General features: G+C 46.1%; 2 protein-coding genes and 1 pseudogene across 2 annotated transcripts; all 3 read left to right on the forward strand.

Moving 5' to 3' along the window:
* Positions 1-23,555: 23,555 nt before the first annotated feature.
* LOC137300019 (integrin beta-3-like) lies at positions 23,556-90,337 on the forward strand. The gene is made up of 15 exons (XM_067969106.1): positions 23,556-23,809; positions 31,447-31,532; positions 35,282-35,483; positions 38,657-38,909; positions 41,441-41,603; positions 43,897-44,058; positions 46,285-46,380; positions 51,201-51,290; positions 51,847-51,981; positions 60,343-60,775; positions 70,994-71,213; positions 72,176-72,276; positions 77,050-77,169; positions 79,422-79,588; positions 83,767-90,337. The coding sequence occupies exons 1-15, from the start codon at positions 23,740-23,742 to the stop codon at positions 83,836-83,838; spliced, it is 2,370 nt and encodes a 789-aa protein (XP_067825207.1). The 5' UTR covers positions 23,556-23,739; the 3' UTR covers positions 83,839-90,337.
* Positions 90,338-97,085: 6,748 nt separating this feature from the next.
* On the forward strand, positions 97,086-121,631 carry mettl2a (methyltransferase 2A, methylcytidine). The gene is made up of 9 exons (XM_067969107.1): positions 97,086-97,222; positions 98,311-98,402; positions 99,538-99,977; positions 103,410-103,459; positions 104,699-104,759; positions 107,727-107,866; positions 108,160-108,266; positions 113,910-113,975; positions 116,948-121,631. Exons 1-9 carry the CDS (start codon positions 97,125-97,127, stop codon positions 117,097-117,099), a joined length of 1,206 nt encoding a protein of 401 aa, XP_067825208.1. The 5' UTR covers positions 97,086-97,124; the 3' UTR covers positions 117,100-121,631.
* Positions 121,632-125,773: 4,142 nt separating this feature from the next.
* LOC137300271 (U2 spliceosomal RNA) lies at positions 125,774-125,942 on the forward strand (annotated as a pseudogene).
* The last annotated feature ends 13,658 nt before the right edge of the window (positions 125,943-139,600 follow it).

A 139,600-nucleotide genomic window follows, 5' to 3' on the forward strand; every position in this document is an offset into this window, starting at 1 on the left:
CTTCACCACACGGACTGCAGCAGTTCAAGAAGATGGCTCAGCACCACCTTCTCAAGGGCAATTAGGGATGGGCAATAAATGCCGGCCTTGCCAGTGACGCCCACATCCCATAAATGAATTTTTAAAAATTACTGTAAAATTCAGTCACAAGTGCCATCCATATAGTGAACCAGGAATGTAACTTATTCAATGGTGCAAGTCATTCTCCCACCCATCTAGATTGCAGTCTATACCCGATATCCATAGTGAGCATCCACTGTACACTATTGCTTAATGTTTATCAAACTGTAATAAGACAACAACGATGAACAATCATTTAACGTCAGTGTGATACAGATAAAGAATATCAGCTGTAGTGCACTCAGGGGTTTGGGAGGCTGGAGAGTTGTCCTGGACAGGCTCACACCCAGCTTTTATTTTTTAGTGTACAGTTTTCTTATTTTTTTCACTTCCAGCCTTTCCAATACAAAAACCATTTTCACATTCTGCCAGTTTCTTATATCCTGTTATTAGACGAAGGGTCCCAGGCCATTGCACCACTTTCCTCAGACTGGCCCCAGAATTACAGCCTTGACTCCCCTTTAGTTCAGCAGCACCTCTTCCAGAAACTGATCGCACAGCAACTTCCCTTCATGGCAGCTTCAGTGTAACTACAGTCTGTCCCTGTTATAGAACCTCTCTTTAGATGCATTCCCACTGCTGTTTCCGGGTCTCTGTTTCTGTCTCTCTCTGTTTCTTGGTTTATGTTTTCGGGTCTCTGTTTCTGGGTCTCTCTGTTTCTGGTCCTCTCTATTTCTGTCTCTCTCTGTTTCTGTCTCTCTCTGTTTCTGGCTCTCTCTGTTTCTGTCTCTCTCTGTTTCTGGCTCTCTCTGTTTCTGTCTCTCTCTGTTTCTGGTCCTCTCTATTTCTGTCTCTCTCTGTTTCTGTCTCTCTCTGTTTCTGGCTCGCTCTGTTTCTGTCTCTCTCTGTTTCTGTCTCTCTCTATTTCTGTCTCTCTCTGTTTCTGTCTCTCTCTGTTTCTGTCTCTCTCTGTTTCTTGGTCTATGTTTTCGGGTCTCTGTTTCTGTCTCTCTGTATCTGGTCCTCTCTGTTTCTGTCTCTCTCTGTTTCTGTCTCTCTCTGTTTCTGGCTCTCGCTGTTTCTGTCTCTCTCTGTTTCTGTCTCTCTCTGTTTCTGGTCCTCTCTATTTCTGGCTCCCTCTGTTTCCGGGTCTCTGTTGTGCCCTCTAGCTCTCTCTCTGCCTCTATAGGGATAATACCGTAGCCCTGAGGGGGGGAGGGGTAGTGGAAGGGGAGGGAGGGGAGGGGAGGGGGAGATGGGAAGGGAGGGGAGGGGAGGAGGGAGATGGGAAGGGAGGGGAGGGGGAGGAGAGGGGGAGGGGAGGAGTGGGGGGGAGGAAAGAACAAAAAGGAAGGTCTCTTGAAAAGGCAAAAGGGAAGATCTATTTGATATCCTACTATGTCTAGTAACATACACTTTGCAGCCTTCCCTTTTCTTTGCAAAACTTCCTCCCATACAATGCAAGCTGTTGTTTTCTTTGCACAAGCAGGCAATAGTGGCTGAGAACTGGTGGTGAGCGATGAGGTGACACAGTGCAGCTTGTTGGAGTCCTAACTCTCAGAGCCATGGGCCCTAAGAGTATAGATTTCGAACTGGGATCCACAAGAAACGGAAGCATAAGAACATGGGAATTGCTGGACAAGCACCTTCTACCTTGTAGTCACACGATAATAGAATTGCTGACTAATCATGGCAATCAATCTCGATCAATTAGTCTACAACAGATCCAGACATGAGGCGAGGAATGAGCTGTCATTTGTGAAGTGTAGAAGTGGGGCAGCCAGCCAGGAGGACACTGGAGAAACAGCGTTGAGGTGATTCACTACGGGAAATAAGACTGACATCACAAAGTAATAGGCATCATTAACCTAAATTGAGCTTGGACCCAAAATGGACCAGAAACCAAATTAGTCCAGAAACTTTTAGTGAACCAAACCTAAAACGGGCCTAAAGTAGTTCAGACAAAATGTTATTTGCAGGTTAATGCAAATTAGCCCGTTCTAGGTCACTTTGGGTTTTCAATTTGGGGTTGCTTGACTTACACATTAACTCATACAGGTCTTTCCTTGACTATCTTACAAATCTCTTTGTAGCAGGTTCAGACCTGGCCTCCAGCCAGACTCCCAGCCACGCCTGCATGAGTAACCAACATATCTAGAGACAAACAGTGTTCAGCACATAAAGCACATCAATCTCTACACTGTTCAAGCTCAGTAATCATAAAATCATAGAATCATAGAAAGTTACGGCGCAGAAGGAGGCCATTCGGCCCATCGTGTCCGTGCTGGCCGAAAAAGAGCTATCCAGCTTAATCCCACTTTCCAGCACATGGTCTGTAGCCCTGTAGGTTACGGCACTTCAAGTGCACATCCAAGTACTTTTTAAATGTGTTGAGGGTTTCTGCCTCTACCACCCTTTCAGGCAGTGAGTTCCAGACTCCCACCACCCTCTGGATGAAAAAATTTCTCCTTGTGAAATGGGAGACTGTGTCCTCCACATGGTAAAGGGAGTTACAATCAAAGAATGACTCATTTTGGGGGCAGTGAAGCTTTGGCTGTTACTTGTATTCTGAGTCCAATAAAAGAATGAAAGACTTTTCATTTTATAGCACCTTTCACGGCCTCAGACTATTCAAAATGCCCCATAATCAATGAACAACTTTTGAAGTGTAGTCACTGTCGTAATGTAGGGAAATGCAGTAACCAATTTGTGCACAGCAAGGTCCCACAAACAACAATGAGAAAAATGATCAGGTAATCTGTATTAGTGATGTTGGTTAAGAACATAAGAACATAGGAAGTTGGAGCAGGAGTAGGCCATACGGCCCCTCAAGCCTGCTCCGCCATTCAATAAGATCAAGGCTGATCTTCGACCTTAACTCAACTTTCCCATCTGATCCACATATCCCCAGATTCCCTTAGTGTCCAAAAATCTATCAATCTCAGCCTTGAATATACTCAACGACTCAGCATCCACAGCCCTCTGGGGTAGAGAATTCCAAAGATTCACACCCCCTGAGTGAAGAAATTTCTCCTTATCTTAGTCTTAAATGGCCAACCCCTTATCCTGAGACTATGCCCCCTAGTTCTAGACTCTCCAGCCAGGGGAAACATCCTCTCAGCATCTACCCTGTCAAGCCCTCTCAGAATCTTATATGTTTCAATGAGATCACCTCTCATTCTTCTAAACTCTAGAGAGTATAGGCCCATTCTACTCAATCTCTCCTCATAGGACAACCCTCTCATCCCAGGAATCAATCTAGTGAACCATTGTTGCACCACCTCTAAGGCAAGTATATCCTTCCTTAGGTAAGGAGACCTAAGGGATAAATATTGGCCGGGACACTGGAAGAACTTTGAATAGTGCCGTGGGATTTTTTACGTCCACCTGACAGGGCAGACAGGACCTCGGTTTAGCATCTCATCCCAAAGATTGCACCTCTGGCAGTGCAGCACTCCTTTGGTACAGGACTGGAATATCAGCCTAGATATTGTGCTCAAGTCTCTGGAGTCGGACTTGAACCCATAACCTTCTGACTCAGAGGCAAGAGTGCTATCGTGAGCCGAGGCTGACATCTAAATATGCATGTAATGTGTAAGTGGTTATTGTGCGAGCATCACTGTATCGGAATGCCACCTAAATAACTTCCGGTGAATGATTCCTGTATTTTTTGAATTGCAGATATAGAAGACCTCAAACTGTATAGGCACATATACAGCTATATACATGTACCAATAGGAGATAGCTGTAACAAACTCAATATATAGATACATGTACTGTAGTTTATATCAGGGTAGTAGAAAGGACACTATTATTGACTTAGTGCACTGGATGATTGAGGAAAAAAATTATCCAGCGTTCCCCTTACTGCTCGATTGCCAGGTCCAGTTCTCAGTGTATCATAGTGCATCTTATCAGCACAAAATTACTGTACAGGTACCAGGATAAACTCGCTCTATCCACAAATACAAGATCAGAGGCCTAGCCTTAGCTCTTACAGAGGCCAGTCCAGTGGGAAACTGACGGGATGGGATCGGCTGCCTGTTTTACTCTCCGCCCGATTTTACTTTCTATTGAGATCAACAGAGAGTAAAATCGGGCAAAGTACAAAACGGGCAGGTGTAAAATGGGTTGGTGTAAAATGAGTGGGTGTAAAATGGGTGGGTGTAAAATGGGTGGGTGTAAAAGATAGTCCAGCACAATCTGTAACCTCATGGCCCGGCATATTCCTCACTCCACCATTACCAAAAAGTCAGGGGATCAATCCTGGCTCAATAAGGAGTGTAGAAGAGCATGCCAGGAGCAGCACCAGGCATTATCTCAGTCTTAAATGGCCAACCCCTTGACCTGAGACTGGTGAAACTACAACACAGGACTACATGCATGCTAAACAGCGGAAGCAACATGCTATAGACATATCAAAGCTCTGCCATCCTGCCACATCCAGTCGTGAATGGTGGTGGACAATTAAACAACTAACGGGAGGAGGAGGCTCCGTGAACATCCCCATCCTCAATGATGGCAGAGCTCAGCACGTGAGTGCAAAAGACAAGGGTGAATCGTTTGCAAACATCTTCAGCCAGAAGTGCCGAGTGGATGATCCATCTCAGCCTCCTCCTGATATCTCCAACATCACAGAAGCCAGTCTTCAGCCAATTCGATTCACTCCACGTGATATCAAGAAACGGCTGAGTGCACTGGATACAGCAAAGGCTATGGGCCCCAACAACATCCCGGCTGTAGTGTTGAAGACTTGTGCTCCAGAACTAGCCGCACCTCTAGCCAAACTGTTCCAGTACAGCTGCAAAACTGGCATCTACAATGTGGAAAACTGCCCAGGTATGTCCTGTCCACAAAAAGCAGGACAAATCCAATCCGGCCAATTACCGCCCCATCAGTCTACTCTCAATAATCAGCAAAGTGATGGAAGGTGTCATCGACAGTGCTATCAAGCGGCACTTACTCACCAATAACCTGCTCACCGATGCTCAGTTTGGGTTCCGCCAGGACCATTCGGCTCCAGACCTCATTACAGCCTTGGTCCAAACATGGACAAAAGAACTGAATTCCAGAGGTGAGGTGAGAGTGACTGCCCTTGACATCAAAGCAGCATTTGAACGAGTGTGGCACCAAGGAGCCCTAGTAAAATTGAAGTCAATGGGAATTGGGGAAAACTTTCCAGTGGCTAGAGTCGTTCCTAGCACAAAGGAAGTGTTTGTTGGAGGCCAATCATCTCATCCCCAGGACATTGCTGCAGGAGTTCCTCAGGGCAGTGTCCTAGGCCCAACCATCTTCAGCTGCTTCATCAATGACCTTCCCTCCATCATAAGGTCAAAAATGGGGATGTTCACTGATGATTGTACAGTCCCATTCACAACCCCTCAGATAATGAAGCAGTCCGTGCCCGCATGCAGCAAGATCTGGACAACATCCAGGCTTGGGCTGATAAGTGGCAAGTAACATTCGGGCCAGATAAGTGCCAGGCAATGACCATCTCCAACAAGAGAGAGTCTAACTACCTCCCCTTGACATTCAACGGCATTACCATCGCTGAATCCCCCACCATCAACATCCTGGGGTTTACCATTCACCAGAAACTTAACTGGACCAGCCACATAAATACTGAGGCTACAAGAGCAGGTCAGAGGCTGGGTATTCTGTGGCAAGTGACTCACATCCTGACTCCCCAAAGCCTTTCCACAATCTACAAGGCACAAGTCAGGAGTGTGATGGAATACTCTCCACTTGCCTGGATGAGTGCAGCTCCAACAACACTCAAGAAGCTCAACACCATCCAGGACAAAGCAGCCCGCTTAATTGGCACCCTATCCACCACCCTAAACATTCACTCCCTTCACCACCGGCGCACTGTGGCTGCAGTGTGTACCATCCACAGGATGCACTGCAGCAACTCGCCAAGGCTTCTTCGACAGAACCTCCCAAACCCGCGACCTCTACCACCTAGAAGGACAAGAGCAGCGGGCACATGGGAACAACACCACCTGCACGTTCCCTTCCAAGTCACACACCATCCTGACTTGGAAATATATCGCTGTTCCTTCATCGTCGCTGGGTCAAAATCCTGGAACTCCCTTCCTAACAGCACTGTGGGAGAACCTTCACCACAAGGACTGCAGCAGTTCAAGAAGATGGCTCAGCACCACCTTCTCAAGGGCAATTAGGGATGGGCAATAAATGCCGGCCTCGCGAGTGGCACCCACATCACATGAACGAATAAAAAAAAGCTCTGTATATCTGTATATGTGTGTGTACACTATTAGCTCTGTCTATCTGTATATGTGTACATTCTGCACATCTGTACACTCACTCACCTGACGAAGGAGGTAAGCTCCGAAAGCTTGTGATTTTCAAATAAAACTGTTGGACCATAACCTGGTGTTGTAAGATTTCTTACATTTATCTGTATATGTGTGTGTACACTATTAGCTCTGTCTATCTGTATATGTGTGTGTACACTATTAGCTCGGTATATCTGTACATGTGTGTGTACACTATTAGCTCTGTCTATCTGTATATGTGTGTGTACACTATTAGCTTTGTCTATCTGTATATGTGTGTGTACAATATTAGCTCTGTCTATCTGTATATGTGTCTGTACACTCGCTCTGTCTATCTGTATATGTGTGTGTACACTCGCTCTGTCTATCTGTATATGTGTGTGTACACTCGCTCTGTCTATCTGTATATGTGTGTGTACACTCGCTCTGTATATCTGTATATATGTGTGTGCACTCGCTCTTTCTATCTGTATATGTGTGTGTACACTCGCTCTGTATAATTGTATATGTGTGTGTACACTCGCTCTGTATATCTGTATATGTGTGTGTACACTTGCTCTGTATATCTGTAAATGTGTGTGTACACTCGCTCTGTATATCTGTATATGTGTGTGTACACTCGCTCTGTATATCTGTATATGTGTGTGTACATTCGCTCAGTCTATCTGTATATGTGTGTGTACACTCGCTCTGTCTATCTGTATATGTGTGTGTACACTCGCTCTGTCTATCTGTATATGTGTGTGCACACTCGCTCTGTATATCTGTGTGTGTGTGTGTGTGTACACTCGCTCTGTCTATCTGTATCTGTGTGTGTACACTCGCTCTGTCTATCTGTATAGGTGTGTGTACACTCGCTCTGTCTATCTGTATATGTGTGTGTACACTCGCTCTGTCTATCTGTATATGTGTGTGTACACTCGCTCTGTCTATCTGTATATGTGTGTGTACACTCGCTGTGTCTATCTGTATATGTGTGTGTACACTCGCTCTGTCAATCTGTATATGTGTGTGTACACTCGCTCTGTCTATCTGTATATGTGTGTGCACACTCGCTCTGTCTATCTGTACATGTGTGTGCACACTCGCTCTGTCTATCTGTATATGTGTGTGTACACTCGCTCTGTCTATCTGTATATGTGTGTGTACACTCGCTCTGTCTATCTGTATATGTGTGTGTACACTCGCTCTGTCTATCTGTATATGTGTGTGTACACTCGCTCTGTCTATCTGTATATGTGTGTGTACACTCGCTCTGTCTATCTGTTTCTGTATGTGTACACTCGCTCTGTCTATCTGTATATGTGTGTGCACTCGCTCTGTATATCTGTATATGTGTGTGTACACTCGCTCTGTCTATCTGTATATGTGTGTGTACACTCGCTCTGTCTATCTGTATATCTGTGTGTACACTCGCTCTGTCTATCTGTCTATGTGTGTGTACACTCGCTGTGTCTATCTGTAAATGTGTGTGTACACTCGCTCTGTCTATCTTTATGTATGTGTGTACACTCGCTCTGTATATCTGTATGTGTGTGTGTACACTCGCTCTGTCTATCTGTAAATGTGTGTGTACACTCGCTCTGTATATCTGTATATGTGTGTGTACACTCGCTCTGTCTATCTGTATATGTGTGTGTACACTCGCTCTGTCTATCTGTATATGTGTGTGTACACTCATAGAATCATAGAATCATAGAAGTTTACAACATGGAAGCAGGCCCTTCGGCCCAACATGTCCATGTCGCCCAGTTTATACCACTAAGCTAGTCCCAATTGCCTGCACTTGGCCCATATCCCTCTATACCCATCTTACCCATGTAACTGTTCAAATGCTTTTTAAAAGACAAAATTGTACCCGCCTCTACTACTGCCTCTGGCAGCTCGTTCCAGACACTCACCACCCTTTGAGTGAAAAAATTGCCCCTCTGGACCCTTTTGTATCTCTCCCCTCTCACCTTAAATCTATGTCCCCTCGTTATAGACTCCCCTACCTTTGGGAAAAGATTTTGACTATCTACCTTATCTATGCCCCTCATTATTTTATAGACTTGTATAAGATCACCCCTCAACCTCCTACTCTCCAGGGAAAAAAGTCCCAGTCTATCTAACCTCTCCCTATAAGTCAAACCATCAAGTCCCGGCAGCATCCCAGTAAATCTTTTCTGCACTCTTTCTAGTTTAATAATATCCTTTCTATAATAGGGTGACCAGAACTGTACACAGTATTCCAAGTGTGGCCTTACTAATGTCTTGTACAACTTCAACAAGACATCCCAACTCCTGTATTCAATGTTCTGACCAATGAAACCAAGCAAGCTGAATGCCTTCTTCACCACCCTATCCACCTGTGACTCCACTTTCAAGGAGCTATGAACCTGTACTCCTAGATCTCTTTGTTCTATAACTCTCCCCAACGCCCTACCATTAACGGAGTAGGTCCTGGCCCGATTCGATCTCCCAAAATGCATCACCTCACATTTATCTAAATTAAACTCCATCTGCCATTCATCGGCCCACTGGCCCAATTTATCAAGATCCCGTTGCAATCCTAGATAACCTTCTTCACTGTCCACGATGCCACCAATCTTGGTGTCATCTGCAAACTTACTAACCATGCCTCCTAAATTCTCATCCAAATCATGAATATAAATAACAAATAACAGCGGACCCAGCACCGATCCCTGAGGCACACCGCTGGTCACAGGCCTCCAATTTGAAAAACAACCCTCTACACCCACCCTCTGTCTTCTGTCGTCAATCCAATGTTGTATCCAATTGGCTACCTCACCTTGGATCCCGTGAGATTTAACCTTATTTAACAACCTACCATGCGGTACCTTGTCAAAGGCTTTGCTAAAGTCCATGTAGACCACGTCTACTGCACAGCCCTCATCTATCTTCTTGGTTACCCCTTCAAAAAACTCAATCAAATTTGTGAGACATGATTTTCCTCTCACAAAACCATGCTGACTGTTCCTAATCAGTCCCTGCCTCTCCAAATGCCCGTAGATCCTGTCTCTCAGAATACCCTCTAACAACTTACCCACTACAGATGTCAGGCTCACCGGTCTGTAGTTCCCAGGCTTTTCCCTGCCGCCCTTCTTAAACAAAGGCACAACATTTGCTACCCTCCAATCTTCAGGCACCTCACCTGCAGCGGTGGATGATTCAAATATCTCTGCAAGGGGACCCGCAATTTCCTCCCTAACCTCCCATAACGTCCTGGGATACATTTCATCAGGTCCCGGAGATTTATCTACCTTGATGCGCGTTAAGACTTCCAGCACCTCCCTCTCTGTAATATGTACACTCCTCAAGACATCACTATTTATTTCCCCAAGTTCCCTAACATCCATGCCTTTCTCAACCGTAAATACCGATGCGAAATATTCATTTAGGATCTCACCCATCTCTTGTGGTTCCGCACATAGATCACCTTGTTGATCCTTCAGAGGCCCTACTTTCTCCCTAGTTACTCTTTTGCCCTTTATGTATTTGTAGAAGCTCTTTGGATTCACCTTTGCCTTATCTGCCAAAGCAATCTCATGTCCCCTTTTTGCCCTCCTGATTTCTCTCTTAACTCTACTCCGGCAATCTCTATACTCTTCAAGGGATCCACTTGATCCCAGCTGCCTATGCATGTCAAAGGCCTCCTTCTTCTTTCTGACTAGGGCCTCAATCTCCCGAGTCATCCAAGGTTCCCTACTTCTACCAGCCTTGCCCTTTACTTTATAAGGAATGTGCTTACCCTGAACCCTGGTTAACACATTTTTGAAGGACTCCCACTTACCAGACGTCCCTTTGCCTGCCAACAGACTCTCCCAATCAACTTCTGAAAGTTCCTGTCTAATACCATCAAAATTGGCCTTTCCCCAATTTAGAATTTTAACTTTTGGGCCAGACCTATCCTTCTCCATAGCTATCTTAAAACTAATGGAATTATGATCACTGGTCCCAAAGTGATCCCTCACTAACACTTCTGTCACCTGCCCTTCCTTATTTCCCAAGAGGAGGTCAAGTTTTGCCCCCTCTCTAGTCGGGCCATCCACATACTGAATGAGAAATTCCTCCTGAATACACTCAACAAATTTCTCTCCATCCAAGCCCCTAATGCTATGGCTGTCCCAGTCAATGTTGGGAAAGTTAAAGTCCCCTACTATCACCACCCTATTTTTCTTGCAGCTGTCTGTAATCTCCTTACATATTTGCTCCTCAATTTCCCGTTGACTATTTGGGGGTCTGTAGTACAATCCTATCAACGTGATCTCTCCCTTCTTATTTTTCAGTTCTACCCATATCGACTCCGTGGGTGAACCCTGGGATATATCCTCTCTCACTACTGCCGTGATGTTCTCCCTAATCAAGAACGCAACTCCCCCTCCTCTCTTACCTCCTGCTCTATCTTTCCTATAGCATCTGTACCCTGGAAAATTGAGCTGCCAGTCCTGCCCCTCCCTTAGCCATGTTTCAGTAATAGCTATAACATCCCAGTCCCATGTACCCATCCATGCCCTGAGTTCATCTGCCTTGCCCATCAGACTTCTTGCATTGAAATAAATGCAGTTTAACCTAGACTTCCCTTGGTCTTTGCCGTGCTTTCTCAGACCATTTGTCCGGTCATGTTTTGTACACTCTCCCTTACTGCCTTTTGTTTCTGTCACCACTTTACTTCCCACTGACTTCCTGCATCGATTCCCATCCCCCTGCCACTTTAGTTTAAACCCTCCCCAACAGCACGAGCAAACACTCCCCCAAGGACATTGGTTCCAGTCCTGCCCAGATGCAGACCGTCCAATTTGTACTGGTCCCACCTCCCCCAGAACTGGTTCCAATGTCCCAGGAATTTGAATCCCTCTCTCTTGCACCATCTCTCAAGCCACGTATTCATCCTAGCTATCCTATCATTCCTACTCTGACTAGCCCGTGGCACTGGTAGCAATCCTGAGATTACTACCTTTGAGGTCCTACTTTTTAGTTTAAATCCTAACTCCCTAAATTCAGCTTGTAGGACCTCATCCCGTTTTTAACCTAAATCGTTGGTACCTATATGCACCACGACAACTGCTTATTCACCCTCCCCCTCCAGAATGTTCGGCAGCCGCTCCGTATATCTGTATATGTGTGTGTACACTCACTCTGTATATCTGTATATGTGTGTGTACACTCGCTCTGTCTATCTGTATATGTGTGTGTACACTCGCTCTGTCTATCTGTATATGTGTGTGTACACTCGCTCTGTATATCTGTACATGTGTGTGTACACTCGCTCTGTCTATCTGTATATGTGTGTGTGCACTATTAGCTCTGTCAATCTGTATATGTGTGTGTGCACTCGCTCTGTCTATCTGCATATGTGTGTGTACACTCGCTCTGTCTATCTGTATCTGTGTGTGTACACTCGCTCTGTCTATCTGTGTATATGTGTGTGTACACTCGCTCTGTCTATCTGTATATGTGAGTGTACACTCGCTCTGTCTATCTGTATCTGTGTGTGTACACTCGCTCTGTCTATCTGTATATGTGTGTGTACACTCGCTCTGTATATCTGTATATGTGTGTGTACACTCGCTCTGTCTATCTGTATATGTGTGTGTGCACTATTAGCTCTGTTTATCTGTATATGTGTGTGTGCACTCGCTCTGTCTATCTGCATATGTGTGTGTACACTCGCTCTGTCTATCTGTATCTGTGTGTGTACACTCGCTCTGTCTATCTGTGTATATGTGTGTGTACACTCGCTCTGTCTATCTGTATATGTGAGTGTACACTCGCTCTGTCTATCTGTATCTGTGTGTGTACACTCGCTCTGTCTATCTGTATATGTGTGTGTACACTCGCTCTGTCTATCTGTATATGTGTGTGTACACTCGCTCTGTCTATCTGTATATGTGTGTGTACACTCGCTCTGTCTATCTGTACATGTGTGTGTACACTTGCTCTGTCTATCTGCATATGTGTGTGTACACTCGCTCTGTCTATCTGTGTATATGTGTGTGTACACTCGCTCTGTCTATCTGTATCTGTGTGTGTACACTCGCTCTGTCTATCTGTATATGTGTGTGTACACTCGCTCTGTCTATCTGTATATGTGTGTGTACACTCGCTCTGTCTATCTGTATATGTGTGTGTACACTCGCTCTGTCTATCTGTATATGTGTGTGTACACTCGCTCTGTCTATCTGTACATGTGTGTGTACACTCGCTCTGTCTATCTGTATCTGTGTGTGTACACTCGCTCTTTCTATCTGTGTATATGTGTGTGTACACTCGCTCTGTCTATCTGTATATGTGTGTGTACACTCGCTCTGACTATCTGTATCTGTGTGTGTACACTCGCTCTGTCTATCTGTATATGTGTGTGTACACTCGCTCTGTCTATCTGTATATGTGTGTGTACACTCGCTCTGTCTATCTGTATCTGTGTGTGTACACTCGCTCTGTCTATCTGTATCTGTGTGTGTGCACTCGCTCTGTCTATCTGTATATGTGTGTGTACACTCACTCTGTCTATCTGTATCTGTGTGTGTACACTCGCTCTGTCTATCTGTATCTGTGTGTGTACACTCGCTCTGTCTCTCTGTCTCTGTGTTATACACTCGCTCTGTCTATCTGTATATGTGTGTGTACACTCACTCTGTCTATCTGTATACGTGTGTGTACACTCGCTCTGTCTTTCTGTATCTGTGTGTGTACACTCGCTCTGTCTATCTGTATCTGTGTGTGTGCACTCGCTCTGTCTATCTGTATCTGTGTGTGTACACTCGCTCTGTCTACCTGTATCTGTGTGTGTACACTCGCTCTGTCTATCTGTATATGTGTGTGTGCACTCGCTCTGTCTATCTGTATATGTGTGTGTGCACTCGCTCTGCCTATCTGTCTATGTGTGTTTACACTCGCTCTGTCTATCTGTATATGTGAGTGTGCACTCGCTCTGTCTATCTGTATATGTGTGTGTACACTCACTCTGTCTATCTGTATCTGTGTGTGTACACTCGCTCTGTCTATCTGTATCTGTGTGTGTACACTCGCTCTGTCTATCTGTATCTGTGTGTGTACACTCGCTCTGTCTATCTGCATATGTGTGTGTACACTCGCTCTGTCTATCTGTATCTGTGTGTGTACACTTGCTCTGTCTCTCTGTCTCTGTGTTATACACTCGCTCTGTCTATCTGTATCTGTGTGTGTACACTCGCTCTGTTTATCTGTATCTGTGTGTGTACACTCGCTCTGTCTATCTGTATCTGTGTGTGTGCACTCGCTCTGTCTATCTGTATCTGTGTGTGTACACCCGCTCTGTCTATCTGTATCTGTGTGTGTACACTCGCTCTGTTTATCTGTATCTGTGTGTGTACACTCGCTCTGTCTATCTGTATCTGTGTGTGTACACTCGCTCTGTCTATCTGTATCTGTGTGTGTACACTCGCTCTGTCTATCTGTATATGTGTGTGTACACTCGCTCTGTCTATCTGTATATGTGTGTGTACACTTGCTCTGTCTATCTGTATATGTGTGTGTACACTCGCTCTGTCTATCTGTGTATATGTGTGTGTACACTCGCTCTGTCTATCTGTGTATATGAGTGTGTACACTCGCTCTGTCTATCTGTATATGTGTGTGTACACTCGCTCTTTCTATCTGTGTATATGTGTGTGTACACTCGCTCTGTCTATCTGTATATGTGTGTGTACACTCGCTCTGTCTATCTGTGTATATGTGTGTGTACACTCGCTCTGTCTATCTGTATATGTGTGTGTGCACTCGCTCTGTCTATCTGTATATGTGTGTGTACACTCGCTCTGTCTATCTGTATATGTGTGTGTACACTCGCTCTGTCTATCTGTATATGTGTGTGTACACTCGCTCTGTCTATCTGTATATGTGTGTGTACACTCGCTCTGTCTATCTGTATATGTGTGTGTACACTCGCTCTGTCTATCTGTGTATATGTGTGTGTACACTCGCTCTGTCTATCTGTATATGTGTGTGTACACTCGCTCTGTCTATCTGTGTATATGTGTGTGTACACTCGCTCTGTCTATCTGTTTCTGTGTGTGTACACTCGCTCTGTCTATCTGTATCTGTGTGTGTACACTCGCTCTGTCTATCTGTATCTGTGTGTGTACACTCGCTCTGTCTATCTGTATATGTGTGTGTACACTCGCTCTGTCTATCTGTATATGTGTGTGTACACTCGCTCTGTCTATCTGTATATGTGTGTGTACACTCGCTCTGTCTATCTGTGTATATGTGTGTGTACACTCGCTCTGACTATCTGTGTATATGTGTGTGCACGCTCGCTCTGTCTATCTGTGTATATCTGTGTGTACACTCGCTCTGTCTATCTGTGTATATGTGTGTGTACACTCGCTCTTTCTATCTGTGTATATTTGTGTGTGCACTCGCTCTGTCTATCTGTATATGTGTGTGTACACTCACTCTGTCCATCTGTGTATATGTGTGTGTACACTCGCTCTGTCTATCTGTATATGTGTGTGTACACTCGCTCTGTCTATCTGTATCTGTGTGTGTACACTCGCTCTGTCTATCTGTGTATATCTGTGTGTACACTCGCTCTGTCTATCTGTGTATATGTGTGTGTACACTCGCTCTTTCTATCTGTGTATATTTGTGTGTGCACTCGCTCTGTCTATCTGTATATGTGTGTGTACACTCACTCTGTCCATCTGTGTATATGTGTGTGTACACTCGCTCTGTCTATCTGTATATGTGTGTGTACACTCGCTCTGTCTATCTGTATCTGTGTGTGTACACTCGCTCTGTCTATCTGTATCTGTGTGTGTGCACTCGCTCTGTCTATCTGTATCTGTGTGTGTATACTCGCTCTGTCTACCTGTATCTGTGTGTGTACACTCGCTCTGTCTATCTGTATATGTGTGTGTGCACTTGCTCTGTCTATCTGTATATGTGTGTGTGCACTCGCTCTGTCTATCTGTCTATGTGTGTGTACACTCGCTCTGTCTATCTGTATATGTGTGTGTGCACTCGCTCTGTCTATCTGTATATGTGTGTGTACACTCACTCTGTCTATCTGTATATGTGTGTGTACACTCGCTCTGTCTATCTGTATCTGTGTGTGTACACTCGCTCTGTCTATCTGTATCTGTGTGTGTACTCTCGCTCTGTCTGTCTGTATCTGTGTGTGTACACTCGCTCTGTCTATCTGCATATGTGTGTGTACACTCGCTCTGTCTGTCTGTATCTGTGTGTGTACACTCGCTCTGTCTCTCTGTATCTGTGTGTGTACACTCGCTCTGTCTATCTGTATATGTGTGTGTACACTCGCTCTGTCTATCTGCATATGTGTGTGTACAATCGCTCTGTCTATCTGTATATGTGTGTGTACACTCGCTCTGTTTATCTGTATATGTGTGTGTACACTCGCTCTGTCTATCTGCATATGTGTGTGCACACTCGCTCTGTCTATCTGTATCTGTGTGTGTACACTCGCTCTGTTTATCTGTATCTGTGTGTGTACACTCGCTCTGTCTATCTGTATATGTGTGTGTACACTCGCTCTGTCTATCTGTTTTGTGTGTGTACACTCGCTCTGTCTGTCTGTATATGTGTGTGTCCACTCGCTCTGTCTGTCTGTATATGTGTGTGTCCACTCGCTCTGTCTATCTGTATCTGTGTGTGTACACTCGCTCTGTCTATCTGTATCTGTGTGTGTACACTCGCTCTGTCTATCTGTATCTGTGTGTGTACACTCGCTCTGTCTATCTGTATATGTGTGTGTACACTCGCTCTGTCTATCTGTATATGTGTGTGTACACTCGCTCTGTCTATCTGTATCTGTGTGTGTACACTCGCTCTGTCTATCTGTATATGTGTGTGTACACTCGCTCTGTCTATCTGTGTATATGTGTGTGTACACTCGCTCTGTCTATCTGTGTATATGTGTGTGTACACTCGCTCTGTCTATCTGTGTATATGAGTGTGTACACTCGCTCTGTCTATCTGTATATGTGTGTGTACACTCGCTCTTTCTATCTGTGTATATGTGTGTGTACACTCGCTCTGTCTATCTGTATATGTGTGTGTACACTCGCTCTGTCTATCTGTGTATATGTGTGTGTACACTCGCTCTGTCTATCTGTATATGTGTGTGTGCACTCGCTCTGTCTATCTGTATATGTGTGTGTACACTCGCTCTGTCTATCTGTATATGTGTGTGTGCACTCGCTCTGTCTATCTGTATATGTGTGTGTACACTCGCTCTGTCTATCTGTATATGTGTGTGTACACTCGCTCTGTCTATCTGTATATGTGTGTGTACACTCGCTCTGTCTATCTGTGTATATGTGTGTGTACACTCGCTCTGTCTATCTGTATATGTGTGTGTACACTCGCTCTGTCTATCTGTGTATATGTGTGTGCACTCGCTCTGTCTATCTGTATCTGTGTGTGTACACTCGCTCTGTCTATCTGTATCTGTGTGTGTACACTCGCTCTGTCTATCTGTATCTGTGTGTGTACACTCGCTCTGTCTATCTGTATATGTGTGTGTACACTCGCTCTGTCTATCTGTATATGTGTGTGTACACTCGCTCTGTCTATCTGTGTATATGTGTGTGTACACTCGCTCTGTCTATCTGTGTATATGTGTGTGCACGCTCGCTCTGTCTATCTGTGTATATGTGTGTGTACACTCGCTCTGTCTATCTGTGTATATGTGTGTGTACACTCGCTCTTTCTATCTGTGTATATTTGTGTGTGCACTCGCTCTGTCTATCTGTATATGTGTGTGTACACTCACTCTGTCCATCTGTGTATATGTGTGTGTACACTCGCTCTGTCTATCTGTAGATGTGTGTGTACACTCGCTCTGTCTATCTGTATCTGTGTGTGTACACTCGCTCTGTCTGTCTGTATCTGTGTGTGTACACTCGCTCTGTCTATCTGCATATGTGTGTGTACACTCGCTCTGTCTGTCTGTATCTGTGTGTGTACACTCGCTCTGTCTCTCTGTATCTGTGTGTGTACACTCGCTCTGTCTATCTGTATATGTGTGTGTACACTCGCTCTGTCTATCTGCATATGTGTGTGTACACTCGCTCTGTCTATCTGTATATGTGTGTGTACACTCGCTCTGTTTATCTGTATATGTGTGTGTACACTCGCTCTGTCTATCTGCATATGTGTGTGCACACTCGCTCTGTCTATCTGTATCTGTGTGTGTACACTCGCTCTGTTTATCTGTATCTGTGTGTGTACACTCGCTCTGTCTATCTGTATATGTGTGTGTACACTCGCTCTGTCTATCTGTTTTGTGTGTGTACACTCGCTCTGTCTGTCTGTATATGTGTGTGTCCACTCGCTCTGTCTGTCTGTATATGTGTGTGTCCACTCGCTCTGTCTATCTGTATCTGTGTGTGTACACTCGCTCTGTCTATCTGTATCTGTGTGTGTACACTCGCTCTGTCTATCTGTATCTGTGTGTGTACACTCGCTCTGTCTATCTGTATATGTGTGTGTACACTCGCTCTGTCTATCTGTATATGTGTGTGTACACTCGCTCTGTCTATCTGTATCTGTGTGTGTACACTCGCTCTGTCTATCTGTATATGTGTGTGTACACTCGCTCTGTCTATCTGTGTATATGTGTGTGTACACTCGCTCTGTCTATCTGTGTATATGTGTGTGTACACTCGCTCTGTCTATCTGTGTATATGAGTGTGTACACTCGCTCTGTCTATCTGTATATGTGTGTGTACACTCGCTCTTTCTATCTGTGTATATGTGTGTGTACACTCGCTCTGTCTATCTGTATATGTGTGTGTACACTCGCTCTGTCTATCTGTGTATATGTGTGTGTACACTCGCTCTGTCTATCTGTATATGTGTGTGTGCACTCGCTCTGTCTATCTGTATATGTGTGTGTACACTCGCTCTGTCTATCTGTATATGTGTGTGTGCACTCGCTCTGTCTATCTGTATATGTGTGTGTACACTCGCTCTGTCTATCTGTATATGTGTGTGTACACTCGCTCTGTCTATCTGTATATGTGTGTGTACACTCGCTCTGTCTATCTGTGTATATGTGTGTGTACACTCGCTCTGTCTATCTGTATATGTGTGTGTACACTCGCTCTGTCTATCTGTGTATATGTGTGTGCACTCGCTCTGTCTATCTGTATCTGTGTGTGTACACTCGCTCTGTCTATCTGTATCTGTGTGTGTACACTCGCTCTGTCTATCTGTATCTGTGTGTGTACACTCGCTCTGTCTATCTGTATATGTGTGTGTACACTCGCTCTGTCTATCTGTATATGTGTGTGTACACTCGCTCTGTCTATCTGTGTATATGTGTGTGTACACTCGCTCTGTCTATCTGTGTATATGTGTGTGCACGCTCGCTCTGTCTATCTGTGTATATGTGTGTGTACACTCGCTCTGTCTATCTGTGTATATGTGTGTGTACACTCGCTCTTTCTATCTGTGTATATTTGTGTGTGCACTCGCTCTGTCTATCTGTATATGTGTGTGTACACTCACTCTGTCCATCTGTGTATATGTGTGTGTACACTCGCTCTGTCTATCTGTAGATGTGTGTGTACACTCGCTCTGTCTATCTGTATCTGTGTGTGTACACTCGCTCTGTCTATCTGTATCTGTGTGTGTGCACTCGCTCTGTCTATCTGTATCTGTGTGTGTACACTCGCTCTGTCTACCTGTATCTGTGTGTGTACACTCGCTCTGTCTATCTGTATATGTGTGTGTGCACTTGCTCTGTCTATCTGTATATGTGTGTGTGCACTCGCTCTGTCTATCTGTCTATGTGTGTGTACACTCGCTCTGTCTATCTGTATCTGTGTGTGTACACTCGCTCTGTCTATCTGTATCTGTGTGTGTGCACTTGCTCTGTCTATCTGTATATGTGTGTGTGCACTCGCTCTGTCTATCTGTCTATGTGTGTGTACACTCGCTCTGTCTATCTGTATATGTGTGTGTGCACTCGCTCTGTCTATCTGTATATGTGTGTGTACACTCACTCTGTCGATCTGTATATGTGTGTGTACACTCGCTCTGTCTATCTGTATCTGTGTGTGTACACTCGCTCTGTCTATCTGTATCTGTGTGTGTACTCTCGCTCTGTCTGTCTGTATCTGTGTGTGTACACTCGCTCTGTCTATCTGCATATGTGTGTGTACACTCGCTCTGTCTGTCTGTATCTGTGTGTGTACACTCGCTCTGTCTCTCTGTATCTGTGTGTGTACACTCGCTCTGTCTATCTGTATATGTGTGTGTACACTCGCTCTGTCTATCTGCATATGTGTGTGTACACTCGCTCTGTCTATCTGTATATGTGTGTGTACACTCGCTCTGTCGATCTGTATATGTGTGTGTACACTCGCTCTGTTTATCTGCATATGTGTGTGTACACTCGCTCTGTCTATCTGTATCTGTGTGTGTACACTCGCTCTGTTTATCTGTATATGTGTGTGTACACTCGCTCTGTCTATCTGTATATGTGTGTGTACACTCGCTCTGTCTATCTGTTTTGTGTGTGTACACTCGCTCTGTCTGTCTGTATATGTGTGTGTCCACTCGCTCTGTCTGTCTGTATATGTGTGTGTCCACTCGCTCTGTCTATCTGTATATGTGTGTGTACACTCGCTCTGTCTATCTGTATATGTGTGTGTCCACTCGCTCTGTCTATCTGTGTATGTGTGTGTGCACTCGCTCTGTCTATCTGTATATGTGTGTGTGCACTCGCTCTGTCTATCTGTATATGTGTGTGTACACTCGCTCTGTCTATCTGTATCTGTGTGTGTACACTCGCTCTGTCTATCTGTATATGTGTGTGTACACTCGCTCTGTCTATCTGTATATGTGTGTGTGCACTCGCTCTGTCTATCTGTATCTGTGTGTGTACACTCGCTCTGTCTATCTGTATATGTGTGTGTGCACTCGCTCTGTCTATCTGTATGTGTGTGTGTGCACTCGCTCTGTCTATCTGTATATGTGTGTGTGCACTCGCTCTGTCTATCTGTATATGTGTGTGTGCACTCGCTCTGTCTATCTGTATATGTGTGTGTGCACTCGCTCTGTCTATCTGTATATGTGTGTGTGCACTCGCTCTGTCTATCTGTATATGTGTGTGTACACTCGCTCTGTCTATCTGTATATGTGTGTGTGCACTCGCTCTGTCTATCTGTATATGTGTGTGTGCACTCGCTCTGTCTATCTGTATATGTGTGTGTGCACTCGCTCTGTCTATCTGAATATGTGTGTGTACACTCGCTCTGTCTATCTGTATATGTGTGTGTGCACTCGCTCTGTCTATCTGTATATGTGTGTGTGCACTCGCTCTGTCTATCTGTATATGTGTGTGTACACTCGCTCTGTCTATCTGTATATGTGTGTGTACACTCGCTCTGTCTATCTGTATATGTGTGTGTACACTCGCTCTGTCTATCTGTATATGTGTGTGTACACTCGCTCTGTCTATCTGTATATGTGTGTGTACACTCGCTCTGTCTATCTGTATATGTGTGTGTACACTCGCTCTGTCTATCTGTATCTGTGTGTGTGCACTCGCTCTGTCTATCTGTATCTGTGTGTGTACACTCGCTCTGTCTATCTGTATATGTGTGTGTACACTCGCTCTGTCTGTCTGTATATGTGTGTGTACACTCGCTCTGTCTATCTGTATATGTGTGTGTACACTCGCTCTGTCTATCTGTATATGTGTGTGTACACTCGCTCTGTCTATCTGTATATGTGTGTGTACACTCGCTCTGTTTATCTGTATATGTGTGTGTGCACTCGCTCTGTCTATCTGTATCTGTGTGTGTACACTCGCTCTGTCTATCTGTATATGTGTGTGTGCACTCGCTCTGTCTATCTGTATATGTGTGTGTGCACTCGCTCTGTCTATCTGTATATGTGTGTGTGCACTCGCTCTGTCTATCTGTATATGTGTGTGTGCACTCGCTCTGTCTATCTGTATATGTGTGTGTGCACTCGCTCTGTCTATCTGTATATGTGTGTGTACACTCGCTCTGTCTATCTGTATATGTGTGTGTGCACTCGCTCTGTCTATCTGTATATGTGTGTGTGCACTCGCTCTGTCTATCTGTATATGTGTGTGTGCACTCGCTCTGTCTATCTGTATATGTGTGTGTACACTCGCTCTGTCTATCTGTATATGTGTGTGTGCACTCGCTCTGTCTATCTGTATATGTGTGTGTGCACTCGCTCTGTCTATCTGTATATGTGTGTGTGCACTCGCTCTGTCTATCTGTATATGTGTGTGTGCACTCGCTCTGTCTATCTGTATATGTGTGTGTACACTCGCTCTGTCTATCTGTATATGTGTGTGTACACTCGCTCTGTCTATCTGTATATGTGTGTGTACACTCGCTCTGTCTATCTGTATATGTGTGTGTACACTCGCTCTGTCTATCTGTATATGTGTGTGTACACTCGCTCTGTCTATCTGTATCTGTGTGTGTGCACTCGCTCTGTCTATCTGTATCTGTGTGTGTACACTCGCTCTGTCTATCTGTATATGTGTGTGTACACTCGCTCTGTCTGTCTGTATATGTGTGTGTACACTCGCTCTGTCTATCTGTATATGTGTGTGTACACTCGCTCTGTATATCTGTATATGTGTGTGTGCACTCGCTCTGTCTATCTGTATCTGTGTGTGTACACTCGCTCTGTCTATCTGTATATGTGTGTGTGCACTCGCTCTGTCTATCTGTATATGTGTGTGTGCACTCGCTCTGTCTATCTGTATATGTGTGTGTACACTCGCTCTGTCTTTCTGTGTATGTGTGTGTGCACTCGCTCTGTCTATCTGTGTATGTGTGTGTACACTCGCTCTGTCTTTCTGTGTATGTGTGTGTGCACTCGCTCTGTCTATCTGTATCTGTGTGTGTACACTCGCTCTGTCTATCTGTATATGTGTGTGTACACTCGCTCTGTCTATCTGTATCTGTGTGTGTGCACTCGCTCTGTCTATCTGTATCTGTGTGTGTACACTCGCTCTGTCTATCTGTATATGTGTGTGTGCACTCGCTCTGTCTATCTGTATACGTGTGTGTACACTCGCTCTGTCTATCTGTATATGTGTGTGTACACTCGCTCTGTATATCTGTATATGTGTGTGTGCACTCGCTCTGTCTATCTGTATCTGTGTGTGTACACTCGCTCTGTCTATCTGTATATGTGTGTGTACACTCGCTCTGTCTATCTGTATATGTGTGTGTGCACTCGCTCTGTCTATCTGTATATGTGTGTGTGCACTCGCTCTGTCTATCTGTATATGTGTGTGTACACTCGCTCTGTCTTTCTGTGTATGTGTGTGTGCACTCGCTCTGTCTTTCTGTGTATGTGTGTGTACACTCGCTCTGTCTATCTGTATATGTGTGTGTGCACTCGCTCTGTCTATCTGTATATGTGTGTGTGCACTCGCTCTGTCTATCTGTATATGTGTGTGTACACTCGCTCTGTCTTTCTGTGTATGTGTGTGTACACTCGCTCTGTCTATCTGTATATGTGTGTGCACTCGCTCTGTCTATCTGTATATGTGTGTGTACACTCGCTCTGTCTTTCTGTGCATGTGTGTGTACACTCGCTCTGTCTATCTGTGCATGTGTGTGTACACTCGCTCTGTCTATCTGTGCATGTGTGTGTACACTCGCTCTGTCTATCTGTGTATGTGTGTGTACACTCGCTCTGTCTATCTGTATATGTGTGTGCACTCGCTCTGTCTATCTGTATATGTGTGTGTGCACTCGCTCTGTCTATCTGTATATGTGTGTGTACACTCGCTCTGTCTTTCTGTGCATGTGTGTGTACACTCGCTCTGTCTATCTGTGCATGTGTGTGTACACTCGCTCTGTCTATCTGTGCATGTGTGTGTACACTCGCTCTGTCTATCTGTGTATGTGTGTGTACACTCGCTCTGTCTATCTGTATATGTGTGTGCACTCGCTCTGTCTATCTGTGTATGTGTGTGTGCACTCGCTCTGTCTGTCTGTATATGTGTGTGTACACTCGCTCTGTCTATCTGTATATGTGTGTGTACACTCGCTCTGTCTATCTGTATATGTGTGTGTACACTCGCTCTGTCTATCTGTATATGTGTGTGTACACTCGCTCTGTATGTGTGAGGGCCCCAGGGGGCGCTCCCCCTGCTCTCTCTCTCTCCCTCTGCCGGTGTTGGGGCGGTTCGGGCGGAACTGAACCCGGGCTCCGAATTGTGAAAGTTTCGCGGTCTGACTCGCGGTTCAGTGATTCAGGGATCCCCCCCCCCCCCCCGGAGTCGGCGGCTGCTTCCTTCACTCTCCGCTCACAGACCCCGAGCGACTGACAGCCGCTCTCACCCTCCTCCGGAGCCGCAGCAATGGGAGCACTCAGCCTCGGAGCGGGGCAGATCGCGCTGATCGCCGCCCTCTGCACCACCGCCGTCCGGGGTAAGTGGCAGGGTTCCCCGGGGGGGGGTGGGCAGGGGGAGCGATCCTCGGGGGGGGGAACGGGGACGGGATCCCCGGGGTAATTGTCGGGGATCCCTCGGGACAGGAGAAGAGATTCCTGGGGTAAGTGTGAGGGGTCCAGGGAGGGGGTCGGGGAAGGGATCCCCTGGGGTGGGGGTGTCTGTGTGTCAGTGATGCCCAACTGGATTTGACCACTGACAACCTGGGACCAGTGTCATGAGTGAGATACCTGATCAAAAATAGCGAGACTGGTGCAAACCCATTTAAACAGGGAGCTCTGTTTAAAAGTTTCTGTTGTATTCCTGAAGTCAACGTTAGTGACTGAGACTGCCAAGTGCCTTTAAGTTTAAGAATGAGATGCATCAAAAAGAAATATTTGGTAATTAAAATAAGTGAGGTTAGTTGCAAACCTGTTCAGAACACATCGGAGGGGGTGATTTCCCCTGTGTTCCAAGATTGGGGGAGAGATGGGGGTAACTCTACCTTCGCTGGGTTACAATGGATGAATTCTGGCTAATTTCAACCAGGTCCCATGGTTTCAAGAAAGGAAAAAAGACAAATAATGGTTGTAAATGTAAGCTTTAAAAGTCACCCGCTTCCATTTGTGCACAGTTTTTAACTGTATGGTAAACTACACAAAGCAGAAGTGCAGCTATTGGATCTCCAACACAACTTGTCTCCAAATGTATCCTAAAAGTTTTACATCCCTGTGCCAGGGCGACTAACCTTCCTGTTCCGGCTGATCTTTGTTTAAATTTTGCAAAAGCAAAATTTGTAATAAATGTGGAGGTATATTTGGAACACTTTTGTGAAAAAATATAGGGAATAATGGAAATCTTGGCTGATTATAATCCCAAGCGAAGGGTGGCGATAGATGCATCCATCTAACAGGGGTAAAACTCTGCTGCCTGTATCCTATCACCAAGCCCCGCTCACCCATCACCCCGTCCTCACTGTACGAGTTCCTGTTTCCCCAAGGCTTCAGATTTAAAATCCTCATCCTTGTGTTTTAAGTCCCTTCATGGCCTCGGACATCCCTATCTCTGTATCCTTAAACTCACACTCTGCTATCTGCTGTTTGTAATAGTTATTGCTGTCATCTGACACGCGGGTATTGTCCGGTTAGTGGTACGTTTCTGTGCATAGACGTGAGCTAATGTCAGGAATCTTACAACACCAGGTTATAGTCCAACAGTTTTATTTGAAAATCACAAGCTTTCGGAGGCTTTCTCCTTCGTCAGGTGTGTGTGACGAAGGAGAAAGCCTCCGAAAGCTTGTGATTTTCAAATAAAACTGTTGGACTATAACCTGGTGTTGTAAGATTCCTTACATTTGTACACCCCAGTCCATCACCGGCATCTCCACATCATAGATGTGAGCTGTCAGTGCATTCTGTGTTTCTGACACAAAGACTGGAGTATTAGCAACCGTGGCCTCGTCACTGCAGACCTGTTGATATATGTGAATGTCTAGACAGGTTGAACTGAGTTTCTGCCTTTACCAGTCCTCGGTGCTGGGTGGAAACCTGCTCTGGTGTGTCTCTTGACTCACTTGCTCAGCATTAAAGGTACATTCATCTTTGTACCATGGAAATGCTGCAGCTGCAGGTGGGGGTGGGTCCAGTCAGAGTCGGATCACCTCAGTATTGACGCTGTGGTGGGGAGTTTTTGAACGACTAAAGACCCTGGAATTGCCTGAGATAGGCTGATAGTCTGCTACGTTTTGCAGCATATCCAACAGGTGTGATTCTCTGCCTGGCATTAATTTCCGTCACTATCACACGGAAGATGTCATTTGGCCAGTGGTAATGCCTGTACGTATATTGTGATTTTGTTTGAACAGGGTGGGAATATTTTATTCATCCTTGTATTTAAATCCCTTCATGGCCTCACACATCCATATCTCTGTAACTTCAACCCCCCACCACAACCAAAATCTCCGTTCTTCTGACTCTGTCCTCTTAGGCACCCCCCACACCCTGGGGATAATGAATAGTTTTGCTGACAGTCGACTGGTCGAGTGTAATTTTCAGGACTGACTTTGAATCTGAGCTAAGGGTGAACTTGGCTCCAACTCTCTCTTCAACTCCTGGGTGAGAAAACAGAAATTTAGCCAATTATCGGGGGAGTGCAGATCTGATTAACTTTAGCCATGGGTGGCATTCAGCAGGAGAAGTCACAGGCAAAGTAGGCTCTGCTTTAAACATCTCCTCCCTTTGGAAAGGCTGCAAGTTAAACTTGAGGAAACTCCAACAGGCTAAACCATGGAGCAAATAAAAAGAAATTGGAAATCTAAAATAAAAACAGAAAATGCTCAATCGGTCATAGAATCATAGAATTACATAGAATGTACAGCACGGAAAAAGGCCATTCGGCCCAACTGGTCATTTATGCTCCACACCAGCCTCCTCCCACACCTCTTCATCCAACCCAATCAGCATAACCTTCTATTCCTTTCTCCCTTATCATGCCTGTGCCAGCTCTTTGGAAGAATTATACAATTCGTCCCACTCCCCAGCACACTTTTCCTTTTCAATTATTTATCCAACTCCCTTTTGAAAGTTACTGTTGAATCTGCTTCCACTACCCTTTCAGGCAGTGCATTCCAGATCATAACAACTCGCTGCATAAATACGTTTCTCCTCATTCCCCCTCTGATTCTTTTGGAAATTACTGTAAATCTGTGTCCCCTGGTTACCGACCCTCCTGTCGGTGGAAACAGTTTCTCCCTATTTACTCTATCAAAGTCCCTCATGATTTTGAACTCTATTAAATCTCCCCTTAACCTTCTCTGCTCTAAGGAGAACAATCCCAGCATTTCTAGTCTTTCCACGTAACTGAAGTCCCTCATCCCTGGTCGGTCAGGTCGGTCAGTACCTAAAAAGAAAAGAGACAGATTAACAGTTTGTGTACCGTCCCTTTACCAGACAAAGAGGCCACACCTGAAACATTAACCTGTCTTTTCACTGATGCAGATGGACTCACTGTATATTTCCAGCACTTTCTGTTGTTGTGTCGCAGTGTGGTGAGTAGATGGGCTTGAGAGGCCACCTGTCAGATTACACATTGGAATGGTCATTGTCAGCCGTGTGTTAATCAAGAGCGCACCCTCTCCTGCAGGGTTCTGGGATGTTGCGAGGAGTGTCAAAGGTCATCCTCCTGTGGCTGGTATGACCTTGGACTGCCGTTACTGACTCTCGTATATTTGCTGCGTGGAGGACTCAGCCACAGTCTTCCCACCTCTCAATGGTTCAATGCGGACTCCTCTCTCTGCGTCGCAGCTGTAGATGGCTCCTGCTTCCCTTGGCTCCATTGCTGCTGTCATAAATGGGAGTAGTGCAGCTGGATGAAGACAACTCCTGCATGAAGACTCGAAGAACGCTATGCATTTTATGACACAAGCATACACATAAAGAAAGGGAGAGAAAAGGTCATTGAATTTGCAGTTCTGACAAGAGATCATTGGCCTGAAATGTTAACTCTGTTTCTTTCTCCACAGTTGCTGCCTGACTTGCTGAGTGTTTCCAGCATTTTCTATTTTTATTAAAAAAAGGGAGAAATATTTTATTTATTCATTCTGGGGATGTGGGCATCACAGGCAAGGCCAGCATTTATTGCCCATCCCTAGTTGCCCTGGTGGGCCCCCTTCTTGAACCATTGCAATCCACATGGTATTCTTTTCTAGCAGTTTTTGATACAACCGAGTGTCTTGCTGGGCCACTTCAGAAGGCTTGTTAAGAGTTAATCATGTTGGTGTGGGACTGGAGATACATATAGGTCAGACCTGGTAAGGACGGCAGGTTTCCTTCCCTAAAGGGCATTAGTGAACCAGTCAGGTTTTTACAACAATCCAACAGCTTCACGGTCACATTTACTGATACCAGCTTTTTTATCTTCAAACTGAGCACAAATTCTCAAACTGCCATTTGAACTCACGTTCTCTGGATTACTGGTCCAGTAACAGAACCACCACACCACTTTACCCCTTAGTAAGGGGTACGATAGTGTAGTGGTTGAGAAAGGCTGCTGCAGATACCATATAGGCAATCACATATACAGGTGAAGTGCAGTGGTGGATAACTTACAAAGGAATTTGTGCATGTGAATATGTGGCAATCTAACAAAGGATTCTGCTTAAAGCTTAATTAATGTGCAATGTATCTTAAGTATTGGCACATTGCATAACTGCTGGGAGTTGGGAGATGTAATTCTCCCCTCAGGCACCGTCTTTGTTTCCATGACCTTCGGTGACATGTGTTTTCTTTTGTTGAGACTGCAACTGCTTGTTGAACCATTGAGCATCTAAAGCCAATCTTCTTCCTTGTCAACAAGGTCACTGGTTTTCAGTTGTTACAGGAGAAAAATGGACAGAATTGTGGAATTCAATCCTTTTAAGACGCTGACACAAACGTCCGCAATCCCGTGTAATAAAAAAACAAATGTTGACTTTTTTTGGTCACTGTGAACAAAGCGGTCCTGATCATAACATTTTTTGCAGTTCTGCTGTTCAGTGTGCACATTTAGGACTGTTTCTGTGGAAGAGGCCTAGAAAATGGATGGCGCCCAAATCGGGGCACTCTGCTCAGGCCTAATGAGGCCGGTGGCAGAAGCACAGAAGGCTGATCCACCAGCCTCACTTGTTTGCGAGCTGTGGGTGCCAGACGTGGCCCCAGAGGCAGCTAGCCGGTCCCAGGGGGCACCAAGGTCGGCCGGCTTGGATGCCAGCCAAGGTGGTAAGGAGATTGGGGGTGGGCGGCAATCGGGAGGGGGCATGGGGGAGGAGCGATGGCCTGCTGATTTAATATGGAGCCCGGAGGAGCGCTCCTACTCCTCCTCCCGACTCCACAATAAGGTAAGTCGAAAAATTAAAACTTGCCTTTCCGGTGGAAGCCTGGTTTCTGGTCAATGGTGACCCCCAGGATGTTGATGGTGGGGGACGCGGCGATGGTAATGCCGTTGAATGTCAAGGGGAGGTGGTTAGACTCTCTCTTTTTGAAGATGGTCATTGCCTGGCACTTGTCTGGCGCGAATGTTACTTGACACTTATGAGCCCAAGTAGAGCTATGGAGTAAAGAATTATACAGGTGCAGACATCAGAAAGCATGTGTGAGCACGTACGGAGTTGGAGGAGAGGCAGTATGAATGCTATGGGCTTGGGGGATGTATTGACTTGTTAACTCAGTATCCTTAGGGCATTGGGAAAGAGAAAAATGCAGAATAACAGGAGCTAAATTCCTCATTCCTCTCATCAAACTAGCCTTCGATGCAGCAGCTTTTGATCCAAGTGAATATTGTTTAGGATATTCCAGTTTGCTACAAAATACGGCCCAGATGGATTAATCTTGTGAACACCACAGGACCGTTGAAGCTACAAAATCATATTTATTACACTGTCATTTTGGAGAAATAATTTTCATGCTGAGGTAGAATGTGAGAAATGGTTATTAAAAATTTATAATTGAGAAATCTGTCAGCTGAGCCCGTGAAACAAACTGTTTCTAACACTGAGCAGACACAGCGTTTGGTCGACTATCAAGGCTGAGGTACTGAGTCAAGAATAGCCAGACTCATTTTACAGATTCATTAGTGCTATAGAGACAAGAGTTGCCGACCATCCAGAAGTCTCCGGGAATTAAAGATTAATTTCCAGGATGCTTTTATTTGTATTTTCTTTGAACACTTTTGTTTATTAGTTATATAAATATTGGAGATGGGAAAAAGGCTGTTTGACTGACCGTCAAGATTCACCCAATTGAATAATGAAGAGTCTGTTCGCTTTCAAATTGGCACGGAAAGGCAATGCACCACAAGGATGGACATGTCGGGTAACCAATGGCAGGAGCGCAGGGGCAGGATGATTGAATGTAATGAAACTTCCAGGAATACGTCCAACCATGGAGCCTGGAGCCTGAATCCCGTCATTCTACTGTGATGCATATTGAGAGGGTGTGAAGGCAAACAATGAAAATAGTTCCGGTTTTCAGCTGTTATAAGTACTGAGGAATGTTTAAGGGGATTGTTCCTTGTCCCTTTTCGAAAATGAAAGAAATTTGCAGTTACATAAGTGATGGTTTGAAGATTATGAAGGGAATTAGCAAAGTTGGTCCAGGAAACTTGTTCAGAATCAAGATGGATTCCAAGCGGCACAAGTTTAAAAATTAGGACATTGGGAGTAAGAAAGGGAGTCAGCCAGAACTTTTTCAATAAAGGTTAGCAGGTTCATGGAATAAATGGCCATTGGAGTGGATAGGATAAATGGGTTCAAGGCAACTAAATGTGTATCAGGCATTGGAAGGGATTGAAAAATATGGTGAGAAACCAGGCAGGTGGAGCTAAGATTTATCAAAAAGGGACAAGATGAATGAATAAGATAATATGAGGGTCATAGATTTTTTCATATTGATCATTTTATTTTGTTTCCACGGTGACAAAAGTACAGTATGTACATGATGGAAACTCATTTCCATATATAAACAACAACAACTTGCATTTATATAGCGCCTTTAACGTAGTAAAACGTCCCAAAGCGCTTAACAGGAGTGTTATCAAACAAAATTAGACACCGAGCCACGTAAGGAGATATTACGACAGGTGACCAAAGGCTTGGTCAAAGAGATAGGTTTTAAGGAGCGTCTTAAAGAAGGAGAGAGAGGTGGAGAGGCGGAGAGGTTTAGGGAGGGAATTCCTGAGCTTAGGGCCCAGGCAACTGAAGGCACGGCCGCCAATGGTGGTCCAATTAAAATCGGGGATGCGCAAGTGGCAAGGATTCGAAGAGCACAGAGATCTCGGAGGGCTGTAGGGCTAGAGGAGGTCACAGAGATAGGGAGGGGTGAGGCCATGGAGGGATTTGAAAACAAGGATGAGAATATTAAAATCAAGGCTTTAGTGGACCGGGAGCCAATGTAGGTCAGCGAGCATAGGGATGATGGGTGAATGGGACTTGGTGCTTGGTTAGGATACGGGCAGCAGAGTTTTAGATGAGCTCAAGTTTACAGAGGGTGCAAGGTGGGAGGCCAGGCAGGAGAGTATTGGAATAGTCGAGTCTAGAGGTAACAAAGACATGGATGAGAGTTTCAGCATCAGATGAGCTGAGGCAGGGGCGGAGATGGGCGATGTCACGGAGGTGGAAGTAGGCGGTCTTGGTGATGGAGCGGATATGGGGTCGGAAGCTCAGCTCAGGGTCAAATTGGACGCCAAGGTTGCGAACAGTCTGGTCCAGCCTCAGACAGTGGCCAGGGAGAGGGATGGAGTCGGTGGGAACGGAGTTTGTGGTGGGGACCGAAGACAATGACTTCAGTCTTCCCAATAATTAATTGGAGGAAATTTCTGCTCATCCAATACTGGATGTGGGACAAGCAGCTTGACAAATCAGAAGCAGTGGAGGGGTCGTGAAGGGAAAATACCTAGTACCCAAAGATGTCCATCACATCCACCAAACAGCCTGACGCTGGTTGGACGTACACCAGTTGCAGTCTAGGACTTTTCTGGTTGTCACTTGTCATTTTAGGCTGTCCTTGGCTTGGTGGGAGTTGGATACTTTTTTTCCCAGGATATGGTTGAAGTGGGGGATTTATATTTGTTAAATTTTGTTGAAAATTTCTCCTGTCTTTCTCTCAGGTAGCAATAGGTGCCTGTCACGAGGGGCAGCAACATGTGCGGAGTGTCTGCAAATAGAACCGTACTGCGCCTGGTGTTCACAAGAGGTAAGAGGAATGAAAGTGATACCATCTCAGCTTTTAGTAGCCCAGCATAGTTACATTCTTCATTGAGCTCTAGGTTGTGTGGTCCACTGTCAACGGAGAAACTATTAATAATTGTTCTGGTAAAACTACCTTGTTAATTCACTGATAGAACGTTCAAATTCATGACTTCCCTACATTCTGTTCATGTGAGTAGGGTTTAATGGTTTTGATTTTGAGCTTGTGCGGTAAAAGCTGATTGGCTGAATTCCTTCAAGCGAGAGCTGGACCTGTTTCTGGCTGGGGTGGAGATCACCTTGTACAAGAGGGAGGTACCTTGTAATATTGACCAGGGCCAGAGTGGTCTCCTGGATTAGTTTTGATTGCCTAAGGAAGGGGCGGGGGGGGGTCGGAGAGGAATTTTCTGATTTTTTTCCCCCCGAATTGGCCTGGGTTTTTGTCAATTTTTTTGCCTCGCCCATTAGATTACATGGCTCCAAGTGAGTGGGGAGTGTCTGTATCGTGATGCAAAAAACATCGCAACTGTACGAGACAGGCTGGATAGACCAGTGGGTCTTTCCTGGCTGTCAATTTTCATGTGTTCATATGATTGCATGGCAGTAATATTTGCTGGGAAGTCCATACTTCAGAAAATACACAGGGGGGATTTGTACAGAAGGGGATTGGGCTGACAAGTGGCAAATGTTGTTTAGTGTGGATCAAGGCAGACTGATGAGATTAGGGGAAGGGGAATAAGCAGAGGGTAGGTAAGCCAATTGATGCTGGTCTACAGGACACCACATAGGCGAGGAGTCCAGGGATACCAGTGGAAAAGACACTGGATCCATTGACAGCAGTGACGAGAGCATCGGTCCCAAGATGTGATACTGAGTTTGTACAGATTATTGGTCCAGCCCGTTTAGAATACTGTGTATTATTCCAGTCACTTTGGGGAAGGGACTGTGAAAAGCGACTGAATTGATACCTGGGCTGTGAGGAGAGCTAGGGAAAGTAGGATTGTTTGCAATCAGGAAGAGAATGTTCTGTAGAGCTCAAAGTGGTCAAATTTGCAGATGATACCAAATTGGGGGGGGGCAGTGGGATCTTCAAACTAATGAGTTACTAAGGTCTTGCAGCTAGAATCACGGTCGATTTGGTTTAATATTTATACTGTAAGATTGAGCTGTTCAGGGTATTTTCTTGGCTCGTCAAGGGGAAGAATCTTATTGTCTTGGAATTGAACTCTTTTCCATTTCAGGCAGCCTATCTCAACACGCAGATAAACCAGAGTACCATGGGCCAGCTATAAAGCAAAGCTATAAAGCAAAACTCCCAGCTTTCTGCATTAACTATGTATCTTAGTGTAATATAAGGACAGTGTTTAACCCCTTGGACCGCCTAGAAGAGGTATTAACAATGACTGTTTCTAAATGTCCTTAGTTCGATTTTTTTAATTAGTTTCATTATTAATGAGTTTTATTGATTCAGCTGAGTAAGACCATAAGACCATTAGAGATAGGAGCAGGAGTAGGCCATTGATTCAGCTAACCAACATTGGTTCAGCTGAGTAATATTGGTGCAGCTGAGTAATATTGGTGCAGCTGAGTAATATTGGTTCAGCTGAGTAATATTGGTGCAGCTGAGTAATATTGGTTCAGCTGAGTAATATTGGTGCAGCTGAGTAATATTGGTTCAGCTGAGTAATATTGGTTCAGCTGAGTAATATTGGTGCAGCTGAGTAATATTGGTGCAGCTGAGTAATATTGGTTCAGCTGAGTAATATTGGTGCAGCTGAGTAATATTGGTTCAGCTGAGTAATATTGGTGCAGCTGAGTAATATTGGTTCAGCTGAGTAATATTGGTTCAGCTGAGTAATATTGGTTCAGCTGAGTAATATTGGTGCAGCTGAGTAATGTTGGTTCAGCTGAGTAATGTTGGTTCAGCTGAGTAATATTGGTTCAGCTGAGTAATGTTGGTTCAGCTGGGTAAATCGAGTTACATTGAGTATACTGCACAGAAATAGGCCATTTGCCCAACTTGTCTGTGTCAGCATTTATGGTCCACACAAGCCTCGTCCCACCCTTCTTCACCCTATCACCATATCCATCTATTCCTTTCTCCCTCATGTGCTTATCTAACTTCCCCTTAAATGCATCTATGCTATTCGCCTCAACCGCTCCTTGTAGTAGCATGTTCCACATTCTTACCACTCTTTGGGTAAAGAAGTTTCTCCTGAATTCCCTATTGGAATTAATTTTGGACTCCCCTACAAGTGGAAACATTTTCTCTACGTCTACCCTATCGAACCCTTTCATAATCTTAAAGACCTCTATCAGGTCACCCCTCAGCCTTCCCTTTTCGAGAGAAAAGTGGCCCAGCCTGTTCAGTCTTTCCTGATAAGTATATCCTCTCAGTTCTGGTAGCATCCTTGTGAATCTTTTTTGCACCTTCTCCAGTGCCTCTATATCATTTTTATAATATGGAGACCAGATCTGTGCACAGTACTCCACATGTGGTCAAACCAAGGTTCTATACATGTTTAACATAACTTCTCCGCTTTTAATTCTATCCCTCTAGAAATGAACCCCAGTTCTTGGTTTGCTTTTTTTATGGCCTTATTAACCTGGGACATTACTTTTACTGATTTGTGTATCTGTACCCCTAGATCCCAGTGCTCCTCTACCCCATTTAGGCTCTTATTATCCAAGGAGTATGTGGCCTCCTTACTTTTCCTACCAAAATGCACCACCTCACACTTATCTATATTGAAATTCATCTCATATATATATTGAAATTCATACATTGGTTCAGTTGAGTAATATTGGTTCAGCTGAGTAACACTGGTTCTGCCAAGTAACGTTGCTTCAGCTGAGTAACGTTGCTTCAGCTGAGTAACATTGGTTCAGCTGAGTAACATTGGTTCAGCTGAGTAACACTGTTTCTGCTGAGTAACGTTGGTTCGGCTGAGTAACATTGGTTCACCCGAGCAGCATTGGTTCAGCTGAGTAACACTGGTTCTGGTGAGTAGTGTTGGTTCAGCTGAGTAACACTGGTTCTGGTGAGTAACGTTGGTTCAGCTGAGTAATATCCTTTCACACAGTTTATGATGTGAGTATAACTCAGTGGAGGGGCATGGACAGGTGAGAATGTCAATAATACCCTCAACTGGCTCTGCTCCCTGTTTAATTACATCTACTTTTTCGTTAAAATGAAAACACAGATGAAAATATCTCCTAAAGGGGTATTAAAGATGGTGCCCAGCCTGGAGGGATATTAACGGTGCTAGCCAATCTCTAAATGGGTATTAATGATTGTCCCACTATTCTAAAGGGGTATTGGTGATGGTCCCCCATTCTAAAGGAGTATTAGTAATAGTGCCCAGTCCTAAGGGGTATTCAGAGTGCTCGCAGTCTATAAAGAGGTATTAGTAATGGTGCCCAGTCTAAAGGGGTATTGAAGGTGCGAGCCACACTCTAAAGGGTACTAACGCACTAATGATGCCCATACTGAAGGGGTATTAATGAATGTGTCCACTCTAAAGTGGCATTAATAGTGGTGCCCACTCTAAACAGGTGATGAGAGCAATGCCCACTCTAAGGGGTTTGGTAAATCTGATCAATCATCAAGCCACTGATATCTAAGAGCCAGAGTACGGCCCCTGCAATTCCTGCCATTATTCATAAATGTTCTTTGTAGCGAGCCTCACCTCGCAGAATGACTGCTTAAAGGTGACCTTTTTAATTGAAAAAGGAACGTTTTGTGGTTCTTTTCAGGATTTCGGAGGAACCAGCTCTTCAAGATGTGACCTAAAGGAGAATCTAATTCAAAAAGGCTGCAAAGAGAATTCGACCGAATTCCCCCAGAGCTCCTTCCAAATTCTGCAGAATTTGCCTCTCAGCGAGAAAGGGTCGAGCAGCAAATCAGATCAGATTGTGCAACTCTCTCCTCAAAAGGTCGCCATCAACTTGCGTCGAGGTATGGAACACACAAGGGCGGTGTCCAGTCTCTAGTCTCACCTCTCCCCTTTGAGGAAACCTGTTTCTCCCCCCAGCCCCTCCGCTTCCAATGTCGTCCAGCAATCGGCCCCAGAATGCCCCTTACACTGTTTAGCAGCTTGGAGACTGAACATTACATTTCTAATTGCAGCAGAATTTGGGATCGGTAAATCTGTTTTTTGTTTTCCTGTATCTGCTGGCAGCCATGATCTTTTGTTCTTCCCTCAACAATGGGATCACTGCACTTGTTCCAGTAAGACCCACAGAGCTGGAAATTCCCCTCAGTGATCTAGTGGAGGAACACTCATCTCTGTGCATCGCTCATCACTGGTGACAATCTGCTGTCCAAAAAGAAAAGAGCTTTCATTTATACAGTGCCTCTCACATCCTTAGGACATCCCAAAGCACTTTACAGCCAATGAAATGTAGTCACTGTTAGGATGTAGGAAAGGCTGCAGCCAATTTGAGCACAGCAAGGTCCCCCAAACAGCAATGTGACAACAACCAGATAGTCTGGTTTTTAGTGATGTTGGTTGAGAGACTATTATTAGTTAGGAGGCCAGGGAGAATTCCCCCACTCTTCTTTGAAATAACACCATGGGATCGTTTATGTCCACCTGAGAGGCCAGATAGGGCCTCAGTTTAACATCTTATCTGAAAGAGGGCACCTTTAACAGTGGAGCACTCCCTCAGTACTACATTGGAGTGTCAGGCCTAGACTATATGCTCAATTTTCTGGAATGGGGTTTGAACCCATCCACCTTCTAATACCAGAGGCGAGTGCACTACCTCTGAGCCACTGTGATACAGCTCTGTGGGCTGCTAGTTCTAGGACAGAGCTGCCATTCTCCCTCAGGACTTCACAATGTGGTGAAGTGAGACTTTTGGGTTCTCTGACTAAATGTCAGCTTTAGAAGCCACGAGACTTTGTCAATGCACCCTCCCTCCGCCAGGTCCACCCGCTGTACAGATACAAGGAAGAGAAGGATTGCAAACGATGGAAGTCCAAAACAGAAAATGGTGGACACCCACAGCAGATCAAGCAGCATCTGCAAAGAGAGAAGACAAGTTAACACATCGAGTACAGCCCTTCATCAGAATGGAAAGCTGAAAGATAAACAAGCTTTTTTGAGGTGTTGGAAAAAAACAAAGTGGGGGGGAAGAAACAACAGATCCAATCAGGGAGAGTAATCTAACGGGTTGATTGACCAGCAAACTGCTTAGTAGCAATGGAAAGACATTACTGGATACGCAGCCCGTATGTCTTGCCCCTGGTGTCATATAAAGCACAGCCCATTGGTACTCGAGTTGCATCTCTCATGACATGGCGGGAACATCAGGGCTAAATGGCTCCCGGCTACCTGTTGCGTGTCTGGCACTTTCCCAGTGTTGGGGGAGGGGCATCAGGCACTGGGTGATGTTGGCAAGGGCCGCATGGGAGAAACGAGAGGCATCAGGCAAGGGAAGCAGGCGTGCCGGGGAGAAGGGGGAAAAAGTCATAGGTGCGTTCGATTTTCCCATTTATACTCCGCAGGTCAGGCAGCATCTGTGGAGAGAGAAACAGAGTTAACGTCTCAGGTCAATGGTTCTGATGAAAGGTCATCGACCTGAAACGTTATCTCTGTTTCTCTCTCCACAGATGCTGCCTGACCTGCTGAGTGTTTCCAGCATTTTCTGTTTTTATTTCGGATTTTCAGCATCCGCAGTATTTTGCTTTTGTAGAAGTGAGGGAATGTTGTATATAGCCGCAGTTTGAAGGTACAAAGCTCGCATAACTTTTCACATGTCATCGAGGTCATTCTTGAGTTGCCAGCTTGTTTTGGGGGGCCTGGGCAAGCTTCGTGCAGCTGTTGGTTCAGGTTTGCTGGTGTTCTAGGTGAACAGGTCACTGACTTTGACAATTCTTTCCCCTACACGGTTCAGTTGATAACAATCGGTGATATTGCACAGTTATGAATTAAATGAAAGCACATTGTCCTTGGCCACCTACTGCGAAGGGGAGGTTGCTCATTGGTATTTATTCTACCTCCATACAATTCATCATTGCTTAATGATAATCAGGAAATCCGCAGAACTGTAATCAGTTACGTACAGCTTCCTCCCTATGTTTTTTAATGTGGTGAGTGTGATGCGCCCTGACTCATTTTGATTGATGCACAACTTATAACCAAACAAGGAAATTCATTTGTATCCTCACTGGCTGCTCAACATTCCTTGAACTAATCTGCTACAGGAAGAACTCAAAATGATTACGATTTTTATTTCTAAACTTGTATAAAATAATGATCACCGGCCGTGGGAGCCGGTCAGGGATTGATGTTACAGAAGAAAGATTTGCATTGATATAATGCCTTTCACAACCTCAGGACGTTCCAAAGTGCTTTACAGCCAATGCAGTACTTTTGAAGTGTGTAATTTTGGAAACGCAGCAGCCAATTCGTGCACAGCAAGGTCCCTCAAACAGCAATGAACAGATAATCTGTTTTTAGTGATGTCGGTTGAGGGATAAATATTTGCCAGGACACCGGGGAGAGATCCCTTGCTATTCTTCACATAGTGCCGTGGGATCTTTCAAGTCCACCTGAGAGGGGTTAATGTCTCATCCGAAAGACGGCACCTCCGACATTGCAGCACTCCCTCAGTACTGCACTGAAGTGTCAGCCTAGATTATGTGCTCAAGTTGCTAGAACCATTTGACCCAGAGGTGGGAGTGATACCACTTCCTCAAAGCTGACACCTTATATAAAAAAACTGTTGCGAACAAGTTAAGATTAAAACACAACAGTTTTGCACAGTGACAGCCGACGTGATGCTCCTTTCTGCGCTCCGCCCGATAAATGCGTAAGACAAAAATCTACACCAATATCTCTCTATTCTTTGGTCCACAGACCTCTGATATGAAGTAGCACGCGGTAGTTTGAACTGAAGTGATTTAATTCACAAATTAGGAGCAGCGCTTTAAATAAGTGAACAAATATGAAGATAAGAGGAGCTTTACCCGCTGATACACTGTGCAACGCTGTTGTGTTCTAATCTTAACTTGTTTGTAACAGTTTCTTTATAAGGTCTCAGCCTTGGATCTGCCCCCATCCCACGTTGGAGATGTTGACCCCCGGTGTTTTATATAACCTTCTCCTTTGCCACTTCCCACAGGGGAATCCAGTTCCTTCAACATACAGGTGCGCCAGGTGGAGGACTATCCTGTGGACATCTACTACTTGATGGACCTCTCTTTCTCCATGAAGGACGATTTGGAAAACATCCAGCAGCTCGGCACAAGAGTGGCCGCAGAAATGGCCAAACAGACCAGCAACCTGCAACTGGGCTTTGGAGCTTTTGTGGACAAGCCTGTCTCTCCGTACATTTATATGGCAACAGAGGAAGAGATCAAAAACCCCTGTGCTAAGTAAGGAAAGAAAGAACTTGCATTTATATAGCGCCTTTCATGACCTCAGGACTCCCCAAAGCGTTTTACAGTCAATTAAACGTAGTCACCGTTGTAATGTAGGAAACGCGGCAGCCAATTTGCGCACAACAAGGTCCCACAAACAGCAATGAGATAAATGACCGGATAATCTGTTTTTGTTGATGTTGGTTGAGAGATAAATATTGGCCAGGACACCAGGAGAACTCCTCCGCTCTTCTTCGAAATAGTGCCTTGGGGGGATCTTTTACGTCCACCTGAGAGGGCAGACGGAGCCTCGGTTTAACGCCTCGTTTGAATGACGGCATCTCCGACAGTGCAGCACTCCCTCAGTACTGGATTGGAGTGTCAGCCAAGATTTTGTGCTCAGGTCCCTAGAGTGGGACTTCAATCCACAACCTTCCAACTCAGGCGAGAGTGCTACCACTGAGCCATGGCTGACACCCGACAGGCTTTCACTTTTCTCTGAATCCTCTCCAATCCATCAATATTCTTTTGAAAGAACGGTACCCAATGTATCATTAAAGTGATAATACCAGTGGGGAGTACAGCATTAAATGATCCCATTCCAGTGCATTAACAAACACTGCTGAGAAGCAGCCAGTGTACGATAGTTTCACATTGACTGGACACTCTCAGTGAATGGTCATCCATCCCTAACTTTGCTAACGGGCATCCCTTCATCATCAACAACTTGCTGTTATATAGCGCCTCTAACGTAGAAAAAAAACGGCCCCAGGTGCTTCACAGAGATGTAATCAGAAACAAATGGGCAGCGAGACAAAGAAGGAGATATTAGGAAGGTCAAGAAGATGGGTTTGAAGGAGCGTCTTAAAAGAGGAGAGGGAAGTGGAGAGGCTGAAGGGCTCAGGGAGGGAATTCCAGAGCTTTTCCGAGATTGGGATTCACGTCCGCCCTCATGTTTTTGGTTTCTTTGTGCATTTCCTTATATTTGTCTACACTATATTCTATCTGCCCTTCCCTATGTTTAATTGGCCCAGACCCCTTTGAATGGTATCAATCACTCATATGTCACCGGGCCGAGTGACATCAGTAAATTTTGTACTGTATATTGCCAAAAATGCCTTACACATTATCTACGAATAGCGTAAACAGTAGGAGGCCCCTAAGAGATGCCGGTGGACCGTAGTCCCTACACCCCCCAGCCATTGCCACCAAGAGATCACTTTTCCATTTATCATCTCCATGTGCTTCCTTTGATCATGCCCAGTTTACGATCCAGCTGGCCAATCTGCCATTAGTTTCATACATCTTCCCTTCGTTCCCAATGGGCTCAGGTCCACAGCACAAAACTGCCCACAGAGGGAGGAAGAAAGAAGTTGCATTTATGTAACGCCTTTCACATCAGGACATCCTAAATCGCTTTACAGCCAATGTAAAGTGTAGTTACTGTTGCAATGTAGCAAACGCCGAAGGCAATTTGTGCAAAACAGGGTCCCACAAAAACCAATATCTGGTGTTGGCCAGGGCACCAGAAGAAGCCCCCTGTTCTTCTTTGAATAGTGCCATGGCGATCTTTTACATCCACCTGAGAGGGCAGTAGTTTAACATCTCATCCGAAGGATGGCACCGCCAACAGTGCAGCACTCCCACTACACTGCACTGAAGTGTCAGCCTAGATTACATGGGACTTGAACCAGTGCTCTGTCTAATTCAAAGGCACATGTTCTACCTAGTCCACCACAGCTGACTCTTGGTGCAATTTTGGAATAGTTTTTCTGAGATTGGGATTCAGGCACATTGTTTGGGGCAGAGTAAAAGGAATTTTATTCAGCAACGAGAACAGTAAACACTCAACCGGTCAGTGAGCACCTGCAGAGAGAAGAGGTAAGTTAAGTTTTTAGGTGTAGACCTTTCCTTAGCCCAGTTTTTGGCCCATGTTGTATTTGGCCTGGGAGAACTCAATGTTCACAGAGAAAGAGAAAAAAAAATCCCCTCCCTAACATTACAGCCCTCAGCACCGATCAGTACCAGGGATGAGGGACTTCAGTGATGTGGAGAGACTGGAGAAGCTGGGATTGTTCTCCTTAGAGCAGAGAAGGTTACGGGGAGATTTAATAGAGGCATTCAAAATTATGAGGGGTTTTAATAGAGTTAATAAGGAGAAACCGTTTCCATTGACAGGAGGGTCGGAAACCAGAGGACACAGATTTAAAGTAATTGGCAAAAGAACCAGAGGGGAAATGAGGAGATTTTTTTTATGCAGCGAGTTGTTATGATCTGGAATGCACTGCCTGAAAGGGCGGTGGAAGCAAATTCAATAATAACTTTCAAAAGGGAATTGGATAAATACTTGAAAAGGAGAAATCTGCAGGGCTATGGGGAAAGAGCAGGGGAGTGGGGGACTGATTGGACAGCTCTTTCAAAGCACCGGCACAGCCACGATGGGCAGAATGGCCTCCTTCTGTGCTCTAAGATTCTATGATTCCATCAGTATAAATCACGATGCAAGACCAGTGCTTATTGAGATTGTTGTGATTTTTTTTTTAAAGAATTGATAGTGTATGCTCACCCGTGTTCGGATTTAAAAACGCACTCAAACTGACGAATGAAGTGAACAAGTTTAACGAAGAAGTGAACAAACAGACCGTCTCACGAAACCGCGACACGCCAGAAGGAGGGATGGACGCCATACTGCAGGCCTCAGTGTGCAAGGTCAGTGGAGCAAGATCTTACCCACTCGTGCTGGAACAGTCGCTGGAGTGGGTTATGGGAGTGGAGCACCTGAACCACAGAGCAGCTCCATTCATTGTTTTCCACATCCCACCCCCACGCCCCTCACCCCGCCCAATGAGTATCTGCCCAGCCTGTATCTGCGCAGCGAATATCTGCCCAGCCTGTATCTACCCAGTGTGTATCTGTCCAGCCTGTGTCCACCCAGCATGTATCTACCCAGCGCATGTCTGCCCAGCGTGTATCTGCCCACCGTGTGTCTGCCCAGCGTGTATCTGCCCAGCGTGTATCTGCCCAGCGAGTATCTGCCCAGCGAGGAGGACACTGCCCTTTCAGCCCTAGGACCTGGGTTTGAATCCACCCTAAACTAATGGAAAGAAAATCTCCTCTCTGTGCTGTCTGCAAAATAAGTGTGCGTCAGTCTGAACCCAGGCCCCAGAGACTAGGGGACAAAGCAAAAAAATGGCCCGATCTCAGATAGTTTCACACAGAAGTTCTTACTCTAGTGCAGTAAAAGATGTTTCTCTGAATTTGGGCTAGTGTAGGCGGAGCTTCAACCTGATGCTTGCGGTGCTGTACCTGGGAGCTCTTGACGCAGACACCGATTCCCCAGGGCCAGTGTGCCTCACCTTGATGAGCACACATTTATACACTGGTCCCTCACCCCCCCCCCCCCCCCACAAATCTCTATACCATGCTTTGTACGTGCGTCCCAGTTGCAGTGTTACCAGAATTCGTGTGTTAAGTTGACGGGATGTCATTGGCTTGTTTGCAGCAGTGCTCTGTGATTGGCAACGGTCCATCCACGTTGAGCTGATATCGAAAACCCCATCGATCTCACTTCAAACCAAACCAGGCCCGATATCACCAGAAGATGCCAAAGATTCTGTCAGTTCTCAGTAGGGCTGATGAGGGTGGGGGGAGGGCGGGGGGTTGTCTGTATGTTGACAATGCGGGGAGCGGTAGGATAAACCGACAATGTCTGATCCCCTCCCATTATGTCCCTGTCTGCGTCTGGCTGATCGTAATTGGTGATGGGGATTCGTCGAGTCAGATTACCTCTGGCTCGAGAAGGACCTGTGGTGATGAAAGATCCACGACAAGAGAAAAAAATATCAAAGGAATAGGAACACAGGAACGGGCCTAGGCCGTTCGGGCTCTCCAGCCTGTTTCACCATTCAATTAAATCATGGCTGATCTGTACATTAACTCCATTTAGCTGCCTTTGCTCCATATCCCTTGATACCCTTACCTGACAAAAATCTATCAATCTCCTTTAATGACTTTACATGGAGAAGGTTTGACCAATAGCGGTGACACTGCATACATTTCGTGATTACTGCATCCATCTTGTGATTACTGCGTCCATCTTGTGATTACTGAATCCATCTTGTGATTACTGCGTCCATCTTGTGATTACTGCGTCCATTTTGTGAGCATCCATTTCACAAGATTTAAAATGTAAACAGTAATGTAGAGCTGTTCTATTCATTATATTTTAGAACAGAATCATAGAAAGGTTACAGCACGGAAGGAGACCATTCGGGCCATCGTGTCCGCGCCTGCTCTATACAGGAGCAATCCACTCCCCCGCCCTATCCCCGTAGCCCTCTAAACTTTTTCCTTTCAAGTACTTATGCAGTTCCCTTTTGAAGGCCATGATTGAGTCTCCCTCCACCACCCCCTCTGGCAGTGCATTCCAGATCCTAACCACTCGCTGTGTAAAAAAGTTTTTCCTCATCTCACCTTTGGTTCTTTTGCCGATCACCTTAAATCTGTGTCCTCTGGTTCTTGGTCCTTCTGCCAATGGGAACAGTTTCTCTCTATCTACTCTGTCTAGACCCTTCATGATTTTGAATACCTCTATCAAATCTCCTCGCAACCATCTCTGTTCCATCCAGTTTCTCCAGTCGATCCACGTAATTAAAGTCCTTCATCCCTGGAATCATTCTGGTAAATCTCTTCTGTACCCTTTCTGAGGCCTTCACATCTTTCCTAAAGTGTGGTGCTCAGAACTGGACACAATACTCCAGTTGTGACCGAATCAGTGTTTTATAAAGGCTCATCATGACTTCCATACTTTTGTACTCTATGCCTCTATTTATAAAGCCCAGGAGCCCGAGTGCTTTTTTAACCACTTTCTCACCTTCAATGATTTGTGCACATTTACCCCCAGATCTCTGTTCTTGCACCCCTTTTAGAATCTTTGCGACGTTTCACTGTTTGTGGAGAATTTTCCTTTAAATGGCTCTAATGAATCTCTTATCTGCTGCAGGAGAAGATTGGTTGGCGTCAGGAGGCCACACACATGCTGGTTTTCACCAGTGATGCCACCTCGCACTTTGCGCTGGACGGGAGGCTGGGCGGCATCACTCGGCCCAACGATGGGCAGTGCCACATGGGACCGGACAACCAGTACAATGCCTCAGCTATCTTGGTATGTTCATAGAGGAACATGTTTCTAGTGACATGAGAGCATGGAATGAGAAAAGGCCATTGGTCCCATCAAGTCCATCCTTCCACAAACATTCCATAATCTGCCCACCACAGACTCAGACTCACCTATTTAACCTCCTGAGTGAAAATTCTGCATAAATACTCCCCGATTCCCAAAGAATATTCATCCATTCTGAAATCCTCTGGTCTGCTGCCCCCCCACACAAAAATTCCCTTCCCTGCCACCCCCCCACCCCAGCTCCAACAGCAAAGAATTGCATCCCATCAAGTATTTGATCTTCTCAGTCTATAACTACACCTGGAACCCTCACCCAGCCCCTTCCCAACCTGATCTTTATCTGGCACCTTTTTGAGGGAGTTAACCATGTGTTCCACGTACCCGATATGCCAAAATAAATGCCGCAGTGTTCTCTGGAGAACGTTCACTGGTCAACAACGATCCTGAAACAACCTCCGCAAACTACCCATGGCTCAGTGGGCAGCACCTCTTGCTCCTGATTCAGAAGGTCATGGCTTCAAGTCCCACTCCAGAGAATTGAGCACAAAATCTAGGCTGATGTTCCCAGTGTAGCACTGAGGGAGTGCAGCACTGTCTAGCAGGTGTTGTCTTTCAGATGAGATGTTGAACTGAAGCCCTGTCTGCCCTCTCAGGTGAACATAGAAGATCCCATGGCACTATTTTGAAGGAGAGCAGGGGAGTTCTCCCCAGTGTTCTGGGTCAACATTTATCCCTCAACCAACATCACTGAAACAGATGTTCTGGTCATTTATTTCACTGCTGTCTGTGGGATCTTGCTGTGCACAAATTGTTTCCTACATTAAAACAGTGACTACACTTCAAAAGTACTTCATTGGATGTAAAGCGCTTTGGGACGCCCTGAGGTCATGAAAGGTGCTATATAAATGCAAGTCTTTCTTTCTCCTTTACCAACCCAGAGACTCGGTACCAACAGAATGATTCCCAAACAGATAATTTAATTGGAACATAAAATGACACTTAGTACTTTTGAAGTGTAGTCACTGTTGCAATTTCAAGAAACACAGCACAATGAGATAAATATCCAGATAATCTGTTTTTAGTGATGTTGGTTGAGGGATAAATGTTGACCATAACACCTGGAAAACTCCCTTAATCTTCTTCATGTAGTGTCATGGGATCTTTTACATCCACCTGAGAGGGTAGATAGGGACTTGGTTTAACATTTCATCAGAAAGACAGCACTTACCAACAGTGCTGCACTCCCTCAGTACAGCACTGAAGTATTAGTGTAGATTTTGTGCTCAAGTTTCTGGAGTGGGGCTTGAACCTATAACCTTTGGCCTCAGAGGTGAGAGTGCTGCCCACTGAGCCACTGGGAGCTTCCAATTGCAGAATTAGCCTAGTGTTGCCAACCCTCCCGGATTGTCCTGGAGTCTGCAGGAATTAAAAATTAATCTCCAGGATGCTGCTGCGAGTAACACCCAGGGAGAAAAATCATAGGGGCATAACAAAAAAAGTCTAAGAACACAAGAAATAGGAGCAGGAGTAGGCCCTTTGGCCCCTGGAGCCTGCTCTGCCATTCAATAAGACCATGGCTGATCTTCGATCTCAACTCCACTTTCCCGCCCGATCCCCATATCCCTTGATTCCTCTAAAGTCCAAAAATCAATCGATCTCAGCCTTGAACATATTCGAGAACTCAGCATCCACAGCCCTGTGGGATAAAGAATTCCAAAGATTCACCACCTTCTGAGTGAAGAATTCCTCCTCATCTCAGTCCTAAATGGCCGACTCCTTATCCTGAGACCATGCCCCCTGGTACTAGACTCTCCATCTCTCTGTGTGTTTTCTTCATTTTCTTTGAACACTTTTGTTTATTAGTTATGGAAATATTGGAGATGGGATAAAAGACTTTGAGAGTGACAGTTAAGAATCATCCAATCAGGTAAAAAAGAGCCTGTTTGCTTTCCAATCAGCGAGGATGGACCTGTCGGGCGACCAATGGCGGGAATGCGGGGCGGTTGGAGGGACGAGGTCATGTGACGAAACCTCCTGGATTACGTCCAACCAGAGTTGGCAACCCAAATTTATCAACCCTTGAACGTCTTGAGGTGCAGAGACAAAATCAAGACTAAAAATAAACCGATTACCAGGACTAAAAGGGACTGGTTTTTAAGTGTCTAAAAACAGGATTCCACTCTTATGTCCACATGTTTTATTTTTCAGGATTACCCTTCCCTTGCCCTGCTGACAGAAAAACTCTTGGAGAATAATGTCTTTGTGATCTTTGCAGTAACCAATCAGGTCACGGATATATACAAGGTAGGCTTTCGAGAAGTGAAAGAGCGACAAGCCCAGAGGTCTGTGTAGCTATTCATAGAATCATAGACCAACACAGAAGGAGGCCACTCGTCCCATCGAGCCCGTGCCGGCTCATTGTAAGAGCAATCCAGTTAGTCCCATTCATCACGTAGCCAGTTCTGTTAATGGGTTCAAAATATTATTTTCTGTCACAGGAAGAAATGCCGGCATATTAGATGGAGATGGACGCTGAGCTGAATTCCAAATCTTAAGTGATCCAGTCTGACCCATTTCAGATTTATTTGTACACAACCCCAGTTTAGGCTCTTCACATTGGTCTATCCAGGTTTATTTATTTCTCTCAGGTGTTATTATTTTTCCCTGATTCTCCCGGCATTCATTTCCCTTCACAATCAGCCATCCTCAGTGTACCTCAGAAGTACCAGCCCACTCCCAGGCCTCTGCAGTGTACCAGCCCACTCCCAGGCCTCTGCAGTGTACCAGCCCACTCCCAGGCCTCTGCAGTGTACCAGCCCACTCCCAGGCCTCTGCAGTGTACCAGCCCACTCCCAGGCCTCTGCAGTGTACCAGCCCACTCCCAGGCCTCTGCAGTGTACCAGCCCACTCCCAGGCCTCTGCAGTGTACCAGCCCACTCCCAGGCCTCTGCAGTGTACCAGCCCACTCCCAGGCCTCTGCAGTGTACCAGCCCACTCCCAGGCCTCTGCAGTGTACCAGCCCACTCCCAGGCCTCTGCAGTGTACCAGCCCACTCCCAGGCCTCTGCAGTGTACCAGCCCACTCCCAGGCCTCTGCAGTGTACCAGCCCACTCCCAGGCCTCTGCAGTGTACCAGCCCACTCCCAGGCCTCTGCAGTGTACCAGCCCACTCCCAGGCCTCTGCAGTGTACCAGCCCACTCCCAGGCCTCTGCAGTGTACCAGCCCACTCCCAGGCCTCTGCAGTCTACCAGCCCACTCCCAGGCCTCTGCAGTGTACCAGCCCACTCCCAGGCCTCTGCAGTGTACCAGCCCACTCCCAGGCCTCTGCAGTGTACCAGCCCAATCCCAATGACATCACTAACCAGTGACATCACCAACCAGCGACATCGCCCAGCAAAAATCTGTCTAACCAATGACCCCACTAACTGTAATCCCACTAACCAGTGACACTGCTAAACAATGACCGGACTAACCAGTGGTCACATATCTTGCTCTCTACTGTGATAGAAATGTATAGAATGTCCAGGTGTTGTGTAATTGCAGTCAGGAGGTTGGTTTGGAAATTGACACTAAAGGGTTAATCAGATCCTCTCCCGTCCCTTCAGCATCTCCCAAGATCTCCTGGTTCTCTGATCAATGGAAATCATTCTCCCAGTTATTATTCCCAATTTCCAATGGATCCCAGTTCCCAGTTGCTTTCCTTCCTTATGCAACGCAAGGGCATTCCAGTCGGAGGAGCACTCGGAGCGTGGGACCAGGTCCAGCCAATCACCTTATGCATCAATGCTGAATATGGTCCAATTGAAAGCCAGCTTTCACATCAAATGGCCCTCCCCCACCACTACCACCACCGTGGGCACCACCAATGGGGATGAGGGAGGCCTCTCACCTTCATATTTTTGGCAAGGGTTTTGCCCCCCACCCCCCTTTCCTCTTCCTGCTCTAAATCCTGGAATTGCTCCTCCGTCCCTTCTCACCTATTCTATGCTTTCGAACTCTGGCCTCTTGCACATCCCTGATTTCCTGCACCCCACCGTGCCTTCAGCAGCCTAGGCCCTAAGGCTCTGGAATTCCCTCCCTAAATCTCTCTGCCTCTCCATCTCTCCTCCTTTAAGATGATCCTTAAAACCTACCTCTTTGACCAAGTTTTTGGTCACCTGACCTAATATCTCCTTCTTTGACTCGTGTCAATTTTTTTATGTCTGACTACACTCCTGTGAGATGCCTTGAGACATTTTACTACGTTAATGGCGCTATATTAATGAAAGTTGTTGTTGTTGAAAGGCTCAGTAACTGCAGCAGGCCAGGAAATTCCGCCCCAAAATCTCCACTCTATTACTGCTATCCTGGATGTCATGGCAACCAGGCACTGCAGCAAAGGCTCGATCAGCCCCAGAGCTGACATTTGCAGCGCGGTTTTCTTTTGCTTTTGTTTTTGATTGAAAATCTACTGGGAGGCATTTCATCACCAATGGTAATGTTACTCATCTGTTTAAAGGTCCAATCACAGTTAGAGCAGTTCTCACCCTGTCAGGCAATAGAAGCCATGCTTAGATGGAATACTCTCCACTTGCCTGGATGAAGACTCAAGAAGCTCGACATCATCCAGGACAAAGCAGCCCGCTTGATTGGCACCCCATCCACCACCCTAAACATTCACTCCCTTCACCACCGACACACCGTGGCTGCAGTGTGTACCATCCACAGGATGCACTGCAGCAACTCGCCAAGGCTTCTTCGACCGCACCTCCCAAACCCGCGACCTCTACCACCTAGAAGGACAAGGGCAGCAGGCTCATGGGAACAACACCACCTCCCATTCACACACCAACCTGTCTAGGACACATATCGCCGTTCCTTCACCATTCCTGGGTCAAAATCCTGAAACTCCCAAACAGCACTGTGGGAGAACCTTCACCACACGGACTGCAGCGGTTCGAGAAGGCGGCTCACCACCACCTTCTCAAGGGCGACTAGGGACGGGCAATAAATGCCGGCCTCGCCAGCGACGCCCACATCCCAAGATCGAATTTTTTTTTAAAAAACAATCTTTATTGGGTTTCAATCTCCGACTTGTGCCGAGTTCGCTGATCTCACCCGAGGGGACAGGGCTGCTGGGCTAGGGAGGGAAAAAAATCACCTCCTACTATTGGTCACGGTTCAGTAACCACATATGTGGAACTCGGTAAAGGACAGGAGTCCGACACCTGAGGTAGGACCATTTGGATGAAGTTACGGGGCTGGAGGGTGGCTACCAATAGAAGTGAGGCAACCGACAAAGCTCACCCAGCTGAGGTGAGAGGCCGCCCTGAGCTTTGAACTCAAAGCTTTCTGTCTTAAGAGTCAATGACGTCACACCAGGAGAGATCAGGCTGTTGTTTTTGTAATTAAACCCTCCTTCCAGTCAGCCACGTTGGACTAATGCTCGTGACCTCTGATTACCGGTAGCTCCGCAGAACTCCAAGCTCCCTGAGCTGACGAGGATTTTCAGAGCCGCAGAAACACACCCTGATATTACAGTAATAAAACTCACCCGATCCCGGTGGTAGCTCTCACTGGATTATTAGCCTTACACTAACACAATATTTTTTTTTTTATTCGTTCACGGGATGTGGGCGTCGCTGGCAAGGCCGGCATTTATTGCCCATCCCTAATTGCCCTTGAGAAGGTGGTGGTGAGCCGCCTTCTTGAACCGCTGCAGTCCGTGTGGTGAAGGTTCTCCCACAGTGCTGTTAGGAAGGGAGTTCCAGGATTTTGACCCAGTGACAATGAAGGAACGGCGATATATTTCCAAGTCGGGATGGTGTGTGACTTGGAGGGGAACGTGCAGGTGGTGTTGTTCCCATGCGCCTGCTGCCCTTGTCCTTCTAGGTGGTAGAGGTCGCGGGTTTGGGAGGTGCTGTCGAAGAAGCCTTGGCGAGTTGCTGCAGTGCATCCTGTGGATGGTGCACACTGCAGCCACAGTGCGCCGGTGGTGAAGGGAGTCAATGTTTAGGGTGGTGGATGGGGTGCCAATCAAGCGGGCTGCTTTATCTTGGATGGTGTCGAGCTTCTTGAGTGTTGTTGGAGCTGCACTCATCCAGGCAAGTGGAGAGTATTCCATCACACTCCTGACTTGTGCCTTGTAGATGGTGGAAAGGCATTGGGGAGTCAGGAGGTGAGTCACTCGCCGCAGAATACCCAGCCTCTGACCTGCTCTCGTAGCCACAGTATTTATATGGCTGGTCCAGTTAAGTTTCTGGTCAATGGTGACCCCCAGGATGTTGATGGTGGGGGATTCGGCGATGGTAATGCCATTGAATGTCAAGGGGAGGTGGTTAGACTCTCTCTTGTTGGAGATGGTCATTGCCTGGCACTTATCTGGCGCGAATGTTACTTGCCACTTATCAGCCCAAGCCTGGATGTTGTCCAGGTCTTGCTGCATGCAGGCTCGGACTGCTTCATTATCTGAGGGGTTGCGAATGGAACTGAACACTGTGCAGTCATCAGCGAACATCCCCATTTCTGACCTTATGATGGAGGGAAGGTCATTGATGAAGCAGCTGAAGATGGTTGGGCCTAGGACACTGCCCTGAGGAACTCAGGGCAGTGTCCTAGGCCCAACCATACAATTTCAAGAAGTTTAACAACAGAGAGTGCGTTACCGTTCTTATTTTGAGCTTGATTTAGCATTCTCTGTAATCCAAGATTGATTAAAAAGAGGAATAATTTTAATAAGCTTTAAAACAACATTTTATACAGCAGCATTTCACCCTCTGGTACCAAAATCCACCGTCAGGCTTCTGCCAGTCAGTCTGCATTAATCCAGTTGCCTACTTGAAACATTGCCAGATACAGATTGTTAAAGAATTGTCTCTAAATTACACACTCAAACTTCTGGGAAACACTAACGCTTACTGAAGTAAGGGAACATCTGTAAATGCTGATATAATACAGGTCACTAACAACAACCTCGAATCAAAGACTGTATCAACACAAGGGGTTGACGTAGAGATTGGTAAACAAATAGTAAAATGATTAAAACTTGTGAACAGCTGGATTGGTTGACAATGGGAGGGGGTATTTTAACGGTTTCTTTCAGATTTATGGAGCCTTATGTTGTATAATCTTGCTGTCCCCCCCAGGAATACAGTAGGCTGATTACTGGTAGCACAGTCGGGACTATATCCAAGGACTCCAGCAATGTTCTTGAGCTCATCGTGGAAGCTTATGAGGTAAGTGTGAACAGAACTCAGCGAGCAGCTTGGGGGCAGTTGTTCGAATCGATGGTACCATTAACTTGAGGAGGTGTGACTCTGGCCTCCAACGTCTGCTCCGATATCGCCAGTTCCACACCTGGCTCCAGCTCCAACTTCTGCTCCTGCGCCCAATCCAGCCCCATCCGGAATGGCCCGCATTCTGGGTTACTGAAGGAGGCTGGGGAGGAGGTGCTCACCAGAATTTTCCAAAAATCTTTCAAAATGGGCGAAGTGCCACCAAGAACTGGAGGGTGGAAAATGTTCAAGAAAGGGGAAAGAGAAAAGCAAGGTAAAAATAGAACAAGGGAACTAAACCACGGAACCACAGGCCAGGGAACCACAGGCCAGGGAACCATTCACCAGGGAACCACAGGCCAGGGAACCATTCACCAGGGAACCACAGGCCAGGGAACCAAAGGCCAGGGAACCATTCACCAGGGAACCATAGACAGGAACAACAACTGAAGTGAAATTAAGATCAGAACTGGTTTTTAAACTAATCTCCATGTTCTTCTTTTCTCTTTACCTTCAGAAAATCCGCTCACAGGTGGAATTGCATGTTTCGGATCTGCCGGAGGAGCTGTCATTGTCCTTCGATGCTTTCTGTGGGAATGAAAAGATTATACCAGGACAGAAATTCTGCACGGGACTGAGGGTTGGAGACACGGTAAGTACAATAAAAGCATCTCACTGTGCAGAGCTGGACACGATCTTGCTCGTAAGGAAACTCGTCCACAGTTAGTCCCTCATTCAACATCCAGGAGGCCAAAGTACAGCTGGTTTTGAATCAGAAATATCGCACTGCTACAATAAGGCACTAACACACCCAGAGTCCTAAAACCCCACAGAGTTAGTCCTAAATTCTGGGACTAACTCTGTGGGGGTTATAGCACTAATGCAGTTTTTGTAACCTTGCTTTATGACCTGAATCTTCTGTGCTTTGTGTCATTAATATTACGGAATATCAAAGAATGAAAATATCCACAAAATGGAACAATGTCATTGTCACATTTCCCGAGCTGATATTTCACAGCATTTAAAAATTACAATTATGTCAAAATGCTAAGTGTCCCTTTGTATTATAGGACCATTTCAATTCAAAGTCTTCCTATAATATCATGGGGTTGCTTCATCCTTCCACCCCAGAGCAAGTCGCCCTTATCATTAAACATATATTCACACTGATTCAAGTGAGCATCAGTGTTCCAGCTGTTAAGGAAAAACAGAGTTGGCCTTTTCAACCTCTGTCCCAGCACACCCAGTGCTCCTCCCTCTTGATCCTGTCTCCCCCTCCTGCTCTCTCCACAGTCCTGTCTCCCCCTCCTGCTCCCTCCTCAGTCCTGTCTCCCCCTCCTGTTCCCTCCAGTCCTGTCTCCCCCTCCTGCTCTCTCCACAGTCCTGTCTCCTCCTCCTGTTCCCTCCAGTCCTGTCTTCTCCTGCTCTCTCCTCAGTCCTGTCTCCCCCTCCTGTTCCCTCCACAGTCCTGTCTCCCCCTCCTGCTCCCTCCACAGTCCTGTCTCCCCCTCCTGTTCCCTCCACAGTCCTGTCTCCCCCTCCTGCTCTCTCCTCAGTCCTGTCTCCCCCTCCTGTTCCCTCCAGTCCTGTCTTCTCCTGCTCTCTCCTCAGTCCTGTCTCCTCCTCCTGTTCCCTCCAGTCCTGTCTTCTCCTGCTCCCTCCACAGTCCTGTCTCCCCCTCCTGCTCTCTCCTCAGTCCTGTCTCCCCCTCCTGCTCTCTCCTCAGTCCTGTCTCCCCCTCCTGCTCTCTCCACAGTCCTGTCTCCCCCTCCTGCTCCCTCCACAGTCCTGTCTCCCCCTCCTGCTCTCTCCTCAGTCCTGTCTCCCCCTCCTGCTCCCTCCACAGTCCTGTCTCCTCCTGCTCGCTCCTCAGTCCTGTCTCCCCCTCCTGTTCCCTCCACAGTCCTGTCTCCCCCTCCTGCTCTCTCCTCAGTCCTGTCTCCCCCTCCTGTTCCCTCCTCAGTCCTGTCTCCCCCTCCTGCTCCCTCCACAGTCCTGTCTCCTCCTGTTCCCTCCACAGTCCTGTCTCCCCCTCCTGCTCCCTCCACGGTCCTGTCTCCCCCTCCTGCTCCCTCCACGGTCCTGTCTCCCCCTCCTGCTCCCTCCACAGTCCTGTCTCCCCATCCAGTTCCCTCCACAGTTCTGTCTCCCCCTCCTGCTCCCTCCACGGTCCTGTCTCCCCATCCAGTTCCCTCCACAGTTCTGTCTCCCCCTGCTCCCTCCCCAGTCCTGTCTCCCCCTCCTGTTCCCTCCAGTCCTGTCTCCCCCTCCTGCTCCCTCCACGGTCCTGTCTCCCCCTCCTGCTCCCTCCACAGTCCTGTCTACCCATCCAGTTCCCTCCACAGTCCTGTCTCCCCCTCCTGTTCCCTCCAGTCCTGTCTCGCCTCCTGTTCCCTCCAGTCCTGTCTCCTGCTCCTGTTCCCTCCCCAGTCCTATCTCCTCCTGTTCCCTCCACAGTCCTGTCTCCCCCTCCTGCTCCCTCCCCAGTCCTGTCTCCCCCTCCTGTTCCCTCCAGTCCTGTCTCCCCCTCCTGTTCCCTCCCCAGTCCTGTCTCCCCCTGTTCCCTCCTCAGTCTTGTCTCCAAGTGCTGCTCCCTCCTAAGTCCCATTCCTCTGTACTGTAGCCTAAAATGTTATCCACCATGACAGTGACATCTGAAATTACTCAGGAGCTGAAGACATTTTGAAAAGCAAAAGCAAATCTGTACTTTCCAGATGTTCTTGAACAGTAATGAGCACTCAATTTTTCATCAAATATAACAAATCTTTCTAACCACAACCATAAATTCTTTTGCTTTCACTAGTTGGGGCAGAACATCAGTTGTGATGCTGTTGGGTGCCACAGGTGTTCGACACCACATTGGTGTCTCCATAGGCAGGTGCAGTAAGTTCCCTGGAATGTCTGCTCTGACCTGGAAGTATCTGTATGATTGACAGGTGCATGACATTCCTGGGAAGACCTTGAAAGGGGGGCGAGTGCAGATTTGGGGCAGGGAGAACTGAGGCCCAGCCTCTGCTGAGGTCCCTGACCCTGTCAGAAATCCCAGTAATTTAAATATTAGAGGTGGGCGCCCCGCACCATATGTAACACAAACGGGGCTCCCACACGACCCGGGGACAGCGGTTTAGCTGCGCCACGGTAGCATTCGCGGTCCTGAGGGTCTCTGGGAGGGAGGGGGAATAGTAAGAGGCAGGTTTTTAAGTTCACCCCCTTTCCTCCACCCTCCCCCACAGCCCTAGCAACATGGACGCCTCTGACTTCCAGCATTGCGAAGGACGTAAAGGAGGAAAATATGTCGTGTGACATATCTTCCTTATTTAGATCACTTCATGACCTGCCCCATATTCCTCCCCCCCCCAATGTTGGCAGTCCACCACAACATGACCAAACTGGCCCCAGGAATATCAGGTCCTACATAGTCATGAATCATAGAACGGTTACAGCACAGAAAGAGGCCATTCGGCCCATTGAGCCTTTGCCAGCTCTTTGTAAGAGCAATCCAGTTAGTCCCATACCCCCACTCTTTCCTCGTAGCCCTGCAAATTTTTTTCCTTCGAATATTTATCCAATTCCTTTTTGAAAGCCACGATTGAATCTGCTTCCACCACCCTTTCAGGCAGCACATTCCAGATCATAACTACTCGCTGCGTAAAAAAGTTTTTCCTCATGTCGCCTTTGGTTCTTTTGCCAATCACCTTAAATCTCTGGTTCTTGACCCTTCCGTCAATGGGAACAGTTTCTCTCTATCTACACTATCTAAACCCGTCATGACTTTGAACACTTCTATCAAATCTCCTCTCAACCTTCTTTGCTCTGAGAACAACCCCAGCTTCTCCAGTCTATCCACGTAACTGAAGGCCCTCATCCCTGGAATCATTCTAGTAAATCTCTTCTGCACCCTCTCTAAGGCCTTCACATCTGTCCCGATGACATCATATTCCTGCGACATGTTTCTAAGCTCTGAAGTCTTTAGTGGTTTGTTAATGACTAAACTTAACAACGGACGCTATAACAACCAGTTGTCACCCTGTGTGCAAGCAGCTGATACGGAAACTCTTCGAGCTCAATTGCCCAGCCACGGCATCACATTCCTGTGATAACAAGTGAAGTCAAGTCTTAAATTCCTTCTTCGCAACAAGGAATTATTCAGGGTATAATTGCAGCATTTCCCAAACTGCAAAGGCGAGATTAATTAAACCAGTATCCCCCATGACCTAAGCCAGTGATTAATTAATATGGTTAAAAGGCAGCAGGAAGTTTGCACGAGTCTGCATTCCATCAAGATCAACGAAATAGCTTGATGCTTACTGTACCAGGCTCTTTTTTTTGAGCCTAAGGGCTTTGTTTTGGTTTGACCAACAACACAAACTTGCATTTAAGTAGGAGAAATGAACACCGGACAGTAGGAGATTGGCAGGGATGATCGAAAGAATGGTCCCATAGGATTTAAGAAGCTTTTTGAAGAAGGCGGGAGAAGTCGAGAGGTGGAGAGATATAAGGAGGGAGTTTCAGAGTCTGGGGCTTCAGCACCTCAAGACTCTGCCACTGATAATTGAAGGGGCAAAATTTGTAGGACTATGGAGAAAGAGCAGGGGAGTGGAACTAATTGGATAGCTCTTTCAAAGAGCAGGCACAGGCATGATAGGCCGAATGGCCTCCTTCCATGCTGTATGAGTCTATGATTCTACACAAAGAAAGAAAGATCACCAATGGGCACAATGGTGGCTAAACCAGCTATACGTTCTTGGATGGAAGGTTATGTCAAATCTCCAATCAAAGGATTCTTGATCTGCAACTGGAGGTACAGAAGAGGGACCGTGACCTTCCCCTGGTGTCACTCCCTGGGGACACAAGGAGCACACAGAGTGTGGAGCCAAAGAGGATGGAGTGACATGGATCCTTAATAAACAGGTGAAGTTCTGGCTCTACTCGCACCCATGGAGACCATCCTCAGAGAAGGAACCCTCAGATTGGGCTCCATATCTGGAGAAAGAGGGTCCCCCAAGGTAAAGGGGCAGCCAATGTGAGGCAAAACCCCTGTGTCACCCAGTGCAATGGAAGGAGGTGCAAGATGTCTCACCTAATTGGACAGCATCTCTTGGGGGAACTACCTCTGTCAACATAACTGCACAAACAAGTCAGTGCAGTCGACATAAACAGGGACCTTGTTTCTTGCCTGGCACCAGATAGTTCTAGGAAACGACCCAATGGTGTGAGCTCTGTGAACCATCTCAGCCAGTTTATTCCAGTTCTCGTCATCAGAGTTCTGACCAGAGCGTGCGCTGTGGTGTTGGTTGTCACCTTGATGGATCTCCAGTACCCCTTGCGGACAACTTTACCTTGGTTAGAGTCATCTCTCGGGGCGACATCGTCAATGTTGACTGATCTTGCCGTACCTGGAGACACAGTTTGGCGCCAGGCAAATTCCTCAGTTGCTCTTCACTTTTTTTCTCATTTTGTTGGGTGTTGAGATGCCAGCAACATGTGAACTTACAAGAGTGAGGACACTGGATTTCTTTTCTTAATCCTCTCCTATAGAAGGAAGAAGGTGTTGAGGATTTTACTTATTTGGATGACATCTCTTGAAAGAACTTCAGGAGAAGTGGAGTAAAATTGCACGGGGGCTGGGGAGGGGGATTACGGAGACACTAACAGCGAATGTCCGCACTCACAAACTGGGCCAGCACAAAATGGAGTGTGCCAGACCTCCAGCGGTCCATGGTGCTCAAGGTTCTCCCCGCCACCGCTGTGCAACTCGATTCTCAGGATGCCAACACGGCAAGAAGGATACGGGCCCTGGTGGCGTCTCCACTTGCTTGGCTGGAACCCCCTTGAGCGGAGATTCTGCCCCCTCAAACCTTCCACAGGGGCTGCCCGAGAATTGGCTCAGTCACTGGACTGTGAATGGAAGGTGGATGTCTCCCGAGGAAGAGGAGGAGGAGGATGATGCTCTGCCAGAGCACCATTTGTTTGATCAAAGGGAAAGTCCCACGTAACATCCAACCAATTGTACATCATAAAGAATGCCAGCTCACAGAAGATACTTTAAAGGCTGTAGTCCGATCTCTGGAGGCATCTGATGGACATAATACTCAAGCTTTACTCTTGTGCTTCACAATGTCCCTCCAATGAGGACCAGGAGGCGCCAGTTCGAACTGGAGAAAGGCCAGTTTAGGACTGATGTCAGGACGTCCTCCTCCACATAAGGATCAACAAAATTTGACACCGAATCGCATAAGGAGATATTAGGACAGGTGACCAAAAGCTTGGTCAAAGAGGTAGGTTTTAAGGAACACTTTAAAGGATGAGAGGCGGAGAGGTTTAGGGAGCAAATTCCAGAGCTTAGGGCCTAGATGGTTGAAGGCACAGCCACCGATGGTGGGGTGAAGGAAATGGGGGATCACCAAGAGGACAGAATTGTAGGAAACCAGAGTTCTCGGAATTCACGGAATGACACCTCCAATCAAATAGTGGGGGCATAAGCACTGGTATCATTTTAGAGACAGCTTGAGGCAGCACCTTAAGATGGGAAGGGGATGCTGTGTGGGGAGGGGGGCAACTGTGGACTGTATTTTCCTCCTCCCGCTGACGGAAAGTTGGAACGGGACTTCTGCCCTGACCCTGACCCAGTTTCTCGGGTCAGGGGTCAGTATCTATGTAGAGCAGTGTCCCCATGGGATCCCTTCCACCAAGAGGTCTGAGCCAAGGCCTAGAACAGTCACTCACCTGACGAAGGAAATAATCTCCAAAAGCTTGTGATTTTAAAATAAAATTGTTGGACTATAACCTGGTGTTGTAAGACTCCTTACATTTGTCCACCCCAGTCCATCACCGGCATCTCCACATCATAGAACAGTCACGGTTGTGGGGCCTGAGGAGAGGAAGAGGTGCCCAATACTAGGCCCCCTCCCTCCAAAAAAAGGCTTCATTGGGCCTTGCCCTGCTGCCCCAGGGAATAACACCCATCTCTCCCCCCCCCCCCCCCCCGCCCCCACCGGGGGACCGTGGAGTTGGCGGTGCCAGCGGGGCAGGGCATGTAAATCAGCCGGGATGCCAGGCCCTCCCTCCCCGCCATCATTTTCATGTGGCAGGGTGGTGAAAGGGCAGCTGGCCTTCCCTGCTGGGGAGAAGGAGGAAAGAGGAAAGTCCAGGATGGGGCCATCAGCCTTTCTGCCCGATTTTCCTCGATTTACCTCCGATTTCGGGTAACGCAACAGAGGAAAATCCAGCTGAGATGCGGTGGGGTGAATCGCTTCCCTCATCTGTGATTTATCTTGTGATCTTGTAAATAAATTAAAGCCTTCTAATCATCTCAATCACTCTCTCTCCCATGTGTATCTGTTACCAGTTCTCCCACTTTGCATCCCTAAGTCCTGCTACCAATTTAAAACTAGGATAAAAAGTTTGGCAGACAGCCGGCTGGCCTTTTTATTGCAAATCTTTGAGAAGCCATGTGAGCAGTTCAGATCAGTTCAGATAACACTTCCTCTATGTTTAGATCCTCTTGTGAATTGCACATGACATGTCCCCAGGCTCCATCCTGCTCTAATATTCCCACTCATCTTGTTTCGCTGCACTCTGCTCCAGGTTCGGATTATTGTACCCCTGTTTTACCTCTACTTTTGATGATACCTGCTTCACCTCTATTGGTCAACTTATTCAAAAATAAAACGCACATTTTAAAAAAAATTCAGAAATGAACTCTTCCAATGTCTCAGCTGGCAAACCCTTAGAGTAATAGCAGAATGATTCCGGGGCCAAAAGGGTTAAATTATGAGGCAGCAATCACGAAAAACTAGTGCACGGGTACAAATAATAATTAAAAAGGCTAATGGAATGTTGGCCTTTATCTCAAGGGGGCTGGAATACAAAGGGGTGGCGGTTATGTTACAGTTATATAAAGCTCTGGTTAGACCCCGTTTAAAGTACTGCATTCAGTTCTGGGCACCGCACCTCAGGAAGGATGTATTGGCCTTGGAGGGGGTGCAGCGCAGATTCACCAAAATGATACCGGGGCTAAAAGGGTTAAATTACGACGACTAGTTGCATAGCCTAGGCTTGTATTCCCTTGAGTATAGGAGACCAAGGGGTGATCTAATTGAGGTGTTTAAGATTATTAAAGAATTTGATAGGGTAGATAGAGAGAAACTATTTCCTCTGGTGGGGGAAGTCCAGAACAAGGGGGCATAACCTTAAAATTAGAGCAAGGCCGTTCAGGGGTGATGTCAGGAAGCACTTCTTCACACAAAGGGTGGTGGAAATCTGGAACTCTCTCCCCCAAAAAAGCTGTTGAGGCTGGGGGTCAATTGAAAGTTTCAAAATTGAGATTTTTCTCAGGCAGCGGTATTAAGGGATACAAAACCAAGGTGGGTAGGAGTTAAGATACAGATCAACCATGATCTAATTGAATGGCAGAACAGGCTCGAGGGGCTGAGGCCTCCTCCTGATCCTAAATTCCTAATAGCAGACCACAGAGTACTATCAACCCATAGACTAATAGCGACCAGTATAACAGCAATCCAATAATCAATGACCATGAATAATAGCGATCCATAGCATAATGGAAACCGATAAAGTAATGGCAGACCACAGAGTAACAGCAATGCATAGAATAAAGCAATCCATAGATTAATGGAAACCAGTAGAGTAATAATAACCTATAGAATAATAATAGTCATTATTAATAGCAGCCCCTAGAGTAATAGAAACTTATAGAGTAATAAACAACCTATAAATTATTACACTATTTGTTCAGATGGACATTCTGGTGGCATTGTTTGAAGAAAAGCAGGGAGTTCTTCTCGTGCCCTGGCCAACATTCTTCCTTCAATCAACTCCACCAAAAATAGAACTGGCCATTCATCTCATTGCTGCTTGCTGTGCATAAATTGACTGCCACATTCACCTACATAACAGCAGTGACTGCGCTTCGAAGTAATCCATTGGATGCGAAGCACCTTGGCACATGTTGGGCTTCATGTAAATTAAAGTTCTTCCCTCTCTTTGTCTCCAGGTGAACTTCACCGTGAAAGTGGAGGTCAGAGAGTGTCCAAAGGATGAGAAAGTGAAGACGTTCACAGTGAAGCCGGCTCTGTTTCGCGATACCCTGGAGGTGACCGTCAATTTCAACTGTGCCTGCGAGTGTGAGAGTGAAATGGTGGAGAACAGCACTAAGTGCACCAATGGCAATGGGACCTACGAGTGTGCAGTGTGCAAGTGTCTCCCGGGCCGCCTCGGTCCTCACTGTGAGTGCACGGATGGCGATTACTCAGTCAGCGACCAGGACACTTGTTCGCTGAAGAAAGCCGATCCCATTTGCAGCAGCCGCGGGGAGTGCATTTGCGGACAGTGCGTCTGCCACAGCAGTGACTTTGGCACCGTATCCGGCAGGTTCTGCGAATGCGATGACTTTTCATGTGGACGCTACAAGGGGAAGCTGTGTTCAGGTGAGTGGAATAACGCTCTGAAAGTGTTTGCTGGCGATCTCAACGAGTGCCCATCACTGGCCGGCAGGAGGTGCTGGTTGAGTGTTGCAGTCATTGCGTTCCCTGGGACAACAGGCTTCTTTTTTCTGATGCTTCCTCCCATAGCAAAGCTAAAGGTCTCGACTGAAACACATAAAAAGAAAGAAAGAAAGAACTTGCATTTCTATAGCGCCTTTCACAACCTCAGGACGTCCCAACGCGCTTTACAGCCAATAAAGTACTTCGTTGAAGTGTAGTCACTGTTGTAATGTAGGAAACGCAGCAGCCAATTTGCACACAGCAAGATCCCACAAACAGCAATTAGATAATGACCAGATCATCTGGTTTTTATTTAGATGTTGGTTGAGGGATAAATGTTGCCCAGTACACCTGGGAGAACTCCCCTGCAATTCTTCAAAGTATTGCCTTGGGATCTTTTATGCTCACCTGAGAGGCATGTACTATTTTAATCGCATATGTTTCATTTTTTTTCTTATTTTAAACAGAGTTTTACCACCTGTTCCCCTCTTAAAGTCAAACAGCTACAAATAATTTAACACCTTGTTGTGTTTTTTTAACCTAATTTGGTTCAAATCTTTGTGTAAGACAAACCTAATGGTAAGAATTGCATAGAATTTACAGCACAGGAACAGGCCATTTGGCCCAACGGTTCTATGCTGGTGTTTATGCTCCACGTGATCCTCCTCCCACCTTACTTCACCTCACCCTATCAATATTTCCTTCTATTCCTCTCTTCCTCACGTACTTATCTAGCTTTCCCTTAAATGCATCTATGCTATTCGCCTCAACCACTCCATGTGGTAGCGAGCTCCCCATTCTCAATGCTGCTAGATGGCGGGTGGGGAAGACAACGTAGCAACTCTCGCCTCTGGATCGGAAGGTTGTGGGTTCAAGCCCCACCCCAGGACTCCAGCCCGTAACCTAGCCTGACACTCCAGTGCAGTACTGAGCGAGTGCTGCACTGGAGGTGCCGACTTTCAGATGAGACGTTAAACCAAGATCCCATGCACCTATTGAAGTGGATGCCATAGCAATACTTGAAGAGCAGAGTGTCCTGCACAAAATTCTTCCCTCGGACAACGCCACCAAAGACAGACTAACTGGTCATCGATTTCATTTGCTGTTTGTGGGATCTTCCTTCGTGCAAATTGTTTGACACCGTAGCAACAGTGACTGCTTTGGGATGTCCTCAAGATGTGATATCGGTGCAATAGAACTTAGCTGTTTCTTTACAAGAAAGACAAAATGAGGAAATGCGTCAAGGAGTGGAATTTGCTCAGGGGTTTTCCCGATTGTCGTAACTTCGGCGGAACTCCTTGAGAAACGGTGTAAACGGAATGGTCGCAAACTTGGCCCGGACCCGGTAACCAGGTCCGGGCTGCGGGGAGAAGTTTACGATATGGGCTTGTGGGACACAGCTTCCGCCTACCTCCTATCTGGCCATTGACATGGGGGCCGGGCCGGGGGGACAGGGGCTTCCTCACTCTGACCCTCAGTCGGGACCCAGACTAGGATTGGCGCAAGTAAGCCAGGTCTCACTAAATGTACCTGGCTGATAGGTGGATGTGGAGCTCCCATGGAGCCCTTATCCTGGCCTGGACCTTCAAACATCAGGGCACAAAATTGTTTTTAAATATTACAACCAGCCCCCTGACACAAGTGTCCCCTGGGGTCAGACTCTTGCCCGTTCTGCGGAGATGTGGGAAGGATCTCAGCACCCCTGCCACGGCCTGGCAAGCTTCAGCCAGCGTTTCTTACCTCTTCAGTGGCCCCCAAAGTGCCAAAGGCTCACCAAACGTGGGCCCCTCTCCACGAACTCAGGCACTTACCCCGGGATTCAGCCCCCCTCCACAGACATATTAGGCATGAGTCTGTAGCCATTGTGCGAGGACTTCTGCAGGGTTCTCCCAATCTCCTGCGGAAGTTCTAACGGGGGATGGAGAGAGATCCCACGGAAATCCCTGGCATATGTATCAAAATTTAACTTGGATCAAGGGGATCCCTGTCAGAAATACTCAATCACTGACAAACAATTAATGCAAGGCTTTTACCGTAAAGAACTTGCTTTTTGAATTGCTAAGAAAGTTCTGTAAAGAAACAGTTTAGAAATGGTTGGTTTATCAATGGACAACTTCAGAGCAAGGAAGTCCAGAACAAGGGGGCATAATCTTAAAATTAGAGCTAGGCCGTTCAGGGGTGATGTCAGGAAGAACTTCTTCACACAAAGGGTAGGGGAAATCTGGAACTCTCTCCCCCAAAAAGCTATTGAAGTTAGGTCAAAGTTCAAAACTGAGATTGATAGATTTTTGCTATTGAGGGATATGGAACCAAGACGGGTAAATGGAGTTGAGATACAGATCACCCATGATCTAATTGAATGGTGGAACAGACCCGAGGGGCTGAGTGGCCTACTCCTGTTCCTATGTTACCATTTTATCATTTCTTAGCGATGTGATGATGATGCTTTTCATCACAATCTACGTCATTACACTGAACGTTTATAAATAGACCAAAAAATGTTTGCCCGGCATTTCTTTTTTCATGCAAGCCCCAACCTTTAAATAATCTGGCAGAGGAGGTGTTGTCTGTCAAACTAACTGAACTGCCCCCAACCATAATCAGGCCTATCTGTCTCAGTCAATCTCATTTTCTTCTGTTCCTTTTGCCATTTCCTATTAAATAGTTTTCTCAGTGTGATTTGCAGGTCGCTAAGACAACGCTCGCCTGATACCATGAAAAACAGCCACTGGTGTTACTTTTGTCACCATTACTTCTAGAATTAGCCTGTGTAGATTTTAACATGTATCTCTTTTGATTAGATTGTAAATGACTTGGGAACTACCAAACCAGGACCTTGCATGATCAATAGTCTGTCCCTACCAATTGCTCCCAACCCTGCTCACACAACTCATTGGGCCATCAAAAGGGCTAACCTTGCGCTGGCTGAACTCGCTACCTTGTGGGCTTACCTCTTCTGCACACGTGTTGAAAGATCTCGCATGCTTAGACGAGGCAATCCGTGGTTCATTATGGGGCAAAGCTCAAACCCACCCCAGATCAGCTATTTCTCACGGCCCCTCCTCAAAAACAGCACCGATGGGGGGGGCGGAAGAAAACATTGTCCACTCCAAGAGTAGACACTTGGCAACTATGGTCCATTCCCCACATCTTAGCTCGTTGCTGTGTGCAGACAATGTCCCTCCTGCCCCGGCCCCCAACAGCATAAGAAGCTCCTCGTCCCATGGAATGTTGAAGGGCCTCAGATTGGATAAGTAGATGCTAAATGGAGGTGTAACCAGGCATCGCCAAGCCAGCAATGTTTAATCCATTGGTGAAGAACCACAAGGAGCCCATTGCACTGCTCCAGACCGAAACCAGTAAATATCTGTACAATCTATTTTGCAAGATATTGTAACAATGAAATAATTTCCATACTTTGATTATGTTTCTAGTCTTGTCAAATTTAAGGAAAACACTCAGAAAATATTGGGGAAATGCATTGCCTATAGGGAAAATATAATCCTGATTTGGAAATATTGCACTAAAGGCCCCCTGTAATATGAACTTGGAACAGTTTCAGTCAAGTTCCCCCTGTGAATATGAGTTTGCAGCAAGACACTGTACCAGGCTGGGCTGGGAATTCCTCTCCTACTGAGCTGGAACATTACATCTGGGCAGAGTGCAGCTGTGCAACCTATTGTCCTCCGTGTGGAATGCTTGACATTGCCTCATGCTGATACCACACATTACACATGGGCTTGGCCCTTGCATGTGAAATGACTTTAATTAGCGATCAGAGATAATTAGCGTTTCACAATACTCATCAAACTACTCAGTCCCAAAGCTGAGGTACACAGGAAGTCTGCCGTGGTCCAGCTCCTGAAGCTCGACACTCAAGCTTTCAGAAAAGCATCTAGTGTCTAGACGTCAGTCAACCACCTTCCATTTGTTCATTTGGCTCAGTCAGCCTGGAGTTACACCTTCCCCCCCGCAGCCCCACCCGCCAGACTGGAACCTGGGTCAGACCAAATAAATTGCTGGAAAAGATTCCAGTAAGAACTTGACTCAGCTCCTAGGCTTTGTACATTCTGGGTCAGAGACCTCATTCAACAGTGAGATGTCATCATTTTCCCAAGTGCTAAAATTCAAAGCGGAAGGAAAGTCTAGAGGAACAACTTTCAAAATGCTCATCCAATGTCCTTGTGAAAAACATCTATCTGATCACTGTCCAAAACCATTGTACTGGTGACTATCCTTCTTTGGGGTCAAGGTGGCTTCAAGATGACACACCTGGCAATTGGGGCTCAGAACCAAGTCAAGCCCCTACAATCCTGTACTCAGTACCTGAACTAGGCAGGTCCGCAGTTCATGATTGACCAGCTAACCTGGCTCATGAATAGAACCTGGAGAGGCAGATCGGGAACCTTCCCACTCTGCTCCAGATAACCTTGGAAGCCATTGGCCAAACGGATAGGACTGGACAAGCAGCGGGAAATATAACCCTGTGCACATTGGAGGTCCTTAAGCCTTGACTTTGCCGAGAGTAAGTGGGATGTGTTGCTTCAGGGAGGAGGCTCGTGTGGCACATAAACACTGGCACAGACTAGTTGGGCTGAATGGCCTGTTTCTGTGCCGTAAATTCTATGTAATACACGAGGGCCAAAATGGTGAGGCTCCAATGGCGATGAAGAGTCTCACTAACAGCGAGCGTGAGTGTGAGTCGGAGAATCGTATTAATGTATAGCCCAGTGTCTGACCCATGTTTGAGTCCGGTGAGACTCCACCCTGGCTGTGAATTGTCACACGTTCAGCCCGCTGAAACTATGTTTATTTTTGAAAGGGAGAGGGTCTGCGCTCCATAGCGAGTGAACAAAAAAAAAAAGGTGGGTGTGGGTTTCTTAATGGGTTGAACTGGGGACTGTCAGACATGGTGTCATTGTAGCAGTCTCAAGTAGACCCATCATTTTGAGTCTCCTTCCTCCTCCAAAATGTATCTTATGGGGGTGTAGTGACTTCACTCATCTTAATGGGAGTTGGCACCTCACATTGGCCTGAGAACTGACCCAGAATTGGCAGACCCCCTGGGAAGCTCTCCCACCAGTGTCATGTTTTTTTCTGGGGTTGTCTGACTCTCTCTGGCACCCATTGCGAATGGAGCCATTCTCACGATGTCACAATCGGAAGATTTAATTGTTAGAGCGTGTGGGCTGGAGACAGCTCCAATTTAAAATTCTTGGGCTGTGATTCAACACTAAGATGTAAAGACTTACCAGAAAGAGAATTCCTTCGGCGCTATTTTTGGAATTCTTGTACCGTTTATGATGTATTTTCTCCCCTCTGTTCAGTTGGCCCGCACTGTCAGGATCGAGGAACCCATATGTTTATGAAAACAGAGTGAAGCAGAATACGAGCCCATTTAAAAATAAGGGGACGCTAGATAAGTACATGAGGGAGAAAGGAATAGGAGGATATGCAGATAGGGTTATTTGAGATAGGGAGGGAGGAGGCCCGTGTGGAGCATAAACACCGGCATAGACCAGTTGGGCTGAATGGCCTGTTTCTGTGTGTTATACACAAGGGTCAAAATTGTGAGGCTCCAATACTGATGAAGAGTCTCACTAACAGTGAGTGTGAGTCGGAGAATCGTGTTAGTGTTATAGCCCAGTGTCTGACGCACGTTTGAGTGCAGTGAGACTCCACCCTGGCTGTGAATTGTCACAAGTCCAACCCGCTGAAACCATATTTATGTTTAGAAGTGAGAGACATCAAAATAGCAAAACGTTTTTTAAAGTAAAATGAGTGAGTATTTGCCAAGTGTCCGTGTACCTCTCTCTGGCTGGGAATCCAGAGGTCAGTTTAAGCACCGCATCCACTCGGTGCCAACATAGGAACTGGAGGAGGCCATTCAGCCCCTTGAGCCTGTTCTGCCATTCAATTAGATCATGGCTGATCTGCACCTCAACTCCCTTTGTTCCCTATCCCGTCACACCCTTAGTTAAATAAAATCTGTCGATCTCAGTTTGAAAGTTTCAATTGACCCCCAGCATCCACAGCCCTTTGGGGGAAGAGAAGTCCAGATTTCCGTCACTCTTTGTGTGAAAAAGTGCTTCCCGATTTCACTCCTGAACCGCCTAGCCCTCATTTTAAGGTTATGCCCCCTTGTTCTAGACTCCCCCACATCAGAGGAAATAGTTTCTCTCTATCTACCCTATCAAATCTTTTTATCATTTTAAACACCTCGATTAGGTCACCCCTCAGCCTCCTAAACTCAAGGGAATACAAGCTAAGTTTATACACAACCAAGCTCAGTCTTGACCACATCCTGACCGGCTAAGCAATGATTGAGACCACACGTAGCAAGAAACCACGGGCTCCCTGGCCATGGTTGTCCATCCATTAACAGGCACCTGCGATTTCCCGGTGTGCTGAGAGGCCGGCAGCAAGCATTCAGAAGCTCAGCTCCAGCAATCGGAAACAGAAAATTCTAGAAACACACAGCGGGCCTGTCAGCACCTGAAGAGAGAGAGAGAAGGCAGGCTAGTGTTTTGGGTGGAGATCCTTCGTCAGAACTGGGAAGGGAAAGTTAGGACATTTGCTTTATAGGACTGACCAAAAGAAAGGGACGGGGAAAAAGCAAAGGGCAAAGGTCGTGGGTCAGGGATGCCAAGTAACATTGCAGTTCTTTTTTTTTGTGGTCAGCCCAGATGTCTGAAATGGTGAAACCCATCTCCGTGTTTACCTGTAAGGTTTGCTCAATACAGAGTGCACACTTCCTCCCCATGGGGACACATCCTAAAACCAGAGAACTTAGGGGGGAAAACGCGATAGGGGCCGTTTTTGGACGCGGGTAGCGTGACGTGCTATTAACCCGTGCCCGACGGACCCGCAGGACGCAAATTTGTATCCAAGGGAGCACTTACCTGCAATCAGCGTTCCATTCCAGGCCTTGGACGTGGAATCAATGCAATTCGCACTTTCCACCACCAAGGGAGCTCAATCTCTTAAAGGGAGGATGTTGCTTAGAAATCTCTTAAAGGTAGCTGGTACCTGTTATTTGCTGAAAATAACAGTCTGCTGTCTGCACGGAGTCTGAACGGAGATCAGACATCGCACACATAAAATACAGATGCAGGTCCCATCCCTGTGTTTACACACTGATGAGTTATGTTAAAACATTGAATAAAGGTTGCACACTACTAAATCCCACATCCTCCAATCTGCACACCAGACCTCACCAATCTGCTGATCTGAGTTGGTACCAGGCCTGTGAGAGTGCGTGCACCAAGGTTCTCTGCTGATGCACTAGAGACCTTGGGTGCAAGCAGTGGACAGAAGGAGGGACATCCTATATCCACGGGGTTGGGGGGGTGGGGGAACAAGAGGCCCTCCAGACATATACTCAAAAGGCAGTGGGAGGCAGCGGGGGACGAAGTCAATGCCAGGAGCAGAGCATCATGAACATGGATGCAGTGCAGGAAGAAGTTCAATGCTTTGACATGAGTGGTCAAGGTGAGTGAGGTCAACTGTCAAGTGGTGTCTCCTACCAACTGCACCATGCACTACACCCACCATCACCCACATACCAATAAGCTCTTTCCATCAGTACTCAACTCTTCCAATCAGATGCTTCCTCTCACCCTTACACATTACCACTGTTTCAAGCCGCCCACCCACAACTCACAGGTCACACACACTGGCAGCTATTCAACCATGACAGGCACATCATCCAGACACACGTCCCGCTTTCTTGCAGGAGAAGGTGGCGCATATCAGGAGGCAGCAAGTGGCAGTGGCATTTAGACCCTGGAGCCTGTTCCGCCATTCAATGAGATCATGGTGGACCTGTGACCTAACTCCATATACCCACCTTAGCCCCATATCCCTTAATACCCTTGGTTCACAGAAATCTATCAATCTCAGATTTAACATTCACAATTGAGCTAGTATCAACTGCTGTCTGCAGAACAGCGTTCCAAACGTCCACCATCCTTTGCGTGAAGAAGCATTTCTTAACTTCACTCCTGCACGTCCTGGCTCTAAATGTTAGGCTATATCCCCGCATCCTAGTATTCAAGCCTAGGAGACCTCCAAAAACAGTTACAAATGTCTCGGCAGCCAGAAGCAATAACCTGTAAATCCTGCCTGGTCCCTTTAAATAGCGCTGGTGATGGTCCTCCAGGCACTCTAAGACACGTTCAGATGGTCGGGGTTAAGACTGTGCGTTGAGTTGAGCGTTAAGTCCCAAAATGGTGTCTATCACTTTAAATCAGCGTTGCACACTGATTGAAGCCATTTTCTCCCTACTTTACATGATTCCAGCGTTCGTTATCTGCGTCTGCGCTAACTCCTATACCAAAATGGCGTCTGGCGCACGTCACACAGGAAACGTGCGTGCGCATCCATGACACCATCTTGGATGTCGAAGAGGCCGTGTAGCGCCGAAACAACGGGAGCTACACGGCCCAATTTAGTGCCCTTAGTCACAGCTCGGTGACGGCCAAGGTTTTGGAACTCCTAAGTTAAATTATTTTTTTTGTTTAAAATTTCTCGCCCCGAACCACCGCATCATACACCATTGGCAGGTCGGGAAGGCGAGTGGGTGGGCTGCTCCCAGTTCCACCTCTCTGGTGGTCTGTTAGTACATGGATGGGAAGAGATGCAGAGTCCCATAGAGTGTATCTAACCCAATGCATTAGAGCAGAATCATCACTCATAGTATCGTAATAGGTACAGGCAGGAGGAGGCCCTTTAAAAGAGCTATCCAATTTGTCCCACATCCCCTGCTCTTTCCCCATAGCCCTGTAAATTTTTTCCCTTCAACTATTTATCCAATTCCCTCTTGAAAGTCACTATTGAATCTGCTTCCACTGCCCTTTCAGGCAGTGCATTCCAGATCATCACAATTCGCTGTGTAAAAAAATATTTCCTCATGTTGCCTCTGGCTCTTTTGCCAATCACCTTAAACCTGTGTCCTCTGATTACTGACCCTTCTGTCACTGGAAACGGTTTCTCCTTATTTATTCTATCAAAACCATTCATGATTTTGAACACCTCTATCAAATCTCCTCTTAACCTTCTCTGCTCTAAGGAGAACAACCACAGCTTCTCCAGTCTCTTCACATAACTGAAGTCCCACATCCCTGGCACCATTCTAGTAAATCTCTTCTGCACCTTCTCCAAGGCCTTCACATCCTTCCTAAAGTGTGGTGCCCAGAATTGAACACAATACTCCAGCTGAGGCCTAACCAATTCTTCCTACCAAAACGTATGACTTCACGCTTCTCTGCGTTAAATTTCATCTGCCATGTGTCTGCCCAGTTCCCCATTCTGTCTGTGTCCTCCTAAAGTCTGTTACTATCCTCATTGTTGACTACATTTCCGAGTTTTGTGAGATCTGCAAACTTTGAGATTATACCCTCTATACCCCAGTCCATTCGGTCAGACTATTGAAACACAGCTGCTAATGATCTCTCATTCTCGTTTTCTTTTTCTTTTTATTCTTCTTTCGATAAATTTCTGTCAGAAAATAATATCTTGGGATATGAGTAATTTGAGACATGACATGTGGTAAGTGTAACATGCTCGGGAGCAACAGGTGACTTTGGACCTATGGTTCCCAAAACTCTCCACCACTGGGGTTTTCCTCACCTCATGTCTGGGTCTGTTGTAGACTGATTGACAGAGATTGATTGCTATGATTAGTCAACAACTCTATTATCATTGTATCATGCTACTACCAGGATGGTAGAGGGCGAACTGGATGGACCATGGTCTTTTTTCACCTAGCAATTCTTATGTTCTCTTGCTCTTTCTCATATTCTCTTTCTTACCCCTTATTCTTTCTACCTCTCATTTTCCCTTACATTCTCCTATTCTCTCTTCTTTCTCTCTCTCTCTCCTATTTTTCTTCTCCCTCCGTCTTTCTTTCTCATTCTTTGTCTCGTTCTTTCGCTTTCAACAGACGGACAGTTCCAGCCCACTTTCTAAATCTCAGTTTCATTGTCTGTTTTAATATTTCTTTTCCCTGCACACCCTGAGTCCCCTCTATTGGTGAAAGAGGCAGGCAGGGTGGGCGAGGGGGGGTGGGGGATTCGGGGGCCCATGGGGTGAAGTTAACGTTCAGGATGTGTGAAATGTTCGAAGCTCCGAGGTTCACTTCTGTTTTTTCGTTCGCCACAGGGAACGGCAAGTGCCAGTGCGGCGAGTGCAGCTGCTTCCCGGGCTGGACCGACAGTTACTGCAACTGCACCACAAACACCGACAACTGCATGCCCGCTGTCGGCTTCATGTGCCATGGGCGAGGCCGCTGTCACTGCGGGAAGTGCATCTGCACAGGTGGAGCGTACGGAGACCAGTGTGAGAAATGCCCCACCTGCCCTGACGCCTGCACCTTCAAAAAGTGAGTCCGGCTTTACCCCCAACGCAACAAGTACCTTGGAAGAAACGCCGCTCTTCAGCGCTGGACAACTATGCCAATACTTTCCAATCTCAAGTTCAATTGGCATTCACATTCGGGGTCCCCTCTGAAGGAGGGAGGGGGCAATTTGCCCGTCTCGGTTGGAGGGAGGGCGAAGTGGTCCAAAGCCTTCGAGAGAAGTTCTTCACATTAGCCATGGCTCAGTGGGCCACACTCTTGCCTCTGAGCTAGAAGGTTCTGGGTTCAAGTCCCACTCCAGAGACTTGAGCACAAAATCCAGGCTGACGCTCCCAGTGCAGTACTGAGGGTGTGCTGTATTGTTGGAAGTGCCGTCTCTCAGATGAGATGTTAAACCGAGGTCCCGTCTGGCTTCTCAGGTGTATGTGAAAGATCCCATGGCACTATTCAAAGAAGAGCAGGGGGGTTCTCCCCAGCATTCTGGACAATATTTATCCCTCACCCAACATCACTAAAACAGATGATCTGGTCATTTATCACATTGCTGCCTGTGGGATCTTGCTGTACTTCATTGGCTGTAAAGTGCTTTGGGAGGTCCTGAGCTTCTGAAAGGCGCTATATAAATACAAGTCTTTCTTTGCATCAGGCAGATCGAACAAAAAAATAAAGATGAAAGTTATCTGAAAAGCCCATTAAAGAGATAAATAATATCTAAGCACAGCGCGCCCCGTGGGCCAGTGGATAAATGCACCACATGGTGTGGGATTGAGCCGGAGAGAACAGGGTGATCCCAGTCTCTATCCCTGGTCTGCACTGAGTCAGCAGGTCTTAGTTGCAGCATTGGTGGGTCCGTAAATAGGCTCTTGGGTCGTTCAGAAGGGCAAATCAGCCAGGGTTCCCTGCTCCTGATCATTAGTCCGTGATCCTGCTGGAAAGTGTGAGAAGTGTCTGTTTTTGTTCAATCTCTCTGCTCCCTTCCCTCGCAGGGGCTGCGTCGCTTGCAAGGCCTTCGACATGGGAGAGCTGAAGGAGAACGGCACTTGTGAAAAGGTGTGCAAAGACGAGATCCGATTCGTGGATAAGCTGGGTAAGTGTGCGATGTGACACGTCGGGTTAAACTACCAGTGGTCCTGCCTCTTGGCTGTCTGATCGGGACAGCATCAGGCAGTGCCTTCCCCGCAGTTCCCATCAGTCCCATTCAGGACTGTCTCTGCTCATCGAATGGAACCTGTACAGCAGTTTGACTGAAAGCTCAGAGCTGCGAGTCCTGACTCGCTCTGGATTTACAGCTCGTCTCTGGAAATGATGCACATTAACTTCCTCTGTTACCCAAAAGCTCCCTCCCACCTACAGGCAGTGTCACCCGATAATTCCCCCCTGGGCTCAGTGTTACCCAATAATCCCTCCCCCGGGCATAGTGTTACCCAATAACCCCTCCCCCGGGCATAGTGTTACCCATTGAACCCTCCCCTGGGCTCAGTGTTACCCAACAACCCCTCCCCTGGGCTCAGTGTTACCCAACAACCCCTCCCCCGGGCACAGTGTTACCCAATAACCCCTCCCCTGGGCTCAGTGTTACCCAATAACCCCTCCCCTGGGCACAGTGTTACCCAATAACCCCTCCCCTGGGCACAGTGTTACCCAATAACCCCTCCCCTGGGCTCAGTGTTACCCAATAACCCCTCCCCTGGGCATAGTGTTACCCAATGACCCCTCCCCCGGGCACAGTGTTACCCAATGACCCTCCCCTGGGCACAGTGTTACCCAATAACCCCTCCCCCGGGCACAGTGTTACCCAATGACCCTCCCCTGGGCACAGTGTTACCCAATAACCCCTCCCCTGGGCACAGTGTTACCCCAATAACCCCTCCCCTGGGCACAGTGTTACCCAATAACCCCTCCCCTGGGCACAGTGTTACCCAATAACCCCTCCCCTGGGCACAGTGTTACCCAACAACCCCACCCCTGGGCTCAGTGTTACCCAACAACCCCTCCCCTGGGCACAGTGTTACCCAATAACCCCTCCCCTGGGCACAATGTTACCCAATGACCCCTCCCCCGGGCACAGTGTTACCCAATAACCCCTCCCCTGGGCACAATGTTACCCAATAACCCCTCCCCTGGGCACAATGTTACCCAATGACCCCTCCCCCGGGCCTAGTGTTACCCAATAACCCCTCCCCTGGGCACAGTGTTACCCAATAACCCCTCCCCTGGGCACAGTGTTACCCAACAACCCCTCCCCTGGGCTCAGTGTTACCCAATAACCCCTCCCCTGGGCACAGTGTTACCCAATAACCCCTCCCCTGGGCTCAGTGTTACCCAATAACCCCTCCCCTGGGCTCAGTGTTACCCAATAACCCCTCCCCTGGGCACAGTGTTACCCAATAACCCCTCCCCTGGGCTCAGTGTTACCCAATAACCCCTCCCCTGGGCACAGTGTTACCCAATAACCCCTCCCCTGGGCACAGTGTTACCCAATAACCCCTCCCCTGGGCACAGTGTTACCCAATAACCCCTCCCCCGGGCACAATGTTACCCAATAACCCCTCCCCCGGGCACAGTGTTACCCAATAACCCCTCCCCCGGGCACAGTGTTACCCAATAACCCCTCCCCTGGGCACAGTGTTACCCAATAACCCCTCCCCTGGGCTCAGTGTTACCCAATAACCCCTCCCCTGGGCTCAGTGTTACCCAATAACCCCTCCCCTGGGCTCAGTGTTACCCAATAACCCCTCCCCTGGGCACAGTGTTACCCAATAACCCCTCCCCTGGGCTCAGTGTTACCCAATAACCCCTCCCCCGGGCACAGTGTTACCCAATAACCCCTCCCCCGGGCACAGTGTTACCCAATAACCCCTCCCCCGGGCACAGTGTTACCCAATAACCCCTCCCCTGGGCACAGTGTTACCCAATAACCCCTCCCCTGGGCACAGTGTTACCCAATAACCCCTCCCCTGGGCACAATGTTACCCAATAACCCCTCCCCCGGGCACAGTGTTACCCAATAACCCCTCCCCTGGGCACAGTGTTACCCAATAACCCCTCCCCTGGGCACAATGTTACCTAATGACCCCTCCCCCGGGCACAGTGTTACCCCAATAATCCCTCCCCTGGGCACAGTGTTACCCAATAGCGCCCACTCTGGGCACCGTGTTGAGGTTTCCCTGGGCATAGTGTAACCTGACTGATTCCTGAGTCATTGCTACGCTGGAGCTGACTCTCCCTCCTGGTGAAGGGAGCAGCTCATCTCGCTCCAGTGCTGCCTGCTGATAGCTAAACCACGATGAGGGTTGTCTGACGAGGCATATGGTGAGCACAAACCCACATACCGTCCCTGTGAACTCAATCACTCCGATTCACCACAATTCACCAATTAACCAACGCAGCCCTTTGAAGGGAAAACAAAATCACTCAGGGTTTGTTTATCAACAAAACACAGGTGGAGTGAACTCAGTGCCAGCATTTGTCATGTATCCTGCTGACATGTATAAGGAAAACTCCTACATGTTGTATAAAACTGGTTGGGATGATATCATCTGGAACAAATAGCGCTGGCCCGGGAGGGTGTGTGAGCATTAATCAGTTTTCTATTCATGCCCAGACCCCCACTGCCCGGTGTAGATGTACAGGATACCAACCTTGACGACATGATACAATACCCGGGGCAGTCTGAGTCTGACGTGTCGTAAAACGGGTCGTGACTCACAACTGGACTGATCCCGTCTACATAAACAGAGCCAGCCAGTGCTGGCATTTCAACCACAGGCTGTGGAGTGAATTGCTGACAGCCGGGCTGTCAAAGCCTTGCATCTAAAACAACTCCATCTGTAATTTAACACCAGACCAACAGGCTCGTATATGTCGAGATTCAACAGCTGGAAGCTAGGACCCTCTGCCGAGCAGGGTGTGGAATTGGCATTGAAACACGACAGGCAGCTTCTAACCCAGGGGCTAGGGGAATAAAGAGACTGTACACCGTTTCTAAGGCTACGGCCCTCTCTACCCTTTTGTTTTAGCATCTTCTCCTGCTGAAGAGGCCGGGAGGGGTGCTGATGCCTGGGTGCCCAGGGGCTCCCCAGGCCGCCAAGGCTGGCAAACGCCCATTCTTCGAGTTTGTGTGTTTGACTGTGAGGAAGCAGCCGAGCTTTATCCTGTCTCACCTGACACCCCCACCCCCTGCCCCCCAACAGTGATCAAGAGCAACAACTTTTGCTGATCTTTTCGTACCCCACTGCTCCCTAGCTCAGGGGTCCTGACACCAGTTGCAGCCCAGCTAGCTAACTGTATCCCTTGGTACCGCTGGACATTTTTGGGATGCCATAATTGACCTCTGTGCCTCTAGGCCAAGACCCCCACTCTCAAATTCTTATCCGGCAATCCCTGCTGGGAAGTGGACGTACATGAACAAAGGGAGAGCACAGGATTGATCTGGGAATTGGTGCGCCCTCACCCCATGGTTGAATACCCTGTCACGATCTAGGCCCACGGATGAAAAATGGCCACAGAGATGAGGTTCCTGACCCTTTGCTCTGTGAGATCGAAGCTTTGAATGAGCTTGTGTCTGAGGAGAGAAGGGAAGAAACCCAGGAAACAAAAGAACAGACTTGTAAGAAGGCAAGGAAATCATTTCTCATTGAAAATACACTTTAGAATTTCGAAGTGATTTTACTCCATCTAAAAATAATCAGGGTGTGTTGGATAAGCAGTCCGGCACAAAAGCAGCTTCCCGCTTGGCACTTTCTCAGTCTCGTTCAGGAAGGCACTGGGCTCCGGAAAATAACCATAACCCAGGCTGTCCCCTCCCAGCCAGGCCCCTCCCATCAGCTCACCCACTCTGCCACATACTTGGTCCATTTATTAACACACGCAGGATGTAAGACTGGACCCAGGACTGCTCCAAGTGAGATTAAAAACATCTTCTTTAAGGCCACAATGTATCTTACACAAGATAATGCACAGGCTGGACTGTGTTACACACATTCAGTGGGTCCAATGCATTACTTTCAACAGGTTCAGTACATCTCATTCAGTGGGTGCAGTACGTCTCATTCAATGGGTGCAGTACGTCTCGTTCAATGGGTGCAGTACGTCTCATTCAGTGGGTGCAGTACGTCTCATTCAGTGGGTGCAGTACGTCTCATTCAGTGGGTGCAGTACGTCTCATTCAGTGGGTGCAGTACGTCTCATTCAGTGGGTGCAGTACGTCTCATTCAGTGGGTGCAGTACGTCTCATTCAGTGGGTGCAGTACATTACATTCAATGGGTGCAGTACGTCTCATTCAGTGGGTGCAGTACGTCTCATTCAGTGGGTGCAGTACGTCTCATTCAGTGGGTTCAGTACATTCAGCAGGTGTGATGCTTTACATTCAATGTGATCAGTCCATTCCATTCAATGGGTTCAGTAAATTACACTCAACCTGTGGAGTACATTCCATTCAATGGGTTGAGTACATTCCATTCAACAGATTTGTACATTTTACAGATTTTGTACATTACATTCAACAGGTGCAGCACATGATATTCACTGGGTTCACTATATTACATTTCCTGGAATTTTAACTGTTCTCATTTTAAATAAGTTTACACCTTAGTTCAAAAAGCGAAGTACGGAATTTGATATGAACCTTCTAAGTATTAATTTGAAAACTGCGCTCATAGTCTACCCAAGCTTCTAGCGGAGATTGATAACACGTACACCTCACAAGGCAGATTGCAGGCAACCTTGAGGGATTGATTCTAGGGAGTGGTATGAACATTGCGGTGTGCTGCTGCTGTGGCCAGTGAGGAATTATCCGCTGAGTTTTGGTTGTCCCTGAATTACACTGTTTGATTCTTTGCCCTCTCTCTCTGTCTGTAGACACAGAATCCAAGGATGGTGTCATCTGTAGCTACAAAGACGAGAATGACTGTATCGTTCGGTTCCGTTATCATGAAGAGTTAAATGGAAAATCCATTCTGTCGGTTATTGAAAAACCAGGTTTGAAAAACTGTTTTCGTTGAACAGAATTTTTTGCTGTGCTCATTGGGCCAGCTGTTCGTGATAATCGCACTTTCCATAGAGTTTTGCACGGCAGGTTACTGTAAACTAGAGATCAAAAAATACAGTGCTCTCTACAGGGCATCTGGGACCTGTGTGGACAGGGCAAGCAACTGTGTATCTCCTTAACCAATCAAATTGGAGAATCGTTAATGAGCAGCGCAGTCTGAACCAGGAAGTGTAAGTTGGAATAGTGAATTCAGTGTCAAATTTGGTCCAGAAAGTGAAATAAAGAGTGATAAAGAAAGATTGGATTAAGAGAGATAAAAAAACAGACAGGAAAAAAAGTTTTAAGAAACTGATTTAAATTTTTTTTTAAATCTCCAACAATAATTAAAAGCTGACTCCACACTTGCAAAAGTTAACTTTCAGTGCCAGATGGGTTGTTTGGCAGTAATTAAGACTAATCATGCTGTTAAAATGGTCCTTAGACTGGAATCTAACTGGACTTAGGGTACTTAGACCAGATCCCTTACTTTTTGCGGTGAGTTTAGTCCACATCTACGTCAGTACAGGAACCTCACGCCGTTCAATGCCTATGGGGACAACCCTCTCACTTGCTGGGAGCATGGGGAAAAGGGACACATGGGCAGTCAGGTTTTACACAGGAGACTGCAAGGCACAGGCCTGGGCCTGGAGCTAGAAGCAGGAGGTTAGTTTAGATATCGGGGTAGATTTTCAACTTGTTGCCTGGGCGTAAAACTGGAGTTGCGGATCAATGGGAATCAACGGGAATGAAAACCGGGCTGTTTCTATAATGGGAAGCTGATTTGTAAAGTTTAAAATCTACCCCGTCATTTTTCCCTTCAACCAAGGAGAATAATATTGAAGAAAGAGGCCCGTGTGTGAGAAACAGACAAGAAAAATAATGGTGTTCTGGGGAGTAGCTGCCCGCTGGGCCCCCTGATACTCACAGCACCTTCCCACTCTGGTATCTCCAGCACATTTCACAAGCCTCAAATGCCCTAAAAAGAGACTGAATCACACCTGGTAGCGGCAGCACTTGGCTGTTGGACTCCCTGTTCGTGAATCTGGGCTCTAATCTCAGTCTGACTGATATTTGCTCTCAGATTCCTAGAACCATAGAAAAAATACAGCACAGAAGGGGGCCATTCGGCCCATCGTTTCCGTGCCGGCTCGAAGAACAACCAGGTGTCCATTCTAATCCCACCTTCCAGCACCCGGTCCGTAGCCCTGCAGCTTACAGCACTTTAGGTGCAGGTCCAGGTACTTTTTAAAAGAGTTGAGGGTCCCTGCCTCTACCACCAATTCGGGCAGCGAATTCCATACGCCCACCACCCTCTGGTTAAAAAGTTTTTCCTGCTGTCCTCTCTAATCCTTCCGCCAATCAGCTTAAATCTATGTCCTCTAGTTCTTGAACTCTCCACTGGGGGAAACAGGTACTTCCTGTCTACTCTATCTGGGCCCCTTATAATTTTGTACACCTCAATCAAGTCTCCCCTCAGCCTCCCCTGCTCCAAGGAAAACAACCCCAGCCTATCCAGACCTCTGAGGAGGTGAATTTGTCCATCTCTGCCGGGTTGGATAAGTTGGCTGCTTCACTCCCAGTGTGACTGCACTGCCCGGTTGCTTAAAAACAAATTTACCGTGCTTTTTTTGGAAGGGAGAATTGAAAAGAGAAAGCTTGAAACCTCAGGGTAAAGGACACGTGAGCGATAACTGAGAATAACCATCTTATTGACGGTTTTACACTCTTAGAGTCAGCCGTGACTCAGTGGGTAGCTCTCTCACCTCTAAGACAGAAGATTGTGCGTTTAAGTCTCAGTCCGGAGAAATGAGCACATAATCTAGGCCGACAGTGCACTGCAGTACTGAGGGAGTGCTGCACTGTTGGAGGTGCCGTCTTTCGGATGAGACATTAAACCAAAGCCCCGTCTGCCCTCTCAGGTGGACGTAAAAGATCCCATGGCATTATTTCAAAGAAGAGCAGGGGAGTTCTTCCCGGTGTCCTGGCCAACCTTCATCCCCCAACCAACATCACTAAAACAGATCATCTGGTCATTTATCTCATTGCTGTTGGTAGGAGCTTGCTGTAGGAAAATTGGTTGTCGCATTTGTTACAGTTCAACAGTAACGACATTTCAAAAGTACTTAGTTGGTTGTAAAGAACTTTGGGACGTCCTGAGGCCATGAAAGGCACTATATAAATGCAAGTCTTTCTTTTTTCACAGAATGCGTCGAAGGACTGAATCCTCTTCTTGTTGTCCTGCCTTTGATGGGTGCTATCCTGCTTGTCGGCCTGGTGGCACTACTGATCTGGAAGCTGTTGGTCACCATCCATGACCAGCGGGAGTTTGCAAAGTTTGAGGCAGAGCGAGCCAAGGCAAAGTGGGACACGGTAAGGAAGCAGCAGGATTTACTGACCATGGCACGGAGCATGGGGATTACACACTACACAAAAACTGATCTGCTGATAGGAACTACTTCCTCCAGTCTCTCCACATAACTGAAACCCTCATCCCTGGAACCATTCTAGTAAATCTTTTCTGCACCCTCTCTAAGGCCTTCACATCCTTCCTAAAGTGCAGTGCCCAGAATTGGGCACAATACTCCAGTTGTGGCCAAACCAGTGTTTTATAAAGGTTCATCATGACTTCATTGCTTTTTTACTCTGTACCTCTATTTATAAAACCCAGGATCCCATATACTTTTTAACCGCTTTCTCAACCTGTCCTGCCACCTTCAAAGATTTGTGCACATATACCCCCAGGTCCCTCTGTTCCTGTACACCCCTTTATAATTCTAACATTTAGTTTATATTGCCTCTCTTCATTCTTTCTGCCAAAATGCATCACTTCGCACTTCTCTGCATTAAATTTCATCTGCCATGTGTCTGCCCATTCCACCAGCCTGTTTATATCCTCTTGAAGTCTATCACCATCCTCCTCACTGTTTACTACACTTCCAAGATTTGTGCCATCTGCAAATTTTGAAATTGTGCCCTGTACACCCAAGTCCAAGTCATTAATATATATATAAAAAAAGCAGTGGTCCTAGTACTGACCCCTGGGAAACACCACTACTCCAGGTACACCAGTACCTTCCTCCAGTCTGAAAAACAACCGTTCACCACTACTCTCTGTTTCCTGTCACTTAGCCAATTTCATATCCATGCTGCCACTGCCCCTTTTATTCCATTGGCTTCAATTTTGCTGACAAGCCTAATATGTGGCACTTTATCAAATGCCTTTTGAAAGTCCATAAACACCACATCAACTGCATCACCATCATCAACCCGCTCTGTTACCTCATCAAAAAACTCAATCAAGTTAGTTAAACACGATTCGCCTTTAACAAATCCGTGCTGGCTTTCCTCTATTAATCCACATTTGTCCAAGTGACTATTAATTTTGTCCTGGATTATCGTTTCTAAAAGCTTCCCCACCACTGAGGTTAAACTGACTAGCCTATAGTTGCTGGGTTTATCCTTACACCCTTTTTTGAACAAGGCTGTAACATTTGCAATTCTCCAGTCCTCTGGCACCACCCCCATATCTAAGGAGGATTGGAAGATTATGGCCAGCACCTTTGCAATCCACCCTTACTTCGCCCTGCAACCTAGGATGCATCCCATCCGTACTGGGTGACTTATCTACTTTATGTACAGATAGCCTTTCTAGTACCTCCTCATTATCAATTTTTAGCCCATCCAGTATCTGAACTACCTCATCTTTTATTGTGACCTTGGCAACATCTTCTTCCTTGCCAAAGATAGATGCAAAGTACTCATTTAGTACCTCAGCCATGCCCTCTGCCTCCGTGAGTAGGTCTCCTTTTTGGTCCCTAATCGCCCCCACCCCTCCTCTTACTACCCATTTACTATTTATATGCCTGTAGAAGACTTTTGGATTCCCTTTTATGTTGGCTGCCAGTCTATTCTCATACTCTCTCTTTGCCCCCCCTTATTTCCTGTCTCACTTCTCTTCTATACTTTCTATATTCAACCTGGTTCTCACTTGTATTATCAACCTGACATCTGTCATATGCCCCCTTTTTCTGCTTCATCTTACTCTCTATCTCTTTCGTCATCCAGGGAGTTCTGACTTTGGTTGCCCTACCTTTCCCCCTCATGGGAATGTACCTAAACTGCACCTGAACCATCTCCTCTTTAAAGGCCACCCATTGTTCGATTACATGTTTTGCCTGCCAATCTTTGCTTCCAGTTTACCCGGGCCAGATCCGTTCTCAAGCCACTGAAATTGGCCCTCCTCCAATTAAGTATTTTTACTCTAGATTGCTCCTTGTCCTTTTCCATAACTAATCTAAACCTTAAGATACTATGATAACTGTTCCCTAAATGTTCCCCTACTGATACCTGCTCCACTTGACCCACCTCATTCCCCAGAACCAGATCCAGCAATGCCACCTTCCTCGTTGGGCCAGAAACATACTGATCAAGAAAGTTCTCCTGAACACACTTCAGAAATTCCTCCCCCTCCTTGCCCTTTACACTATTACTATCCCAGTCTATATTAGGATAGTTGAAGTCCCCCATTATCACTACTCTATAGTTCGTGCACCTCTCAGTAATTTCCCTGCAAATTTGCTCCTCCATATCCATCCCACCAGTTGGTGGCCTATAGAATACACCCAGTAGTGTAATGGCACCTCTATTGTTCCTTTACTCTTAATAGATTCTTTCCTTGATCCCTCAAGGACATCCTGTCTCTCCAGCACTGCAATATTCTCCTTAATCAATAATGCCCCCCCCCAACCTTTATTTTCCTTCCCTATCTTTCCTGAACACCTTGTATCCAGGAATATTTAGTACCCAAGCCTGCCCTTTTTTTGAGGCAGGTCTCCATTATCACCACTACATCATATTCCCATGTGGCTATTTGCGCCTGCAGCTCACCAACCTTATTTATCACACTTCTCGTATTCTCTCTTAGTCTGATCCCACTTAATACTGTACTATTTCTTACTCTAGTGCTATCTATCTCTCCCAATCCTTTGTGCATCTTGTTTCTCCTTTCTAATGCTACATCCTGGTGCCCATCCCCCAGCCAAATTAGTTTAAACCCTCCCCAACAGCACTAGTGAACCTTCCCGTGAGGACTTTGGTCCCAGCTCTGTTGAGGTGCAACCCGTCTGTCTTGTACAGGTCCCTCCTGCCCCAGAACTGGTCCCAATGCCCCAAGAATCTGAAGCCCTCCCTCTTGCACCATGTCTCTAGCCATGCATTAACCTGCCTTACCTTCCTATTCCTACACTCACTAGCGCATGGCACTGGGAGTAATCCAGAGATTACTACCTTTTGAGGTCCTGCTTTCTAACTTCCTCCCTAGCTCCTGAAACTCTAACTGCAGGACCTCATCCCTTTTCTTTCCTATGTCGTTGGCTCCCACATGGACCATGACTTCTGGCTGTTCCCCTCCCCCCCCCGCACCCTCTCCTTTACCCTGGCACCAGGGAGACAACATATCATGTGGAACACATAACTGTTCCCTAAATGTTCCCCTACTGACAGGGGCAGTCACAGAAACGCCTGTCTGTCCCCCTGACTATCGAAACCCCTATGATTACTGCATTTCTACACTTCACTGTGCCCCCCTGTGCAGTTCTTTGCCCCATAATGCCATGCTCAGGACGGCACTCCTCCGAGGAGTCGTCACCCTCACTGATATTCATTGCTGATTACCGGTTTGAGGGAGCCACTCACCCAGAAGATTCCTGCACTGCCTGCCTCTTCCTACCCTATCAGACGGCCCCCCACTCGCCATCCTGAGCTCTCTGTGACTGCGGGGTGACCACCTCCTGGAACGTACGATCCAGGAAACCTTCAGCCTCCCTCATGCTCTGCAGTGACTCCAGCTGCCCCTCAAGCTCAGGAACCCTCAGCTTGAACTCGAGCAACTGGAGGCATTTCCTGTACATGTGGCCCTCCAAGACATATGAAGCGTCCTGAAGTTCCCACATGGCATTGCAGGAAATGGGTCTTAACTGCCCATCCACTGTATTTAGAAACCTTTTTTTTCTAAACTCCCTTTAGTTACTCTATTATTATTAATTTACTTCCTACTTACCCCGATTAACCTACCCTTGTATTCCTCTCTGTTCACTGTTATGTCACCCTCTCTATTCTTAGTGAATGGGGCTTTTCCCCTGGTGCTCAGGCCCACTCCACTCGACTAAATAATCTGTTTATTTATAGATAATTACTTTTTAGTCTGTTCTGGTTTTTTTTAAATTTAGCACCTCCTTCCTCTTCTACACCTAATTCCCACACGTAGGAAACGAGGCAGCCAATAGGAACGTCAAAAGTTCACGTTGAGCCTGTTTCAGTTATATTGCGGCCAGTGCCGACCGATGCAGTCCGGTAACGGCTAGGTCGGTGTGACCCTGCTGTGGACCGAGTCACACCGAGCTCGCTGTGATTGTATAGCAGCTCCTGCACCAATTCACCACCATCGTCCCGTCAGATTGACACGGAGTCTGCAGGGCCCTGATTCTGCAAATACGTTCGGTGAGCAGGACAGCAGCTTCACGGTGTTTTCAACCAATGTCTCATTTCAGATCAACAACCCACTGTACAAGGGGCCGACGTCGACCTTTACAAACTTGACCTACAGCGGCAACACAGATTGAGGGGAGTGTCGGCGGGAGAGGGCTACGCTAACCAGGCCACCCGGGGAGCTTCGTATGGGTTACACTGTGCACAAAACCAAGGGGCTTGGGGTTTTTTTTTTTCCGATGAGATGGCATTCTTTTTACTGGCCTGTTTCGAGCTACACACAGCCGCAACTTCAGTCTTTAAAACCTACCTTCCCCCACACTGGACCACTCGACCCAGAAACTGCACTCAGCCACTGCAAGATGGCATTGGTCTCTTTTACCAGCAGGAGTTTGAACCTGCATCTTAAACAGAGCCTCAGCCATGCAGCTGCAGGACTGTCTGTGAGGATTTGTGATATCCGAATGGTTTCTCTGATAATCCCAATGGATAAATGCACTGTGGCACTCACCCCTTTGCGAGGGGTTTTGATAGACCAGACAGGTAGAAATTGTATCCGCTGGCAGGAGGGTGGGTGACCAGAGGACACAGATATAACGCAATTAGCAACAGAGTCAGAGGGGTGATGAGGAGAAATTTTTTTACTCAGCGAGTTGTAATGATCTGGAATGCGCTGCCTGAAAGGGCGGTGGAAGCAGATTCAATAGTAACTTTCAAAAGGGAATGGGATAAATACTTGAAGGGGAAAAATTTGCAGGGTTATGGGGAAAGAGCAGTGGAGTGGGACTAATTGGATAGCTCTTTCTGTGAGCTTCTATGATTCTACATACAGACCAGAGGCTCCCGGGTCTGATTGCTGCCGAGCTTTGAGTTCCATGATCTCAGTTGGAGTGTCACAAATGGGCCCCAGCTCCCCTGGGTTTAGGGAGGAGGGAAAAAAGAAACAGCCAACGTCTCTGCTCCTGACTGTCGTCCCATTTCTCCCGCTGGAAGTGGGCGTGTGTGGGCATTCGGGTGAGGGTAGGGTCGAGCTCCAATTTGATGCCCTTTAAGGGCAACGCACAGTGTCTGGTCACTTTGGTGAGGGGGTCGGTGGGGAGGGGGGTGGTCCCACAGGGCTGCCAGTGCTCTTGGAGCCAGATCTCAGCAAGGGGTTTGCAATTGTAGGAAAGGAAGGCAGAAAGCGGTGGATTAGTTTTTAATCTTTGAGACACCAGAGGCTCGAGTGACTTTAATCTGATTCTATTCAGATTGAACATATGCTACAGATACTGTGGTAACTACGTGTTTGGCCACTGTAGGTACCCGGACTTCATATCCTGTACCACTGAGTTGCTTATCCCCATTTTCCAATGACTGGAGATTGTCCGGCTCCATCCGGGAGCGTTTCCCAGCTCGGAGCGGGACCCACTGAACCTTGCTCCATTCACATTCGCCCTACTGCTCCCCCGGTGGCTCGGAGGCTGAATGCACCGCCCGTGGTGGAACTGAACCATCCAGGCCAGAAGGTCCCGGGTCGAGTGAGTTAGCTGGGGTGGCAATGGCAGCCCTGCAGTTGGCCTCACTCACCCACCCCCCCCCCCCACTTCGGCTAACGAGGGGCAGAAAGTCGGGGGGTTGGGGGGGGAATCAGCCAGGATTCCCACTCCTGATTACTTCCCCGAAGCCCCTGCACTCTAAATCCATGTACGTTGCTATGGAAACGGCAAGCAACTGAAACCAGAATGAAATGTGAGCAAGCTCTACACTGTTAGCAGGTTATTTTTTCCTTTATATTGACTGTTGTGTGAAATGCCGTTAAAATTTCTATGTCTTGTATATACAGCTTCCTAATCACCTGGGAGAGTACTATTGGTTCATTTTATTGACTTTTTCTAATTGCACGTTCAAGGGTCACTCACCTGAGACACCGTGTCAGCACAATACTGATTTGTTACTGAAAATCACTCCCTATATCAGGAGCCAAAGGCTGACAAATCGGTCCAGAGCTCAAACGACTCTCTGCAGAAAGAACTACCTCCTAACAGCTAATCTACAACGTCAAGTTGCACTCGTAGAGCGCCTTCGACAGAGAAGGACGTCCCAAGGCGCTTCACAGAGGCGTTATTGGACAAAAAATGGACACTGAGCCGGAGAGGGAGATGTTAGGAAGTGACCAACAAAAGTTTGGTCAAAGAGGTGGGTCTCGACAAGGATCCCAAAGGAGGAGAGGGAAGTGGAGAGGCGGAGGGGCCTAGGGAGGGAATTCCAGAGCATGGGGCCTAGACGCTGCCATCACAGGAGGGGTAAAGTCTCTGCTCATGTAACTCATACTCATGTCTCCTTCAACTAAAATAGACTCACTGGTCATTTGTCACTGTTGTTTGTGGGAGTTGTTAGGCCTGTGCTCGAAGGGGGAAAATTCAAACCTAATCTGGAAAACAATATTTCAGTGAGCGAGTGGTCAATCTGTGGAACAGGCCCCCGGGAGACGGTGGGAACAGTTAGTATCGGTTCATTCACACGCAAATCAGAAAGATTCCTTTCAGAAAATAACATTTTGGGACACAGGATGTGAGTAATTTGAGACATGACGTGTGGTAAGTGTAGAATACTCGGGAGGAACAGGTGACTTTGGACCTATGTTTCCCAAAGCTCTCCACCGCTGGGGGTTTCCTCATCTCATGTCTGGGTCTGTTGTAGACTCATTGACGGAGATTGATTGCTATGATTAATCAATAACTCCATTATCACTGTATCATGTGTCTACCAGGATGGTAGAAGGCGAACTAGATGGACCTTAGTCTTTTATTGTCTATAATTTCTATGTTCCTATGTCACTGTGTTTACTGAGTGCAGCTGAGAGGAATTCACTGTGAAGTGTAATGTATCTGAGATATAAAGGGCCGTACAAATCAGTCCTTATTTTTAGAATCTTGTGGAGATCTCTTCTTGGAAACACATTTTTAAATATCATCAGGACGAGGTCCCAGCTTCTCAGAACAGAAGGGTGGTGGTTTGGGTGGATGAACAAGTGCTGACTGCAGGTTTGTGTTGTTCTTGGCTGCAGTTTCTTGGAGGAGAGGAGGAACAGGGATTAGATTCAGAGGAAGGTTTCATGTTTCTACAGGTAAACTCGGGTTAAACGATCTCATCCGCTGGGAGCAGTCTGTGCGCCCGTCATCTGAAAGAGTCTGAAATTGGCACCAGTTGATCGTTGGTGGGCACTGCCCCCTTGTGGGAGGAGGGTAGTGCTTTGGAAGGCATGTTTGGTTTTGTGCACATGGCTTTATTGTGTTGCGATTGGGAATGTGGAGCGATTTCACAACCTGACAGGGACTTACGGGCACCAGCTGTATGGCAACTGGCTCATTTAAACACAGTCGTTGACAGTTTGAACTCTTAGCATCTTGCCACAGTAGCAGGATGCGGTTTACCAAATAGTCACCACACACAGGGAGGGGCAGGGGGCAAACCAGAATCTGAATGATGCCCCACCCACTCTCACTCACCTCTCAGAGTTACAGAGCGATGATGGCGGAGCCCCGAGTGTGTGGCCTGCTCATCCTGCTGGCTGAGGCATTCAGGGTTTCACACCAAGAAAATATATGGCAGAAACTAGGGAACAAAAGCTCTGGGGGTGGGGAGAGTGTGGGGAGGGGGAGAGCAAGATACCAATGGAATCTCGCTCACCCCTGCACCATCCCTTCCTCGTGTAGAAAGCAGGATGTGATATGGTCCAACTTCAATCTGTGCTGCGTTGGCCCATCTTATCTGGGCCCTCTGTTGAGATGCTAGTTGGCCTGGGTGTCCCGGGGTTGTGGGGAGAGGGGGGGTGCCGGTTAAATCAGCCAGTACACCTGCTCCTGGTGACTGACCTGTGACTGCTGCTGGGAAGTGTGCGTGGGTGGGGTGAGGACAGGATCGGCCTGGCCTGAGGTACCCTCCGCTGGACAGGATCGGCCTGGCCTGAGGTACCCTCCGCTGGACAGGATCGGCCAGGCCTGAGGTACCCTCCGCTGGACAGGATCGGCCTGGCCTGAGGTACCGTTCGCTGGACAGGATCAGCCTGGCCTGAGGTACCCTCCGCTGGACAGGATCGGCCTGGCCTGGGGTACCCTCCGCTGGACAGGATCGGCCTGGCCTGAGGTACCCTCCGCTGGACAGGATCGGCCTGGCCTGGGGTACCCTCCGCTGGACAGGATCAGCCTGGCCTGGGGTACCCTCCGCTGGACAGGATCGGCCTGGCCTGAGGTACCCTCCGCTGGACAGGATCGGCCTGGCCTGGGGTACCCTCCGCTGGACAGGATCAGCCTGGCCTGGGGTACCCTCCGCTGGACAGGATCGGCCAGGCCTGGGGTACCCTCCGCTGAACAGGATTGGCCAGGCCTGGGGTACCCTCCGCTGGACAGGATCGGCCTGGCCTGGGGTACCCTCCGCTGGACAGGATCGGCCAGGCCTGGGGTACCCTCCGCTGGACAGGATCGGCCAGGCCTGGGGTACCCTCCGCTGGACAGGATCGGCCTGGCCTGGGGTACCCTCCGCTGGACAGGATCGGCCTGGCCTGGGGTACCCTCCGCTGGACAGGATCGGCCTGGCCTGGGGTACCCTCCGCCATTGTTGGCGCTCACTGTCTAGGCTCACGTGTAAAGACGGGGCGCTGAGGCGGGAGGGCTGCCAGCTCCTGTGGAACCGAGTCCAGTGTCAGGCAGTGCCTTCAGGGCGTGAAGGAACGAGCTTGCATTGATATGGCACCTTTCACGACCTCAGGCCGTCCCAAAGCGAGTTGCAGCCGATGAAGTACTTTTGAAGCGTAGTCACTGTAGGAAACGAGAAGGCCAATTTGCGCACAGCAAGATCCCACAAACAGCAACGTGATAATGACCAGATAATCTGTTTTTTTGAGCGATGTTGGTTGGTTGAGGGATAAACATTGGCTCAGGACACCGGGGAGAACTCCCCCTGCTGTCCTTCGAAATAGTGCCATGAGATCTTTCACATCCACCTGAGAAGGGCAGGCGGGGCCTCGGTTTAACGTCTCAGAAGGAGGGAGAGGGAGAGCAGGGGAGAAATTGGTTTAAGAACGACGGGAAACCATAAACTCAGTCCAATCAGGGCCGTCTCCTGCAATATCTCCACCCCTCAAACCCCCGCTTTGTGGGTTTGCGCCACCTCCTGATCGACCCTGGTTACTGCGGGAGGTTTCATTTAAAAATCTTCGAGCACTTTTCAGCAACAACGCTTGGCATAATAGTGGCAGATATTTTACTCACCAGGAACCCAGGGTAAGAAACAACAGCAGTGCTTTAGGTAGACGTTTGTAAAAAAAAATTAATAAGCCTTTAACAAGCTTCCAGTCCAGAATATCATGGGTCTTCGTGTCATCATCAGTCACTCCCAGGTTAGCGACAGTAAAAGAGTAAAGCTCCCTCTGCACTGCTGCCGAACATAGCATCTTAACCCTACATATCGTGGTCCATACTGCACCAGTGTGACGCCAGCCATCGCTGAGTAGCAGTTAGTGCTGAGTTAGGGACGGTTCTGTGCGATAGGCCTGTGCCCTCAAGGCCCTGGATTGAGATAGTCCAGATTCCATTCGCAAAGGTCCCATGTTGGAGGCTTTCATGCCGGCAGTCTGGGCTGGACTTGCTCTGTTGGGTTACCAACCCGAGTCTCCAGGAATTAAAGATTAATTTCCTGGACACTGCTGCGAGTAGCCCCGGAGGAACATCAGAGAGGCAATAAAAAAAAAATTGTGCGTGATTTTTCCATTTTCTTTCAACACTTTCATTTATTAATTATAAAAATATTGGAGATTGGGATAAAAAGACTATCATCCTAGCATGAGATTAAGAGCCTTTCCTATTGGCTGAGGTAAGGCGGGTCACTGCGATGATGGACATCGGGCGACCAATGGCGGGAGTGTGGGGGCGGGGCAATTGGAGGCAGGAGGTCATGTGACGAAACCTCCAGGAATACGTCCAACCAGAGTTGGTAACCCTCTCGGTACGGCAGGAGTTAACCACGCCATTTATTACACCGTCACTAAACAAACTCTGTATCAGAACAAAACCAATTGAAAACACGATAGGGGCCATTCCGGAGATCCCCGCTTGTCGGGAGGGTGGATTGGAGAATCAGGCAGGGGAGCAGCTCACCGAATCTACCCCGAATTCTCCGATCGGCACACCTCCCCCTCGGCCAGCGAGGCTCCGTGCCAGGACTTGGGCCTTGCCAAATCTCCCCTAATTGTGGAAATTCATCATTGCAGCGAGATCACTCAGCTGGGTCTGCACTTCCAACCCAACTGTGTGTCTCTCTGTTACGGATATGACTCGCACCAACAAGCTGTTCGGAGACATCGATTGTAACTGAATCTCTGAGCCAGTAGAGCAGGCGGGTGTTGACAGACTGCCACGGCCGATTACAGTGTCCACAATGGCCGATGGCTCGGGGTTTCCCTTCTCTGCTGGGAGGAAAGTGTCTGCTGCTGAGAAGTGTTTGGTTTCTGGATTTCTACAAAGTATTGACCAACATCGGGACAGTTCAGGATAATTTGCCGGGGCTTTCTACTTTATTTTTTATTAATAAAACTGTAACACATTGTGACTGCTGATGTAATAAAGATACTAATTTTATAATTTCTCTACACAAGTGTGAAATTATCTGAAGTACCCTTTGATGTCGCCCGAGCAGAGCCTGTGTGGGGATGGGACCTGGTGAACATCCCACACTGACCTACGATTCTCCGTCTGGCCTAAGGTGGTTTTCAGTTTTAGTTGTGGGTGGTTAATATTACACAGACGGAGCTACTGCTGGTATTTGAATTGCTGGGTTACTGTAACGTTAGTCTTGGTTGCAGTTGATGGAAGGTCCTTGGACCTACGACAGTCCAAGAGTGGAGACAAACTGCAGCAAGTTTTTCAAGGTCTCTGCAAGTTAAAATAAATCAAAAGAACCAAGAGCTGGATATTCATTAATGTTCACCACTCCACACTCCACTCTCTCCACACGGAGGGTGACTCACCTCCTGACTCCCCAAAGCCTTTCCACCATCTACAAGGCACAAGTCAGGAGTGTGATGGAATACTCTCCACTTGCTTCTTTGAGTGCAGCTCCAACAACACTCAAGAAGCTCGACACCATCCAAGATAAAGCAGCCCGCTTGATTGGCACCCCATCCACCACCCTAAACATTCACTCCCTTCACCACCGGCGCACTGTGGCTGCAGTGTGCACCATCCACAGGATGCACTGCAGCAACTCGCCAAGGATTCTTCGACAGCACCTCCCAAACCCGTGACCTCTACCACCTAGAAGGACAAGGGCAGCAGGTACATGGGAACAACACCACCTGCACGTTCCCCTCCAAGTCACACACCATCCCGACTTGGAAATATATCGCCGTTCCTTCATCGTCGCTGGGTCAAAATCCTGGAACTCCCTTCCTAACAGCACTGTGGGAGAACCTTCACCACATGGACTGCAGCGGTTCAAGAAGGCGGCTCACCACCACCTTCTCTAGGGCAATTGGGGATGGGCAATAAATGCTGGCCTCGCCAGCGACGCCCACATCACATGAACGAATAAAAATAAACACCCCCCCCCTCCTCACACCCTCCACACACACACCCTCCACTCCTCACACACTCCACACACCCTCCACTCCTCACACCCTCCACTCCTCACACCCTCCACACACACCCTCCACTCCTCACACCCTCCACTCCTCACACACTCCACTCCTCACACCCTCCACACACACCCTCCACTCCACACACCCTCCACTCCTCACACCCTCCACTCCTCACACCCTCCACACACACCCTCCACTCCTCACACCCTCCACTCCTCACACCCTCCACTCCTCACACACTCCACTCCTCACACCCTCCACACACACCCTCCACTCCTCACACCCTCCACACACCCTCCACTTCACACACCCTCCACTTCACACACCCTCCACTCCACACACCCTCCACTTCACACACCCTCCACTCCTCACACCCTCCACTCCTCACACACTCCACTCCTCACACCCTCCACACACACCCTCCACTCCTCACACCCTCCACACACCCTCCACTCCACACACCCTCCACTCCACACACACTCCACTCCTCACACCCTCCACACACCCTCCACTTCACACACCCTCCACTTCACACACCCTCCACTCCACACCCTCCACAGACCAGTTGGGACATCTGGTCATTGCCACAGAAACGACTACCTCTCTAATGACTGAATTCCCCTTTTTCCTGACACTGCTCTTCTTCCCCTCCCCCCGGATCAGCACGTACGTCACTTGTGTTGCTTGTGATTTCCGCCTCCTGTATCAGTCTTTCTCTGAATATACAGCACTGCACATCTATCAGGCAACTTCAGCCCCCAATGGGTTTCGTCCTGAATCCTTACCCCCATCCCCAGGATGGGCACCTATTTCCCCTCCTTGGCCTCATTATTGCTCTCCAGCCGTGGGGTAGCCTCCTCCTATTTCTTAAATCTCAGAAACCCTTCCTGTATAGTGCAGATTGTCTCCCATTGTTTGTGGGGCTCAAATAATTCCACCCTGGAGACACCTCATGCATTGGAAACTCTTAGCTTCGAGTCGCTCCCCAGCTCAGTTCTACTCTAATTATTCACCAGTTCGGGATCTGCCAAACTCTTGCTCACCCTCTTGCATTCCCTCTTTGGGTCAATCTCACTCAAGTCCTCTCACAGTTCGGGTAACCAGGGACTGAACCCTGAGATTGATAGATTTTTGTTAGGCGAGGGTATTAAGGGTAATGGAACCAAGGCGGGTAGATGGAGTTAAGATATAGATCAGCCATGATGTATTGAATGGCAGAACAGGCTCAAGGGGCTGAATGGCCTCCTCCTGTTCCATGTCCCTGCACCTTCTGTAGCCTACATGGCTCACTGGTGTACTGGGACGCACGAGGCCACTGGGGAATCATGAGAAGGAAGGTCACTGAGGAATAAACACAGAGTGAAGAAAAACTAGACGCACAATGAGAAAAAAATTGTTTTTAAAGGCATCTTTAGATTAAAGCCAAATCTTGCCCACCGATAACAGGGGGGGGAAACAAGACAAAGGAGAGCAAATAGACTGATGGGTGGATGGTAGTCTTCCAGTTTTGAGCCAGACATTCCAGGGAGATATCAAAAGCAAAATACTGCGGATGCTGGAAATCTGAAATATAAACAGAAAATGCTGGAAACACTCAGCAGGTCAGGCAGCATCTGTGGAGAGAGAAACAGAGTTAAGGTTCTGCTTAGGGAGTATGAACAGCTAGGGGCTAAATTAAAAAGCAAAACCTCAAAGATAATAATCTCTGGATTATTACCTGAGCCACGAGCAAATTGGCATAGGGTAAATAAGATTAGAGAGTTAAATTTGTGGCTCAAAGATTGGTGTGGGAGAAATGGGTTTCGATTTATGGGGCACTGGCACCAGTACTGGGGAAAGTGGGAGCTGTACCGTTGGGACGGCCTTCATCAGAACCGTGCTGGGGCCAGTGTTCTGGCAAATCGTATAACTAGGGTGGTAGAGAGGGCTTTAAACTACATAGTGGGGGCGAGGGATCAAGTAAGGGAAGATATGATAAATTAAAAGAAAGAAGACAAGGCAAGAGAGCAAGGTAGCAATAAGGGAAATGATAATCAGAGAGTGGCAGGAAGGGACAGAGCATGCAAACTTAAGAGTGCGCCAGCAGATAAGGCTAGAGGTTGCAAAAATAGTAAAAAGACAACACTAAAGACTTTGTATCTGAATGCGCGTAGCATTCGTAACAAAACAGATGAATTGACAGTTCAAATCGATGGCAAAGGCCTGAATATTCAAGGGCACCTGACATTTTGGAAGGACAGGAAGCTAGGAAAAGGTGGAAAGGTAGCTCTGTTAATTAAGGATGACATGAGTATAAGAGAGAGAAATGACCTTAGTTCTAAAGACCAAGATGTAGAATCAGTTTGGGTAGAGATAAGAAATAGTAAAGGCAAGAAGTCACTTGTGGGAGTAGTTTATAGGCCCCCTAACAGTAACCGGATAGGGTATACAGGAAGAAATAATGGGGGCTTTTGAGAAAGGAACAGCGATAATCATGGGTGATTTTAATCTACATATAGATTGGAAGAATCTGATTGGCAAAGATAGCCTGGAAGATGAGTTCATAGAGTGCTTTCAGGACAATTTCTCAGAGCAGCATGTTCTAGAGCCAACCAGAGAGCGAGTTATTCTAGACCTGGTAATGTGTAATGAGACAGGATTAATTAATGACCTCATTGTAAAGGAGCCTCTAGGTAGCAGTGATCACAATATGTTTGAATTTCACATTCAGTTTGAAGGAGAGAAGAGTAGGTCTAAGACAAGTGTTTTAAATTTAAATAAGGGCAACTATGAGGGCAAGACGACAGAGCTGGCTAAAGTGAACTGGGAAATAAAGTTAAGGAATAAGTCAGTAAAGACGCAGTGGCAGACATTTAATGAGGTATATTTCATAACACTCAGCAAAGATACATTCCAGTGAGAAAGAAAGAAAGGCTCTAGGGGAAAGACGTGCGATCCGTGGCTAACTAAGGAAGTTAAACATAGTATCAAATTGAAAGAAAAAGCATACAATTCCATGAAAATTAGTGGCAGTTCAGAAGATTGGACAGAATATAAAAAACAGCAAAGAATGACTAAAAGAATAATAAGGAGGGAGAAATTAGAGTACGAGAGAAAGCCAGCTAGAAATATAAAAACAGATAGTAAGAGTTTCTACAGGTATTTAAAAAGGAAAAGAGTAAGTAAGGTGCGCGTTGGTCATCTAGAGAGAGTGTCTGGGGAATTAATAATGGAGAATAAGGAAATGGCGGATGAATTGAACAGATATTTTGCGTCCGTCTTCACTGTAGAGGATACAAATAACATGCCAGAAATAATTGTGAATCAAGAGGTGAAAGGGAGGGAGGAACTTAAAACATTTACAATCACCAGGGAAAGGGTTTTGAAAAAAATATTAGAACTAAAAGCTGACAAGTCCACAGGTCCTGACGGACTTCATCCTAGGGTCTTAAAAGAAGTGGCTGCAGAGATAGTAGATACATTGGTATTAATTTTCCAAAATTCCCTACATTCTGGAAGGGTTCCATCAGATTGGAAAATAGCAAATGTAACTCCTCTATTCAAGAAAGGAGGGAGACAGAAAGCAGGTAACTAAAGGCCATTTAGCTTAACATCTGTCATAGGGAAAATGCGAGAATCTATTATGAAGGAGGTTATAGCAGGACACTTAGAAAATCTCAATGCACTCAGGCAGGGTCAACACGGCTTTGTGAAAGGGAAATCGTGTTTGACTAATTTATTAGAGTTCTTTGAGGAAGTAAAAAGCAACGTGGATAAAGGGGATCCTGTGGATGTGGAGTACTTGGATTTCCAGAAGGCTTTTGACAAGGTGTCACATCAAAGGTTATTATACAAAATAAGAGCTCATGGTGTAGGGGGTAACAGATTAGCATGGATAAAGGATTGGTTAGCTAACAGGAAACAGAGAGTAGGCATAAATAGATTGTTTTCAGGTTGGCAAGATGTAACGAGTGGAGTGCCACAGGGATCAGTGCTTGGGCCTCAACTATTTACAATCTATATCAATGACTTGGATGAAGGGACCGAATGTATGGTTGTTAAATTTGCTGATGTCACAAAGGTAGGTAGGAAAGTAAGTTGTGAAGAGGACATAAGGAGTCTGGAAATGGATATAGATAGGTTAAGTGAGTGGGCAAAAATGTGGCAGATGGAGTATAATGTGGGAAAATGTGAACTTGTCCACTTTGGCAGGAGGAATAGAAAAGCAATATATTATTTAAATGGAGATTGCAGAACTCTGAGGTACAGAGGAATCTGGGCGTCCTACTACATGAATCACAAAAAGTTAGTATGCAGGTACGGCAAGTGATTAGGAAGGCAAATGGAATGTTGTCATTTATTGCAAGGGGAATGGAATATAAAAGTAAAGATGTTTTGCTACAGTTGTACAGGTCATTGGTGAGACCACATCTAGAATACTGTGTGCAGTTTTGGTCTCCTTATTTAAGAAAGCACATAATTGCTTTAGAGGCGGTTCAGAGAAGGTTCACTCGACTGATTCCTGGGATGAGGGGGTTATCATATGAGGAAAGGTTGGACAAGTTGGGCAGGTAAACACTGGAGTTGAGAAGAATGAGAGGTGATCTTATTGAAACATAAAAGATCCTGAAGGGATTTGAAGGGGTAGATGCTGAGAGGATGTTTCCCCTTGTGGGAGAGACTAGAACTAGGGGCCACAGTTTAAAAATAAGGGATCTCCCAGGCAAGACAGAGATGAGGAAATTTTTTTTCTCTGAGGGTCGTGAGTCCGTGGAACTCCCTTCCCCAGAGAGCGGTGGAGGCAGGGTCATTGAATATTTTCAAGTCTGAGTTGGATAGATTCCTGATTAACAAGGGAGTCAAAGGTTATAGTGGGTGGACGGGAAAGTAGGGTTGAGGTCACAATCAGATCAGCCATGATCTTATCAAATGGCAGAGCAGGCTGGAGGGGCCGAATGGCCTACTCCTGCTCTTAATCCGTGTGTTGATATGTGTGATTCAGGTCAATGACCCTTCATCAGAACTCCAGGGAGATGTCAAGTGGTTCGTTAACTAGTCTGGTTTTTAGTTTTGTTAATTGCCCCCATTTTCTGTGAAGATTTTAGGGTTACTAAAACTTCTGGATGAATTTTCGTCCTAGAAAAAAATCTGAGAGCTGCAGCTTCTAATCTGCCCTTTGTCCAGTTCTGAATTGGGGAAAAGATGAGCTGCGGTGACATTTAAAGGGTCAGCCGGCCGGACCCTGCCCCCGCTCCCAGCTCCCGCCTCCCGCCTGGTGAAATTGCGCTTCCTTCCAACAGAGGAGCTCGGAGGACCTTCAGCTGCTCCTCCCGTATCCCGGCATGCTTCACAGGCCGGCTCGGAGGACCTTCAGCTGCTCCTCCAACATCCCGGCATGCCTCACAGGCCGGCTCGGAGGACCTTCAGCTGCTCCTCCAGTATCCCGGCATGCTTCACAGGCCGGCTCGGAGGACCTTCAGCTGCTCCTCCAACATCCCGGCATGCCTCACAGGCCCGGCTCGGAGGACCTTCAGCTGCTCCTCCAATATCCCGGCATGCTTCACAGGCCGGCTCGGAGGACCTTCAGCTGCTCCTCCAATATCCCGGCATGCTTCACAGGCCGGCTCGGAGGACCTTCAGCTGCTCCTCCAATATCCCGGCATGCTTCACACGCCGGCTCGGAGGACCTTCAGCTGCTCCTCCAATATCCCGGCATGCTTCACAGGCCGGCTCGGAGGACCTTCAGCTGCTCCTCCAATATCCCGGCATGCTTTACTGCCCGGCTCGTGGGACCTCCGCCGTCCCGGCATTCTTTGCCGGTCTGTCATGGCTGCGCCCGTTGAGTTGGACTCGGCCCCGCTGAGAGCGCAGTTCGGGAGCCGTTACCTGACCGACCCGAGCCGGGTCTTTCAGCACAACGCCTGGTGAGAATACACGGGTAGGCCTGGGACTTGGCAGGGAGCTCTCACACCCCGAGAGAGAGAAGCAGCGGCCTCCCCTACCACCCACCCAGGGCCCCTCCGTGCTCATTAAAGTAGCTGCAGACTCCGTCGGCCGGTCCGGGTTGCGGACTCTCTCTCTCTCTCTCTTATTCTAGCTCATCTCCCAGAGCTGGAGGATCCCCGGTTTGACCCTCGCTCTGTGCTGAGCCGCGCTTCCTGCTGTCCGGTGACCCGTGTCCGGGTGAGACAAACACTGGGAGTTCTGCCGAAGGCTCGTCGACCTGAACCGTTAACTCTGTTTCTTTCTCCATAGATGCTGCCTGACCTGCTGATTATTTCCAGTATTTTCTGACTAATAAATGACCATCACCCTGCCTATCTGCACTTCATATGGGCTGTTCCTGTGTGAATATGAAACATTTTGATTGCTACCAAGCAAGTTAGCTCCATTGTAAACTTTGCTAGATTGTAGTCGCTTTTTTATGTTTACATTAAATTAGCAATTTTCCTTTCCATGGTGGGGAAAGGTTTGCTGCTTCAGACCCAGGCAGTCCTGGTACAACTTTTTATTATCTCCAACTTATCTTTCCGATGGTCCATTGCCCCAACTGACCAAAAATAGAAAGACTTACATTTATATAATGCTTTATTACATCTCTCAGAAACTTCTTGAAACATTTCATTTGCAATGAATTACCTTGAAATGCAGTAACTACTGTTATATAGGCAATTGAAGCAGTGATTTTGTACACAGCAAGATCGCATAAAATAGCAACAACACAAAAGACTGATTGATCTGTTTTTAGGAACGCAGGAACAGGAGTAGGCCATTCAGCCCCTCGTGCCTGCTCCGCCATTTGATAAGATCATGGCTGATCTGTGATCTAACTCCATATAGCTGCCTTTGGCCCATATCTCTTAATATCTTTGATTGCCAAAAAGCTATCTATCTCAGATTTAAAATTAGCAATTGAGCTAGTATCAATTGCCGTTTGCGGAAGAGAGTTCCAAACTTCTACCACCCTTTGTGTGTGGTTACTCTGGATCATCGATCCTTTTCTCTTACACAGGGATAATGTGGAGTGGTCTGAAGAACAAGAGGATGCAGCCAGGAAAAAAGTTGAGGAAAATTGTGCCCAGCTAGTATCTTCAGAGAAACGAGGTGAGTGAATCACAGTAGCTCTCCTTTCCTTCCTCAAGATAACATCAGTTCAAAGGAAGACCTGTCACAACTGCCAATCAGTGCAATTTTTATTGAGACACAGTTTATTGCCCCACTTATGATTGTTATTTTTTAACACTCCATTTTTAACATCTGTGCTTACAAATGAACATAATCTTCGAAAAAGTGTGAGATGCCTTGGAGGCTTGCACAAACTATTGTTATCTCATTGAATATGTTATAGTCCGGCAATGAGATATACAGAACATCAAAATCACAAGGGAGTGCATGGTGCATACTGTTGGACCGATCATCGCATGGTCCAAATTATCACTCACCACTCAGCCTAACCAATGAACCAAACGAGTGACTTGAAGTCCGGAATCTCAAAAGATTTATACATCCAACTAACTAGCAGCCACTACTTAAAAAAAAAAGGAAATTAATATTGATGCAGAGTGGATGATTTTACACAACACTTAAAGGAAGTTCTAGGCCCATCTCTCCAGAATAACAGCGTGACTGAAGCGATGCAGTTAGTGCCCAGGTTCACACATTTCACTCTGGACAGAGTACTGGAAATAACTGGTGGTTTCATTGGCTGTCTCATCTCTAGCGCCAATATCTATCTGGCTATCTAGCTAGCTATCCTCTATCTATATAGCTCTCTGTCTATCCCTCTCGCTTTCATTTTTTCGATTTTCTCCATTGTCAGTGCTCCTCTGAACTTCCTCTATTGTTTCTCCGAAACTCCAGGTCTCCTTGTGTTTTCACTGTGTTGTAATCAAGATTTAACACATTGTCTCCTGCTCAAACTCATCCTTTCCCAGGATCTCAAACCTGTGGAACTCCTCGCCTCCCTCCAACAACCTAAAGGATTTTAAAACTCGAGCTTGCTGTCTCTTTTTGACTGGTGTCCTCGCGGTCTTGACCATTCATTCAGTATACCTTAAATTAAAGCCCAGAATCCTTTGACAATGCCAGCACGTCAATAAATGCCTGATTTTATGAATGTAACACTTTTATTTGTAATCTCAAATTGTGTAAATTAACAGTGTGGTAAAATGTGCTGCTGTGACAGTTTAGCAAAAATAATTTTAGTATCCTTTTCAAATTTGACTTGTTTTCCAAACAGCGGAATATGAGAACAAGGCCAACAACTACTGGAATGACTTTTACAAGATCCACGAGAATGGATTTTTCAAAGATCGGCACTGGCTCTTCACAGAGTTTCCTGAACTGGTTCCCAATCGTAAATCCTTCCTGTTGGATAAATCTACTCCTCCTGCAGCATCATCGAACCATCATAGCAACACTGAGCCCGGAATCTGCCTTGACAGGAACATTGTGAACGGCTCCCCCTTACCACAGATATGTGCTGAAGAACCAGCTGTGTGTATCCAGGAGCAGAATAATTTGCTAGTTGATGCTGCCAGTCTGCAGGACTGTCAAAGAATGGACAGACTTGTGAACTTGTCTTCAGGGAGCACCTCACAGATACACACAAAGCTGAGTGACACAGAACTATCGGATACAGGCTACACAGGATCCTCTGCAACATTCCGTATACTTGAGGTAATGTGGAATGTTTTGTGTTGTTTTACAGGTATTGACAGTTAAATATCATAACTGAGCTTCCCCTCAACTACTTGGTATGTAACTGTACTGCAGGGTGTGATATTGAACCAAACCGGACAAGAGGGTCCCAAGTGGCATCACTGGTCCGTGCTAAATGTGTTGGAAGCAGAATTATCATCCCGTGTCAAATAGGGACGTTCCCTGTACCTTTCTTTTTTAATGTGATTTTAAATACACAAAGCGATGTGAATTTTAAAAATTGGCTTTGAGGAGCTGTATTCTTAAAGCGTGCTTTTGTCTGTCAGGGAAATGGCCACTAGGCAAAACTGTTCTGGCTCATGCACATCTAGAGAGAGAGACAAGCTGTCTCTCCATACCAAACTCCTGGAAAGTGCATGCGTGTGGACATCAGATGAGGACAGGATTACACTCAGCTGGGGTGCCAAGCAAGACAAAAGAGCCTGCAGACGCTCGCTGTTTAGGTTCAGACATGAAGGGGCACTAGGGTGAAGGACAGATGGATTGCCCAGGCCCCCGAAGTCACTCCCTAGCATGAGTTACTGCCTTCAAGAGGAATGATTAAAACATCATGGCACATACTCCAAGCCTTTGCTGAATACAGTATCCAACTTTTGTTGATTCTTCTCCAATTCCTGATGAACTGTCTCTCAATGTACGGATCAGTAACTCATCCTTTGTGTGAATCAGTAACTTGTCATCAGTGTTAAGATTAGTAACTTGACTCCAGCAGTACGCTATCTTTTTGCAGATAAGACGTTTGTTGCACAAGTCTCTGTGACTTCCTGTCTGTGTGAGTCTTGCCCGACTCTTTGTTGAGGGGTGGCTTTCACTGAGCTTTGTTGGGAAAGGTCACAGCTTTGTTATTTTTGTTTCTCAAACACTTGATGATAATGAAGACGCACCCGAGCTGGAAATACCCACGAGAATGGCGCCTGTTGGAATGTGAGCTTACGTTTCAGCGTGGGGCCCGGCTGTACAAACAAACAACTGTGATCTCCTACTTTGAATGAAATCCCAGTCAAATCACTTACTTTTTTAAAAAACTAAACCCCTCTTCTGTAAATAGAATCATTCTCTAAAGCCGAGGGCTGAAATAGTGAAAACTCCTCAATCTGTATCTTTTGAACATTGTTATCTCAAATGATGTCGCTCTTGTGTGTTTGTGTGAAGTGGTGAAGTTTCTTATTGAGGAACCCAGCTGAAGGGCCAAGACCCAGAGTGCCAAACACCAGCACTATTGAAAAGTATATGAGATAAGGCGAGATAAATCAAGGAGCGGGGATTGGTTGACTTCAAAGCCTGCCGGAAGACTGAAGGAGACCAGTAGTTTGATCCCAGATCAATGAGAAAGTTACATTTATATAGCAGTTCCCTGAGAAACATCTCCAAGCCCTTAATTATTTTTGAGCTGCAGTCGCTGTTATATGGGTAAAAGTTTGCACACAGCAAGATCCCAGAAACAGCAATGAGATGAATGACCAGTTAATCTGTCCAGATGGTGTTGGTTGAGGACGGAATGTTGGGCAGTACACCAGGAGAACGCCCTACTCCTCTTCAATGGTGCAGTATAATTTCTACTGTCCACCTGGGCCAACTTATCTCTGATGGACAGTAAAAATCACATGGCACTGTTAGAGATGCAGAGTCGTTAGGTTTATTTCCTATCTTGACCTTTAACCTTCTGGATGTCCTTGTGCCTGACTGAGGCTTGGTCTTTGACCTTCAGGTTTATCCAAATCAAAAGGGCATTTGACATCTTTTTCATCATCTTTTCTTATTTCCCTAATGCAGTGTGTTATGTTTCAGTGGGGACACAGAAACAAGCTATGGTTTTGCCTGCAATATTCTCAGTTCCAGCAGTGTTAGGCACTCCCGCTAGCAGTCTGAGGTTTGCCCATGCTGCCCAATGTTTAACCATGCGATAGAGTAAGCCCAGGTGTAACAATGGTACTCCCTTGTGATCTAAACCGGATATTTGTGTTTTTCACGCGTGCTTCCATAATACTTCTCTCCAATCTCTTTGAAGAAATACCATGAGGCCAGGTATGAATCATTAAGCTGCTCTATTTCATGGAGTGCAACAGTAAAGATTGGACTCAGTGCAGTTAGTAGAATTTGTCTTTAGGTAATAATACAAAATAGTGAATACGCTACCCTTCCCCACATCAGTGGGTCATCTTACTTGACTTAAACAAAATAACTTCAAATTCCCTCCTGCATTCTAACCCTCTGAGCTGGTGAAAGCCCACCCTTACAGCTTCCTGTTTAAAAACATGACTGACTGTGTTTCTCTATCTTTTTGTTTTTTTTAATCTCACTGTGTTCACATCCCAAATGCAGGGCCTATGCCAGACAAGCCCTGTCTAGCGCCCAGGATCAGGGACCTCCCAATATGATGAATTGCTTATTGTTTGCAGTCTTTGAAGAAATAATTTCAGTGCCTAGTTCATTTGCATTTTAACCACCTTTTGTGTTTTATTTTAAATTGTGTGAATAAACTTTGCTTTAATAACCCAACAATTAAATGGTAACACTTTATTGTGGAAAAATGGTCAAAAAATTCCCAAAATGTGACCTGCTTCCACTGCATCTCATCCCAACAACATGAGATGAAAGGAAGCATGTAAAAAGATGAGGCCATTCGGCCCATTGAACACACCTATTTTACATACAACCTTCTCTATCACAGACTCTACCTACCCAATTTAATCTCCTGGGCAAAGGTTTTCCAAGTTTTCTCCCTACTGCCCCTAAAGGTAAATCTAGCAAAACTCCAGAACCTTCCATCCTGCAATGTTTGTCCATGAACAATCGCCCTCCTTCAATTTGAAGGACCCAGCCCCCCCCCCCTTCATAGTCCGATTATCTCCGCCTGTATTTGTCCCAAAGACTCTCGATCTTCTTCCTAATATTCGTGTCTTTTTTAACACAGCCTGAGCTACCTCCACTGAGCCAGTACTACAGGCAGATTTTTAATTCTGTATTTTCCTTTTCCCCTCTCTGCTTCTTTCAGACACTTGTTAAAACTTACCTCTTTGACCAAGCTTTTCGTCGCCTCGCCTAATGTCTCCTTCTTTGGCTTGGTGCCAGTTTTTGCCTGATTATGTTCCTTGTGAAGCACCTTGGGACTTTGGTTAAAGGCGTTATATAGAATCAGAATGGTTACAGCATGGAAGGAAGCCATTCGGCCCATCAGGTCCATGCCAGTTCTCTGCGAGAGCAATCCAGTAGTCCCACTCCCCCGTCCTTTCCCCGTAAATGCAAGTTGTTGTTGAGATGCTTCCAAACAGAGTTCATTTGGAACAGCCTTAACAAACACTCCAAGCTTTGTTTCTCGGTGCAGCGTTTGATGTATACTTTTCAAACTGTGTATCAAATATTTATTTTCTTTCTTTCTCTCCTAACTAGGTTGGCTGTGGAGTTGGAAATACCGTGTTCCCCATTCTACAAACTAACAAGTAAGAATTTTTCACCGTCACATCATTCACTGAGCTGTGCTTCAGATGATACCTCAGTATCGGGCTCATTTACGGTTACACATGTCAAACTAGCACAGTGGTAGCATCGTCGCCTCTCAGTCACGAGGTTGTAGATTCAAGTCCCACTACAGGCTTGAACACAAAATCTAGGCTGACGCCTCAGGAGGGAGTGCTGCACTGTCAGAGGTGCCGTCTCTCAGACGAGACATTAAGCAGAGATTCTGCCTGCTCAGGTGGATGTAAAAGAACAACATGGCACAATTCAATGAAGTGCAGGGGAGTTCTCTCAGCCAACATTCCTGCGCCGCTGTCTGCCTGCGCCGCTGTCTGCCTGAATACAGCATATCTCCCTTCTCCTGAGGTTTATATATATCTACCACCCTAAACGAAAAGGGTCAAAACTTGCCATTATAAAAAATCTACGGCTGGGGGATCTAGTTGACACAATGGACTTTGCCCAGTGCCTTCACTCCAAGTGGCTGTAAGAGTCCAAAGTGAAATTAATCTGGGGTAATATTAACTTGGTCCCAAGTGGACACAGACCCTCCCGCCTGGGTAAATTAGCACAAGTTAACACTAACCTCGCAGCCTTCTTGCAGCCACAAGATGGCTGGTGACAAAAGTGGAAATTTGATACTATCAGCGAGTTTCCTTCCGAGGTGATTGACACAATTTTTGTAAAAGTTTACTGAAATAAAAAAAACGTCACAGTCTCGCCTGATTCTGCCCTCGCTCAACATCCACAGATGTATGTTTACCAGGGGGAATCACTGGATAATGTTCAGGTCACTGTCCTCTGTTTCAGGTATCTGCAGAATTAGGGTTAGTGCTAACACCAGATTCCTGATCAAAATGTTGAGCCTGTTCACTAACTGTCCACACGACCAGGTTCTGATGTCGGTTTAATCTGCCAGCGTGTTACTGTTTTGTAATATGCTGCACGCTGCGTGTTGTCCGCCATTTAACAGAAATCATACAATGCATGCTAGGGGGGCTGGGGCAAGATGGGAAGAAGAGTTAACGGGTTTCTGTAACCTAGTTAACCAGGGTGAATGTAACAGGTGTGGAGAGAAAATGGTCCTAGATTTTGAATATCAGGAGTTGGCGGTAGTATCTGCAATGTAAGAATGTTTGTCTCTGGGCAGTTCTAGAAAGTTGCTCAGATGACCGATGGAAGTCTTAATGCCAGTCACTAACTCTCCTCTCGTACACTTGCAGTGACCCAGGGCTGTTTGTGTACTGCTGCGATTTTTCCAATACGGCCGTGGAACTCGTCGAGGTGAGAAAGTCGCAATTGTGCTCTTGCTTTGCTCTGTGATTCTGCTTCTCGCTGTAGCCCGGTCTATACTGGGGCGTTCATCAGTGCTTTTCCAGTAATACTCATGGTGTAAGCCCCCAAGTGTGTATTGGAAATGCATCTGCTTAACTCTACCCTTCACAACAGCCTCAATGCAGCAATGGAGTAAGCTAAGTCATAATCCTTTACTTAGACTCTTGGTTCACTTCTGGTGCTGTTATAGGATTGTAGTGGCTCCTGCATTAAATAGAGAAGATATATTAGCTCATTAAAAACAGGGTTGTGCCCTGACTGAACAGTTGGGAGTGAGCTGCCCTGCGGGGTTTGTATTGCAGAGACGAGTATCAGCAATCCAGGAACTTTACGACATGGTGCCGATCTGGGGAGAAAGTTAAGCAGAGTGTAGTTTATACAGTCCATGTGTTTCCTTTAACACAAGGTGCAGTCCCCCTTCATGTAGTTACACCAAGCTAATTCTGTCGGTGCCTGCATCACGCTGGAGCCAGATTGCAAATGGCAGAGTCTGTCTGCCCTGCAAATTTTCTGAACAGAATGTTTAAATGTGTAACACAATGATCCTGGTCATGTGGTGAGATAAATAAGAATTATTTTTCCCTGGATAAGTCGGTGTCTGGAATACTCCGAAAAAATAAGGGATCGCCTCGAGAATTCTGCTGAGAATGATAACGGGGTAGTTCCCCAGTGCCTGGCAGTAAATGCATGTCCCATTATGAAGCTGGCCCATCCAGACCAAGAAGCAGCCAGGTTCGATCCTCGGGCTGTGCTCTTCTCAGCCTGGATGACATCAGGAGCGCTACTCAGCTGGCCATTCTTCACAGGTGACTGTCAGCAGGCTACTCGGTCACCCAGAGCATCACCGCTGACCTCACTTGAACTTTCCCTCAGGAGTCGCTGAATAGTGATCGTGAGCAGGAATCCTGGCTGATTTCTCTCTTCCTGAGCCAGGACCGCAGAGGCCAATTGTAAAGTCCCAGAGGGCTTCCCGTGCCCTTAAAGATGCCTTCAGGCAAGAAGCAGCATTTACATTTTCCCATGTGAATGAACAAATGGTGAGGCTCCAATGTCGGCAAGGCTGTCAGGTTCCATTGTCACAGAGCTCCTGGTCGGCCCGAGACTAGGACTGGAGCTCAACACCAGAGTGTGCCCTCATTCACCACCCTGGCTCCCCGAGCCTCCTTCAAGCCATCTGGCTGGGGGAGAGGATATTGGTTCTCACTGAGTTGGATTGGGTTGGGGGGAGATTGCCGCTGAGCAAAAATCAAGCCCGTACTGGGGATTTTGCACCGTGGCTCCAACTCACCAGCGTTGCTATCTTGGTTTCATCATTCTAAAGACCAGTGAAGAAGCAGTGCATCTTAGTATACTTTTTACAGAGCCTGGAGGGCTGACCCATTCCACCACGTCTACTCTCTCTTTAATGTTGGACATTATCTCGGGTCTTTTCATGTTGCTACAGAGCCTGAAATTTCTTCCGTCATATCTTCTGCTGTAGGTCGAGATCGTCATCTGCAAATCTGCGATTGTTCGGTGTTCTGCCTGCATCAGTGACACAAAGATTTACCTCACTCATTGCTATTCGAGTATTGTGTGGAACAAGTACAACAACAGTGGGCGGCTTTGCCTCACCTTGATGTTTGTTTTAATTCTACTAGATATTTATAACTATCAGAAAAGACTGAACAGGCTGAGTGGGCTCTTTTCTCCAGAAAAGAAAAGGCTGAGGGGTGACCTGATAGAGGTCATTACGATTATGAAAGGGTTTGATAGGGTAGAAATAGAGAAGATGTTTCCACTTGTGGGGAAGACCAAAACTAGGGGCCCCGAATATAAGATAGTGACTAATAAATCCAATAGGGAGAAACTTCTTTACCCAGAGAGTGGTGAGAATGTGGAACTCGCTACCACAAGGAGTAGTTGAGATGAATAGTGTAGATGCATTTAAGAGGAAATTAGATAAATACATGAGGGAGAAAGGAATATGCCGGTAGGGTTACATGAAGTAGGGAGGGAGCAGGCTCATGTGGAGCCCTGTTGGGCTGATGCCTGTTTCTGTGCTGTAAATTCTATGTAAGCCACCCTGTGAATCTGCTGCCTGTAGGGCTCTTTGAGGCAGCCAAGTCTTTGACATGTAGTAAGCTCTCATTATTTTAAACACTGTCTTTTGGCGAACTGAGCCAAAGATCAGCTTAAAATCAGTGTAATTGATGAATGGAGTATGGGCGAGGGGAAGAGAAATGCCTCAAAAAGGGGTGACTATAAAGAAAGTTGGCACTGCCAGTTTCACATACAACCTGACATGATCATTTCAAATCATACAGCACAGAAGGAGGCCATTTGGCCCATCGTGCCTCCGCCGGCTCTATGAAAGAGCTTTCCAATTAGTCCCACTCCCCTGCTCTTTCCCCATAGCCCTGCAGATTTTTCATTTTCAAGTATTTACCCAATTCCCTTTTGAAAGTTACTATTGAATCTGCTTCCTCCACCATTTCAGTGCATTTCAGATCATGACAACCTGCTGCGTAAAAATAATTTTCCTCATCTCCCCTCTGGTTCTTTTGCCAATTACCTTAAATATGTGCCCTCTGGTTACCGACCTTCCTACCAGTGGAAACAGCAAACAATATTATATAATAATGCAGTACGTGGATCCACAGTATCTGTACTGACTGTCTCTCACATCACTGTTCTGTCGTAGTTGACCTGCTTTCTAATATGTGGGAGAGTGAACTCTATCTTAATCCTTAATTGTTCAAGTGCGTTACTGTCTGCTGAACTGAATCTTTAGATCTGTTTGATAATGTTTCTCTTCTCTTCTAGTGTGTCAATTAACAAACCTGAACACCTCAGTTTAGCAACACAGGTATTTGTGTAAGTTCTCATATCCTGTAGCAGAATACAAGTATTGTCAAACTGTCATTTTGTTTCTAGATGAACTCCAGTTACGACCAATCTCGCTGTCTTGCTTTTGTCCATGATCTATGTGATCCACAGGCCAACTATCCTATGCCAGATGAAAGCCTGGACATCATCATCCTCATATTTGTACTCTCAGCTATACATCCAGATAAGTAAGTACAGCAGACCTGGACCGTATCCGGTGTATAGCGCTGCGGTCCTGGACCGCGTGCAGCGCTACGGCCCTGGACCAGATCACAAGCTGACGGGTGTATTAGGCAAATACTGAAGTGTTTAATATCTGACCCTTTTTCTCCCATTCCCCTCTCTTTCTCACTCCCTCTCCCTATCTCTTTCTGTCATTCTGCTTTTCCCTTTCTCTCTTTTTCTCTCCTGCCCCATCCCCACTCTTTACTTCCCCCCCCCCATCCCCACTCTCTACTCCCCCCATCCCTGCTCTCTGCAGAATGCAAGCTGTTGTTAAGAGATTGAGTCAACTTCTGAAACCTGGAGGGATGATTCTCTTCAGGGACTATGGGCGTTATGACATGGCACAGCTTCGATTTAAAAAAGGTAAGGGCTCTGAGCTGATCACCTTCATTATTTATTACTGGAGCATAACCTGCTAAAACCTCCCAGGTTTTTAGAGTAAATTAACAAAATTAAAATCATTTTTGCACTCTATACTACTTCAGGATTGGAATGACCTTTCATCCCAGTTCTCTGATGAAGACACTGACTCATACTGGGGTACAGTTCCATGGGTTCCAGCAGCCCTCTGGTACCTTGCCGTGTAAACTTTCTCCATGTGCGATTATTGACCGTTTGTATGGGCAGACTATTGAATGGTGGAGGGCATCGCTGTCGAGCCTGGTCCTGTCCTCCTCCCAACATCCACACGGGCAATTTGCAGCAGAGGGTCCCAGGTTGGTGATTGTAAAGATATAAACTGTGTTGAGGACAAGCTGTGGTAAGCTGTTGACACAAGGGTTTGGAACCAACCCAGAGTTTGTCCTATATAGAGAGCTTGTGGTGACACTGCACCTCATGGAACTAATATACAGTGCCGTGGATGCAGAAGACTCGTTTGATTCTTTACTTACTCAGTTCCTGATCTAGACCACAGCGCCTCTCCATGAGAGATGGAAACATAAGACAGGGATGTCCCCATATGTCACTATCAAATCACTACCAGCAGCTTGACTATGGGGGCATGACAAAGGTCTCACACCTACAGAGATGTGGGCTCTATTTCTCGAGGGAGAAACTAAAAGTGTGTGGTCTTCATCAGAAAGTAAATTACACCCCCATCCCAAAATATTTGAGTTGACAGCAGGGTCACGCCTGCTACTATTTACTTCACAGAATGGCCTCTAAAGAAAGGCCTAGGGACTCTAGGGGAATCAAGGGATATGGGGATCAGGCAGGAAAGTGGAGTTAAGGGCGAAGATCAGCCATTATCTTACTGAGTGGCTGATCAGGCTCGAGGGGCCGGATGGCCTACTCCTGCTCCTTTTTCTTATGTTCTTAAGGCCTGCTATTCGTACTTACTCCAGAGGTGGTGCTGTAACCTCTATGGAAAGGCCTGTTGTTCTAACCTGTGAAGCACCATGGGATGTTTTACTACGGTAAAGACGCTATATAAATGCAAGTTGTTGTTGTTGTTGCTACAACATAACTGGAAGTGGAAGTGCCAGCGTTCCAAAATCTGCCGCGCTCCAGTTCTGAGCAGCAATGAGTTAACAGGACAAAACGACCCACAATTTCGTCAGGCTTGATGACGTTATCAGTAAGGATAAGTATTGTGGAGGAGTGGAAGAGGCGTTGCAAGTCTGAGGTCAAGGAGGACAAGCCCTGGGAGCTCAGCATTACATCTAAGCTGTGTAATAACGGGATAGTGAGTGCTTAATGCAGTGAGAAAAACATCCCAGTCCCCTACCCAGCACTGATGCCCTGCTCACTTCGCTGAGCACTCTGTTTACAAAATAATATGAAAGTTGGTGCTGTGAGAAGTGAAATCTCAAACTGAGAATAGGCCAGGTCACTGGGTGTTGGGAATTATGATAGAAAAATACCATTTATTGCGATCCCCATGGCTTAGTGAAAGCTCAGTCGCCCACAGTGAGAGACTCCACAAGACACACACACCGCTCTTCCCAGCCCACTGTGATGCAGAAATGGTGCATTTTGCTGCTGGACAGACATTAAGCTTTCGTGCCCGATGACTGATGATTCAGCCTGAGCCAGTCGCTGTATCTGTTCATATTGAATACGTGTTGTTTCTGAGATAGATCTATGCAGTGTTTGAATTTACAAAGGACGCAGGGCTTTTCTTAATGAGCATTTAAAGAATGATCCTAGAAACCTGGTTCAAAATGAGTCAAAACTGCACATTTGGAGAGAAATGGATGGTGCAGAGTTTTAAGATAATGGCCTTTCACCTCTGGGGCCTGCATTTAAATCTAGCCCAGACTGATGAGATGAAAGTTATATCTGTCTGGCTATACAGGTCCTGTCTGCTATGAGTCTTAACCCAGTTCCTCGTGGGAGAGAGCCCACTGCACAAAGCTGTCCACAAACTGGCAATCTCGTTGACAAGAGGCCACAGATTGGGATTGCACCACATTTGTGCAGCAGAGTTGTGAGGTTGAGTGAGGTCCATTGTTTGAGCAGAGTGAAACTGCTGTGTAGCTGGCTGTGCTGTACTTGCTTTGAAAGTGCCTCATGCTGACACTGGGTCACAAAATTGGCAAAGAGTTTTCTAATCCCAATGAGATCCTGCACCTAGACTGCCACAAACATCACCAAAAAGACCAACACGGGCAGCAGAGCTTTGTATTCCATTCAGTATCATAGTAGGTACAGCACAAGAGGAGGCCATTCGGTCCATTGTGCCTGTGCTGGCTCTTTGAAAGAGCTATCCAATTAGTCCCATTCCACTATTCTTTCCCCATAGCCCTGTAAATCTTTTCCCTTCTAATATTTATCCAATTCCCATTTGAAAGTTACTATTGACTCTGCTTCCACCATCCTTTCAGGCAGTGCATTCCAGATCATTCCGACTCGTTGCGTAAAAAAATGTTTCCTCATGTCGCCTCTGGCTCTTTTGCCAATCACCTTAAATCTGTGTCCTCTGGTTACCAACCGTTCTGCCACTGGAAACAGTTTCTTACTTATTCTATCAAAACCATTCATGATTTTGAACACCTCTATCAAATCTCCCCTTAACCTTCTCTGTTCTAAAGAGAATAATCCCAGCTTCTCCAATCTCTCCATATAACTTAAGGCCCTCATCCCCGGCACCATTCTAGTAAATCCCTTCTGCACCCTCTCTAAGGCCTTGACATCCTTCCTAAAGTGTGGTGCCCAGAATTTGAGCACAATACTCCAACTGAGGCTTAACCAGTGTTTTATAAAGGTTTAGGATAACTTCCTTGCATTTGTACTCCATGCCTCTATTAATAAAGCCAAGGATCCCAAATGCTTTTTTTTAACAGCCTTCTCAACTTTTCCTGCCACCTTCAAAGATTTGTGTATGTGCACCCCCAGGTCTCTCTGTCCCTGAACCCCCTTTAAAATTGTGCCATTTAGTTTATATTGCCTCTCCTCATTCTTCCTACCAAAATGTATCACTTCACACTTCTCAATGTTAAATTTCATCTGCCATGTGTCTGCCCATTTCATCAGTCTGTCTCTGTCCTCCTGAAGCCTGTTACTATCCTCCGCATTGTTTACTACATTTCTGAGTTTCGTGTTATCTGTAAACTTTGAAATTATGCCCTCTATACCCAAGCCCAGGTCATTAATATATATCAAAAAAGAGCAGTGGTCTTAATACCGACCCCTGGGGAACACCACTGTATACTTCCCTCCAGTCTGAAAAACAACCGTTCACCACTACTCTCTGCTTTCTGTCCCTTAGCCAATTTTGTATCCACGCTGCCACTGTCCCTTTAATCCCATGGGCTTTAATTTTGCTAACAAGTCTATCATCTGGTACTTTTTCAAATGCCTTTTGAAAGTCCATATACACAACCTCAGCCACACTACCTTCATCAACCCTTTCCGTTACTTCATCAAAGAACTCAATCAAGTTAGTCAATACGATTTTCCTTTTACAAATCCGTGCTGACTTTCATTTATTAGCCCTTACTTTTCCAAGTCCAGGATTATTGTCTCTAAAAGTTTCCCCATCTCCGACATTAGGCTGACTGGCCTGTAATTGCCGGGTTTATCCCTTTCCGCTGTTTTGACCCGGGCTATGACATTAGCAATCCTCCAGTCTTCCGGCACCATCTATCCCCATATCTGAGGAGGATTGGAAGATTGTGATCAGAGCCTCTGCAATTTCCACCCTTACTTCCCTCAGTAACCCAGGATGCATCCCATCAGGACCCGGGTGACTTTTCTACTCTGAGTACTGCCAATCTTTTTTAAGTACCTCCTTTATTTTTATCCTATCCAATATCACGACTATCTCCTCCATTACTGCTACAATGGCAGCATCCTCTACTCTAGTGAAGACGGATGCAAAGTATTCATTAGCCTAACATCTGTGGTGGGTAAAATTTTGGAATCTATTATTAAGGAGACAGTAGTGGAACATTTGGATAAACATAATTTAATAGGACAAAGTCAGCATGGCTTTACGAAGGGGAAGACATGTCTGACAAATTTGCTTGAGTTCTTTGAGGACATAACGTACAGGTTGGTTAAAGGGGAACCAGTGGACGTAGTGTATTTAGAGTTCCAGAAGGCATTCGACAAGGTGCCACATAAAAGATTATTGCTCAAGATAAAGAATCACTGGATTGGGGGTAATATTCTGGCATGGGTGGAGGATTGGTTATCTAACAGGAAGCAGAGAGTTGGGATAAATGGTTCATTCTCGGACTGGCAACCAGTAGCCAGTGGTGTTCCGCAGGGGTCGGTGCTGGGTCCCCAACTCTTTACAATCTATATTAACGATTTGGAGGAGGGGACCGAGTGTAACGTATCAAAGTTTGCAGATGATACAAAGATGGGAGGGAAAGTGGAGAGTGAGGAGGACATAAAAAACCTACAGGGGGATATAGACAGGCTGGGTGAGTGGGCGGAGATTTGGCAGATGAAATACAATATTGGAAAATGTGAGGTTATGCACTTTGGCAGGAAAAATCAGAGAGCAAGTTATTGTCTTAAAGGCGAGAAACTGGAAAGTACTGCAGTACAAAGGGATTTGGGGGTCCTTGTGCAAGAAAATCAAAAAGTTAGTATGCAGGTGCAGCAGGTGATCAAGAAAGCCAACGGAATGTTGGCTTTTATTGCTCGGGGGATAGAATATAAAAATAGGGAGGTACTGCTGCAGTTATATAAGGTATTGGTGAGACCGCACCTGGAATACTGCATACAGTTTTGGTCTCCATACTTAAGAAAAGACATACTTGCTCTCGAGGCAGTACAAAGAAGGTTCACCCGGTTAATCCCGGGGATGAGGGGGCGGACATATGAGGAGAGGTTGAGTAGATTGGGACTCTACTCATTGGAGTTCAGAAGAATGAGAGGCGATCTTATTGAAACATATAAGATTGTGAAGGGGCTTGATCGGGTGGATGCGGTAAGGATGTTCCCAAGAATGGGTGAAACCAGAACTAGGGGGCATAATCTTAGAATAAGGGGCTGCTCTTTCAAAACTGAGATGAGGAGAAACTTCTTCACTCAGAGGGTAGTAGGTCTGTGGAATTTGCTGCCCCAGGAAGCTGTGGAAGCTACATCATTACATAAATTTAAAACAGAAATCGACAGTTTCCTAGAAGTAAAGGGAATTAGGGGTTACGGGGAGCGGGCAGGAAATTGGACATGAATTTAGATTTGAGATTAGGATCAGATCAGCCATGATCTTATTGAATGGCGGAGCAGGCTCAAGGGGCCTATTGGCCTACTCCTGCTCCTATTTCTTATGTTCTTATTTAGTACCTCATCCATGCCCTCTGCCTTCAAATGAAGATCTTTTTTTATCCCTAATCGGTCCCACCCTTCCTTTGACTACCCTTTTACTATTTAAACTATTCCCATAATCGTAATGAATGAATCCCTTTGACGAGTGGTTTCATTGGCTGCAAGTTGAAGTCCAGGTAACTCCAGTAAAATGCTGCAGTTCATTTAAAATTAAATCAGCTATTCATTTTAAACCTCTGTATTCTCTCTCTAAAATGCCACTTCCATTCCTGATTGTAGGTCGTTGTCTATCTGAAAATTTCTACGTTCGAGGAGATGGGACCAGAGTTTATTTTTTCACACAAGGTACTTGTGCAGTGTTTGCAGTTCAATTTCTAGCTTTGTTTTGAAGAATGTGGGCGTTTCGGGCAGCTGCTGGATTTAAATCGCCAGTGATTTGGTCTATAGTTCCTGTCGTGAAGTGGTCCCTTTTTCAAATTTAGTATGTTAAAATCCTGTTTTATTGACCCGATCACGTCCTAATATTGTCAGCGCTACCACTTTGGAATGAGTACTCCAAGCAGCTAGGCTGTCCTATTGGTTTAACACAGCCATGATACATACATTGGTAGACTTCTGCCTCTGAGTCAGAAACATAAAAATGGACTGTAAAAGCTTCTATAGGTGTGCAAAAAGAAAACTGGCAAAGGCAAATGTGGGTCCCTTACAGAAAGAGACGTCAGAATTTATAATGGGGAATAAGGAAACGGCAGAGAAATTAAACAAATACTTTGTGTCTGTCTTCACAGAAGAAGACACAAAAAACCTCCCAGAAATACTAGAGAACCAAGGGTCTAGCGAGAATGAGGAACTGAAAGAAATTAGTATTAGTAAAAAAAAAGTACTAGAGAAATTAATGGGACTGAAAGTCGATAAATCCCAAGGACCTGATGATCTACATCCCAGCGTTTTGAAAGAGGTGGTTATAGAGATAGTGGATGCATTGGTTGCCATCTTCCAAAATTCTATAGATTCTGGAACGGTTCCTGCAGATTGGAAGGTAGCAAATGTAACCCCACTATTTAAGAAAGGAGGGAGAGAGAAAACAGGGAACTACAGGCCCATTAGCCTGACAGTAGTAGGGAAAATGCTAGAATCTATTATAAAGGATGTGATAACAGGACACTTAGAAAATAATAATAGGATTTGGCAGAGTCAACATGGATTTATGAAAGTGAAATCATGTTTGACAAACCTATTGGAGTTCTTTGAGGATGTAACTAGTAGAATAGATAAGGGGGAACCAGTGAATGTGGTGTATTTGGATTTTCAGAAGGCTTTCGCTAAGGTCCCACACAGGAGGTTGGTGAACAAAGTTAGAGCACATGGAATTGGGGGTAATATACTGGCATGGATTGAGAATTGGTTAACAGACAGAAAACAGAGCAGGAATAAACTGGTCTTTTTCAGGTTGGCAGCCTGTGACTAGTGGGGTACCGCAGGGATCAGTGCTTGGGCCCCAACTATTCACAATCTATATTAATGATTTGGATGAGGAGACCAAATGTAATATTGCCAAGTTTGCTGATAACACAAAACTAGGTGGGAATGTGAGTTGTGAGGAGGATGCAAAGAGGCTTCAAGGGGATATAGACAAGCTAAGTGGGCAAGAATATGGCAGATGGAATATAATGTGGAAAAATGTGAAGTTATCCACTTTGGTAGGAAAAACAGAAATGCAGAGTATTTTTTAAATGGTGATGTTCAAAGGGACCTGGGTGTCCTTGTACATGAGTCACTAAGCTAACATGCAGGTGCAGCAAGCAATTAGGAAGGCAAATGGTATGTTGGCCAGAGGATTTGAGTACAGGAGCAAAGACGTCTTACTGCAATTATATAGGGTCTTGGTGAGACTGCACCTGGAGCATTGTGTACAATTTTGGTCTCCTTACCTAAGAAAGGATATACTTGCCACAGATGGAGTGCAACGAATATTCACCAGACTGATTCCTGGGATGGCGGGATTGTCATATGAGGAGAGATTGAGTAGACTAGGCCTGTATTCTCTAGAGTTTAGAAGAATGAGAGGTGATCTCATTGAAACACACAAAATTCTTACAGGGCTCGACAGGGTAGATGTAGGGAGGATATTTCCCCTGGCTGGGGAATCTAGAACGAGGGGTCACAGTCTCAGAATAAGGGGTAGGCCATTTAGGACTGAGATGAGGAGAAATTTCTTCACTGAGGGTGGTGAATCTTTGGAATTCTGTACCCCAGAGGGCTGTGGAGGCTCAGTCATCGAGTACATTCAAAACAGAGATCGATAGATTTCTAGATATTAAAGGCATCAAGGGATATGGGGATGGGGCAGGAAAATGGCATTGAGGTAGAAGATCAGCCATGATCTTGTTGAATGGCGGAGCAGGCTCGAGGGGCCGGATGGTCTACTCCTCCTATTTCTTATGTTGTGAGTTCAAGTTCCACTCCAGAGACTTGAACGTATAATCTAGGCTGACACTCCAGTGCAGTACTTGAGGGAGTGCTGCATTGTTGGAGGTGCCGCCTTTCAGCTGGGATGTTAAGCTGAGGCCCTGTCTGCCCCGCTCAAGTGGACGTTAAAAAGATCCCATGGCACTATTGAAAGAAAGGTACTCCTGGTATCCTGGTCAATATTTATCCCTCAGCCAACATCACTAAAACAAACTACTTGGTCACTTATCTCTTTGGGATCTTGTCCTGCACACATTGGCTGCCGCGTTCCTACCTTACAACATTGATCACACTTCAAAAATACTTCCCTGGCTGTGAAGCGCTTTGGGATGTCCTGAGTTCGTGATAGGTGCAATATAAATGCAAGTTCTTTATTTCTTTACTGTTCCTAAGGCATAGCGGCTAAGAAGAGATTTAAGAGGTTTCTTAAATTCTGATGGGTTTTGATATGGTGAATTGGGAAAGACTGTTTCCTCTGGTTGGGGAGTCAGTGACCAGGGTCATCAATGTGACATTATCATTCAGAGTTAAGCAGAGGGTTGTTGGAGCATGGAATGCTTTGTCATGGGGAGTGGTTGAGGCAGAGACCATTGCACCTTTTAAGGGAAAAGTAGATAAATATTTGGATACAGGGAGAGCGCGGGGCAGTGGGATTAGTTTTTGGAATGTTCTCGCAAAGAGCCAGCACAGACACGACAGGCCAAATGACCTCCTCTTCTGCTGTAAACTTCTAAAATACCATTTCTAAAGTTTCTAAGCCTGGGTCAGCGGCAGGATCCTGACTAAAACACCGCAGAGCTGACAAGGCCCCAGCTCGCCTAACCTGTACGATTGTCTCCTCACCCCAGGTGGACTGGATGACCTGTTCACTTCTGCCGGCCTGGAGAAAGTCCAGAACCTCGTGGATCGACGTCTGCAGGTTAATCGTGGGAAGCAGCTGACCATGTATCGGGTCTGGATCCAGTGCAAGTATTGCAAACCCCTCCAGAAAGGAGAATGAACATTCCTAATGCTGTAGATCAGTCACCTTGACGGAACCGAATCGGGGGTCTCGGACTATGTGTCATCACTGTGGCTGGACCTGCTAAGTTGACTTAAAAAGGAAATGTATATAATGAACCCTCCTGCTCTTTGGTCATAACTGTTACATCGAAACTACAGCACGGAAACAGGCCATTCAGCCCAACTGGTCTATGCCAGCCTTTATGCTCCACATAAGCTTCCTTTCTCCCTACTTCATCTAAACCTATCAGCATATCATACGAACATATGAATTAAGAGCAGGAGTAGGCCATTCGGCCCCTCGAGCCTGCTCTGCCATTTGATAAGATCATGGCTGATCTGATTGTGACCTCAACCCTACTTTCCCGTCCACCCACTATAACCTTTGACTCCCTTGTTTATCAGGAATCTATCTAACTCAGCCTTGAAAATATTCAATGACCCTGCCTCCACTGCTCTCTGGGGAAGGGAGTTCCACGGACTCACGACCCTCTGAGAGAAAAAATTTCTCCTCATCTCCTTCTTAAATGGGAGACCCCTTATTTTTAAACTGTGGCCCCTAGTTCTAGTCTCTCTCACAAGGGGAACCATCCTCTCAAAATCTGCCCCTTCTAGTCCCCTCAGGATCTTATGTTTTAATAAGATCACCTCTTATTCTTCTAAACTCCAGTGTATACAGGCCCAACTTGTCCAACCTTTCCTCAAGATATCCCCGTCATCCCAGGAATCAGTCGAGTGAACCTTCTCTGAACCGCCTCCAAATCAATTATGTCCTTTCTTAAAAAAGGAGACCAAAACTGCACACAGTATTCTAGATGTGGTCTCACCAATGCCCTGTACAACTGTAGCAAAACATCTCACTTTTATATTCCATTCCCCTTGCAATAAATGACACGTTCCATTTGCCTTCCTAATCACTTGCTGTACCTGCATACTAACTTTTTGAGATTCATGTACTAGGACACCCAGATCCCTCTGTACCTCAGAGTTCTGCAATCTCTCTCCATTTAAATAATATATTGCTTTTCTATTCCTCCTGCCAAAGTGAACAAGTTCACATTTTCCCACATTATACTCCATCTGCCACATTTTTGCCCACTCACTTAACCTATCTATATCCATTTCCAGACTCCTTATGTCCTCTTCACAACTTACTTTCCTACCTACCTTTGTGTCCCTTCATCCAAGTCATTGATATAGATTGTAAATAGTTGAGGCCCAAGCACTGATCCCTGTGGCACTCCACTCGTTACATCTTGCCAATCTGAAAATGATCCATTTATGCCTACTCTCTGTTTCCTGTTAGCTAACCAATCCTTTATCCATGCTAATATGTTACCCCCTACACCATGAGCTGTTATTTTGTGTAATAGCCTTTGATGTGACACCTTGTCAAAAGCCTTCTGGAAATCCAAGTACACCACATCCACAGGATCCCCTTTATCCATGTTGCTTGTTACTTCCTCAAAGAACTCTAATAAATTAGTCAAACACGATTTCCCTTTCACAAAACCGTGTTGACTCTGCCTGAGTGCATTGAGATTTTCGAAGTGTCCTGCTATAACCTCCTTCATAATAGATTCTCGCATTTTCCCTATGACAGATGTTAAGCTAACTGGCCTGTAGTTTCCTGCTTTCTGTCTTCCTTTCTTGAATAGAGGAGTTATGTTTGCTATTTTCCAATCTGATGGGATCCTTCTAGAATCTAGGGAATTTTGGAAAATTAATACCAATGCATCTACTATCTCTGCAGCCACTTCTTTTAAGACCCTAGGATGAAGTCCATCAGGACCTGGGGACTTGTCAGCTTTTAGTTCTAATATTTTTTTCAGAACCCTTTCCCTGGTGATTGTAAATGTTTTAAGTTCCTCCCTCCCTTTCACCTCTTGATTCACAATTATTTCTGGCATGTTATTTGTATCCTCTACAGTGAAGACGGATGCAAAATATCTGTTCAATTCATCCGCCATTTCCTTATTCTCCATTATTAATTCCCCAGACACTCTCTCTAGATGACCAACGCTCACTTTACTTACTCTTTTCCTTTTTAAATACCTGTAGAAACTCTTACTATCTTTTTATATTTCTAGCTGGCTTTCTCTCGTACTCTAATTTCTCCCTCCTCATTATTCTTTTAGTCATTCTTTGCTGTTTTTTATATTCTGTCCAATCTTAGGACCTGCCACTAATCTTCGGAGTTGTATGCTTTTTCTTTCAATTTGATACTATCTTTAACTTCCTTAGTTAGCCACGGATGGTACGTCCTTCCCCTAGAGTCTTTCTTTCCCACTGGAATGTATCTTTGCTGAGTGTTATGAAATATCTCATTAAATGTCTGCCGCTGCATCTCTGCTGACATATCCCTTAACCTAAGTTCCCAGTTCACCTTAGCCAGCTCTGTCTTCATGCCCTCATAATTGCCCTTATTTAAGTTTAAAACACTAGTCTTAGACTTACTCTTCTCTCCCTCAAACTGAATGCTAAATTCAATCATATTGTGATCACTGCTACCAGAGGCTCCTTTACAGTGAGGTCATTAATTAATCCTGTCTCATTACACATTACCAGGTCTAGAATAACTCGCTCTCTGGTTGGCTCTAGAACATGCTGCTCTGAGAAACTGTCCTGAAAGCACTCTATGAACTCATCTTCCAGGCTATCTTTGCCAATCAGATTCTTCCAATCTATATGTAGATTAAAATCACCCATGATTATCGCTGTTCCTTTCTCACAAGCCCCCATTATTTCTTCCTGTATACCCTGTCCTAGTGTGGTTACTGTTAGGGGGCCTATAAACTACTCCCACAAGTGACTTCTTGCCTTTACTATTTCTTATCTCTACCCAAACTGATTCTACATCTTCTATTCCTTTCTCCCTTGTGTGTTTATCTAGCTTCCCCTTAAATGCTTCTATGCTATTTGCCTCCTTGTGCTCTTTGGGTAAAGAAGTTTCTCCTGAATTCCCTATTGGATTTGTTAGCAACTATTTTATATTTATGACTTCTAGTTTTGGACACCTCTACATGTGGAAACATTTTAGCTACCTTTCCTATATTAAACCTTTCATAATCTTAAAGACCTCTATCAGGTCACCCCTCAGCTTCCCTTTTCTAGAGAAAAGGGCCCTGGCCTGTTCAGCCTTTCCTGAAGTTATAAAGTTCAGAATCACTGCTCATTAACTTTTGTCTGTTTATATAAGGCACCCTGTGGGTTACAGTCACCATATTTGTTCTTGGAGATGAAATCCTTGTCAAAGTGTTAATCTGTTGAGCATTTCTCTGGACTGTACAAACCTGACTGCTCATTCCCTCCAACTTCCCTGACAGTCACTCTACCACTTGCTGTTTGCATGATTTTCTTCCATTCTCTGCCATTTCTGCAATCTCTCTGTTACAGGGGAACAGGAGGAGGCCATTCAGGCCCTCGAGCCTGCTTCACTATTCAATTCGATCATGGCTGATCTCTACCTCAACTCCATTTACCTGTCTTATCTCCATATCCCTTGATAGCCTTACCTAACAAAAATCTATCGATCTCAGTCTTGCAAGCTCCAATTGACCTTCAGCAACACAGCCTTATAGGGGAGAGAATTCCAGATTCCACTACCCTTTGTGTGGAAAAAAAGCTTCCTGATTTCCCTCCTAAATGGCTTAGCTCGAATTTTAAGATTATTTCCCCTCGTATTTGATTCCCCCACCAGAGGAAACAGTTTCTCCGTATCTACCCTATCGAATCCTTTTAATGTTTTACATACCTCGATCAGATCTCCTGTACTCAAGGAAATACCAGCCAATCACAGTAAGGATGATTCTCCACCCCTCTGGTTTGCTTTTCTCATTGCTGCTTTGCATACGGCTGTCTAAACTATGGCTGATAGGTGGGCTCAAAATTAGAGGAAGATAGTCATGGTTTCATTTTTCTGCCTGCTATGAAAGGGGTGTGGATTTATGCTCACCACTCCCTAGGGAGGTCCCGATCCCAGCAGCAACACTGAGGGGACGCACCAAGTGCTCCCCCGACACGGGCCATTAGAGAGACTGTCCCGCGGCCCCCCTCGCAAGCTTCCCACGGATCAATTTCAGGTGAGTCCCGGGACCAGATCAATTGCTCACCACTCGAGGAAGGGGAGAAAGCATCTTAAAATGAAGAGTCTCGTTCTTGGCAAAAGACGCCTCAAATTGCAGGGCGGGGAGGTTGAAACTCTTATTGGAAAAGAACGACACACGATGCAGTAAGTTCAGACTCTAGCAATCTGTGAGCACCTGCCCACACCAGGGTTGAGTGAGTGCCAAGAGATTCCCACAACAGTGCTGTTGTGCAAGTGGATCGACTGCTCTCATTTCTGGGTCCATTCACGTTATTGTTGTATTCTAACAAAGTACAAACCACTTCACAGCTATTTGTACTGTTTGACCCAGTGTAGTTATGAGAACAAAAACAATATAGGTTTTAACTGTACTATCAGTGCTTTTACTGGATGGCGTTATGGTAAGCACAGTATATTTAATAAATTGTATTTTCTTCATTGTTGATATCCATTGATTTGAGTTTCATTTCATGTGTGTGCAGCACCTCTGTTTTATATGGCATTGTGTGTATTATTATTGGCACTGTGTGTATGTTCTGTATTCCACTGTTACTGTGTGTATATTATTATTGGCACTGTGTGTTCTGTATTGCACTGTTACTATGTGCATATTATATATGAATGTTCCCTTGATATTCAAATACATTGACATTCAAATGCATTACCATACCGAATCCCCCACTATCAACATCCTGGGGGTCACCGTTGCCCAAAAACTCAACTGAACCAGACACACAGATGTTGTGGCTACAAGAGCAGGTCAGAGTCTGGGTATTCTGTGGTGAGTGACTCACCTCCTGACTCCCCAAAGCCTTTCCACCATCTACAAGGCACTAGGCAGGAGTGTGATGGAATGCTCTCCACTTGCCTGGATGAGTGCAGCTCCAACAACACTCAAGAAGCTCAACACCATCCAGAACAAAGCAGTCTGCTTGATCGGCAGCCCATCTACCACCTCTAACATCCACTCCCTCCAGCACTGGTGCACCGTGGCTGCAGTGTGTACCATCCACACGATGCACTGCAGCAACTCGCCCAGGCTTCTTTGGCAGCACCTCCCAAACCCACAACCCCCACTGCCTTGAAGGACAAGGGCCGCAGGCATATGGGAACACCATCACCTCCAAGTTGCCCCCAAGTCGCACACCATCCTGACTTGGACGTATATCGCTGTTCCTTCGTTGTTGCTGGGTCAAAATCCTGGAATTCCCTACCTATCAGCATTGTGGGAGAACCTTCACCACACAGACTGCAATGGTTTCAGAAGGAGGCTAACCAGCACCACCTCAAGGGCAACTATGGATGGGCAATAAATGCTGGCCTTGTCAGTGATGTCCACATCCTGTGAACCAATATTTAAAATAATATTGTACTGTTACTGTCTGTATATTATATATTACTGTGTACATTATATATCAATGTACAATTCTCCTGTTGCTATATATCATACTATGCTACTGTGTATAATCCCCTGTTATATATCATATTATGTTAGTCTATATTGCTGCCATGTGTATAACATATATCTATCTATATATATATATAACATGTGTTTCATATATATCACACTGTTAGGAGTAAACCTGAGCTTAATCTAGTAAACAATTGTCAAAGTGGCTTCAGAAGAGGAAGATCCCATCTAACCAGCCTCCTCGACTGTGAGGAATGTACAACCCAAGTGGACTGGTATAACCCAAGTATTGTGTACTTGGACTACCACACAAAAGGCTGTGGGGATTCAGACTAAATCTTGGGATTGGGTAAGAAATTGGCTGAAAGGAAGGAAAGAACAAATACTTGTTACAGAAATCGTCGTCAGGGTGAGGGGGAGTACTGAATGCAGTGCCCAGGGCTTAATAGTGAGACCACTACCATCTCCAATATAAATCAATAACTTGGATTCAGAAACTCAATGCAATTTGAAAGGAAAGAAAGACTTGCATTTGTATAGCGCCTTTCATGACCTCAGGACGGCCCAAAGTACTTTACAACCAATGAATTACTTTTTTTCAAAAATGTAGTCACTTTTTTGTAATGTAGGAATTGAGGCAGCCAATTTGTGCAGAGCAAGGTCCCACAAATAGCAATGTGATAATGACCAGATCATCTGTTTTAGGTATTGGTTGAGATATTGGCTAGGACATCAGGGAGAACTCCCCTGCTCTTCCGAATAGTACCATAAGATCTTTTACGGCAGATGGGGCCTCGGTTTAACGTCGTCTCATCCAAAAGTCGGCACCTCCAACAGTGCAGCACTCCACTGGAGTGTCAGCCTAGATTTTGTGCTCAAGTCTCCTGGAGTGGGACTTGAACCCATGACTTTCTGATTCAGAGGCAAGAAAGCTACCAACTGAGCCACAGCTGACAGCTTTGGTCCAAAGAGGAGAGGTGAAAATGAAAGGTGCAGTTCAAATTACAGAATGAGTTAAACGGAATATGAGTGGGCAGACAAACAGCAGATGATATTTATTGCAGACGAGGGTATATTACTGCACATAGGAAGGTGAAATGTCCACATATTCTCATCAGTAGTGTTGAACTAGCCATGAACCAACCTAAAAGAGACCTGGGAGTTTTAGTGTTAGCACTCTACATGTCCAATCGATCAAAGCTGCAATCAACAAAGTCAATAAAATGTGGGACTACACAGCCGAAACAGTAGAATACCAGTCAGGAAGTTGTAATCAAACTGTACCTTGAGCACTGTGTTCAATTTTGATCGCCGAGAAACAAAGGAGGCATTTGAGTGCTGAGAAGACCAATGAGGCTGATCCCTGCAGTCAAAGATCTGTTGTAAACAATTTTACAACACCAAGTTATAGTCCAGCAATTTTATTTTAAATTCACAAGCTTTCGGAGATTTTCTCCTTCCTCAGGCAAATGTTTCAAGATCTCCTTGAAGCCTGCGCATTATGATGGAACTTTGGAGAAACATGGAGCTTTCAGTTGGAAAGGAGGTGATCTTTACAGAGGTTTATGAAGCGAATGGAAAAGATAAACCAAGAATATTACTTTAAATTAAATTCTGTGAGTAGAACAAGGGGACGCAACCTCAAATTAGTAAAAGGTAAATTTAGGATTGATATCAGGAATTTCTTCTACACTTGAAGTTGACTCCCAGATTATGTAATGGAAGCAAAAACCTTTGAATTATTTAAGAAGCATTTAAATGCAGCAATAGTCACTCTACAGGGAAACTTCATGGATGATTTTTAAAAATTTGTCCTGGGGCGCAGGCGACACATGTATCGCCCATCCTTAATTGTCCTGAGATGGTGATGGTTGGTCTTCTTGAACCATTGCAGTCCATGTGTTGATGGTGCTCCCACAATGGGGGGCCAGCCAGGAGAGCATTGGAATAGTCAAGTCTAAAGGTAACAAAGGCATGGATGAGGGTTTCAGCAGCAGATGAACTGAGGCAGAGATGGAAACGGAGGTGGAAGTAGGCAGTCTTGATGATGGAGCGAATATGTGGTCAGAAGCTCATCTCAGGGTCAAATAGGACGCCACAGTTGCGAAAGGTCTGGTTCAGCCTCAGACAGTGGCCAGGGAGAGGGATGGAGTCAGTGGCTAGGGAACGGAGTTTGTGGCGGGGACGGAAGACAATAGCTTCGGTCTTTCCAATGTTGGAGGAAATTTTTGCTCATCCAGTGCTGGATGTCGGACAAGCGGTGTGAGAAATCGGAGACAGCGGAGGGGTCGAGGGAGGTGATCGTAAGGTAGAGCGTACATGTGGAACCTGATGTGTTTTTGGATGATGTCGCCGAGAGGATGGGAAATATGAAGGAAACCTACCTTACCCGGTCTGGCTGATACGTGACTCCAGTCCACCACAAACATGGTTGACTCTTAACTGCTGTCTGAAGTGGCCCAGCAAACCACACAGTTGTATCAAGCCACTACAGCCGTTCAAGAAGAAGGCCCGCCATCCTTCTCAGGGCACCAAGGGATGGGCTATAAATGCTGGCCTTGCTAGCGATGCCCACATCCCGAGAATGAACAAACTATCTCTCCTTGACTACAACAGGAGACAATGAGTTTGTTTTCTTTTCAATACGGACAGCCAGGATGGGTTCAAGAAAAGAGGTTATGTGTATTTAACAATCCAAAAGGGAGCTGTGTTCTGGCAGACAAGGAACCTGGAATATGGTAACTTATTTGCAAAACCAACATCCCTTATATCTAGGATTACATATAATTGAACCCAAATGTTAAACAAATCTAGATTCTGTTTTTGGCAGAGTGAGAAGTACATGTGGATTGTATTAAGTATACTTGTAATAGTCTTCATCTAAGGCCGTGTAATGGAGGTACTCTTCCCAGAGTCTAAATTTCCTGCCAATTGGCGAGTCTCCTATTTCATTGGTTGAATGTGTGATCACATTTGACTGCAAAGCCTTGTCTTTTAATCTTATCCATATTCTGCACTCGAGAGATGCAAAAGTTTGTTAATAGTGCTGTTCAGCTACAGCAAAATGCACTATTCAAATATCACCAGGGCTCACCCCCCTCCCTGTTGGCTCATTGGTACATTCACCACACATACAGTGTGTTACTGAGTCACACAAACCAGGGAGGTACCAAGTTAGCCAAGCTCAGAGCAGGTACTTACCAGTTTAATATCTGATACGTCCCCTATCTGGGGACCATATATTAAATTGATTTTTGGAACAGGGAGATGGAATAGGGGCTTGCTCCGTCCACTCCACGCATCGACCCAGTATCGCAGTGTCTCTGGGAACGGTTCACCTCCCTGTGGGGAGATATTCAAAATCAAAAACAGGTTTTTCCAGCGTCTGTGTATGTATGTATCATTACTGAGAATAAAGCTAAACTCACTTAAAAATAAACTGCAATTGGCCTCCCGAAGAGAAACATTAGTCGGGGTCGCTGCTCCCTGCCCCGGTCCAGGGACCACTGCTGCCGGAGTTCGTATGCGCGCCGATGTAAGTGAGGACAGGATCCAACTCAGCTGTGATGCCCCACATGGCCGGATAGAATACCAGTGCTCACTATCTAGGCTCACAAGATATTGTACCCTGTTCCGTAACATTCTGTCGAAGATTAAATAAACAGAAAGTGCAATGTGAGAAGGGAATTAAAATTGAAAAAATAAAATAAAAAGGAAACATGGAGAGAGAGAGTGAGAAGAAAAATAAAGTTAAAGGGAAGGGAACAGCAAAATTGAGTGGGTTAAAGGTTCAGCTGGCTCCTTCCATACCATCTCGACCTTGGGACCATTGGGACCATTTGATGCTTTGATGGGCAGGGGTCGGCCAACAAAGACTCTTAGACAGAGCACCGAGCAATGCAAGTTTCCAGGCCAGCCATTGTGGGAGTCTCCTATTTTCTGTATCTGTCCCAGTTTTTGTAAGCTTTGTGCTAGCTCCATGGTTCGGAGATTGAGAGGTCTGCTCTAGTTTTTTGCCCCAGGTGTATGGGTTCTGTAGATCGTCCACAAGAGCGGTACTGTCTATTGTAAGATAAGAGTGTAGGGAAGCAAGGGACGAGAAGGACCGTTCATCTCATCAGCGCAATGTACAATATCTTCTGTTGTGGACTCTACCCAATCCATGTAATCTTCCGAGGAAAGGCTCTGGAAACATTCGGCCTTAACCCAAAAATGGAAAATCAAGCATAACTTCAAAATATCCATCACTGAAATTCTAGACTATTTCCTGCAGGCATAAGAGGGTGGGAGAGGACACGCACGGGGGCAGGAAATGGGGCAGGAGCCAGTAATACCTTCCTCTGCCCCAAAGACAAGGCCACAGGAATTTCCTTTGGGGGCGGGCACTAGTGGTCATTGTGTCTGCCTCCTCACACCCTGGAGCAGTGTAAGTGGGGCTCAAGGTTCAGTGTAAGTAGGCTCAACCCCTCAGATAATTAAGCAGTCTGTGCCTGCATGCAGCAAGACCTGGACAACATCCAGGCTTGCTCTGATAAGTGGCAAGTAACATTCGTTTCAGACAAGTGTCAGGCAATGACCATTTCCAACAAGAGAGAGTCTAACCACCTCCCCTTGACATTCAACGACATTACCATCGCCAAATCCCCCACCATCAACATCCTGGGGGTCACCATTGACCAGAAACTTAACTGGACCAGCCACATAAATACTGTGGCTACAAGAGCAGGTCAGAGGCTGGGTATTCTGCGGCGAGTGACTCATCTCCTGACTCCCCAAAACCTTTCCACCATCTACAAGGCACAAGTCAGGAGTGTGAAGGAATACTCTCCACTTGCCTGGATGAGTGCAGCTCCAACAACACTCAAGAAGCTCAACACCATCCAGGACAAAGCAGCCCGCTTCATTGGCACCCCATCCACCACCCTAAACATTCACTCCCTTCACTACCGGCGCACTGTGGCTGCAGTGTGTACCATCCACAGGATGCACTGCAGCAACTTGCCAAGGTTTCTTCGACAGCACCTCTCAAACCCACGACCTCTATCACCTAGATGGACAAGGGCAGCAGGCACATGGGAACAACACCACCTGCACGTTCCCCTCCAAGTCACACACCATCCCGACTTGGAAATATATCGCCGTTCCTTCATCGTCACTGGGTCAAAATCCTGGAACTCCCTTCCTAACAGCACTGTGGGAGAACCTTCACCACACGGACTGCAGTGGTTCAAGAAGGCGGCTCACCGACACCTTCTCAAGGGCAATTAGGGATGGGCAATGCTGGCCTTGCCAGCGACGCCCACATCCCATGAACAAATTTTTAAAAAAGGATCAGGGTAAGTGGGGCCCAAGGTTTAATGTAATGGTTCTATAACACAGCCGTCTTCAAAGAAGAGATGAGCAATTCTCCCTAGTGTCCTGGCTGATATTTATCCCTCAACCAACACCTAAAACAGTTGATCTGGTCATTTATCTCATTGCTGTTTGTGGGATCTTGCTGTGCGCAAATTGGTTGCCACGTTTTCCTTCATTACAAGAGCGACCACACTTCGAAAGTACTTCATTGGCTGTAAAGCACTTTGGGACATCCTGAGGTCGTGACAGGTGCTATATAACTGCAAGTTCTTTCTTTCCACCTGTTCAGTTGTGTTGCCCAGTGAGATGTCAGCAGCCTTTAGTCAGTTTGCTAATCTGGCAAACCTCCAGTTTCCTCAAATAAATAAATACGAGTACAACATGAAATACTGTGCTCTCTCCTACTGCAAACATCAGGCATTGTTCAGTAATCAGATCAATACAAGTATTGATCAGCATGGACATGTTCTGATTTTCTTCTCGCTGAGTATTCTTTTCCCCTTGTGATTTTATGCTCCAGACATTTTCTTTCCTTTCAGTCCATTGTTCCTGCTGATTGCTCCTTAGATCCTGTTAAATCCTGTAAAGGCGTCAAGGAGTTAGCGCCAGTCAGCAGACAGAATCCTAAAGCAGCATGGGCTGCAGGTCAGCTATCAGTGAGTGGCTGCACATGAGGCAGTGGGATGAAATTCCACAAATTGCCTTGTTTCCTGCATTATAAGAGTGACTACACTTCAAAAATGTTCCTAATTGACTGTAAAGTGCTTTTGGACTGAGGTTGTGAAAGGCGCTACATAAATGCAAGTCTTTCTTTCAATTAACGTTGGCCATTTGCCATTCCCATTCGATGTCAATGACAAAGGCACCGCTTATGCCATGTTCAGAGCTCTGGCTATTTCAGGCAGACTCAGCTGGTCCGCACCTCATTATCGTGCCCTTACCTTGGCTCCTCAATTACCGTCCGGTTACAGCTTGCGCTGAACAGCACTGACCGCAGCGAGCATGGCTGGTCGGAGGAAAGGGACAAGCCTCAGTGCGAAAATGGACCTCCTAAATGTTTGAGAAGCGTTCGGAGCAGTGTAAGTGGGGCCCAAGCTTCAGTGTAATGGTTCATGAGAAAGAGAGAGGTGGGAGGAATAAAGGAGGAATGAGAGATAGACAGAGAGAGAGAGAGGGGGTATGAGAGACACACAAAAGAGGGACGAGAGATGAAGAAAAATTCAGAAGAAATCAGACATGAGGAAACATTTTTTTACGCAGCGAGTTGTAATGATCTGGAAAGCACTGCCTGAAAGGGCGGTGGAAGCAGATTCAATAGTAACTTTCAAAAGGGAATTGGATAAATACTTGAAGGAGAAAAAATTACAGGGCTATGGGGAAAGAGCAGGGGAATGGGACTAGTTGGATAGCTCTTTCAAAGAGCTGGCACAGGCACAATGGGCCGAATGGCCTCTTCCTGTGCTGTACCTACTATGATAAGACCAGATAATAAAAGAATTAAAACCTGGAACTGTTGAACAAAGTGCAACTTCCACACAATGCAGGACACAATATGCCTGCAGTTACAGCACTTCTATTCTGTAATGTTATGTTAAACAGAGACAGAATATCAGGGAGTCAGACTGAAACCACAGTTCCAGAAATCCTCCTTGTGCCTTTTTTAAAGCAATGTCTTGTATTTGTGAGGAATTGTCAAATTCGGCAATGAATGATCAACAAATGAAACTTGTATTTTTCTACATGTATTTTTTAAATTATCTTTTGACCACAAGGCTTTAATATTTAGGTTTTTTTTCTGTAAGAATTCAAATCATTAGATTCTTGCCTGTCCCAGCATCCCCATTAAATGGCACTCTGTGTCATCGCTCTGTGGTTCCTTAGGCTTTCTTCAATTGGGTTTCGGGAAAGTAGTGATATCCCTTTGCATGGTTTGAGGAGGATTAAGGTCTACTGACCATGTATTGGCACAGCAGCATCACCACGTGTACTCTCACACATGCCCAGACACACAACACACATACATAGGAACATAAGAATTGCTAGATCAAAAAAGACCAAGGTCCATCTAGAACGCCCTCTACTGCATGATACAATGATAATGGAGTTGTTGACTAATCATAGCAATCAATCTCTATCAATTAGTCTACAATAGACCAGACATGAGATGAGGAAACCCCCAGTGGTGGAGAGCTTTGGGAACCATAGGTCCAAAGTTACCTGTTCCTCCTAAGCATGCTACACTTACCACATGTCATGTCTCAAATTACTCATATACCGTATTGCAAAATGTTATTTTCTGAAAGAAATCTAACTAATTGGTATTTGAATTAATCAATACTAACCGCTTCCATCATCTCCCCAGGGAGCCTGTTCCACAGATTGAACACTCACTCACTGAGATATTGTTTCTGCAATTTCACACACACACACAACACTTGGAAGTGACAGTAACGTTCAATCATTAGTGCTTCTCTTCACCCCCTCCCCCAGAAAGATATGCAGCTAGGTACATTGGGTATGCTGGCCTGGTATTCGGAGAGTTCAAAGAGCAGTGACAAGATCCTGGGACTTAAGCCTCTTAAATAGTTAGAATCAATGCAAAGAGCTCAGGATATTTCCACTGGAGAAGACACCAGGCATCTTTCACATCCACCTGAGACAGTGGCACCTACTGACAGTGCAGCACTCTCTCAGCAATGCACTGCAGTGTCAGCCTAGATTTTTGTACCCTAAGTCTCTGGACTGAGACTTGAACCCACAACCTTCTGAATTGAGGTGAGAGTGCTACCATTGAGCTTCCATTGAGCTACAGCTGAGACACATTAACTCTCAAAAAATGAGCTGGGTAAATCTGCGATTGAAGTCCATAGGGATAAGTACACACATAAGCGATCAAATACTTCATAGGACATGATGGTTCCTGTGTTGATGGGGCGCAAGGGGAGATGCAGGGAGGGGCGGGTGTTGTTGTTGCCTGTGGAGTGGAGCAAACCAGCATTCAGTACTGAAGAAGTGGCGATGGAGGAATATTCTGGAGTTTTGCTTCATTACCTTTGGGCATCAGGGAATATTATGCAGAACTTTCCCTCAAGAGATTAAGTAGGTGGACTACAGTCTACAGTGAAGTAGATTGGACATGTTCTGTGTAAGATGGGGGATTGATTGCCCTTTTGTTCTTATTCATTCCCTACTTTCTTAACTTCTTATATAGAAGTTTATCAAATGCCTTCTGAAAATCCAAACACATTATAGCCCTGCATAACCAATTCAATTTCCTCCTCAAAGAATTCCAGTGGATTTGTGAGGTAAGATCTGCTGCTTCCATATCCATTCCTGGTGGCACCTGTGCTCTTTAGGAGAATTTTGATAGCGTACGGGTTGCTCCCAGGATGTTTAGGTGTCAGTGGAATTGGTTCCTCCCCAGAGTACCCTATTGTTAGACAAGGTAGAAAGGTAGTTATAATTCAGATCCTTGGCATCAGCCATTCCAGATAATGAGCTGTGTTTGTGTGTGTGTGTGTGTGTGTGTGAAGGTGGAATTGGGTGTTATTCTCAAAATGTCAAGATGCTTCTGAATTGTAAGACAGTTAATCAAATATTTTAAAAGGGTGGATTGCAGGATGGCCTCCTACTGACCATCGCCCAGACTGAGCAATTATAGGATTGATTTAAAGGATTCCTTTAAAAACATATGTTGAATATTCACTTCATTCAGGTTTGTTGCTGGAGGACTCAATTAAATTAGCTCGAGTCATTGTTCTCCCAAAGGATGGCAAAGACCCATAACTTTATAGCACTTATCTCACCAGCTTCCTTAAGTGTCAACTTGGCTCAGTTGGTAGCAGCCTTGCCTTGTGAACCTAAAGGTTTTGGGTTCAGGGTCCCACTCCTAGACTTAAGCACATAATCTTGGCTGACACTTCAGTGAAGTACTGAGGGAGTGCTGCACTGTTGGAGGTGTCATCCTTTTGAGGTGATACCATGACACTACTTGAAGAGCAGGGAGATCTCCCAGAGTCCTGGCCAACATTCCTCCTTTGACCACCAAAAAACAGATGAACTCCTTTGCTGTTTGTGGGACCTTGCTGTGCGCAAATTGGCTGTTGCTTTTGCCTACATTACAACAGTGATTGTATTCAAAAATAATTCAGTGGTTATGAACCACTTTGGGCTGTCCTGAGGACACAACGAGGTACATAAATGGAAGTTACTTCTAACACTAGCTCAAGATTCTCATCACTCAACATACTTCCCTTTTTGGCTTTACAAGAGTCTCATCTCTGATAATACTCTTGGATTCCCACATACGTGGAAAATTAAGACAGTGCATCCATTTTTTATTGCTTCCTAAATATTAGAATGTTACATTCCACTTCAAAATCATCCTTACTCCACCCCCTGAATAAAGTTATGGCGGCCAACTTATTTTTGGTATGGCCGTTAATGTGGAAAGGATGGTCTGAGGCTGGGATCTGAAATTGATTAATTTCACAAGGAGAACTGACCTCTTCTGAATATGTGAGGAGTACGTTTGGCATTGGCACAAAGCGATTGTTACAATGGCTCCAGCTAAAGGCAGCTTTAAGAGTGAAATTTAAGGAGCAACTGAAGAAATCTGACATGTCCATTTTGGATAAGTTTGTAAAGTCTGCAGCACATAATCCGAAGTTTCTATCTTAGTTTTCTAAAGCTTTTTGAGACCAATTGCGTTCAATTTTTCATGACGTTAGGCCTGCACAAGACTGCACTTAGAAGTTGAATTCTCACCCCCTAAGATGGAGACATATCTATGGATCTATTTGAGTATATATGACATTGGTGTCAGCAGTGGCTCAGTTGGTAGCCCTCTCACCTCTGATATCAGTAGGTTTTGTGTTCAAATCCCACTCCAAGAACATAAGTATAAATTCTAGACTGACAATTCGGTGCTGTACTGAGGGAGTGCTTCACTGTCAGAGATGCTATCTTTCAAAGGAGATGTTAAACTGAGGCCTTGTCTGCCCCCTCAGTTAGATGTAAAAGATCCCAACACAAAAAGCAAATGATCTGGTCATTATCATTACTGTTTGTGGGATCTTGCTGTGTGCAAATTGGCTGCTGCATTTCCTACATTATAATAGTGACTGTACATCTGTGGCTATAAAGCACTTTGGAATGTCCTGTAGGTCATGAAAGGTGCTATATAAATGCAAGTTCTTTCATATGGTTTATGAATCACACTAGCATCACTTTCAGCTGCCCTGGCCTTCCTATCCTCAGCCATTGGAGTGATGAGAGTGTTCTTATAAATCTGCTTTGGGATTGTTCCAAGGCTCCTCCAATTTGAAGACTATGGCCATATGTTTGAGCATTGCGTTTGCCATTTTACATTTTCCCAATTCCTCAGTAATTAGGTGTGTCTTCATTTGCTTCTTAAACTTTAAGTCTTGTTTTTTACATTTAAGCCCTGCAACACCATCCTCTCTTCCTGAGAAGACCTTTGCTGAAACATGCTTCCATTAGCTAGCTGTTGGAGCTAATTCAGATTGCCTCGTTTGAAAACCTTGTTTCCAGCTCCCAGGGTGGACAATCTAGGAGATGGGTCGATGCATAAGCTCTTGAGAAATGTGCCCCAGGGACTAGCTGTTTGTTTTATATATTTATTTTTTATCTCACTTTGCCTTCCTCTCCCTGGTGGTTCAATGTCTCCTGCTTCTCCTCATTTCTTTCCCTTTCTTGCATCAGGTGCCATTCTGGCACCCAGAGGATAGCTTGTTGTGACATTCTGTGAAAAATACTCTGTTTGTGTCTTCCGTACTGCTGGGTATAATGTGTTTTTGTATTTGTCTTTATTTTGTTCCCAGTAAAGTTTTCTTTTTAATTGAAAAAAATGAAATATTTTGCAGATTCCTTTTTCCCAAGTTTGCTGCAACATGACGATAGAAATCGAGGCAAATCATTTCATGTAGCTTCCAGATGACTCGGTGAGTAAAGGCAATACATGGTGTCACACAGAGCTGTATAGGCCAGGAGGCCCTAGGTCCAATCCCTGGTCTCAGTTAGTTATTCTGACCTGGAGCAGCAGTTGGAGCACTACATTTGGCTTCAGTGACCATGGAAGGGGAAAATCAGCCAGGGTTCCCACTCCAGGGTTCCCACTCCAGGTTCTCACCCCAGGTACCCACTCCAGGGTTCCCACTCCAGGTACCCACCCCAGGGTTCCCACTCCAGGTTCTCACCCCAGGTACCCACCCCAGGGTTCCCACTCCAGGTTCTCACCCCAGGTACCCACTCCAGCGTTCCCACTCCAGGTTCCCACTCCAGGTACCCACCCCAGGGTTCCCACTCCAGGTTCTCACCCCAGGTACCCACTCCAGGTATCCACTCCAGCGATCCCACTCCAGAGATCCCACTCCAGGTTCCCATTCCAGGATCCCACTCCAGGTACCCACTCCAGCGATCCCACTCCAGGTTACCCACTCCAGAGATCCCACCCCTCTGCTGGGACATTCCACATGCATGGATGTAGTGTGAAGTCAGGGTTAGCTGTGATGCACTCCATGATTAAATAGCCTACAGATACTGGAGCCAAGATTTTGCACCCAGTCTGGGATGGGGGGGGGGGGTTGCGGAGAGGGCCGGGGGGGGGATTTCTGCCAGGACTCCTGATCCCAGTCCTGTAACTGTTACATGCGCATGTGGATGTCAGTGATGAGAGAATGCACACTGCCGTATTGTCCTCCCAGCCACAATGCCTGCAGGTACTCGCCATCTAAACTCATAGATCGGATGAGCAGCATGAGTCAGTGTCTTCTCAGCCCGAGGTAGGCAATGAGAGGAAATGTAAAGGGCAAAAAAGTTAAGTGAGAAACTATTTTTGCAGTTTATATATTATACAATACAAAGAATATCAAATTGCTGTCTGTGAGTTTGAGAGGAAATAATCTGTATGCTGATGTTCTCACGAAATCCTTAGAATGAACTAAATTACTGCCCTTAATTCACTTTCCATCATCTATTATTCAATATCCATTCCATTGATGATGCTGTGAGGCAATTCATCAGTGAAGCAGATATACAGGTAGATATTAACTATAAGTGTCAGCTTGGCTCAGTGATATCACTCGCCTCTAAGTCAGAAAGTTGTGTGTTCAAGCCCTGCTCCAAGACTTGATCCAGCACATAATCTAGGCTGACACTTCAGTGTAATACTGAGCGAGTGCTACACTGTCAGCGGTGCCATCTTTTGGATGAGACGTTAAACCGAGGTTCTGCCTATTTGTTCAGGTGGATGTAAAAGAGCCCATGGCTCTATTTGAAGAGCAGCAGGGGAGTTCTCTTGGTTGTACTGACCCGAATTTATCCCTCAGCCAAAATAAACTGGTCATTTATCTCATTTCATGTGTAAGGGACCAAATTGGCTGCAGTGACTACACTTCAAAAGTAATTCAATGGCTGTGCAGTGTGTTGGAATGTCCTGAGGCTATGAAAGCTGTTATATAAAGACAAGTTATACCTTCCTCTATCTGACTTCATCATTTACTATCAGTCCCCATTTCCAGTGATTGAATAAGTCAATATATGTTTTCGTTATGTAGAATGGTGGGATTTCTACTGGTGGTCTTTGAATTGGATTGTACGGTTAGGTCATATTTTTCTCTGCAAAGACCTTGTTTGTTATATTAACATATGCTGAGTACTGGAATGCTGTAGAATCATTTTCTTTTCTCATATAAATAAAGAGAAACTGTTCCCATTGGCAGAAGGGTCAAGAACCAGAGGTCACAGACTTAAGGTGATTGGCAAAAGAACCAAAGGTGATGTGAGGAAAAACTTTTTTATGCAGCGAGTTGTTATGATCTGGAATGTGCTGCCTGAAAGGGTGGTGGAAGCAGATTCAATAGTGACCTTCAAAATGGAATTGGATAAATACTTGAAGGAAAAAAATTTGCAGGGCTATGGGGAAAGAACAGGGGAATGGGACTAACTGGATTGCTCTTACTAAGAGATGGCATGGGCCCGATGGGCCGAATGGCCTCCTTCTGTGCTTAACAATTCTACAACTTTCTTTGTCAATGTCTCAAGGTATTAACACCCATTTGTGAACGTCCTCACTCACCAAGGACACAGCGCCCACTGACAGTCAATATCCACCGACAAACGCTACAGACACCTATCATAGAATAATCCTGTATCAAATAAGATTTTTTTTAATATTCATTGATTCTCGAGATGTGGGAGTCACTGGCAAGGCCGGCATTTATTGCCCAACTTTAGTTGTGCTGAGGTGGTGGTGGTGGGCCTTCTTCTTAAACCACGGAGTGGTTTGATACAACCAAATGGCTTGCTAGGCGACATCAGAGGCCAGTTAAGAGTCAATCACGTTGGTTTGGGACTGGAGTCACATATAGATTAGACCGGGCAAGTACAGCAGGTTACCTTCCCTAAAGGACATTAGTGAACCAGTTGGGTTTTTGCAACAATCCGACTGCTTCATGGTCACTTTTACCGGTACCAGCTGAATTCAAATTCTCAAACTGCCATGGTGGGATTTGAACTCACGTTCTCTGGATTACTAGTCTAATAACGTAACCACTAAACTACTGTACCTAGTCACCGTAATTAACCGCAATGTTAATTCTCATGAAGGGTCTCATCCAAATGTTAACCTGTCTTTTCTTTTTCACATACTGACTGACTGCTGTGTATTTCCAGAACTTTTGTTTTTATCTCGAGTGTTTGCTTTATGTTCAAACTTGTATTAAATTTTCTTATTAGAATACTATAATCTTACTAAATGAATAAATATCATTAAAGTAGGCAGCCCAATTAATTTTATGTATGCAGATGGACCACAGCAGGCTAAACTTTAAAAAAACAGAATGAACAGAATGGATTGGAAGGTAGCAAATGTAACCCCACTATTCAAGAAAGGAGGGAGAGAGAAAACAGGGAACTATAGGCCAGTTAGCCTGACATCAGTAGTAGGGAAAATGCTAGAATCTATTATTAAAGACGTAGTAACAGGGCACGTAAAAAATCATAATATGATTAGGCAGAGTCAACACGGTTTTATGAAAGGGAAATCGTGTTTGACAAATCTATTAGAGTTTTTTGAGTGTGTAACTAGCAGGGTAGATAAGGGGGAACCACTGGATGTAATATATTTGGATTTTCAAAAGGAATTTGATAAGGTGCCACACAAAAGGTTGTTACACAAGATTAGGGCTCATGGGATTGGGGGTAATATGTCGGTACTGGTTAACAAACAGAAAACAGAGGGTAGGAATAATCGGGTCATTTTCGGGTTCGCAGGCTGTAACTAGTGGGGTGCCACAAGGATCAGTGCTTGGGCCTCATCTGTTTACAATATATATCAATGACTGAGATGAGGGGACCAAGTTTGCTGATGATACAAAGCCAGGTGGGAAAGTAAGCTGTGAGGAGGATGCAAAGAGGCTGCAAAGGGTTATAGACAGGTTAAGTGAGCGGGCGAGAAGATGGCAGATGGAGTACAATGTGGGGAAATGTGAAATTACACTTTGGTAGGAAGAATAGAAAGGCAGAATATTTTTCAAAAGGTGAGAGACTAAGAAATATTGGTAGTCAGTGGGATTTGGGTATCCTTGTACATGAATCACAAAAAGTTAACATGCAGGTACAGCAAGCAATTAGGAAGGCAAATGGTATATTAGCCTTTATTGCAAGGGGGTTGGAGTATAAGAGTAAGGAGATCTTGCTGCAATTATGTAAGGTTCTGGTGAGACCACACCTGCAATACTATGTACAGTTTTAGTCTCTTTACCTAAGGAAGGATATACTTGCCTTAGAGGGGGTGCAACAAAGTTCACTAGATTGATTCCTGGGATGAGAAGGTTGTCCTATGAGGAGAGATTGTGTAGAATGGGCCTATACTCTCTGGAGTTTAGAAGAATGAGAAGTGATCCCATTGAAACGTATAAAATTCTTAGAGGGCTTGACAGGGTAAATGCTGAGAGGCTGTTTCCCCTGGCTGGAGAGTCTAGATCTAGGGGTCATAGTCTCAAGATAAGGGGTGGTCAATTTAGGACCGAGATGAGGAAAAATTTTGTCACTCAGAGGGCTGTGAATTTTTGGAATTCTCTACCCCAGAGGGCTGTGGATGCTGAGTCGTTGAATATATTCAAGGCTGAGATCGATAGATTTTTGGACACAAAGGGAATCAAGGCATATGGGGATAGGGCGGGAAAATGGAGTTGAGGTAGAAGATCAGCCATGATCTTATTGAATGGCGGAGCAGGTTCGAGGGGCCGTATTGCCTACTCCTGTTCTTATTTCTTATGTCCTAATGAAAACTTTGTGCAAACAAAATGAGACAAATCAGGGTAAAATCACTGATCTTTCTCTCCCAACAACAACAATTTGCATTTATATAGCGCCTTTAACATAGTAAAACGTCCCAAGTCACTTCACAGGAGCATAATCAGACAAAAATTGACACAGAGCTAAAGAGGGAGATATTAGCACGGGTCAAAGAGGTAGATTTTAAGAAGGGCCTTAAAGGAGGAGAGAGGGGTGGAGAAGTTTAGGGAGAGAATTCCAGAGCTTAGGCCTTAGACAGCTGAAGGCACGGCCGCCAATGGTGGGGCAAAGGAAGTGGAGAATGCAGAAGAGGCCAGCGTTGGAGGAACGCAGAGTTCTCAGAGGGTCGTAGGGCTGGAATAGGTTACAGAGATAGAGAGGGGCGAGGAATGGACGGATTTGAACATGAGGATGAGGGTGTTGGTGGACCGGGAGAGAACCACCTTCAAAGAAAGAGCAGGTTGCCCAATTGGTGCTACAGTGTTTTAGCATGTATCCAACCCATGCTCCCTTCAAGTGTGTCTCCTCGCTGGCAGCAAGTGATCAGTGAATTTATTATTATTAATATTCATAAACCAAGGAGTTTCAGAGTTTAGATGGCATTTACAAACTGCACAGACTTCATATTGTATCTCATCATCACAACCCCATGATAAGAGTCAGGCCATGTAACTCCCAAATTCCTTCATTCTCTGTATCATGATTGACAATATTTTAACAGAAAATTATTCAATAATTCTATACTGCCAAAATAATTCAGTGCTGCTCTAGACTGTCAGTCTGGAGTCGAGCTTGACCCCACAACCTTCTGACTAAGAGGCAAGAACGCTACCACTGAGCCAAGACTAACACTGTCTAAAAACTGCTACCAAAACATCCCCTTTTTTCTACCAGTTGCTATACTGCTTCTATTGTACTGGTGCTAGTTTTAAATTTTCCAAACCAACTAACAGAACCACATAGATTTTCTTCAAGATGCACATGTTGTCATAGAAAGAAAGAATTTTCATTTATATAGCACCTTTCATGAATCTCAGAATGTCCCAAAGCGCTTTACAGCCAATGAAATACTTTTGAAGTGTAGCCACTGTTGTAATGTAGGAAACGCAGCAGCCAAATTGCGCACAGCAAGGTCCCACAAGCAGCAATGACATAAATAGTCAGATAATCTATTTTTAGCGATGTTGGTCGAGGGATAAATATTGGCCAGGACACCAGGAAGTACTCCCTGCTCATCTTCAAAATTGTGCCATGGGATCTTTTACATCCACATGGGGGGGCAGACAGGGCCTCAGTTTGACTTCTCATCCGAAAGACAGCACCTCC

Source organism: Heptranchias perlo, chromosome 30 (genome assembly GCF_035084215.1).
Source record: "Heptranchias perlo isolate sHepPer1 chromosome 30, sHepPer1.hap1, whole genome shotgun sequence".
NCBI lineage: Eukaryota > Metazoa > Chordata > Chondrichthyes > Hexanchiformes > Hexanchidae > Heptranchias > Heptranchias perlo.

What these genes read in the sequence shown, in the direction of transcription:
- LOC137300019 (XM_067969106.1), top strand. Translation starts at nt 23,740, where the DNA reads ATGGGAGCACTCAGCCTCGGAGCGGGGCAGATCGCGCTGATCGCCGCC. An exon ending in ACAATGCCTCAGCTATCTTG is followed by an intron (nt 44,059 to 46,284) that starts GTATGTTCATAG and finishes TTTATTTTTCAG; the next exon opens with GATTACCCTTCCCTTGCCCT. An exon ending in CAAGGGGAAGCTGTGTTCAG is followed by an intron (nt 60,776 to 70,993) that starts GTGAGTGGAATA and finishes CGTTCGCCACAG; the next exon opens with GGAACGGCAAGTGCCAGTGC.
- mettl2a (XM_067969107.1), top strand. Translation starts at nt 97,125, where the DNA reads ATGGCTGCGCCCGTTGAGTTGGACTCGGCCCCGCTGAGAGCGCAGTTC. An exon ending in CCCATTCTACAAACTAACAA is followed by an intron (nt 103,460 to 104,698) that starts GTAAGAATTTTT and finishes GTACACTTGCAG; the next exon opens with TGACCCAGGGCTGTTTGTGT. An exon ending in ACAGCTTCGATTTAAAAAAG is followed by an intron (nt 108,267 to 113,909) that starts GTAAGGGCTCTG and finishes TCCTGATTGTAG; the next exon opens with GTCGTTGTCTATCTGAAAAT.